At 34.1% G+C, this 137981-nt stretch overlaps 20 protein-coding genes across 31 annotated transcripts in view; 10 read left to right on the top strand and 10 right to left on the bottom strand.

Annotated features, from left to right (window-relative positions):
- The window catches only part of LOC120256607 (pollen receptor-like kinase 4), a 2707-nt gene extending 2 nt beyond the window's left edge, over positions 1 to 2705 (bottom strand). The window contains exons 1-2 of the mRNA XM_039264261.1: positions 1821 to 2705; positions 1 to 1744 (exon numbers count right to left, since the gene is read on the bottom strand). The exon at positions 1 to 1744 is cut by the window's left edge and continues 2 nt beyond it. Of these exons, the coding sequence (XP_039120195.1) occupies positions 414 to 1744; positions 1821 to 2490 (2001 nt within the window). The 5' untranslated portion in view covers positions 2491 to 2705 and the 3' untranslated portion in view covers positions 1 to 413. The remainder of the gene's footprint in view (positions 1745 to 1820) is intronic.
- A 442-nt stretch (positions 2706 to 3147) lies between these two features.
- On the bottom strand, positions 3148 to 7381 carry LOC120256614 (protein APEM9). Its single transcript, XM_039264273.1, has 7 exons — positions 7258 to 7381; positions 6689 to 6853; positions 5357 to 5434; positions 4932 to 5202; positions 4167 to 4534; positions 3860 to 3985; positions 3148 to 3620 (listed from the first exon to the last, which is right to left on the bottom strand). The coding sequence occupies exons 1-7, from the start codon at positions 7347 to 7349 to the stop codon at positions 3617 to 3619; spliced, it is 1104 nt and encodes a 367-aa protein (XP_039120207.1). The 5' UTR covers positions 7350 to 7381; the 3' UTR covers positions 3148 to 3616.
- A 721-nt stretch (positions 7382 to 8102) lies between these two features.
- LOC120256616 (26S proteasome regulatory subunit RPN13) lies at positions 8103 to 11743 on the top strand. Of its 3 annotated transcripts, none has more exons than XM_039264275.1 (14): positions 8103 to 8223; positions 8469 to 8517; positions 9074 to 9166; positions 9292 to 9351; positions 9472 to 9510; positions 9610 to 9684; positions 9790 to 9856; positions 9984 to 10074; positions 10549 to 10667; positions 10756 to 10779; positions 10857 to 10951; positions 11030 to 11107; positions 11197 to 11251; positions 11334 to 11743. In XM_039264275.1, the coding sequence occupies exons 2-14, from the start codon at positions 8494 to 8496 to the stop codon at positions 11480 to 11482; spliced, it is 969 nt and encodes a 322-aa protein (XP_039120209.1). In that variant the 5' UTR covers positions 8103 to 8223; positions 8469 to 8493; the 3' UTR covers positions 11483 to 11743. The 3 variants fall into 3 exon arrangements, with proteins under 3 accessions (XP_039120209.1, XP_039120211.1, XP_039120210.1); XM_039264277.1 differs by having other exon boundaries at positions 8178 to 8223; positions 8460 to 8517; XM_039264276.1 differs by lacking the exon at positions 8103 to 8223 and having other exon boundaries at positions 8232 to 8517.
- A 185-nt stretch (positions 11744 to 11928) lies between these two features.
- LOC120256618 (UDP-N-acetylglucosamine transferase subunit ALG13 homolog) lies at positions 11929 to 13821 on the bottom strand. 2 transcript variants are annotated; one of them, XM_039264279.1, is made up of 5 exons: positions 13686 to 13821; positions 13492 to 13580; positions 13136 to 13327; positions 12596 to 12695; positions 11929 to 12407 (listed from the first exon to the last, which is right to left on the bottom strand). In XM_039264279.1, the coding sequence occupies exons 3-5, from the start codon at positions 13301 to 13303 to the stop codon at positions 12151 to 12153; spliced, it is 525 nt and encodes a 174-aa protein (XP_039120213.1). In that variant the 5' UTR covers positions 13304 to 13327; positions 13492 to 13580; positions 13686 to 13821; the 3' UTR covers positions 11929 to 12150. The 2 variants fall into 2 exon arrangements, with proteins under 2 accessions (XP_039120213.1, XP_039120214.1); XM_039264280.1 differs by having other exon boundaries at positions 13136 to 13310.
- Positions 13640 to 14443, top strand: LOC120256617 (molybdopterin synthase catalytic subunit). The gene has a single exon (XM_039264278.1). It carries the CDS (start codon positions 13689 to 13691, stop codon positions 14265 to 14267), a length of 579 nt encoding a protein of 192 aa, XP_039120212.1. The 5' UTR covers positions 13640 to 13688; the 3' UTR covers positions 14268 to 14443.
- Positions 14444 to 14849: 406 nt separating this feature from the next.
- Positions 14850 to 16938, top strand: LOC120256635. The gene is made up of 3 exons (XM_039264304.1): positions 14850 to 16361; positions 16427 to 16688; positions 16771 to 16938. Exons 1-3 carry the CDS (start codon positions 15390 to 15392, stop codon positions 16905 to 16907), a joined length of 1371 nt encoding a protein of 456 aa, XP_039120238.1. The 5' UTR covers positions 14850 to 15389; the 3' UTR covers positions 16908 to 16938.
- A 202-nt stretch (positions 16939 to 17140) lies between these two features.
- Positions 17141 to 21071, bottom strand: LOC120256636 (phosphatidylcholine transfer protein-like). 2 transcript variants are annotated; one of them, XM_039264305.1, is made up of 6 exons: positions 20798 to 21070; positions 20046 to 20187; positions 19601 to 19864; positions 18782 to 18863; positions 17964 to 18160; positions 17141 to 17476 (listed from the first exon to the last, which is right to left on the bottom strand). In XM_039264305.1, exons 1-6 carry the CDS (start codon positions 20974 to 20976, stop codon positions 17162 to 17164), a joined length of 1179 nt encoding a protein of 392 aa, XP_039120239.1. In that variant the 5' UTR covers positions 20977 to 21070; the 3' UTR covers positions 17141 to 17161. The 2 variants fall into 2 exon arrangements, with proteins under 2 accessions (XP_039120239.1, XP_039120240.1); XM_039264306.1 differs by lacking the exon at positions 19601 to 19864 and having other exon boundaries at positions 20798 to 21071.
- Positions 21072 to 22995: 1924 nt separating this feature from the next.
- On the top strand, positions 22996 to 27809 carry LOC120256637 (serine/threonine-protein kinase STY13-like). 2 transcript variants are annotated; one of them, XM_039264307.1, is made up of 3 exons: positions 22996 to 23169; positions 23293 to 24424; positions 27244 to 27809. In XM_039264307.1, exons 2-3 carry the CDS (start codon positions 23520 to 23522, stop codon positions 27581 to 27583), a joined length of 1245 nt encoding a protein of 414 aa, XP_039120241.1. In that variant the 5' UTR covers positions 22996 to 23169; positions 23293 to 23519; the 3' UTR covers positions 27584 to 27809. The 2 variants fall into 2 exon arrangements, with proteins under 2 accessions (XP_039120241.1, XP_039120242.1); XM_039264308.1 differs by having other exon boundaries at positions 22996 to 24424.
- Positions 27810 to 28808: 999 nt separating this feature from the next.
- Positions 28809 to 34385, top strand: LOC120256651 (ranBP2-type zinc finger protein At1g67325). The gene is made up of 10 exons (XM_039264330.1): positions 28809 to 28935; positions 29423 to 29468; positions 29974 to 30089; positions 30737 to 31007; positions 31289 to 31362; positions 31669 to 31720; positions 31818 to 31927; positions 33325 to 33355; positions 33475 to 33626; positions 33804 to 34385. The coding sequence occupies exons 1-10, from the start codon at positions 28927 to 28929 to the stop codon at positions 33804 to 33806; spliced, it is 864 nt and encodes a 287-aa protein (XP_039120264.1). The 5' UTR covers positions 28809 to 28926; the 3' UTR covers positions 33807 to 34385.
- Positions 34386 to 42128: 7743 nt separating this feature from the next.
- LOC120256624 (squamosa promoter-binding-like protein 12) lies at positions 42129 to 49206 on the bottom strand. Of its 3 annotated transcripts, XM_039264291.1 has the most exons (7): positions 48825 to 49206; positions 47101 to 47907; positions 46219 to 46986; positions 45835 to 45971; positions 44654 to 44917; positions 43010 to 43373; positions 42129 to 42428 (listed from the first exon to the last, which is right to left on the bottom strand). In XM_039264291.1, the coding sequence occupies exons 3-6, from the start codon at positions 46884 to 46886 to the stop codon at positions 43045 to 43047; spliced, it is 1398 nt and encodes a 465-aa protein (XP_039120225.1). In that variant the 5' UTR covers positions 46887 to 46986; positions 47101 to 47907; positions 48825 to 49206; the 3' UTR covers positions 42129 to 42428; positions 43010 to 43044. The 3 variants fall into 3 exon arrangements, with proteins under 3 accessions (XP_039120225.1, XP_039120223.1, XP_039120224.1); XM_039264289.1 differs by having other exon boundaries at positions 46219 to 47907; XM_039264290.1 differs by having other exon boundaries at positions 46219 to 47907; positions 48867 to 49206.
- A 6615-nt stretch (positions 49207 to 55821) lies between these two features.
- On the bottom strand, positions 55822 to 61797 carry LOC120256627 (4-coumarate--CoA ligase-like 1). Its single transcript, XM_039264293.1, has 6 exons — positions 61258 to 61797; positions 60156 to 60752; positions 59522 to 59711; positions 59289 to 59434; positions 56482 to 56549; positions 55822 to 56133 (listed from the first exon to the last, which is right to left on the bottom strand). Exons 1-6 carry the CDS (start codon positions 61720 to 61722, stop codon positions 55893 to 55895), a joined length of 1707 nt encoding a protein of 568 aa, XP_039120227.1. The 5' UTR covers positions 61723 to 61797; the 3' UTR covers positions 55822 to 55892.
- Positions 61798 to 76142: 14345 nt separating this feature from the next.
- LOC120256609 lies at positions 76143 to 78355 on the top strand. 2 transcript variants are annotated; one of them, XM_039264264.1, is made up of 2 exons: positions 76143 to 76463; positions 77537 to 78355. In XM_039264264.1, the coding sequence occupies exon 2, from the start codon at positions 77539 to 77541 to the stop codon at positions 78223 to 78225; it is 687 nt and encodes a 228-aa protein (XP_039120198.1). In that variant the 5' UTR covers positions 76143 to 76463; positions 77537 to 77538; the 3' UTR covers positions 78226 to 78355. The 2 variants fall into 2 exon arrangements, with proteins under 2 accessions (XP_039120198.1, XP_039120197.1); XM_039264263.1 differs by having other exon boundaries at positions 76144 to 76463; positions 77531 to 78355.
- A 165-nt stretch (positions 78356 to 78520) lies between these two features.
- Positions 78521 to 83809, bottom strand: LOC120256644 (glucan endo-1,3-beta-glucosidase 6). The gene is made up of 2 exons (XM_039264318.1): positions 82713 to 83809; positions 78521 to 79778 (listed from the first exon to the last, which is right to left on the bottom strand). Exons 1-2 carry the CDS (start codon positions 83048 to 83050, stop codon positions 78653 to 78655), a joined length of 1464 nt encoding a protein of 487 aa, XP_039120252.1. The 5' UTR covers positions 83051 to 83809; the 3' UTR covers positions 78521 to 78652.
- Positions 83810 to 85707: 1898 nt separating this feature from the next.
- Positions 85708 to 99220, top strand: LOC120256630. The gene is made up of 25 exons (XM_039264295.1): positions 85708 to 85889; positions 86161 to 86281; positions 86372 to 86437; positions 86949 to 87050; positions 87150 to 87318; positions 87470 to 87568; positions 88986 to 89135; positions 89755 to 89794; positions 91334 to 91391; positions 92057 to 92145; positions 92505 to 92603; positions 92694 to 92809; positions 92895 to 93013; positions 93494 to 93564; positions 93767 to 93869; positions 94286 to 94425; positions 94640 to 94798; positions 94875 to 94978; positions 95613 to 95788; positions 96043 to 96232; positions 96716 to 96815; positions 97023 to 97191; positions 97929 to 98011; positions 98094 to 98170; positions 98771 to 99220. Exons 1-25 carry the CDS (start codon positions 85809 to 85811, stop codon positions 98940 to 98942), a joined length of 2853 nt encoding a protein of 950 aa, XP_039120229.1. The 5' UTR covers positions 85708 to 85808; the 3' UTR covers positions 98943 to 99220.
- Positions 99221 to 99623: 403 nt separating this feature from the next.
- LOC120256620 lies at positions 99624 to 102245 on the bottom strand. Its single transcript, XM_039264283.1, has 7 exons — positions 102160 to 102245; positions 101705 to 102098; positions 101563 to 101608; positions 100914 to 100999; positions 100496 to 100554; positions 99976 to 100087; positions 99624 to 99808 (listed from the first exon to the last, which is right to left on the bottom strand). Exons 1-6 carry the CDS (start codon positions 102207 to 102209, stop codon positions 99979 to 99981), a joined length of 744 nt encoding a protein of 247 aa, XP_039120217.1. The 5' UTR covers positions 102210 to 102245; the 3' UTR covers positions 99624 to 99808; positions 99976 to 99978.
- Positions 102246 to 103254: 1009 nt separating this feature from the next.
- On the bottom strand, positions 103255 to 107720 carry LOC120256650 (organic cation/carnitine transporter 7). Of its 3 annotated transcripts, XM_039264329.1 has the most exons (7): positions 107523 to 107720; positions 106828 to 106965; positions 106697 to 106751; positions 106040 to 106277; positions 104799 to 105330; positions 104511 to 104713; positions 103255 to 103693 (listed from the first exon to the last, which is right to left on the bottom strand). In XM_039264329.1, the coding sequence occupies exons 3-7, from the start codon at positions 106747 to 106749 to the stop codon at positions 103463 to 103465; spliced, it is 1257 nt and encodes a 418-aa protein (XP_039120263.1). In that variant the 5' UTR covers positions 106750 to 106751; positions 106828 to 106965; positions 107523 to 107720; the 3' UTR covers positions 103255 to 103462. The 3 variants fall into 3 exon arrangements, with proteins under 3 accessions (XP_039120263.1, XP_039120260.1, XP_039120262.1); XM_039264326.1 differs by having other exon boundaries at positions 106697 to 106965; XM_039264328.1 differs by lacking the exon at positions 107523 to 107720 and adding an exon at positions 107055 to 107318 and having other exon boundaries at positions 106697 to 106965.
- A 1156-nt stretch (positions 107721 to 108876) lies between these two features.
- Positions 108877 to 112185, top strand: LOC120256657. The gene is made up of 5 exons (XM_039264337.1): positions 108877 to 109207; positions 109627 to 109680; positions 109871 to 109951; positions 111570 to 111639; positions 111748 to 112185. The coding sequence occupies exons 1-5, from the start codon at positions 109058 to 109060 to the stop codon at positions 111969 to 111971; spliced, it is 579 nt and encodes a 192-aa protein (XP_039120271.1). The 5' UTR covers positions 108877 to 109057; the 3' UTR covers positions 111972 to 112185.
- A 3845-nt stretch (positions 112186 to 116030) lies between these two features.
- Positions 116031 to 118510, top strand: LOC120256646 (protein PHOSPHATE STARVATION RESPONSE 3-like). Its single transcript, XM_039264321.1, has 8 exons — positions 116031 to 116130; positions 116220 to 116657; positions 116758 to 116950; positions 117022 to 117098; positions 117203 to 117242; positions 117682 to 117754; positions 117827 to 117896; positions 118007 to 118510. Exons 1-8 carry the CDS (start codon positions 116125 to 116127, stop codon positions 118298 to 118300), a joined length of 1191 nt encoding a protein of 396 aa, XP_039120255.1. The 5' UTR covers positions 116031 to 116124; the 3' UTR covers positions 118301 to 118510.
- Positions 118511 to 118609: 99 nt separating this feature from the next.
- On the bottom strand, positions 118610 to 122981 carry LOC120256645 (vacuolar cation/proton exchanger 5-like). 2 transcript variants are annotated; one of them, XM_039264319.1, is made up of 12 exons: positions 122595 to 122981; positions 121884 to 122138; positions 121717 to 121784; positions 121575 to 121603; positions 121204 to 121400; positions 120917 to 121129; positions 120511 to 120642; positions 119936 to 120052; positions 119808 to 119861; positions 119585 to 119701; positions 119228 to 119324; positions 118610 to 118930 (listed from the first exon to the last, which is right to left on the bottom strand). In XM_039264319.1, the coding sequence occupies exons 1-12, from the start codon at positions 122652 to 122654 to the stop codon at positions 118911 to 118913; spliced, it is 1359 nt and encodes a 452-aa protein (XP_039120253.1). In that variant the 5' UTR covers positions 122655 to 122981; the 3' UTR covers positions 118610 to 118910. The 2 variants fall into 2 exon arrangements, with proteins under 2 accessions (XP_039120253.1, XP_039120254.1); XM_039264320.1 differs by lacking the exon at positions 121884 to 122138.
- A 3995-nt stretch (positions 122982 to 126976) lies between these two features.
- Positions 126977 to 133782, top strand: LOC120256656. The gene is made up of 3 exons (XM_039264336.1): positions 126977 to 127038; positions 127305 to 129130; positions 133351 to 133782. Exons 2-3 carry the CDS (start codon positions 127366 to 127368, stop codon positions 133641 to 133643), a joined length of 2058 nt encoding a protein of 685 aa, XP_039120270.1. The 5' UTR covers positions 126977 to 127038; positions 127305 to 127365; the 3' UTR covers positions 133644 to 133782.
- The last annotated feature ends 4199 nt before the right edge of the window (positions 133783 to 137981 follow it).

Raw genomic sequence — 137981 nt, 5'->3', positions numbered from 1 at the left:
TTGAGAAATGGATAGTATGCTTCTTAGTGATGAGGATTCTATCTAGGTACTTTTTCTCCAGTTTTTCCTATAGAGTTGATGCCTTTATGCTCAAAATACTTTGTTATACTAATTTATTCTATGAGATCTAACTCTGGTAGTAAGGTAAAAATACATTGTTGTTTAGATTGTATTGAATGATTGGGAAAATACACTTTTGCATCCCCTGTTTGTCATGGACTGTATTAAGATTGAAAACTGGAATTTGAGAAACTAAACTAGTTTTTGGCCAAACTACAAGCATTCCAAGACACTCAATAGAAGGATAAGCAATTCTTAGAACATACAGATGCTTCATTTGACATTATTATCATGCTCACAAACACAACAAAACCTAGAATTCTGTCATACTCATAGATAAATCCATAGATGGGTTAATGATAGCCAGGTCCCAGGTTATTAGGAGTGAAAGAGAAGTCATCATCAGTCATTGCTGTAGAAGAATAGTAATACCCCTCTCCTCCTGCATCACTGAGAAAAAATGAGCTGTCATCTTCATTGTTATCTTTATTCTTCAACCCCATTATATCTGTCACTGCTCTCTTTAGATCCCATCTCTTCTCCAGATTGCATTCGCAGCACCCTAATCCAATTTGCAATAATTTCAACATATCCCCTTCACTGTTCCTAGTCCTCATCATCTTCCCATCAAACACTTCTCCTGTCCACTCTTCACTTACTACTGACTTAACCCAGCTCACAAGATTAGTATCCTCTCCTTTCCCTCTTCTTTCATAATTTCCAGGTGACTTACCTGTTAGCAATTCAAGTATCAGTATCCCCAGGCTCCAAACATCACTGTTCTTGTTTGCCCTCCCATACTGCAGAAACTCCGGGGACTTGTAAACCACCATTCCCTGCAATTCTTGTGTCTGGCTGATCACAGGCTCAAGCCCGTAGTCAGTGAGGAGTGGCTCAAAGGATTCATCAAGAAGCACATTTGAAGACTTCAGGTGCCCGTGTGGAATGGTTACCTTCTTCATATGTTGAGTTTCATGGAGGTAAGCCAATGCCCATGTCACTCCTTTCACTATCTTTAATCTTGTGCTCCAGTTCAGCATTGTGTTGTTGTTATGAAGGAGTTTGGCCAGGCTTCCATTAGGGATGTAGTGAGTTATGAATAACTTCTCTTTTTTCCTGTAATAGTAGGCTATATATGGTAGAAGGTTAGGGTGAGACAACTTTCCCAAGTTGTTCATGTGTTCATAGAATTCATCTTTGTGAACTTGGTTCATGTTCCTGAACCTCTTGACTACCATGCATGGCCCATTCGTAATTATGGCTTTGTAGGATGAACCTAATGAGTATAAGCCTCCCCTCCCTAAAACCTGTGCTGAAGCTTTGAGCAAATCCTCAATCTCAAACCTCTCCCTTTCCTCCCTCACAAACATTAGTTTCCCTTGCTCTTGTGCTAAATTCCTTTCTTCATACTCATCACTGTTATTGGCATATGAAAAGTTAATGCTCTGAGAAGAATCCTCCTGCTTTGCTGGTGATGGAATTTCTCTAGCCACAATTAATTTCTCTTTCTTGTCTTTCCGGTGGTGCTGGGTGGCGATGTTCACACTGGCAATTGCTAAAACAACAGCAATGACAACAACCGCAAGTGAAAGGACTAGTGGTGCTGATAGTTTCTTTGATACCTTCTCCTTTGTGCATTGCACCGTTAAGGGTGCTCCACATAGATCCTTGTTACCTGAACATATACATTAGACATGTCAGTATCCATACTTTATGGTATGAGAGCCTAAGTTTTATAGTATCAGAATATTAGTAACTACCTGTGAATAAACTAGGATCAAAACTGCTGAGAGAACTAGGAATCTCTCCACTGAGGTTGTTATTAGATACATTCACCAGCACCAACCCTGGCTGCCGAAGCTCCGGCAAGCCACCATCAAACTGGTTATCATCCAATCTCAGTTCCACCAGCCTCTGCAAACTAGTTAGAGACTCTGGAATTGACCCATTGAACTGGTTCATCCATAGGTGCACCCTTCTCAACCCTCCCATCCCTTCAAAAGCATTCTTTGGAAGTTCACCGGAGAACTTGTTCATTGATAAGTATATTGACCGGAGTCCTCTGAGACGACGAATGCTCGGCATCTCGCCATTAAAATTATTGTTCTTGAAGCTTAATGTTCGGAGGCGGGGCAAGCTTGAGAGGTTCTCCAGGCTCAGGCTGCCGGAAAGATTCATGTTTTCAAACTTTAAGCCAAGGATGGTGTTGTCCTCACCACATATTATTCCGGTCCAGTTTGTTTTGTTGCCAGTGCAAGGGTTGGACCCTGTTACCCAGTTTTGCAGAGCTCTGTTGTTGTCCGTGATTGTGTTTTTAAAGCTGAGGAGAATGTTAGTGTCTGCTGAGCTTGATAATTGGACAGATAAAGTTATGAAGAAGAAGAACAAGAAGGTGGTTGGGCGGAGCTGGAGGAGTGGAGTTGAGTTCATGGTTTGTGGGTTGAGATGGTGTGGTATAGGAGATGGTGTTTATTTAGTACTCTCAAGAGAAAATTGCTTCCATGCCCGCCCTTATAAAAGAGGGCGCTTGCTAATAATATGCTTTTAAAAAAGTCATATTTGTTGTCTGCACAGGTAAAAAGACTTATTAGTCCATATCCGCTCACAAGATCTTATAAAAGACTTATTTATTTTGATGGTTATATTAGGAGTTCTGATCTTGTCCTTTTTTTTTTAACTTGCAAGTAAATTTGTGATCAAATAAATGCATAAGCACGTAATAATTATCTATAGGTGCACATAAGTAAATATGATTTTTGGCTACTGGTATGCATGTTAATTTGACAATGAAATGGTGTTATAGGTTGACATTGTTTTGTTTGAGCAGAGATGCAGGCCGGCTCCTATTGATATATGTTTGTGCGTATATATTAATGTTTTTTTGTTGGAACAGGTTGATTTAATGATGTCATTGCATGAAAACTGGATCCCAGTATGTAGATGTTTGTTTTATTTATGTTTTACTTCTCAGAAACAATGCCATGTGGCACTCATGCACATGAAATTCCCTTAGATTATACACAAATAAGCTCGGTAAATAGAAAGAATAATATATATATATATATATATCAAGATCTACTTAGATTTTTAAGTGTGTCCATCCTTTTCTCTTGGATATCTAAAGGATTAATAAATTTTCAAATTTTTTTCCATTAAATCTACTTTCCTAATTTACAAAGGAAGTATAAATCCATTCTAAAGCATTCTCACAATAGAAATGCGGTTCTTGAAAATATCTTCTCAAGTAGATAACTACATCAAAATCAATAGGTAATGGACTAATCCACTTGCAAATATCACTAAGCTGTTGTTAAATGATCTTTTTTTCCCCCTAACGGCTCCTGGGCAGAGATAGAAATTTTGCTGTTGTCTCTGAATTCCATGTGGTTGAATGCCAGAGAGTCTCAGAGTAGTTTGACACCTAATTAATTCATTTTAAAAGAATCTTCATTAGTTATGACCTGGATTTCCTGAAATTTTATTCACACAAACATCCTGACCAAGCATCAAGTTGAAATCTGCAATCTATTCAATTTTCGGACATCGAACAACTTGTTTATCTGCAAACAATAGCAATAGCATTTATTAGGCAGGCCATGAAAAAACACTGTAATTTAAACAATCCAGTGTTTTTCTTCTGTGACACATGGAGAAAAAAATAAAGAAAGAAAATGAAAGAGAACACACATTATGGAGAAAAAAATAAAGAAAGAAAATGAAAGAGAACACACATTCATCCATAACAATGCGATCCTGTGTTTCTTCCTAACCTCTCACTGGGAAAATATGAATTCATTACCTGCGCCCGAGTGATGCAGTCGGTGTTGGCTGAACTGCCGCCAAAGGATTGACCTGGAATGAGAACACAAGCTGCAGCGCATCACTCAGAATTCTCCATATGGACGACGCTTGTTGAGTAGCCATCCTGTCAAATTTAAAGCATGAACCCTTTTTATATGAGAAGACATAGTTTGCTTTATCATATGAACCATGTGTTGCAACTTCTAATTATGAAAATACATCACTAATGCATGCCCAAGGAAAAAAAAATTCAACCATATTGATAAACTAATGCAGTCTAAAATTCATAATACTTAAAATTTGACCTCTTAAAAGCTGCTCTTCTATTCTTGAGAATAGAGTATGCAAAGAAGGTCAACAGGCCTAAGATCACGGTCCTTCCACTGGGCAGTATGATGGATACGCCGCCAAACTTCAAACGCACTGTACGGAACCACCAGAGGCATGGGCCAAGGCGTCGTGAAATAAGCTTAGTTTTTGGGCGGATGGATTTTAAAGCATCTTGATTAATCTTGTCTCCATTTGGTTGGCTTCCTTGTGGATTTTCATGGCCTAATAATGTTGAGTCAGTGCTACAACTAGATAAATCACAAGATCTATTAGTTCTTTGAGCCATAGATGAGATCAAGCTTTTTTTAACATAGCACAGTGGGCGCACTCTCATGATAATTTCCTGCAGATACCAGAGGAGAATTGGAATGCATCAATTAAAAGGTAAAATTCACTAATGAGAATTCAGCATGCTCAGTGTAGTATATCTTAGTCTATGAGAGAGAAATCATAATCCATGTTTTCAAATTCATGTATGGAATAAAACTGAGAATTAAACTGACTTCAATCATTATTCATTATTCGTTAACTATACACAAACGGAATGAATCATGAGAAACAGTTCATGCAACCTATTGCTCCCAGCGGAAACTAGCATAAAATGATATGGTTAACTTCATAGCCCCTTTTGATTAAAAAGATGCAAGATGCAAGAGAAGTATCATGACTCATGCAACCAGCTTCATCATTGGGTAACAAGTTATCTATCTGACAGTATTTTCCTTTAATGATTAGTTTACCTGACGCTTCTCTTCAGGTAATTCTGCTCTCTCAATCCATGAAATGGCAAGGTCTGGACTGCATAAGACAATCCCAAGGACGGTGACAGCATAAAACTCTGCCATCTCCATGTACTTCTCTGCACTGATCACGTAATTTTGGATGTGTATCTCAGAAGAGCTCTGAGCTGAAACATATACCTTGTCATCCAAATACTTCCACTCAGCAAGAAACAGTTCAAAATCTGCCTTAAGTTTTGTTGCATATCCTTCAGATATTTGCATGCTAGCCCTGCCAAGGCATCACAAATTTAAAAATCTGCATCACATGGTGTTTTGTGGCACAACATACTAAGAAAAGAGAAAGGAATTGATATTTTAATATACAGCTCAATTAAAAAGGACCTAAAGTACATGTATGCTACGCAGCAGTAGACTAAGCATACCCCGTTAGGAACACTTCAGCAGGAACCGCAGCCAAAGAACCAAACAACTTTTGAAGCTCAGTAAAAATCTCCAAGGTCCTGCATTTCACCGAGATAAAGCAAAATATCAAAGGGCTTGGGCTCATAGTACCTAAATAAACACACAGATTCTAAATTAAGGTACAAGTAACCAAAATTATGTCAGTGTACTAAGTGAACTTATATGCTGCAACTTGGATGGCATATGTACATAGTTTGATGTGTCTGTTGTAGATGCTGAGAGAAATAGATTAACTTTTCATCCCAAGAGACAAGTCATTGTATCATTAGAGATCTACAGAAGCATCCAAGTGTTTGGAAGTGTGGCTATAACATCCTTCTTTCAAATGAATCCAAGCATTCCACAATTCAAGTCTATCAGCTGGCAAAGCATAGAAGTGTGGCTCTTGCAAATTCAAATGTCACCTTTCCCTCACAAGAAACAAGTTGCAATATACATAAGAGAAAGATCCATGTGTTCAGGCTCAGTAATGAGATCCTTCTGACTAATAAATGCAATCATTCCAGTCCTCTTTATATCAGCTTGCAAAACATGGAAGAGCGGCTATTGCAAATTAATTCGTGCAACTGTGCATCACCCTTGGGAGTAGAAAATTTCTATTGTAATTGCTCATTACTTATCGATGACCATCTTAATTACTTTCAGAAGTTAATTTTCATCCTTATTTTATTCTTTAGTCCAGCCCAGAAAGAAAGTCTTCAAATGATGTCAACATTCAATATTGTATTCAAATGCTTTAATACCCACTACAAGCCTTTGTCATTTGTTTAGCTTTAATACCCACAAAGATTAATAATAGAAGCAGCACTAGCAATGTGCAAGATGACATCTTTCTTCTCAAGGACTAAATCATTCATACACTATACATATGTTTTGTTCTGAAATACATATTCTACTAAGTTTACATCTTTAAAATTTCTCTCAAATTAACTACTTATCTTATTAAGGCCCATATAAACACTTGTGTTACACAAAACCAAATATATCTGACATGTTAAAATCACAATGGCATTTATATCTTGAGAAGTACTCATGCCATCAACTGAATTGTGATCAATCGTCCAATGCTTGGCCATGGTTCACAAAAAACAAGTCCTAGATAACCAATTTCAAATCCACCTATGTCTAATAGTAAATTCATTCAAAAGCAATAACTTGAAAACATTCAGTCAATAAAGCCAAGCATAATAAATGAATGAAGCAACTATTACGATGACATTCAGTACTCAAATTATGCATACCAGAACAATCATACTTAGAAGTTAGAAGTTAGAACAACATAATAACAATACCTTCCCAACTCTTTCAGCGACTGGACAAACACCATACCAGCTGATTCCTTCATATCAGCCAAGTGAACCTCATCTACTGTAACTGCAAATGTTTCTGTACAAATATGCTGAATGACAGAAGAAGCCAAGGATGCTGCCTCCTCAAACGTACAATTGAGCAAAGAGCTGAATTGAAGAAAAAATTTCAGGTAAAGCATCATAATCGCGGTCGACCATAGGAGATGGAGAAAAAAAAAAAAGAAACTCCACAACTAGGTAACAAGTAAAACAGCGACAAAATTAGGTCAATAAATATACAAAAAGCATGAAAAATGTCTCATTTAGCCACAATCTCATAGTTATTTATTCATCTGGTTAACAAATTACATCAATTGAACAAAAATAGGGTACTTTTAATGACAAATTTCCACTATACCACTAGACGCATTGAAAATACTAAAAATTGGAATCAAAAGAGCAAGAAAAGCCCGTTCCGGCTATGCTTGATTGGTGTAACACCTCAGAAAACATGGAAATCAAATCTAGAAGTAGGGATTGAAGAGGGGAGATGATGATGATTCAGGTATTACCTTTCCGAAGCATCGATCTGTTCCCAGACAGCAGTCTCAGAATGGAGGGAATCCATCTCTCCTCTCTCGCGCCGTTCCCAAATTCGATGCATTGTGGTAACCTTTATAGGGATTTTTTTTTCGAGCATTCCCCTGTAAATAATATAATATACAGGAAAACATCATTTAAGTAAGTCCCGAGATTTGAAATCTATAGACATTTTAAATCTAAGCCGTTGGATCATCATCCGATGGTTTATATATATTTTTTCAAATTCAAAATAAAAAAAAAAATAAATCAGCTCAACTACTTAGAGACTCAAAATTACTCAAAATTCACTAAATTGTCTCAATTTCAATTTTATTTATTTATTTATTCTTATGAAATTTAGATAAGAAGTTAATCTTTTAATACATCTAAACCCTTACTCTACATGAGTTGAAATTTGAACCCATTTTCTCAGCAGAACACAAATATTTTATACAGAGGATCCAAAATCGATGAATTAAAGAGTTGTTAGTAGATTTATATTTTATTTTAAAAATTATGTTATAAATAATTTTATAGATGAAAAATTCTATATTAAGTTATCTAATTTGGCCTTAATTACTACTAAAATATATATATATATTTAAAGGTTAAATTTTTTTCCTATTTAAAGATAAATATTTTGCTATTATTATTATTATTATTATTATTATTAATAGGATAACTTTGAATGTTTGGCTTTTCCTTGAAGTTTATCATGAGGGCCAATTAGTTTTAATTAATTAGCAATAATATAAGTCTCCAAAGAAACATGGGCTTTGATGCGCCCAGCCCAATTCTAGAAGGTGGATGTCTAGTGAGAGTAGAGGGTATTCGTGTAATTTCAATTTATGATATATTTTTTTAATAATTTTTTAATTTCCCAACATCTCAATAGACTCTTCCCAAAAGTTCATCTGAACAAATACATATCAAAACCCTAGTTCTGATCCATCAAGGTTTGGAATTCATCTCTTGCTTTATCTTTAGTCTATTTCTCCGAAAATTTGTCGATTTACTTGCAAAGCAGAGATCTTTAGCTGTCTTCTTCCCTCCCTTCCGATTGTTTTTTCATCCTAGTTATTTGTTTTTTAATTTTTGATTTTCTAATATTTTTAGGAAGTTTGGTTGATTCTCTTTGCGGAGTGTTGTTGTCACAAGTTCTTGAATTTTTCTTTTCTTTTGGTTTTTATAAAAATTTTAGGTTTGGAGCTGCTTGATTGCCTGCTATGGATGACCATGCGCCGTTACAGGTAAATATGGGGCCTTTGTGTTGATGAATTTTATGCAATTATTTTAGTAATTTTACAGGTAGATGTTGGGTTAAAGTGATGAATGAGATAAATTTGTTTTGAAGAATGAATTTCTCTTCTGCATCATCTATTGTTCTGTATTTTTAGATATTGGTATATGATGAACTTTTAGTGTTTTATGGCAGTAAACTACCTTCAAGAACTAATATTTTTTATGTGCATATTGATGCATCCTGTTCCTGAGTAGTTTCTTTCTTCCTTGTATTGTTGTTCTTGTTAAAAGTTCTTTTTGCTGTTGAGGTGCCAAAAGGATTTGACTAGAGTTAAAAGGATCTATTTATAGCCAAATCTTATTCATTTTCTATTAAGAAAGCTCTTGTCAAATAATTGCATATTGCTCCTGACAGGAGCAACATATATATGTTTTTTTTTATTTATTATTGTCTGTTTGTGTCTGTATCAATTTCCTTTTAGATGAGATTGAAGTTGGTGTATTTCTTTAGAACTATTTTTATCTGATATTTCGTGTTAATTGTCTTGTTGTTTGTGTTACTAGGAAGTCATGGTTGAATTTCGGGCAGGAAAAATGAATATTGAGGGGACACGTGTGACTCCAGATACCCGCAAAGGTCTTGTTCGCATAGGGAAGGTATGTCTTGCGTTGGAGGTTAATTTTGTGTTCAAGTATTATCTTAGGGAAATTGTTGCTGTGTTCTTACTTTTTCAACTCGTTGTTGAGACAATGGTAACTTTTATTGCACTTTTATGATTTAGGGTGATGAAGGATTAACTCATTTCCAATGGTTTGATCGGGGCCTGAATAAAGTGGAGGAGGTATCCTTTTTTGTGCTTTTAAGATATGCTAGACCCTTCTCTATTATGCTCATTTTTTTATTTTCATCATTGCTCCACCTTCAAAAGCGTCCTTATGTTTTCCCTTTACTGTTTTGACAGGATCAAATCATTTTTCCTGATGAAGCTATCTTTGAGAAGGTATCCCTTGTTATAGTTAGTAAGTTTTGGTATTATGTTTTACTTATTTTTCTTTGTATGATTTCATGTGGAATTTTATGCTTGTTTTGCCTTATCCAGGTCTCACAATCTTCTGAAAGAGTATACGTCTTGAAGTTTAGCACAGATAATAGGAAATTCTTCTTTTGGATGCAGGTTTGCTTAGTTGAATGTCCATACATTCTTATTTTTGTGGCTTGTGCTGTTATCTAAATGAAGTTATTTTTTGGCTCTATACTTTTGTTCTGTCAATTCCTTTAGGAACCCAAATCAGATGGAGACTCACAAATATGTAGCTCGGTCAATTCCTGTATCAATCGACCTATAGGTACAAAAGAAACTTTCCGGCATAATATAGGATTTTTTTTCTTCTTCTTCTTTTTTGAGCGCCATTTATAATATTGAACATTATGAAGCATTTTCTTAAATCCAATAGCTTCATGGTGCCCCTTCAGATATGCTTGGTGAAGATAATGCTGAAGCTTCAACTCATCTTCAAATGTCTGAGATGTCGGAAGAGACTGGAGAAGATGATCTTTCTTCTAGGTATGCCAACTAAGTTATGACTCTACTGGCATCAGTGTGCTACAAGGGACTTTTGATCAGGCTTTATAACTTAGTTCACCGAAAAGGAGGATTTCTGACTGTAAAATTGTTTTCTTAGTTTGCTGTCAGCCTTCCATGGAAGATGTATCTGTTCAATTTTTGTCATCAAAGATTCCATTTATAACAAGGGTGCTTCTTTGCGATCATAGAAACTACATGTTGATGTTCTGTATTTCGGGATCCCTTTTCAATTGACAACCATAAGAACTATATGTAGTGTTTAAAAAGGTTCAAGGCCATCATTATTCTTCTGAATTTTTTGGTTGTAATGACTAATATATGTATATAATTTCTAACAGGCGTCGGTTTGGATTTCTTGGATCCCTTTATTTTATATTTTTCCTTGGTATCTACTAGCAATTGTTATGGAACTTCAGTATAAGCTTTTGATTTTTTTGCCATGCACTTGCCCAGAGCTGGAAACTTGGTGGATCAAAGCATGGGTACTGAATTGGCTGGTGAGGTTACTTCTTCAGCAGGGCCTGTGCAATTGGCAGATCTGCAAAGAATATTGAGAAGCATTCAGCCAGCAGGTATCGTGTTTAATGCTTCACATCTTTTCTTCTTATTTTGTAATTTCCTGAGCCTCATGCGCTATCTTCTTATAACTTCTTTTGCCAGCTGTTGTCGAAGATCCAGATGGAGGTAAGTTTCCTCGACAAATCTGGTGGATTGTACCTTCATTTTCCAAAATGCAGATCTAATAAATTATTTTTGGACAGGGATAGGATTAGGAGATATATTGAAACCTGATCTGGTGATGCCCTTAATTGAGACTCTGCCACTGGAACAAACATTGGCGGCATACCTGCCTGAGGTAGGGTACCTGCCCTTTGTTAAGGAGGAATACAAGACTCAAATTTCTGCGTACACTAATTTTAGTTTATCATTACAGGGCTCATGGTCAACTGACGATCTCATGGAACTTTTACAAAGCCCGCCATTTAGGCAACAAGTGGACTCATTTTCTCACGTGTGTGTCGCCTTCTACTTTACACTCTTAAGAAGATATTTTCTCCAAAGTTTGTTCTCTTTCATTTTATTCTCTTTTTTCTTCAATAGGTGCTCCGAACAGGACAGATAGACTTGTCACAGTTTGGAATTGATCCAAGTAAATGTAAGTCATACCCATGTACTCATATTTGATGGGTAGATGCTTAATTCTTGTTTTGATAAAACTAAAATTGGTGGTCTTGCAGATAAGTTTTCGGTGCTATCCTTTCTCGAGGCCTTGGAAGATTCAGTGGCGAAAACGTCAGAATCTGGAGGAGGTGAGTCTAGGCAAGGAGAGAATAATGATCCTGAATCTCGGAGACACGGCGGTGGGGACGCGATGGATGAAAGTTGATGCTTTTGGCAACTATTGGAAAATTTAGGTTGCTGGGTAAAATTTGAGCTGGTGGAGTTAGTAAGAAGTGAAATGGAAAAGTGGAATTGAAACAATCTGTCACAGAATTGATCAAGAACTATTCACTATTTTCTATTCATTAGTCTTCTCTGGTGTGTTATAGTATTTGTTTCCATGGCTGAAAATGACAGAATTTAATTTGCATGTTTGTTTGTCTTGGCACATCAAATGCTCAGTCTTGGAGTCTTAGTTTTGGTTGTACCGGCCTTTTTTTTACCAAATTCATTCTGGCCATAATTTGTTTCAAATGTGCTTGCTTGCAACACCTTTACATTGTACGTATATCCCCTTGCTGTATTTACAGTTTCAGTTAAAACTAGTAAACATGTATAGATGAAAATTGTAAAACATTAATTTGTAGATAAGCTCATGAAAATGCTTGAAAGTAATAGCAAATAATGTCACAAAATTGAATTGATGTTTGCTAACAGTAGCCATACAAACGCTCACTGCAATTTGTTAAAAGTGAACTCTCAATTTCTCAAAGAAGCTTATAATAAATCTGCAAAGCTTGCACTCTTGAATCAATAGTCATTTGCTGAACCAGCAGCACTGATTGGTTTAAAAAATTGGCATACCATATGAGCAGAAGATTGGAGAAATAACAGTTAATTATCCGGGAAGCCGAAGAACCTATTGATTAGCTTAGCAACAGGAACTGAATCTCCCGGGGGGTATGGAACCAGTGAGTCCAGGTCCATGCCATTGATGATCTGATGAAGCGTTTGAGGGCTGGCACAAAAGAGGTGCTTCTTGTCTGCCAATTCCTCTGCTAGCTCCCTCTGATGGTTGTCCATCAAGTCCTCATTTACGACAACTATTAGCGGTTTGCCTAAACGAAGCGTCTCAAATATGCTCCCTGATCCTGTGAAACAAAGCTATTTGATTTCATTGAAACTAATCAAGAAAATAATCCGATTGAAAGAAAGCTTGGATAAGAGGTAAATCAAGTTGCTGCAATTTATGGTTTGGCTTGTATTTGGACCAAACTGAGATGATTTCATACTCAGAATTCAATATCAAGAGTGGTTTTAAGAGAATGTTAAACTTCACCTGCGTGACTAATGATAAGAGATGCTGATTTTAAGTAGTCTGCAATGCTTGGTGAGAAAGTGAAGTAATCCACAGCAAGAGATCCATCTTCCCCTGAAAACTGTAATCCACCAGTGTCAGATTATTTCTTCCTCGTGTCTGCGTGCAACAAGGACTTAAAGGTTTCTAATGGCTGAAACTTGAATTGAAAAAAAAATTCAATATTAACACGGCTTCAAGAAACTTGAAAACCTAATAAGTTCTCATTATGCAAAGCCACAAAGTAATTGATGACCAACAAACTTGAACAGGTCTCAGCCACACATAGAATCAAGAACTAAGTTCTTAACAACAAATAGCTAGTTCAACAACATATATGCATGCTATCGGTCAAGGAAGAAGCATAAGAACTAATGCACCAACAATTCAACAAGTAATACTTGAAATTGACCATACTCATATGCAACTAAAGCTAATTTTCTGCAATTCCAAAGTATTAGTTTATCATCATACAACAAGGCACAAGCACAAGAACTAATGTATAAGGAGTAAAGTTGAAACCTTGGAAGGGAAATGCGATCCACGACCCATTTGAATAACAAGATGTGTGTAGCCCTTGCTCCATAGTTCATGCCGAACGTGCGGCGAATCAACAGCCTTGACAAGAGCATCAAAGCATGTTGTTCCTACAGTCACAAAAACCATCTTTTTCGATTTTCCAGAATCCATTTCCTCCCTGATTCAATCCTCAACCTTTTCAACCACAAAAATATAGATAACAATCTAGCAATTCTCAGAACAACAACGATCAAGAATGAAATCATAGTGAAAACTAAAGAATTTTGAGATCCTATGATTGTAAATTCTCAAGGAACTAATGTTAATCAAGCTCAAAGATTAGGGTTAGAGAAGCAAACCTGGAGCTCAGAGGGACGATGGGAATGTATTTGAATACTAAGAAAAAACTAGGGTTTGTTTGGTAAATCTCATCGAAGAGTTGCCATTTCTGTAATTAAAGAGAATTTCAGGGGCAATTTGAAACCAAAATAAACAACAATGACCTACACCTCCCAAATCCAATCCACAATCGGAGCAAAGCTTAGAAACTGACCTCATGGCGGCGGTGGTGATCGGAGAGGAAGCCGATGGCGATCAGACCTTGATCGATGTCTTAGAGCCTTCCAATGGCCCGATTGACATCGTGCGATACGTGAACTTCGTGAGGGATCCCGCCGCCGGCGCTATCGCCACATTCGAGGGCACGACGCGCGATACGTTTGAGGGGAAGCGAGTGGTGGAGCTCCGCTACGAGGGGTACGTGCCGATGGCCTCCCGCCAGCTGCGCGTTATCTGTGATGCGGCGCGGGAGATGTGGGCGGTCCGGCGAATGGCTGCGGCGCACCGGCTGGGTACGGTGGGGGTTGGGGAGGCGAGCGTATTCGTGGCGGTTTCGGCTGAGCACCGAGCGGAGGCGATGGAGGCGTGCAGGTACGTGATTGATGAGGTGAAGGCGTCGGTGCCGATCTGGAAGAAGGAGGTCTACGACGACGGCGAGGTTTGGAAGGAGAACAAGGAGTTTGTGGAGAGGCGGCCGGAGCTAGGGTTTGGAATGAAGACGAAGGTGCACGATAAGGTTTCCCGATGCTGCGGGCATAAGGTAAGGGTGGAAGCGGAGGGAGAAGAGCCTAAATAAAATTTTACTATCTAAGTTATCCGTTATTTATTACTTTTTTTTTTTTACCTTTTAATCCTGTATTTAATCTCAGTTGAAATCCATATTAATCCCTGAATTTCAATTTTTTATAATTGGAACATTATATATATATAATAATTCATTGCAATGAATGTACATATGGCTGCTGGATGAAATGATTAATTAAAATTCTACGGAAATTATAAGTTCCGAATTAAATATTAGAATGTGTGCCCGAATTTTCTTGCGAGTTTATTTCCTATGTTGCCCGTGGCTTTTTTGGATCCAGTTCCATCTATATGAGAATGGTGAAGGGTGAATGAGTAAACCTGTCATTAAATCTCTGAGGTAACATATTGTTATTACATATACTATAGAATACAATAATATATTACCTGCCTTTTACACCCATTATAGAATAGCGCTGGTTGTTAATATAAATAAAATAATAATAATAATAATAATGTGTGTTATTATTATTTTTCTTCTTTGTACTTTAATATTTAAAATTCAAAGCGAAAAATTTTTTTCAAAAAAGTGAACTATCATTAATGATAAAATGTAAAGTACGAAAATCATCCCTTTCTTCTAACTAAAAAGATCAAATCACATACAAATGTCTATAATATATATTTATATATGCACATAAATACATAAATATATATTTATAGAGACACACGACAAAAGGAACCCATCTCCTCTGGTTCTGAAACTAGAGTTTTCTTAGGTTGGTTCCAACCTATTAAAATCTAACAGTGTCATCAAATTATAATAGAATAAAAAATTAATATCATATAAAACACGTGTCAAAATATGATAAGTTAAAACCGTGATATTCCTTAATTCCAAAATCATGGGAGATAGACCCCGAAGCCAGAGGGCGAGAGAGACCAGAGAGCCCATGGTGACTGGTGCATTTCTCTATCTGAATGCGAAGAAAGGGCACAACATGTGAACAAGTTAGTTGAAACATGGACGGCCAAACCAGAACCTTGTGACTTGGATTGCAACCACCAACAGCACCTCTTCATCTTCAATGGACTTCACGTGTGGTCTCATCACAATCTTCAGTATACCTGTCAACACGTAATGAGCCTATAAACATAACACTGGGTTCATGCAATGCAATCCTCAGTGGATCTTTTGCAACACATTGGGTTTCCAAATCACACAATGAACTTGAAAGATAATAAACGCAATGAAGATGATGAAGAGCAAGAAGAAGAGCAGAGTGATCTGGAACTGTCAGAGGGGAACGACGAAAGCAACAGCCCCACTGTGCCATTGCTGCTGAACCCAGCTTACACTCGCACAAAGTCCCTTGTCTATGATGAGCTCCATAACCTCAGGATCAGCCTCAAATGGTGTGGACTAGACCACTCGTCCAACACCAGCAAGGCCATCTCCTTCACTGTGTTTATCTTTCTCACTTTCCTTATCCCTGTTGTCACCTCCCTCTCCATTCATTCCTCTTCGTCCTCCTCCTCTTCCTTGAACAAACTAGTACAACTCCCCGAGTCCATCCTTACCATAATCTCTTTTGTTACACTCTCCTCCTTTTTCCGTCGATATGGTCTCCGTCAACTCCTCTTCCTTGATGAACTCTACCATGACTCCCACTATGTCCGTCATGGTTACAACCGTGAGCTTGACCGTTCTTTCAAGTACTTGGCTTACATTTTCCTCCCTTCCTTCTCTGTGGAGCTTGCCCACAAGATAGTCTTCTTCTCCACTGTTACTGTGCCATGGATCCCTTTCATCAATAACTCTGCAGTTTTCATAGTCACACTCGCATCTTGGGTGTACCGCACAGGCGTTTTCCTTTTGGTCTGTGTGCTCTTCCGGCTTACCTGTGAGCTCCAGATACTTAGGTTCCAAGGTTTGTACAAGATGTTTGAAGGCCATGGTGAAGACCCCGGGGACATATTCAAGGAGCATCTGAGGATCAAGAAGCAGCTACTTGTGACCAGCCATAGGTACAGGATCTTCATCATTGCCTGCCTGGTCACCATCACCATTAGCCAGCTTGGTGGTCTCCTACTCGTCTTGGCCTCCAAGTTCCATATCAACTTCACCAACTCAGGCGATCTAGTGGTAATTTCACTGACCTACCAATTTCATGCATTCACCATCTCAACATACACATATCATTCATGAAGGTATGTTCAGCGGTTCAGCTAAGTGGATTCTGCATGTGTTTGCTTGGAGCTGCAAGGATAACACACAGAGCACAAAGAACAGTCTCCATTGCAGGCAGGTGGCATATGTTAATGGCCTGCAATTCAGACAACAAGCACTGTACAAGTGAACAGTTGATCTTCCATGATGAGCATGGTGACGAAGAGCCAAGACTAATATCAGAACCAGCATCCATGGAACAATCACACCCTTGTGCTTCTTTCTGGCAGTGCCAAGCTTTAGGTAGGTAGCCACTGTTGTTACTGATTAATGGAGATCAAATGATGCTGAATATATCTCATATCCTTATCCTCTGTTGATGCAGTGACATATTTGCAACACAATGGAGGTGGGATCACACTGTTCGGCTTCATGCTGGACCGTGGGTTGCTGCATACCTTGTTTGTATTTGAAACAACTCTGGTGCTGTGGATCCTCAGCAAAGTTGTAGTTCTTTCTTGATGACCATCTTTAACTGTTGCTTTGAACTTGTGTAAATATATGTTAACTCTAATGCTTGTCCAAATTGAGAGCTCTTGGCCCTCTGCCTTTATATCACAACTATTCAACATAAAATAAAAAGGTGAAATTGTAGACACAGTCTAGCATATATCTGTTACCAGTGTTGCTTGTGAGGGCGCATTGCTCATGAGGGGGGTGTTATCAGGTTGGTTAGAAGGTTTTGCTATTTTTATTTTTTGAGCTGTAGAGATTAATCAACCCCGACGCCCACGTTCACCTCTGGATTGCAAGGCAGGTGTGGGTGTGACTTGACCAGAAGCTGGGCTCTGTTTCGTGATCTTCTTCAGTATACATGCCATGGCAAGCGAAGTGCCAAGTGATGGCTGACCTCGAGACAGACAAACAATGCCACCAATAACCAGGAGCCTTCTAATCCATTTCTTTGATGATTTCCTTGAAATTGTTTCAACCCCTGATGATGCATCCACTCTGACGGACTGCCTGGCAACTGAACCACCAGAAAGCCCTTGACTGGTGCTCCCAGCTTCAGCCTCCCACCCAGATGGGACCTAAACAGAAAGTAGTAAAAGATCACATATGAGGAACAGATGGGACCTTGCTTGGTTTTAACTTTTAGTTTTAGATGAAAAATAAGAAATATGTTCTGCATCAAAGCATCGAATCTCGTCAACACTATCCTTTGATATCATGAAAAAATAAAAAATAGATGATTTTATGAGCCCTGTAATAACTAAATAAATAAAAATTCAAGAAAGAAGAACCTTCTTCAAAAACTTCACAAATATAATGTTCTTCACATCCACTCAATATAGTCTTATTTTTCAGCTTCAACACATACAGATTCCACAGATACTGATGCAAGGGCCAAACTTGATTAACAGAACTGCAGCCCAGCAACATAAATTTACGGGCAATTCAAAAGACAGAAAACTAATAAGGACGATTGTTAAAACCATGGCACACTACCGTGCACAAGAATTAGAACAAATTGTTGATTTGACATTTCACAGTTTGTATTTATAAAAGAGCACTAACCTTCTGGATAAGCTTTCGCATTGATGCAACTGAGGCTGACCTACTGCGATTGCGAGAAGAATATTCACGTAAGGCATGGTTCATCTTACACATATAGTTCCATATTCCCCTGGAGAATGCCATTTTTGCCATTTCTATATTCATGCCAGCATCTTCCTGATGCACCATTGTGATTTCACATGCATCATTGCCTGGCACTGCACCCAAAAGCACCATAAGAATAATAACAAGATTATGCCAAATCTATACGTCATGAAGACAAGTATAAGCACATGTCTTAAGTGAAATTTGTACTCTGTATTAAGTAAAAATTAAAGAAAATCATAAAATCACTGTGTTTGGGCTCACCAAAGAACATATGGATGAAAGAAATGGTGAAATGCATGTAATGCTTCTCCAACACATTAATCAGCAAGGTCTGATGTTTTATGTTCTACCCAGATCAAAACTAGTTGGAATGGGTTACTTACAAAATTATGATAATGTAGAGATGACATTTATCAAGAAGTGAAAAACAAAAATATAATAACATTTCAACACAGTTTGATGAACACAGCATTATTCCAACAAAGTAAATCTCAAACAAACAGTGGTCCAATTTGAGCCAGGATCTATCAGTTAATTTTATATTGGCGAGATTAGGCGTAACGCTGCAGAGTGAATCATGTGCTTTGAGTATATTTTTTGTGCTGAAAGCATAAATTGGAAACTAAAAAACCAACTAAACAAAACAAACTAAGCATTCTTTTGATCAGTAATTGATTGAGGACAAAAGCTAGATGATCTGTATGCCCATTTAAGGAGAAGGTTTTTCTCACCTTTCCTGATACGCCAGCCAGATCGGTAGTTTTGAACTCGGACAAACTTCTTTTGCCATGGTGCAAGAGGATGCTCACAGTCCTATGATAAGAATGAAAGGGAGAAAAAACTTCAAAATCAACTCAATAGTCAATAGATGCCAGGTTAGAAAGATTTGTAACACCTAAGCACTTGAAAGGACAAAAGAGAACCAAAATTGCACCAAATTTCTGTGGCGGACTTCTTTCTATTTTGTGCTTGCGAAAAGTTAAGTCAATACATGATCCTCATCTATTTCTTAATCAGTAATAACAAGAAATTGTTAATAATTTCAGTAGCTCAAACAACAGTATCTTGAATGAGTAAATGTACACATGCTAATAAGATTGATGGTACATAATCAGTGAATTGTTATCATAACAATGACAAATAGCAGCAAGGTGATCGATAAACAGCATCTTCCAAAATATGTTTCAATTCTTTGTGATGAAATAGCAATGATTAGTTCATGGGTAAGTTAAGCCTTTCTTGGTTGTGCGAGTGGGATCTAAGGAATTAGATAATGGTATCCAGGACTATAAAGACCTGAGTTCATTACCATAAGGATGTTCAGTTAGATGAATATGCTATAATGAAGTTGAGAAGGTTTGAGATGGGAATATGAAATACGCTATTGAGGAAGGGAATAGAAAGGGATCAGATGGCAAGATAGCCAGTTTTTGGGAGCATGAATAGGCAGGCAGGCAGACAGGCAGCTATTGAAAATTTTCCTTCAAGCAGTAACTTGAAAAGAGCATGAGTTTGCGGGTCCACAATAAAAATGTAAAAATTGAACCAACCTTAATAAAGCAATAAAATGTCTTGTCATGCCCTTCCCATACACGCCATGCTAATACATACTCTCTTGGTGTGAAGAGAGGAAACTTTTTTATAGTTCGACCAACTTCTGTGCCGCTAATTTCATTAACCTGCAACTGATTGTGAAAAATTACAGTCTTGTCCCACTGCTTCCTGTACTCATTGTCCATGTAGAAATCTCTCAACAACTCAGTGCAGCATTTCTCAAACCTTGTGAAACTTAAATACTTCAGAGGACCACCATCCTGGGAACCATGTTTAGAGGCCTTAGATGCTCTTTTAGTAACTAATATTAAAGAAATTAATGCCAAGAAAGAGCATAAAAACAGATAGCAGAACACCAGGCCAAGAGCAACCATTACACACAACCTATAAAAAGACCTTATTTAATAAGAATAGGAGCTAATTCAGTAGAAATAACATTACCCTTGGTCTGCAGCACTTTGCACTGTAGAAAACCAGACCATTCTTTTTCTCTACAACATTCTCCCATGTCTCACCATTAAACGTTCCTTCCAAATCTCTCATAAAGTTCCTCAAATCATCATCCGATATAATACTGCAAATTCTGCACTTAAAACAGCACAATTGTTGAGTATAAACAAATATCCTCACTGCTGCTGTGGGATTGGACATGGATCTACAGATTAAGCACTTCAGGCCATTTATAGGCTAACTAAAAATTACAACTTCAATGTAATGTAGAACAGTAACAAGTCCACTTAAGCAGAAACTAGCATCGCATGAATGATAAGATGATTGATTAGGAACAATTACGCAAGTACCAAGCAAATGGCCTCTTTCTCCTTTAAATCACTCATCAATCCAGCCGCTAACGAACCAAACCGTAACAAATCTATAGAGACCAGGAACATAGAAATACCAAAAATAAATAAATAAATACATAAACAGCATTTGCGAAAACTAAGCTACCCCGTGATAAGCAAAAGACAAGAAAATTTCAGAAAAAAAAATCCATAAAATAATCAAGCTGCTATTTAATTAGCTCAGACAAATAAATCCATAATTGAATTCCAACAATACAGAGAGAATAAAAAAAAAAACCTAGTTTTTTTTTTCAATCACAAGAGGGCTTTCACTCATCAGTGGATGGGAACCACGAAAAAATAAGCCCATCAACGACAGAGGAAAGAGCAAAAGAGAGATTAGAAACAGACCCCATTGAAGGATTGCCGTTTGGAGAAGGGGTTTCGATCCGCAGAGAGTGGAGATTCCTCGATCGGAGAAGACGACTGGAGAAGAACCTGAGAATCAGCCAAGAGAGGAGAAAGAGAAACACAAGGGCCATAGCCATGCTCCAGCTCGAGAACTCCTCGAATAAGCCCGCGATCGCCATTGGACGCAAAGAGAGAGAGAGAATGCAAGGGAGAGAAAGAAAGCCGCAAGGCGTGGTGATACCTCGATAGGGAGAAAGAAAACCAAAGAGTTCTCTTTTATTTATTTATTTATTTATTTGGTTTTCGAGATTATCGATTTCTTTGTGGCTATCTATCAATGATGATGGATCCGAATTCTGTCAATCATGAGGCAAGTACAGTACGAATCTTAAACCTGACAATGGTCCGGCCCGGGCCGGGCCGGGCCGGGCCGATTTAGCAGAGCTGAGTTCATAATTATTAAAATTCAAACTTGTTTAAGCTTGGCAACATGAAAATATGGACTTTAACTCTTGCCATAATCCACCTAAATTTAATGAATTTTAACCGAGAGCCGTTCAAACCAGCCTAAATAAATTTTTCATTAAATAATAATTCAGTTATAAAAAAATTAACACTATTATTAATCTATATGACAAAATATTGTACTACAAAATATTTTTAAAATTAAAATATCGAATGAACCCAACAACTAAAATTTAAACTATTATAATTAAGGTGTAATGCCCGAATTGGTCCCTCTACTTTTCTCTCTCTTTTCTTTTGGTTCCTCTACTCAGAAATGCATCCCACTAATCTCTCTACTCTTGAAAATGACCCAATTTAGTTCATCTACCTTTAATCTCTTCCCATCTAGTCCCTCTACTCTTAAAAAATACAACCAATAATTGGCTTATTTTATAGTAGAAGAAACCAAGTAGAATTATTTTTAAGAGTAGAGAGACTACTTGGGAGCATTTCTGAGTAGTGAGACCAGAAGAGAAGAAAGAGAAAAATAGAGGGATCAATTCGGGTATTATATCTATAATTAATGACAATCAATCATAAATATATTATATAAGTATATACAAAACTAATTAATAAATAATCAATGGTAATTCAAAACATTATATATATATACATACATAACTAATTAATATATTTTATAATTCTGGCTGGACCTGGGCTTTAAATAAAAAAACTAAATCTAGCCCGTTTTTAAAATGGTATTTTTTTTTTTTGCCAAAATTTGGTTATTATACTTTATATATTTGCTCAAACCCTTCCAATTTTTGGTGGGTCTTCGAGTTTGGGATGGATAGCTTAATCCTTGGAATAATCTAAGTATGATCACAGATAGGGCGCTTTGTATTTTTGTGGTTGAATTTAAAAGAGGAAAATAAAATAAAATGGGAGTGTACTACTGTAGCTATATGGAGTATGAACAATATTAATTAATTAATTAATTAATTATTTTTTATCATAGATGATTTTGTGGTCTATAATTTTTTTCAAAATTATGAATGGACCCGGGTGAAACTGGAAGGGAAAAGAGACTCTACTCTTAATCCCTGACCACCGGAAAAAAAAAATGAAAATTATTTATAAACGTGAAGATAACATTTATTTAAAGTTTAACATATTTTTATAATTTTATTTTATTTTTTCTGGTTTATGTTGATATCAAATTGGTAAAGTTTAAATTGTATGAGATAAAATATTTTTTTAGTATTAATTTATATAAATAAATATTAAAAATATTTTTGTGGACAGTATTTTTATTTTTTTTAATTTATTTTTTTATAGTAAATTAATTAGAGCATAAATATCTTATATAATTAAAAACTTGTAGGTTGAAAGTTTATTTTTTAAAAATATATTATTAAAATATAATAAAAATAAGTGATGTCTTATCCATATTATTAAATAATAATAATAATATTTATAATTACTTTAAAATTTTAAAAATAGAAAAGAAAATACAAAACACACGCGGCCAACCAGACAAATTTCATGTAAAAAAAAACCATTAAAAACATTTCATAAATAAATAAATAAAATAAAATAAAAAGTAATTTCATCATTCATCACTGATGACCACCAGAGCCCAATGGGCCCCATAAACATTCCACCCAAAACCGACACAAGTATTAACACGCCTACTTAAAACCTCTAATTAAAAATTAGTATATAATTAAAGAATAAAAAAGAGAGCGAGAAAACGACGACTTATTACTCCCACTGGTCGCTTCCCTCTCGTCTCCATCGAGACAACGCGCTCTTTGGAATCTCTCCTTCCCGAATCTCTCCGCCTCTAATACTCTCCATACCTTCAATTTCTTTCCCTGGATCCGCTCCAGGCGTGGCCGCGCTGGAATTCTCTGTCGATCGAGGTACGTTTCGGTGAAATCAGTGCCTCCTGGACCCCCGATCGGGCGATTTCTCGGTATTGATCGCTTACCGGTTTTGTTCATGAGTTTTTCATGCTTTCTATGTCGGTTTTCTTGTGATTTCAGATGAAGGAAAGGTTTTCGGGATCTCGTTCAGTGTTAATTAAACCGCATTTATTGCTATTTTAGGGTATTTGGTCCGAATTGGAAGCTGAGAACGTTTCTAGGGTGAATTAGATTCAGTAATTTAGTGGAAAATCTGAATACTAGTGGTTTTTATTTGTTAAGTTTGATCTAAAGATTTGGCTTTTCTGCGATAATTTGTGGTAATTGGGTTGTTGATTATTTGAGGCATGGGTGAAGCTGCCAAATTCACTGGATTCATGGCTGGGATCCATGGGAACGACAACATGAGTAGTTTCTATGATATGGGTTATTATCAGAAGATTGGGGAGGGGTCTAATATGTCTGTGGATAGCCTTGCTAGCCTTCAGACAAGCAATGGTGGCTCGGTCCCCATGTCCATGGAGAACAGCAGTGTTGGGTCTAATGACTCCCGCACTGGAATCCTTCAACATCCTGGTCTCCGCACTGTGCCTGTCATTAACTACTCCTTGGGATACAGTGTGCATCCTGGACGGGTGTCTCATGCCCTCAACAATGATGCGTTAGCAAAGGCGTTGATGGACCCACGATATCCTACTGAGACACTTCAAAATTATGATGAGTGGGCGATTGATCTGAGGAAGCTCAACATGGGAATGGCGTTTGCACAAGGTGCCTTTGGGAAGCTCTACAAAGGCATCTACAATGGAGAGGATGTTGCAATAAAGTTGTTAGAAAGGCCAGAGAATGATCCAGAGAGAGCTCAGTTGATGGAGCAGCAGTTTGCACAGGAGGTGATGATGCTGGCTAATCTGAGGCACCAAAATATTGTTAGATTTATTGGTGCATGCAGGAAACCAGTGGTTTGGTGTATTGTGACAGAGTATGCTAAGGGTGGTTCAGTGCGGCAGTTTTTGATGAAAAGGCAGAACAGGTCAGTGCCACTGAAGCTAGCTGTCAAGCAGGCCCTGGATGTTGCTAGGGGGATGGCGTATGTGCATGGATTAGGGTTAATTCACAGGGATCTTAAGTCAGATAACCTGCTTATTTTTGCAGACAAGTCCATCAAGATTGCGGACTTTGGAGTGGCCCGCATTGAGGTTCAGACTGAGGGGATGACACCTGAGACTGGAACGTATCGTTGGATGGCTCCGTAAGTTCCTGAACATTCTTTATACCATTTATTTGTGTAGAGACTATTGAAAACATTAATGCTGAATATTGGAAATCTTATTTTATAAATTCTGGGTAGCAAAATAGCCTTGCAACCTATTAGTCACTTGCGGAGGCCACTGAGTATCCTATCCACCAAGTGCTTAACATGTCTAATATCATGTTTATCATCACTTGTGGTCGTGGGATGGTTCCTCATATAATCTAAGACAATAAGAGCTGAGAGAAAGCTTACTAAAACCAGGGACCTTCGAATTTCTTGATCAAACTTTTGAGTCCTCTAGCATTTGACAATCAATTAGTCATTCGTAGGATTTCATTCTTTTCTGTGCACATCAAACTCTTACCGGTATTTTTTTATATCTTTCAAGTTGGTTTTTTCACATTTCATGCTTATTTTGTGTTCTATTTGGATTGCTATCTACGTGTACTTTGTGTGAATGTGCTTCAAATTCTTGTAAGTCCCTAATGATGCTTTGGTTTTGCCTTGTATTTTTTTCCCCCGGATCTAGGTGAAGCACTATATATGCATATTGGAACCATTTCATATGATTTACTACTGCTATTGTCTACCCGATACAACTATAACTCTATAGAATGGCGTTTCAAATAGTTTTCATATATATATATGTTGTACTCCCATGTTGTTCTCTTCCATTTCTTGATCCTATATCCTTTAAGCATCCCTTGTTTTGGATTGCAAATCAGCTTTGGGCACAAATCTCATAGGTTGGAGATGTTAGATGGTTCTGATCTGGCATGATTGCCTATTTTTCTTTCATGTCATTATTTGCATCCTATCACTTATGCATTGTTCAGTAGCAACCTTAGGTTGCTGCAAAATATATTAGGTATTTAGGTCCATATTTGTGAAATTTCTGCAAAGAGCATTGGCTCACCACAAATTCCAGACAATTTTATAGATATTTAATTATTTATTTATCCAGGAAGAGTCTCATCTGAATGATGCTCTGCAATGATGTAGCTCTTTCTCACATGATGATTACCTGAAAGAACTATTCCTTAGTCTCACTTTAACATTTTATGCTGGTTGGGTTTTACTATAGTTTCATAGATTTAAATATCAGAATTTTGTATTTTATCATTATGCGGAAATGTTGCCTTTCCTTTCCTATGGTGAGTCGAAGCTTTTAAGGGACGATATAGGATGTGTCACAGGTTTTAATTTTGCTTCTCCAACTTGTGGTCATTTAAATCTCAGTATTTTTTTACTATTTTATCTTCCAATGGTGTATATCCAATGATTTTGGTGCATTGCATTGGTATATGCTAGAAATTTTCCAGTAGAATATCTAAGACATTGAGCTTGTTATTTGCATTCTATTCTCACTTCTAACTCCCAATGAATACGCATTATTTTTTAAACACCTGGAATTTCAAAGATATCTTATTCTTGTGTGAATTTGTACTTCACTTTGCTAATTGTTATGTACAATAAAACAATAAAAGAAACATCTCATTTTGAAGTTCATTAATAATATTCTCTTGTGATGATCTGAACTAATGTCATATCACCAATTAGAATTTTACTCTCTGATCCCATGAAGTGCATGACAGGCCGAAACATAAACAGTAATTTCACCATATGAGTGACTGATTTTTAAAGTAAGATTGAATATGAACACACTATATTTTAGAGAAACTTTACTGCTGGATGTTAATTTAGAGATAGTTTTTATGTAAACCTGAACCCAACTTTACTTAATATGACAACATTCTGCCAATGGACAAATTTAGAAGGTAAAGGCTCACTTGGCAGGATATAGCACTTATTTGGAATCAGGATTAGTTCCTCAAGAATTTGGGAGGTTTATATGGACTAAAATTCTGCTAAAGTTATTCATGTGACTGCAGTTAGCTTGTGATGTATATATATTTATATATACATATATTTTCAATATATTTTCAGTGATGTGGCTCTTTTCTTACTTGTACAAAGTATGATGTATTAATAAATAAAAGTTGACTTTGTGCACACAGATCTAGTTTGGTTGGACGGAGTATAATTGTGTATTATTACCTAGCACTCATCCTGATTATTTTCTTACTATTTACTCCACCTATAAGATGTAGCGTGCTGTGTACATCAGTAATAAAGCTCATAATGAGATGTCTAGTCAAATTTACCATGGAGATCTTGTTCTAAGATTGTTTTTCAACTAGCTAGGCTGAGTATTTGCTCTGGCTATGCAGTTGAAAGCCCGAAGCTAACCTTTTTTAGTATGATCTGTTAAATAAAATTTGACTTTCTAGCTGAACATCTGGTTATATTACTCGCTGTTTACTTTTCCCATTTGCTGCTTTGTGTGTACAATACATCATGAATCCAGCTCAGAATCAGGATGTCTAGTCAAATTTACCTGGTGATCTTGTTGTGAGATTGATTTTTGATTTAGCGAGACTGAAAATAGTTGCTCCTCTTTTTCTTCACTTAACTTCTTGTTTCTACTATAGTTATGCTTTTGGTGTAGATGTAGAGGCCTTCTTTTTTTTATATAGAATTTGCAAATGGGTTGAGCTTTGTAAGCACTGAATCCACATCCTATCTTGTTTGACCATTTTTTGAACTCAGTGCAACATGCTAGTGAAGAACTTTGATGTTGGCTACTGAATGGAATAAAACAACCAAATTATAGATGATCATAAACTTAGCAGGAAAACACATTTCTGTTGTTGTTGTCTTCCGATGATAAAACACTTAATTGTCAGATATTCTTACCTCTCTTGCTTCTTATAATTGCTGCTGATCAAACATTTGTTGCATCGTCATTTTCACAGAGAGATGATCCAGCACAGACCTTACAATCAGAAGGTTGATGTTTACAGCTTTGGTATTGTCCTCTGGGAGCTGATCACAGGCATGCTGCCCTTCCAGAACATGACAGCCGTTCAGGCTGCATTTGCTGTTGTCAACAGAGGTGTTCGTCCGGTCATCCCAACTGATTGCCTCCCTGTTCTCAGTAAGATCATGACCCGCTGCTGGGACGTGAACCCGGACGTCCGCCCTCCCTTCACCGAGATTGTCAGCATGCTTGAAAACGCTGAGACAGAGATCATGACCAATGTTCGAAAGGCTCGATTCAGGTGCTGCGTCTGCCAACCAATGACCACAGATTAATAAGAAAAAACAAGATGTTTTTGGAAACAGAGAAAGGGAAAAAAAGGAAAAGAAATGTAGGTAGACTTATGAAGCCTCATGTTTCTACCCATGCAGTGCTGCTGCTCAAGTAGAGAATATTGTATGTGCGTGTCTGTTGGTTTCTGTTGTTTTTGTTTACAAATCTGTCCAATTTGCTCTTGTTTATGAACCTTACGGTATCAATTCAGTCTCTCTTTTCTCCACACTCCTTGTTTCTATGCATGTGTTTTCCCTAGCTGTTTATGTTGTTGCTTTGTATGCAATCAAGTTTTCAGAATTAGGAAATATATATATATAAATATATATAGATATGAGGTCAGATTGATTAAGCAAGATAGTATTTTGATCTGAATTATTAAATTAATTTCAGCATAGTATCTTGAGTAATTTGGATCGTTAAATTTTATTTTTATTGGACTTATAGCAATTTTTTATTGTTCAATCAATTTCAGTATAGTATTTTGAGTAATATGGACCGTTAAATTCTATTTCTATTAGACTTACAGCAATATATATATATATATATATATATTCATGTCTGGAGTTGATGTTTTGTTTCAAACCTTATGAACTACAACAATATATATATATATATATTGGTATCGTAATGCATGACTATTTAACAAGGGGCGTCATCGCAAATACTAGCTTGGCTTATTATTGTCATAATAACGGTTAAATAGGATCATCCAGTTCCTATAGAATATTTTACTAAAATACCCCTAGAAGAGGATAGGGCTAAGCGGAGCAAAAAGAGTCTTTCCACAGAGGTAAATCTTTGCTTGCTAGGTAAAAGCATAGCAAGCTACAAATTCTGTCTCCATAAGACATGTATTTCAATTTATTTATTTTTTCTTTTTGTCACATTTCGCTCAAAGGGTTGAAGGAGATAGGACATATATATATATATATATATTGGTTATTTTATCAAAAGAAAAAAAGAAAAAAAAATCAACTTTTAATCTCACAATATTTTATGTTAGCAAAAATGATCATAAAAAATTATACAGAAAGACAATAACCGACAGTAATACCCGTAAAAAGATATCGGAGGGAAAGTGTAATAATGGAAAGCTTACGTTTTGAATTCACTAATTGAGTGCTTATCTCGAGGCAAAGGAAGGGCATGTATTGCTAGATGCATATAATCTTAGCCGTCAAAATATTTCAATTATTTATTATCTGGTCTTTAAATTATGAAATCCCCTCATTTTCGTCAAAATCAAGATCCATAAAACCCTAGTTCCTTCTCATCGATTTTTCCTCCATTTCCTCTTGTTCTTGGAGCAGAGTGAGGGGCTTGCTGCGATCAATCCTTCTCTATGTCTCAGGTATTAGATCCGTGTTTTTTCTGCGTTGTTTATCTAGCAAGATTTTACCTTTTTTTTGTTGGTTTTTTTCTTGAGAAATTTACTTCGCATGAAGCTATCGATGATCCGATTGTTTCAGCGATGTTCATTACCGTGATGTTGGTTGGATTTACTGGTTTTTGGTTGGATCTTTTTCTTGAGGATTGAGAGCGGTCCCGATTGATGAATTCTAGGTTTTCCTCCCCGTGCATTCTTTCTCGCCGTAGTGGATCTTCTTGATTATGCCCTTTTTTTTAATTTCCTTTTTTTGCGGGGAAATTTTCATACGTGGGAATCTTGAATGGTTTTATCTGTCGTATTTAGTTACTGGAGCTATATGTATTAATGTGGTTTTGATGCTTTAGGCCTTGTATCTGAGGTTGCGATTGTTGATTCATAATTGAAAGTTGATTTTGGATGATTTTCTTGTTCGTGTTGTTTGTGCCAATTTTTCACCTTTGCTTCTCAGGTGGATAATCGAAACTCTTCAGCTGGGAAGCGTGCCAGGACTGATGGTAAATCTTTACTTTGACCTCTTGGAATGTGTTCTTATAGTTGGTAAATCTTTACTTTTGACCTCTTGGAAGTTTGTTTCAATTCCTAAATTTATATATTAAAAGTCTAGCTCTTGACAGATAGTATGAAGTTCCAAATCCTCGTCTGTTTGTATCAAATTTGAATATCAATGACAACATTGTATCAATATAAGTATTTCTATCTGCATCTGTGAAATAAATTTGTACATGTATGTTTTGTGTCTTCTTAACACATAAACAATATAATATCACACATACAGACATTGTGAGGTGTTTGTAAGAACTATTTAGTGTAACTGGAGTGCTGATAGCTAAACCTGCTGTCATTTAGCATATCGATGACATGTGAAGGGTTTTTTGAAACATTATCTTATGCACTCAGGTTATGACATACGTTAGTTAAAACTGGATCATGCGTGTTCAGTCTTATCTGTCACAAATTGGTTATGTAACTAGAGAAGTCTATGATTTAATTCATCTTCAGGGGGGCGCCGAGAAGATGATTGGACCTGCCCCAGTTGTGGCAATGTCAATTTCTCATTCAGAACTACATGCAATATGCGTAATTGTACTCAACCAAGGCCTGCAGATCATAACTCAGTGAGTCTTATTAACTTCGAACTATATCTGGTTTATAATTTTGCTATCCTGTGATTAATTATTTCATTTTTACTTAGAGATGTGTATTGGGATGCTCTTTACACATGTATAGATGGCGTGGGATAATAATTATGACTTTATATAGTGACGATCTTTCTCATACAGCATAAAAAGCCCAACAGGTTAAAATAATACCTGCATGTTTTTGAAACAAAGCATATCATGATTCATGGTAAATTTTAACATGTCTTTATTATGTGTATCTAATAATTGCTATTAGAATTTTTTTCTTTGTTTGTTTAATATTATTCAAGCATATCTATTGAAATGGCCATGGCCCACTAATAGCAATTAGTGGATATAGTTGAAATAGTTAATAATTTAATATAGGAGGGGAAGGCAACACCTACATGTACATGTAAGAAAAAACATTGTTGCCAACTACTTTTTTGAGTTACAGTCATCTGTTTCCAGAATAAAGGAATTATTAAGCAACTCAAATGATTAATTTGGTTGATATTAAATTTGAACTATGACAAATTATCAATTTTTCTTCTTTAAGAAGCATATCTGGGTCTAGGGTCTATGTTTTAGGTTATTTAATATTTTGATCTTTTTTTAATGCTTATTCAATGTATTTTGTTCAGAAATCTGCCCTGAAGCCGATGCAAGTACATCTACCTTATACATCAGCGGGTGGTTATATGGGTTCTATTCCTCCAACTTCAATGTACCTAGGTGGCCCTCCATACGGTTCTTCTCTTTTCAGTGGTTCACCCCTTCCACCTTATGATATGCCGTACTCCAGTGGCTCTGCTTACCCTTATGATTATAGCAGTCGGCTTTCTGTCAGTAGCCCATATGGATCAATTCATATGTCTGGACCTCCCTATTCCAGTGGACCGATGTTAGGGACAGGTTAGTCATGAAATTATTTTTCTGTTTTTGCCTGTATAGGGAGTTCTGTAGTTCTCAAATTCAATACTCTTACCTGAATGGGAAATACTAATTAGTTATTGTGGTTTAAGGGGACTAGATGAGTTATCTGTTTACTTGGTTGAGATGCACGATCATATTACTTGATGAGAGCAAATATCTGCTGATTTAATTTGAACAAAACATGGCAACAATGTCTTGGTTTGAACAGAATATAAGTTTGTTCATGTGGGACCACATTAACTTGTGCATATTTTCTTTAGGTGGTATGTATGGTATGCCTCCACCACTAATGGAAAGATATGGATTGGGTTTACCCATGGGACATGGACCCCTGGTAAGTTTCAAAATAGATTTCAAGTGTCATACACGGACTTCTTGATCTTGTTTGTACATCTGCGTTGCTGGCAAAATATATTCATTATGTAGGCTAATTATTTGTACTTGGCTAGAAAACATCTTGCTACATCTTTGCTCTTTTTACTTTTGCATTTTTTCCAGAAACAAGAATTACGAGGCTTTGATCTGTTCAATTTCTGCAGCCAGCAATGTTGTGATCCTTGTAAATTGAGCTAGTGTTTCTTTTGTGCTATTTCTCTGAATTCCTGTCTTGGTAACAGTTCAAGGATGAAAATTTTTTCAGGGGGTCAGGCCTGGAGCATTTCCTGAAGAGAGTTCCCAGAAGAAGATAGCAGGTGTGTAAATGATCTGTAGCATTGCTGATTTAACTGTGAAGTTTAAACTTGGAGTATGTTCTGACATGCATCTTCTTATCTTCTATGCATGGCACAGATTCAGGGCGTGATAATGATTGGACATGTCCAAATTGTGGCAACAATAACTTCTCCTTTAGAACTGTCTGTAATATGAGAAAGTGCAGCACTCCGCGGCCCGGAAGCCAGGTTTGATGGTCTAGCCTTTCTTCCTAAATTGATGTCACTGCTTTCTTTGCTAATGTTGTACTTTTTGTATTGATTGAGAATTGTTCCAAGTTTATTTTAATTCTTGAGTTTAGGTCATGTTATGTATAATCATAAAACAACTACTGCAGTTTCTGGATCTAGTTTCTTTATTTTCAGCAGTATATGATGTCATGTATTTACCTCATATAGAGATAATTTAACTGATGTGAGTACCAACAGCTTTATCATTAGTTAGTGCTTTGGTGGCTAAGGTTGTATTTCTCGTATTAATTGAGAAAATTTGTTTAAATTTTTGAGTTTGTGTTGTCTTGTATCCAGTTATTAAAATAAAAACATTCTGCCATTCCTGAATCAGGGCTTTATTTTCGACAGTATATGATATCATATACTTAGCAATCTGAATTAACTGCTTCAAGATGCTGCTCATGGGACCAGGGCAGGAGGTATAAGGGAATTGTGGGGTCAAATGATCCCACAAAAATTGTAGAAATAGAAATAGTATAATAGTGTGCATATATATATGGAAAAATTATTAAATTGACTCTATTAATTTAGAAAGTGTGGGTCAATATGCTATATTAACAAATTTTTATGAGAAGAATATATACAAAGATTATAAGTTTAAAAAGACCCGTATCTTAGGACCCATATTTTTCGGTTTTATGTTTTTATCTGTTTAACAACGTAAAAACTAAAACAAAAACCTTTTTTTTTCACTATGACACTATCAATATTTTCTAGCTATTTTTTCAATTTTTCACCCAATTAGGTAAAGAGAACCACCATGGTACCTCACTTTTTTATTATTTAAGAATTAAATCCCAAGAATGAAAAGTTTTTTTTCTTCACCTTTCAGGCTACATCAAACATTTTGATTAAGCTCTTAAATTAGTCTCAGCTTTCAATCATTTGTTTTTTTTAAAATATAAATTCTTTAATGAATTTTTTGGTTTTTTCTTTTTGGTTATTTGTATTTGTTTACTGTTTTAACTGTAATCGTCATATTGTCATATATGTGTGTACATATAGATATGATGTTTTTGTATTATATGGAATAATATTATACTTCTATATTGACCCCACATAGTAAATTGTCTTGGCTCCGTCGCTCCATGGGACTGCAGGTTATGTTATCATTGCTGAGAAGTCATGCAATCAGGAATTTTGGACACATTTTCACCTTCCAAATTGTGTAGGAGTGACCGACCATTTAAAATTTGGAATAATTGATACAGCATGATTTTTAATAGGATGGTTGACATTTGGAATACAGTATTTATCTGGCTGGCTATTTGTCCATCTGTCCGTGCAAAATTTCCTTTTTAGTTTTTTACATGGGATTTCAATTATAATAAACTTTTTTTTATATTATGCAGGGTTCAAAAGCAGATAATTCTAAAGGTTCAAGTAAGTACATATTTATGGTTTTTCTCTGTATATTCTATCTATCTTTCTTCTCTCTCTCTCTATATATATACACATCTTTTGGCACAACTATGTGACTGTTATTAATGTTGGTGTTCTAGAGCCTAACATGCCGGAGGGCAGTTGGAAATGTGAGAAGTGCAACAACATAAACTTCCCCTTCAGGATGAAGTGTAATAGGCAGAACTGTGGTGCACAAAGACCACATGACTCAAATGCAACTCATGGACTGACATCTGATGAGGATGATCAGGTTTGTGATGTTCATGTTTGTTGCTTTTCTTCTATTTTTACTGTAAGCTTGATAAGACAAGGACAACATCTCTTACATTGTTTTACAACACAAAGTGTTAAAAGTGAGTATTTTGCTCTTTGTTTGCCACCATGCATTTCTTCCATAAATTGATTTGTCATCGTGCTACTGTTCCAGTGAGTTCTAGAACATCTTTGAGGGTTGAGACGGTCCAGAGTCATCATCGGCGTCGCACAATGTGAAATGTCTGAAGGGTCAGTCTAGTGTTGTGTTGTTGCCGCTGTCAAGTTACTCAACCCGCTTTCAATCTGAGTTGAGTCATTAAATGTCTGCAACCAGTCTATGTCATTTGGTCTTCAGGGTTATCATGTTTTGGCCTGTCAACTTCTGGGGATATTCGCAGGTTGGTTCTCTTTGGTTACTTCTGCTGTCAAACTATGTCTGTTGGACAAAAATGTTTGTGTTGCTAGTTGGTTCTTAGATACTTGTGTGGTTTATACTGATTGTAGTTTATTGATGGATCCTTCCTAGGGACTTGCCATCCTATATGTTCCCTGTTTAAATTTTGTGCTGTGTAGTTCACTCATTGGTATGTGGTCACTGATTGTGTTTTGGGTTCTATGCTTTCATTAATTGGAAGCATATTTGAGCCTTTGAATGTTGGTCTTAAGAAAATTCTGGTCTGCCATAAAATAGTCGCAAAGGCTAATTACAAGTTGTGGTCAATCATAGTCTTGTGAAAGTTTATTTTTGTTTAGAGATGTATTCGTTGCATGACTTGGTCTAAGGATGATATTCATAAAGAGTTAATGTGTTTGCATGAGTGGTTTGAGTTGATCAGGGAAACCTATTGTCTGAGAATTGATTGTATAGCCCTCAAGTTCTTTTTTTTTTTAATCTAATAGCAGTTAATGGAATAATAGTGTTAACTGTTTGAGCATTGTCCTAACTTACATACCTCTCTTCTTTTTCTTCTTTCTTCCTTTGTCACAAGTGACATGTATTATTACCAGTGGAGAGTAGCGGAAAGATTTATTTTTGCTGATATCAGGTGTGATAAAACCTGGAGTCCTTTTTTTTTTTTTAAAATGTTGGGGTTTTGTTTCTCTAAGCCAAAGCAGCTGCAGTTGATTCAAATTCTAGTAGCAACAGAAAATTTACAGTAACTATATGTATCTATCAATAACTTATTTTCCAGCACTTTTTATTGAAGTTCAAAGTTCAAATCACCAGAGGAGAGTATTGGAAAGATTTATTTTTGTTGATATCAGGTGTGATAAAACCTGGAGTCTTTTTCTAATGTTCGGGTTTTGTTTCTCTAAGCCAAAGCAGCTACAGTTGATTCAAATTCTAGTAGCAACAGTAACTATTAGTATTTATAAATAACCTATTTTCCGGTACTTATTGTTGTAGTTCAAATCACCAGAGGCTAATAAGTTTTTTATTTGTTTGAGATTTATTTGACCTTGCACTTGAGTTTAATACTATTAGCGAACAAACCATTTTCTTCATATCCAATATTTTAATTTGTTATTATGATGAGACAAGCTTACTGATAACTATTATTTTGTAACTGCATTGGTAAGTTTGAGAAGCTTTGAGGGCGTCTAAATGTCATGGGTCAGTACAAGCATCTTCCGAGTGTTTATATTGTGGTTAATTTTGGGTTGCTTTTCATTGACACAATCAGCTCCATTGTGTTTCTTCAACACAAGGTATTTTGGTTTATTTGGGTTGAAGTGGTACACCTTGATGTATAATATATGCTCACAGGTCCAAGAGTAGAGGATAAAAAATGGCTAATTGAATGCACCCACGAATTTTGTGATTTCTATTCCTTCCTTTGAAGAAAGGTTTTTAACAGCTTTGAGATTATGTGCATTCCTGCCATGCTTTATCAACATCAGGTTATGCTATTATTTTTTTTTTAAAAAGAACTTCTCAAAGAGAAGCTGTTTATTGAAAGGAACCTGGTACAGAAGTGCTACTAAAATTTAAAAGACAAATACGAGTTAGAATCTAAAACCAAAATTGATAAAGGATTTCATGATCCAAAATGGGAGGTCTTTCCCAAACAAGAACAAGTTGGGATGATGATGAGTTAAACCATGCATAGCTAAACCAACAGCCGGAGAGCCCCAGGAAGACGGGATAACATGGATCAGAGGATTTCCCCATGAGTCCAAAAGAAATTTCAGGTTATTAATTTGTTCATCAAACCGCCATGAGGTAACATGGTCGGTGCGATTAAGCGGTGGATGATGTCTTGAAGATCACGGAAGATGTGCTTGACAGGGCTTATTAAGCTCCATTCTCTGCATTGAGAGCCGCCTGACAGACAAAAAGTGTATCCGAGGAGAATTCAGAAGATCGACGAGAAGAGCAACCTGCAAGGGACACCTCATAATTAACATTTGTGAAGAAGAACCCTCGCAGAGCTAACCTCGGCGATCTTGATTGGAGGTTGCATGAGTGAAGAGAAAGTTGTTATCGAAGAGGAAAAAGTTGCAAAGCAATAGTTTTCTACCCCAGAGATTTGAATTACAGCGGGAAAATTCTTCAACATGAGCAGCAGCTCTGGGAACAATGAAAGAAAACCAGGGACTAGTATTTCTAAAAATGGTATCACATCGACAAAGCCAGATAAACCAGGCGCTAGCAGCAATGAAGGTTTCTCTGTGAAGCCCACAGAAAACACATGGATTATCAGGGCCAAGCTTAATGTTGAATAAAAAAGCAGATGTAGATAAACGACCTCTAAGGCAAAGCCAAATGAAGTGTTTGATTCTAGGAGCAACAGGTATTCTCCAGACAGTATTCCAGCCAACCTAAGAATCGGAAGCAACAGATTGATTATTCAAAGTATGATAAACTGCAGAAGCAAGTTTAGTGCTAGAGGCTTTAGGCATCCAAATCCAGTGGTTAACATTGTGAGGGTCAAATGAAACGGAATTCATAATTGCTGTGATATCAAGATTACTAATAACAAGGTTAATATCATTGCTAGGCCACTGAGCAATATCGAGGATATCAGTGAAAGAAATTTGCTCAAAATCAACATTCATATTCAGGTATGTAGGTTCAAGAGCAATAGGAATATCAAATAACCAAGGATCCCAAAGGAGGGAAGTTCTCGTAGGATTTACTGATTTGATTTTGCAAAATTTTCGAATACAGATAGCTGAATTGCATAAGCCTCTAAAAAAACCAAGAGCATCCGGGCAGGGAGCGAGAATCACGTCAGAAATTGATATCACCATACTTACTATGCAAAATATCGACCCATAAGCAATCGAAATTGTTAAGGTATTTGAAAAATGTTTTTTTGACATTAGAGAATGTTTGGCAAGAAGAAGATTCTTGATACCTAAGCCCCCCTCAGACTTACCTTCAGTAACAATGTTCCAACTCACATTATGGATGCCCTTTCCATTACCATTCCTACACCAAATGAATTTTCTAACCGCTCTGGAAATATCGACGAGAATGGAATCTGGGATGGGATAAGCTATTAGAGTGTAAACAGGAATAGAAAGCAAGACTGAGTTGATGAGGACCTCTTTAGGCTGCAGGGGGTAAGATGAAATTTTTGACCATTTGGAAATCAAATTGTTTACCTTATCAACCATAGGTTGGAAAGAAAGGGAAAGGCGATCTTTTAGGAGAAATAAGAACCCGAGATATTTGAAAGGAAAGGAGGAGCGCTTGAGGTTCGAGGATGGTACAAATCCTTTTTAACAATATGTTTGTTTAGCCAAGTAGGGAAAAAATTTGAGATTTATTAAAAATTAGGATCGTTTGGCAGGAGAAAGTACCATAAAAATTAAGACAGGCTTGTATATTTTTAGCAACTCTATGAGAAGCAGAAGTAATTAATATCAAGTCATCGACGAAACATCAAATGGTTGAAATTGTGATGAAGATTAATATTAAAACCAGGGATTAAATTTTGGAGAAGACCAAAGTTGAGCATGGTAGTGAGAGTTTGAGAAACAATGATAAACAAGTAAGAAGAGATAGGGTCACCTTGGCGAACACCTCTAAATGAGGGGAACCAAGGGGTAGGTTTACCATTGACTAAGAGAGAGAAATTGCAAGTTTGAAGACAAGTTTTGATCCAGGAAATCCAGAGAGGAGGAAAATTCATGGCAGCAAGAATGGTAAGAATTGCACTCCAACTAAGGGTATCATAAGCCTTTTCGATATCCAGTTTAATGATCATCCTAGGGGGGCTATGGGTATCAAATTCAATTGAGTGGGCAACTTCTTGCACAGTAATAATGTTATCCGAAGCATTGCGGCCAGCCACAAAACCAACTTGTTCCCTACCAATAATATGAGGTATTACCCTCTTAAGTCTATTGGCAAGAAGTTTAGATAGAACTTTGTAGCAAACGTTGCAAAGAGAAATAGGACGAAAAATCGAAAACCGGTTTGGGATTATCCTTCTTAGGGATGAGGGCGACAAAAAGTTTTACCCGGGAAAGCAGGGGATATGCGAAGTATTAGTAAAATGCAGAATGGCTTCGAAAAGATGATTACCGACAATAGGCCAAAAAATTTTGTAAAACTCAACGTTGAAACCGTCGGGACCAGGGGACTTACCTGGAGGAAGATCCAAAAGAGCTTGATAGACTTCCTCAATAGTTACATCACTGATGAGAGAAGCGCTATCAGACTCAGAAATCTTAGGAATGTCAGGAGGGAGAGAGACTTGCCCATTGGGGGGACAGCGATCTGAACATCCCCAAAGATGCTTATAAAAATTGATGAAAGCTTGCTCAATTCCAGTAGCATCACTGAAGACGTTGTCGTTAGAATCCTCAATTTGAGCAATATAGTTATTGTGAGAGCGAGTACGGTAGATAGCATGGAAGAAACGAGTATTCCTGTCACCATCTGAAACCCAATTAAGACGAGCGCGCTGGGCCCATTTAATCTTGCTACGACGTTGTAAAGCGGAAAGTTTAGCATAAAGATTTTTTTAAGTTCATAAAAAAAGAATTGGGTCCAGAGTCAGCAAGTTCAAGAGAGCTAATATCATTTTCAGTTTTAGAAATAGCAGCATCTAAGTTGTTAAAACCAGCACTTTTCCAAATGATTGATATTAAAAGCGGTGCAGGGACAAGAAATGAGAGAAAGCATGCATAGGATTGCCACGAGGAGTAAAATTCCAAGCGTCACGGATACAAGAGTGGCAATCAAGATATTCCATCCAAAAGTTCTCAAATTTGAAAAAAATGCTCCGGGAAACAATGGAGATACTAACTTTCAGAAAAAGCGGCGAATGATCAGAGAAGGATCGATTGAGGTGAGAAAGATTGTAAGATTTAAACATATCATTCCACTCAAGATTAACCAGGCACCTATCAAGCCTGGCCCATCTACGAGCCGAACCTTGTTGGTTATTACACCAGGTAAAAGGAGAGCCTACGTACTTGAGATCCATAAGATTATTACAGTCGATAAAATCGTTGAAAAATCTAGCTTTACGACTGTAATAAAAGAAAGAGCCGCCCTTATGCTCAGTTCTGGAAAGAATAGAGTTGAAATCTCCCAGAATAAGCCAAGGGATCTTAAGTTTAGTGAGTTTGGAAAGCTCTTGCCAAATAAATCTCTGGCTAATACAACGAGAAGAGTTATAGACCACAGAAATAATTAAGTTTTTAGAAAACGAAGAAGAGATCACTAAATGTAAAAACACGGCGAGAAAGCAGAGATAGGCGTAACTCGACCGAGAACCGAGTTCCAAAGGATAAAGATACTGCTGAGAAACCTTCCGCAAGAACCGTGGCCCATTCCCAAAGTTTAGGGATTTTTTTGCAAAGGCGATCAACTCGATCCGAATTGGCACGGGTTTCAACTAAGCATACCAGAACCGGATTATGCTTTTTGATGATTCTAAGGAGACGGGAAGAGGTATCCCGATCGGAGATGCCCTACGCAATTCCAACAAATGATTTTTAATGGCGTTCATAAAAAAACAAAATTATGAAGGAAAAAAGAAAGAAACTCCCTTAAGAAAAGGGTGAAGAGAATAGGTCGCAACATCAAGGACCGGAACCACTCTGGTTCCAATCTCCCTCTTCTGCGATGGATCATCTTCATAAACACTTTTACGAATAAGGGTCTCCCGTCTGACTCCAGCTTGGTATTGAACTAACGTCATAAAGTCATCTGGTTCCTCTTCATCTTCTGGCATTTCTTCGTCTTCGTCTTCTTCGTCTTCAGTACCCTCATCCTCTTCACTGTCTTCATCTATTTCACTGGAATCAAGGGCAGAGGAGACTTGCGAAACAACGGAGTCGTGCTGTAACCCGGATGAGGGGAGACAGAGATTGCCAACTGGAACAGAAGCTTTCAAGATGGGAGGGGGGGAGATGGATCTGAGTTTGGAGCTAGAAGGGTTTGTCTGAAGAGCGGTATCTCGAGAAGGGCGAAAGGGGATGATTTGATTGGACGAAGTGGGTGGTGAGGTTTCTCGAGAAGGAGCGTGAACAGTTTGTTGGCCTGAGTGGGCTGTCAGAGTAGTGACTTGGGGATTAAGCAAAGGTGAAGAGCTATGATCCAAATGAGATACGCAAGGCGTTTCTCTGGTCTCAAAAATTTGATTAACGGCTAGATTTTCAACGGGATTATGAACATTTAAAGTTTCAAAGCTGTCAGAGTGTGGGGAAGTGTGAGGGGCGATGAAAGTGGACGACCGCCCACGACCAGCGAATTTCGAACCGCCACGTGGATTGTGAGAAGCGTCGCTTCGGGACACGTTGTTCACGGCGTCCCCACCGACTGCTGTGCGTGGAGACACGTGAGAGGCATGCAAGGATCCACCTCCCCGTCCCCGAGCACGGCCACGCCGGCGAGACACCAGTAACCAAGGTCCAAAGTCGGTATCCAGATTATCGTTCTTCTCAGGGTCAAAGATAGGGTCAGAAGAATCCATGAGTTGATCAGTTTCGTTCGATACCAGGGGAGCTTTTTCTACCGGCACTCGTTCTTCACGAGAGGGCAAAGAGAACTCTCCGGCTCCGGCCGAAGCAACTCGAGTACACGACTTGCTGCCGTGTCCAATAAGCCCACAGTTATAACAGAACGTCGGCAGACGTTCGTACATCACCACAACGAAAACCTTCTGAAACTCGTCACCTATCCAGAAACCTCTACACACTGGTTTAGATAAATCGATTTCGATGCAAACTCGAGCGTATTTAGATCTCGCCGGGGTGGAAGTGAACTCGTCGACCTTGATGAGGGGTGCCAAAGTTCTTGGCAATGGATTCAAGAACATCTCCGTCCCCAGAGACTCAACCCAGCAAGTTATGGAGCCCGAACCCAAATAGCGGCAGAATTGAGCTTAGCAAAGCTAGGCTCGAAAAAAGGTTTCCATTGGGACATCTGGAGAATGATACCGTTAACAGACCAAGGTCCTTCAAGAAGAATTTGCTGCATGGCCTTCTCAGAAGGGCAACGAACCAACAGGAAGCCATTAGGGAGATCAGAGATGAGGATCTCACCAAAAACTATTCCATTTATCCGAGCGTCTTCTTAACTTGCTCAAAAGGAGGGGATTTTCCAAACAATTTGCCGTATAGAGCGTATTGAAATTTCATTCGACCGCGGTTAATGGCGTCTTTGTCCAGTAGGGACGAAGTTGGAAGTGGAAGCTTTAAGCTTGTTGAGAAGATGCTCATTGTGAAGAGGGGAACTATCTAGCGTTTGAGTCGAGAGGGTCGCGATTTGAGACCGGGGATTTTTTTAGGGGGAGGGGTTTACCCCCGCTTGCCATGGCAAGAGGGGAGGCTCAGGGCGAGGGGAAGCTCAGGGCGAGGGTCTTGATTCTTGGCGTTCTCTCTTTCTCTTTCTTGAGTTGTTGTAATGAGCTGCTGCTCTGCTACTACTCCTGCAACTTGGTTATGCTATTATTCATCACACGGACAGGTCTAGTAAATAATGAATCAGAAAACGTTATAGGTGGGCATTGTGTTACTTTTGCGCATCTTGATTGACAGATTGGGTGGTATAAGGGCACAATTGTTTGGTGCTTAATTAACATGTATGAGATGCCTTTCGTCTCTAAATTTAACATGTATTAGATAGATACAAGTGGTTTATTGGTAGTTAGGTTTCCAATATAATTTTTTACAAGTGATAAAAGTTTGAATTTTGGATGAAAGCACATTTATAGGAGTGTAAGTAATGATTGTGTACGAGTGATCTCACCACTCATGTGTGCGCAGATTCTATCCCACTCCTATTTATTTCGTTGAAATTTGTCCACGTCTCTGCCTTTTTTAACAGTCTCATCTTATTAAAAAATAAAAAAAATTGTGGAGATGGGACAACTTTAAACACAGAACAAGAAAAGCAGTGGGCAAATCAAAATGTATCTCAAACTGAATTTACATACACTTATCATCATCATCATGGAGCAACCGTCAATCATGCATGATTGAAAAAACAAATTTGCACGTCATTCACACACACACGCCTGCATAAATTAAATTACCCAAATCAAGTGCCCCGAGGCAATTTTTAACGTCAAAGTGCCTGCTATTTTATTCGAGTCTAAAACAATGTCTTGTGGTTCTACTCATGGAGTGCCACCCATGGTACAAAGCAGGTTAAACAGGAGTGAATGTTCCAAACATAAATCTTAAAAAACAAAAAAGAAGATGACTGTGATCTTAAGGCTATAGCCTCTTGATCATAAGGTCCATCATCATCATGCAGCTGTATGAGCAACTGGTAGTAAATTACACAAGTACGCTGGTTTTGCAGCCATTCCTATTATCCATCAGCAGCCTGCCATTCAAAAATAAAATAAGAACAATCACGAATGTCAAACAGTAATATTTATTGCTACTTAAAAACAAAGTAAAATAAAATACAACCAAGAATGTCAAAATCCTGAGGGTTTGATCCATGAAAATGGGTTGATTGTCTTATAGGAATCTTGCTTATTACCAATCACGGTTGGGAAAAGCTTTACAGTTGTCAAAAGGTTCCAAGTAATGGTAATTATATTGATATGCAAAACAGAAAAACATGCATAGAAAATTTCTCATTAGCCACTTTTCAAAAACCACAAATTTCATCAGTATAAGCACTTTTTTTATTACAGTTTTTAAAAGGTTTCGAGTAATGGCAATTATTTTGACATGCAAAACAGTGATAAGTAATTCCAAAGCTTTTCATGAGGGTTGGTAACTAGAGAGAAAATTAATATCCCAAGTTCCTCACTTTGTTTCAAAGCCAAGTGTTCTATTTTGTCCGAATGCACATAATAAGCTCAACACTAATGGCAAGGACTGAAAACAGTAGAAACAAGAAATTAAGATAATGGAATGAATAAAGAGATACTTGGCAAAAAAGTTAAAACTTACCACACTTTCAAAGGTGATTGACTGATATAATGCAGTCAATGGATATGGTCGGAATCAAAGAAAGCAGCCTCGTAGGGTGCTTTAAGCTGAAACTCCTGAAATTGGCTACCATTACTGTGCAAGTTAAATGGCAGCACTCTTGCTTGCTGATCGAGGGGTTGTTCGTCCTTCCATAAATCTGAGGCAGAGCTCATCACTTGCATGGCTGGCAGGCCACCTTTGGTCTGGCTCTTGTCCACCACAGGTACAAGAGAAGTGAGACCAGGCTCAGCTGAACCCCACGTATCAGTTGACAGAAGAGAGAGAGCACGCCGAAGATCCGGTGCTCCATCCAAGTTGGAGGCAGCAGCAGATGCTTCCAGACCTGAAAAATATCATTGATGAAGAACATAATTATTTGTTTGATCTATTGAATGACTTGGTTTTTCCGTGCTTTTGAATATCAATGAAATCGTGCAGCAGGAGATAGGAAACAGTGGTATATTGACATAAGTGTATATTCATCTCAGTGCGCCTGGTAACTACAATCAGGATACACACTGATGAATTTTATTTGCCCATGAACAAGGTAACAAGATAGAAATGATAGAAGTGGTCTTGACTCTTGAGTATAACATACATCAACCACATGACATACAAACAAGATTAATAGAGAGATTACAGAGAAATCCCTTTCCAAGATAGTTTTTAAAGTGTATTGATCGCAAAACGTCAATCAATTGCGAATCACTGATTCACTGTCATATCTGAAGGGGAAATTTATGTGTGGTAAACATGTACAATGGTTTTTTATTATGCCCCTTGATGAAGAACTATAGCCACATTCATAGTGATAGGAGCAAGAGATGCACATGCTGCCAAGTCTTGAGCAAGTGATAAACCTCTTAACAATTTTAAACCACGCTAAATTAAAATTGGTTAAAAAAGATTTAACATACAACCCCAATGACTCCATATCAGTGACCCAAGGTCCCAAAGACAGCGCTTTGATGTAAAATCATAATCATTGGTATATCAGGAGGATAAGTTGAATATCTGAACCTAAGTCATGAAATGAAAGGTCTACTTTGTTAGAGTCAAAGCTTGAATTTCAGGAAAAGAAGCAAGTTATGTTATACTCCAAGATCGAGCAATAAGTGTCCATCGCATATAAGGTCATTGTATAAAATAGCCATACAAGCATTTCATTTGTCCACTTTTTACATAATCACACTCTGGGGATCAGATCTTGGTTCACTTTCTTTTATTCTGAATATTCTTGGATGCATAGCAAAGGTTCAAGATAGGCAGTAGCCCGTCACAGATATTTAGGAATGTTTCATAATGACATGAATCTTTAGTTTGGGGCATGAATATAGTCACATCGGTAGAGAAATAGAAATCATTTGCTGCACAGTATCGATTAAGAATCTGACCTATATCAGAAAAGCTTGTGCAGTTCTCCAGTTTAAAATGCAAATGCAAGAACAGAAATTTAACATGCAGAGGTAACTAAACAAAACTAACAGATCAAGCTACCCTCAAGTGAATGCTCAGAATTCTAAAAGTAGTTAAATTCTGTATCTTGGTTGTAAGTTTATTAAGCAAATATAGGTGACAGGAGTAAACATCCACCATGAGGAGACAAGTGATCAGGAATACTACCTTGATTGAGAACTTCGGCAGTGGTGCCCTTGAAAGGCAAGAGCCTGTCTAAGTCACTACGGAGTGAGGAATTAGTATTTGAAAGGCCACCACTAGATAAACCCAGCTGTCCATCAAACACTCCTGGTTTTGTTGACTTAATCCAAGATCCTCTTGTTTGCATAAGCTTGAAGTCCCATGAGGCATCCCATGTGGAATTCATATTGGGCCTTGTGTGACCAAATGGAACTCTGTTTACAAGAAGGTTCATCTGGTGCCGGTCATCTGCAACAAAAAATACCACCAAAATAAGTTTCACTCCCATTATATACAAAAAGACTTTTGCCTTAGCATTCAATGACAAGATACAGTAAACAGTACCTTTCTAGAATGAGTGCATGTCTATCTCTAACTATAATGCAAGGTTCCATGCCATTGGTTCATCAGATTTTCAGAACCAAGATTTTTATATTGGAAACACAGAAGATGGAGTACAGCATTTAGTGAAGCAAAATTGCAAAGCTATCTTCTTAAAAGACACTAGGAGCAAACATATTAAATGAGGTGAACTCTAACAGCAAAAAATGACAAAAATAAAGAAAAGGACACCAATATGTTAATGGTATATTCATAAACAATGTCCATGCTTAACCGCAGTTACACTGCTTCCTTTCTGACATAAACAACAGTAAAAATCGATAGGAAATACAGTCATCCCCATCAATATGCCTAACAAAATCAATAAACCACCAAACTTGTTAGTTCTTTGAAAGACTAAGATTTTAATTAAAATATCTAAGCAAACTGCACAAACAAAGGTAAAAATAGAAAGAAAATGCAGTTCATCACCGTATATACACCCCACCTAGAACCACTAAACCACAAAGGTCAATATCCTTAATCCTTATTGTTAATCCTTATTGTAGTTCTCAGAAAGGCTATGAGATATCTTAGCAAAGAGCATAAACAAAAGTAAAAAATGACAGAAGTACAGTTCATTGCTGTAGATATGGAAGAACTAGAAGTCTAGAACCATTATATCACGAAAAGTTGATATCACTACTCCAGTTCTTGGAATGGCTATATGATTGACTAAAATATGTTAGCAAACTACACCTCTGGATGGAGGAAATGTGTAAATACCAGTATAGGACATGTTTTTACAATTCACAAGTTTAAGTTTATAAATGTTTGGCCAATACCATAAAATGATGAAGCAAGCCTCGCAGAATTAAAAGAAATTGTTTCTGGTTGTGGCTTGCGACGGCGTGCATTGTGGTCAGAAAGTCGCCTCCTGCAGCTTCGCTTCTTCTGATCAAACTCAGAGAGATCATGGAACCTTGTGCATGGTAAAAGAAAATTGTCAAAAGTGCAATATCAGCTCTACTAGTTGGTAAAAGGAAAACTGTACCATCATGCAATAATCACATGCGGGTATCATGAATAGCAAATCAACTATACATTGCAGTAAAAAATACTGCTACCTAGCTTGTCTTATCATCCAGGTAAACAATCCTCTTACTCAGAAGCAAAGCACAAAAGATGTGTTAAGCAATCAGCATCAAAGCAAATAAAGAAAAAGGCACCTGCTGCACTGTTGGCAAAACCGGCGCTCCAGACCAGAAACAATGACCTTGGGGCATTTGGAATGGTTCTCACAGACTCTGTGCTTACGATGGTAGTCTTTAGCTCCAGAGAGGTCTATATTACAGCCTTCAACTTGACAGTAAGAAGCTTGTGTGCCCTGTTGTGACACCTTTGGCTTCTTTACCGACGTGGAAGATGGGGTCACAGAAGCTGAAGATGAGGCACTCTTAGTATTGCTCCCTGCGCAGACATCCTCAAAGTAAGTCCTCTTCCCAAGCTTCAGGCCAATCATTTGCTCATTAGGGCCAACTGCAGGTACCACATCTGGAGAATTCCCGGTGTCATCCACCCTTGTCAATTCTCCTTTCTTGCTAATATTCTGAGAAAACCCATCAGCACCCAGTGAATTGAGGCCGGGTACTTTCATCACAGATTTTTTTGATGAAGAATCATTGGAAGCCGAGAAGGAACTTTTGGGTGAACAACCATTGAAAAATTCAGATCCAGAGCAAGCACCAACACCAGATGAATAGACAGATCCATTACCAATCCCATCAATCCTCCACTGAGACTCTTGTTCTCCTTTAGGAAGTTCACTTATTTTCCCGCTGAACAATGCCAGACTTTCCCAATCCCATGGAGGGGGAGTCCTTGCATTCCAATCCATACCCTTCTCTAAAGAATCTCATGAACTGTTCTTTGCATAGATCAAGAAATCACTCTTTTCTTCCAAATCAGACCAGAGAGAGTATAAAAGGACACAAGCTCTATGACAAGATCCAATTGACAACAATCAGGAAAATTCTAGCTACGAGATCAAATTGATCACAGAGACAAGGCCAAGAGTAGACAATAAGACTGATGTTAGGCTGATAGAGTACCTGCTGAAAGAAAGCATCAAGACAAACAATATTTGCATTAGAAGCAGCAAAACCCTTGAGTGTCTCCTTGGCAAGAGCAGACTAAAATCCCTGTCCCCAAATCCAGAACAAACAGGCGCTGGGATTTTCACTATAGAAGAGAAAAACCTAGAACTAGAAGTACTAATGGTTTCAGGAGCATCCACCCGAAGCCATGGAGTTGACAGAACGCATAGCCCTAAACAAAAATAAACCTCACTCCCTTTGCCTCCGTTTCATTCCATTTCAACCAGACCACAACAGATGAAACCTTGATCTCAAGATTCGACAAGAGCAACACCTCCATATCCATCCACTACTGACTCACAAATGAAAATCTCTACACCAGGCCCCCCATCTCCAGTAATCAAAGCAAACCAACTCCTGCTTGCATCCGCGCTCTCTTCGTGTCTCTATCTGAACCTTTCTTTTCTTTCTCTATCTCACTCTACCGACTGACCGGCTCCCTCTTCTCATCCACAAGTCCACACTTGATCCTATTTTACAATTTAACTCTAAAAAATTACTGAGCTTTTTTCACATGTACATCAAATCCCACTGTTGCACCACATGCGCACCCTTTCAGACTCAACAACAATAGAGACCACAAAACAAAATGTCAATGGGATGGCGACAAAATGCCTCCCAACGAACCCTGACCATATGATTAAGATCTCTGCTTTTTTTTTGCACTAACACCAAGCATGAACTCGATCTCGCCTTCAGCCCACCATTCCTATCGTTAGCACCAAGCAAAGAACAATCTGTTTCCTGTTCCTGTTCCTATTCCTGATGCCAATCAAGAAAAAAATAAAAATAAAAAATATGCAAATAAAAATTAGAATAAAGAAAAAGTCAAAATATACTCTATCAATTATTGCAAACCCTATTATTATGTCTTCACAGGCCAACGCACACGCACACGACTCGAACCCTAAAAATCCTCTTTTTATCATCATCCAAAACCCCAAAAATGAAAAATTAAAGAAATAAAACAAAGCATGAATAATGAGACCACGTCGAATTTAGTCTGCAAAAAAAAAAAAAAGGTAAAGATCGAATCTTTGACCCGATACCAAACAAAGAGACGACAAAGGCCGCGCTTTTACCATTTAGTTTTTACACCTTTTCAGCTGAAGAGTTGAAGAGAGCGAGAAGAACACCGGCCTATTGACCTAATAACATATGTTTATTTTTGAAAGGATATATATCGAACCCTAAACTCGTATAAAGTGAAAGGACAAGTGAGACATTACCATTACCTCCATATCTGTTCCCATCTCTAACTCTTTAATGTTCACATCTCTAACTCTTTATATAAAGACTCTTGTCGCCTAATTATCAAAAAATATATAACAAAAAAAAAAACGCGACAATAACACAGCCCCGGGTTTTGGTAAAAACTTTCACCTTTTACCACATTAGGTAAATGTCCACGATCCAGATTACGCCTATTTCTGAGAAAAAACCACGCGAATAAAGCTCTACATGAGCTCCTTTTCTTTGCAATTATACCAATAAAGATCAAAAACAAAAACAAAAAGAAAAAGAAACATTCGCCAATCATCAAAGCTTAGCACTTTTAGACCGGTTGTTCCATTCAATATCCTCATTTATTAAAACTAGGATTATAGAGCCAACACACACACACACACAGAGAAAGAAAGAGAGAGAGAGAGAGAGAGAGAGAGAGAGAGAGAGAATACTAGTGCCAGTGATTGAATCATGTGCTGGCAATCAGATCTCACCAGCGTCTGTGTCTCCGCTCTATCTCCAGCACTGCCGCTGCACCCTGCGACCGATGCTACAATCCATCTCCGAGCCGTAGATTCACGAAGTGTGGAGGCAATCGACGGCCGCCGCACGAACCAAAACCCTCCACTTCTCGCGCCCTAACAGCTAGAGATCTGAGAGAGGGATAACAACGAACGACAGGGGTTTGTTTCTTTCCTCGCTCGTGAATTCAAACAAGAAAAACGAGAGGAGAGGAGAGAGCTACTTTCTCTTTATTACGGAAATACCACTCACTCCAAGAACGTGCGCCACACGTGTTTCCATCCCGATTCCGGTCACCTCCCGGTTTTCTCCTTCAAATGCAATATATACATTCACACATATATATATATATATATATATATATAGAATATGGGTAGAACATACGCAATTAGAATTTAATTGGGTTCACTAGGGTTGGATTAACTTTTTCATAAGTACAGTGATACTGTTTACAATGCATAACCATTGGATTAAAATGTAAGTGTTGATACGAATTCATAAACTTTCGTAGATGATGGATACTCATATATATATATATATAACTATTGAATAATAAATATATACTCCTTCCAATCCTTTTTGGTTAACCGAATCTCACAAACAAAAAAAATTAATTATTTCATAAAATTTTATAAAAAAATAATTATTTTTTCAAAATTATTTTTATTTTATATCTTCACATTTCTCTCTCATATTTAATTCCAAAAAAAAAATTAAATAGTGTATTAAAGGTAATTTGGGGCAAAAATAATAAATAATTTTCAATGTTAAAAAATGACAGTGGATTTGTAACAGATAAAAAGAAATAGAAGGAGTATTATACAAGAGGGAGATAGATGTCGCACAGACGGTGTTTGTTATTTTTATCAGATATGTGCATAAATATAGAGTTAATCTATAAATACATATGCACCTTCTCCTGCGTGAGTTAAATTATAAAATATAATTTTTCAAAAAAATAAATAATATGAATATGTAACACAAAAAATTTAATACTAATAAATTTCTTATGTGCAAGTGTGGAGTTAACCCTGTAATGCATCTTTTTTTTTTTTAATATTTTGTGTTAAAAAATCAATACCAATAAATCAAAACATGAGTGACAATTATTTTATTTGTTCATTGATTTATATGATTTTTTATTATATATATATATATTAATATATGTATATAAGTTTGGAATAATATAAAAACAGAAAAAGCAGGTGTGTGATTGTTGGGAACTTTATGGCCAAAAAAAGCACAATGGTTGAGGGACAGGGAGATAGCAACCCTTATCCTTTCTCACTGTACTTTGAGGTGATAACACAAGGCTGAAGCAACAGCCACTGTTTTGATGTTTGATTTGAAGTGATAATAATACCAATAATAATAAATAAAACACAAAAAAAGAAATTGAACTGATTACTTGAAAATGGAAAGTTGTTAAGGGGCTGTTTGGTTGTCTGTAAGTGAAATTACATGTAAGTGAAATTACAGTGTAAGTGAAAATGCTGTATTTCTATTTACATCACTGCTGTTTGGTTTGCTGTAACTGAAAATGCTGCATTACTTTTAATTTGTTTGGTTTGATGTAAGTTAGAAGATATGGTCACCATGTAAGTAAAGGGGGTAAAATTACCCCCAATATATTGTATTATTATTAATTATTTAATGCATTTTAAAAAAATAATTTAAATTAAAATAATTAATTTAATTTAATTTAATTTAATTTTTTAATTAATTAAATGATTTAATAAAGTATTTATTACATTTAAAAATAATAATCAGAAACTCAAATAACTAAGCCAAATAATACTAAGAAACTTAAATAATTAAACACTAAGTCTAAATAATTAATTTAGTTCTCCCCTTCTACTCTCAACACTAATGTAAATTAATTAATTAATTAACTTAATAATAATTTTATTAAATTAAAAATATATAAAATTCTTTAATTTTATATAAAAAAATATTTTTTTAATTAAAATTAAATACAAATTGGTATATTTTAAATAAAAATAAATAAATTTAATAAAATATAAATAAGTATAAGTTTAATTATCTTAACAATTGATTACATGTAAGTTTTCATTTTTTTTTAATGCATAATTTGGAGAGTGAAGAATGGTGATTTTAGCCCAAATGTTTTGATGCATTTCAACTTACAGCAAATTTTGCTGTAAGTTGAAATGCAGCAAAAGTACACAAAACTGCAAAACTGTTTACATGTAAAACTGATTTCACAGCAAACCAAACAGTCTTTTACATGTAAAACCAGTTACATTACAGCTACTTACAGCTAGTTGCAGGTAACCAAACAACCCCTAAGTGAGGGTAGGTTGAAATATATTTTTATAATTTATATATATAAATATAAAAGTATTAGAATGGCACCGTGTTACTGTTACATTAAATATTTTTTTTAAACTCAATATGTGTTTAATCGTTCAAAATACCAAAATAAATAAATAGATAGTGTCAATTTTAAATCATTATCGGCATACAAGTGATACATATTGTTAGTGCAAATACATTATAATTGACATAATTTAACATCGAGTCAAGATATCGTGGTAATCTTAATGACGTGACATAAATGATGACATAACAAAACTTGATGACATGGCAAAGAGTCTTGAATTGGAGGCAAATATCTTGAGAGATCTTGGAGAAGCTATTTTTAGTAATGTGTTACAATTTGAAGACAAGATCATATCAAGACCATATTTAGAGGGATTTGATTGGAGACTAAATATAGATGGAGCTTAATTGAAGAAATACCTATCAATGATATGATTGAAGGCTATTGAAGGTATGATTTGAAGAATCTTAATAGATATAATTGAAGACATGCCTATTGTTGGCATGATTGCAATGATTGATTTAAGATCTATTTTTGGGAAGGTTTGAAGGTCAAACTTGGGTGAATTGAAAATCAAGTTTGGTAAGTTTCATGTAGACGCACAAAGGACGTGCTCCCCTTGTGAGGGGACTGCGTGGTGAGGAACTGATGATGTAGGCTAGTTGCCGGTAGTTGGGATCGGGAGATCGGGCTGCACCGACTCGGACTAAGCATGACCGGAGGTTGATGGGTCTTGAGGTCGTTCGCAACGTTATTAGAACTCAGTCAAGTCAGCAGTCAGGTCCATGTTGCAATTCATATTACAACATGAATTGCAATAACTAATTTTAGAAGTTTTCTAAATTAGTAGCCGCGAAGATTTCAAAAGAGGTATGGGCTATATTTGGGGCGTTGAGTCGTCTATATAAGCTACCTTACTCTGAGATTGGATGTGTCTCTTTAGGAGAAAAGTGTGTGAGCACTAAGACAATCTAGAGATGATAGTAATCTTTATTATTAGAAGAGTGAGTGACAAATGTTTGTACTCATTTATTTTCACCTTTTTAGCGGATTGTTTATCTCCAGGCTTAGCCCCCCAGGCGCAAGCAAGTGGACGCCGAACTGGGTTACCAATCTTGTGCGTCTCCTTGTTTGTTTTGAGTGTTCTCTAAACCATAAACCACATCGGCGAAACTAGCACATATTTATTTTTTTTACAAAATATGTATAAACCACATGTGATAGGTGTGCACAAACTTAGAGTTGCTATTTCAATACACTTATATTCTCATCATACTTGAGCTGAGGTTCAACCCTTCTTCGATAAAATACAAATACATTACACAAGGAATTCGGTGCTAATAAATTAAGAGATCATCAATAAGTGATAGTGAAACTTAAAAATATCAAAATTAGATATACTTAAAATAAAAATAAAATTTCGTTTATTTATTAAATTCATTTAATTTATGAGATTTAAATAAATAAATCTTATAAGGAACTGTGGGCTAGCCCAGCCGTATCTACCGTGTAGTATGATTGAGAGAGATCTTGAGTTCGAGCTTCTCAACTTGCATTGTGCTTGGTTTCCTGTAAGAGTTCTATGTGAGAAATAATTCTGTTCTTCCTCTCAGATTGCATAGCAAGTGAGGTTTATCCCTAGGATGTCATTCAAACCATTATAATTAGTGTATATCCGTATTTACATAATCTTTGATTTGGTGGTTGTCATCTTTATAAAAAATTAATAATAATAAATAAATTCCATAAATATGTGTACTCATAGGTAAAGTTTGGTTTGAGACAGTGTAGACAGTGTCGACAATGTCTAAAAGAATGAAAAGTGACCGCCGACCAGCACTTAGAAAAAGAAAGATAGCAATACATCAATTTTGGGACTCTTGAGATATTATTCCACAGTTCCCAATAGATCTTTCTTTCTTTCTCATCAAAAAAGAGTTTCTTGCTTCCTAGACCTCATTCCTGTCCCAATTATTACTTCAATGTAACTAATATTAACAACTTTTAAAAATTAGAAGTACAAACAAACAAACAAAACCCTCTTTCAATCCTCACGTGTGTAGTAAGCCAGCAACGAATCGGCCTATCTGACCGGGTTAAACCAAACTCAGACACTGAAAAGGTATATGATTCTCTTTTTTTTTAAAAAAAACATATTGTATAGACTGAGACCTGCTATTGAATTGTGTTATCTAAATCATTCAACTTTGAACACATTGACTCAGATTTGGTTGACATAGTTTTCTTAAAAAAAGACAATTGGGTTTGAATAAAATAGTATTGTTTTTGTGTACATTTTATTAGATGTTATAAAATTTTGTTTTTAAATATAGGATGAGACTTTTTTTTTTTTTGTTATAGACTGATATCCGTTGTTGAATAGTATGATTTGAATAATTCAACCTAAATTGATTGACGTAGGTTTGGTTAAAACAATTTTTTCAATGTAGTTATTTTTTTTAATTAATTTTCAATAATATAATATTGTTTTTGCAGCCGTTTTATTAGATGTTATAAATTTTTGTTTTCACATATGGGATAGACTTGTTTACTTTGATATTTTTGTGTATTTATTTTAAATTTTTTAAATTTATTTTTAATATATTATTTTTATTTAATTTTATTTATAAAACTCAGTTGAATTACATCGAATCTTTCAAATACGTACTTTTGGCTTTCTTCAATTCAAAAGTTCAACTAGATTTTGACTATATAATTTTTTCCGTTTTTACACATGTTTTCATTCATTGATTGTTATTATTACTATTATTATTATTATTATTTATTAATTTATTTTTTTATGATGATGAATGTATTTTATTTGATTTTCTATTCTTCTTCTTTTGCTTTTTATCTTCAATAATTGATGATACAAACAGGGGCAGATTTTGTACAAGGTGCAGATAGAGAGTTCAGCTTTTTTTTTATTTTTGATTGGTTGAATCAACCAACTGCATAAATACAATGTACATGTACTATTTCCTATCTAATTCAGAAGTATGATCTCCTGTATTTAGTTGAATGAAGATTTTGATTTCATCATTCAGAATAAATGATGCAGATGCACTATTTCAACTTTGTAGGAAAATATCCCATCAAAATTATAAGGACAAAGTTATGGAAAAGATTCAAGACAAAACAAGATATCATTGAAAACAATTTATTATTATTATTATTATTCTTAAGTAGGTTTTAATTGGAATGTTGGAAAATGAGTGTTTGAAGACTTTTTAAGGTAACTTCCAATTGGTTGTTATCATTTTGGATTTGAAAAATTAGAAGTTGTGGTAGTGGCATTGTGTTGCATGCTATGAAAGTTAAGTATCAAGGAGTCCTGATTTTTTGGATGTACTTTTTTTTATATCTAGATTTCAAGGGTGATTAGGATTGAAATGGAGTGTAAATCCTATGAATGTCATAAAAGTAAAATCATTACTATGTTTGGAATTCCAAAGTGTTTACCAGTAAATATAAAGGAACTGCATTTGTACTATAAACCAGACACTAGTTTGGATTGGTTTTTTTTTCTTACTCCCTAAGCATTATATGTTTTTTAAAATGTTTACATTATTTTTTTCCAATATTTAATTTATAAAATAAATTCTTCTGTGAGAAAAAAAAAAAACACCTCTAAATGATGGTTGATTGGTGAGATAAATAAGTGATTTTGAATTTAAATTTTTTAAAATTATTTTTATTATTTTATAAGGTTTTTATTATTTTTGTCAAAATTGAATTAAAAATAATGGTTTATAAAACATTCATAAGTAAAAGGAGAAAACTTAATTAAAGTACAGAATGTGAAGTTTATATAGTTTACCATTGAATTTTTAACACTTGTTTTGAGGTGGGAAAAAATTTAAGTAAAATTTATGTAATTCACAGTTAGAGTTTTGACACTTGTTATGAGATGAGTAAATTAATAAAAAAAATATTATAGAAAATTTACCTTAAAAAATGCATCCAAATATTCTAATCATGTTTGTCTAAACAAACCAAAATAAATAAATAAATAATCCCTAACTCCATTGCTGTCTTGAAGCATTGAGATAATTTTCTTTTAAACATTTATTTTAATTTTTTTTTATTTTATTTTTGGGAGGTTGTACACCTCAACAATACCAGTGAAATTAATATGGCCTAGACTTTCCAAATTTCCATAAATTTAAATTGGAGAAAACTGGTCCTTATAAAGCATGAACAAGCTGTGTAACAGAAGGAAATGAATGGATGAGGATAAAGATTAAAAAAAGAAAAAAAAAAAAAGAGGATTAAGAAACAATACAAAAATGTATAGTCAAGTCACATCATAATCAAGTAATGGCAGCACATAAAGTTAACACAATGGGACACATCAAACTTGGCCTCTGTTCCCCCATCAAAGCATTGAAATGAAGCCTAAAAGCATCCATCACTAGTTGCCAGCATGTGTGGGGGCTTGATTCTTATTGTTTACTTATAATTTCACTTTCCATTTCCCAATTATGAATCCCACCATCAATTATATGCTTTTGTTTATCTTAATTTTTTTACTGTTAAAAAACAGTAACAAGAAAATGAAGACATTAACAAATGGATTGCAATCTGACAAGAAGATATTTATTTCAATGATTAGTGTTTATTACATTGAGAATGCTGTTTTATTTATTGGCAATTAAATTTGGTGGAGTTGGGATATGATACTTGAGGAATTGAATTGATCCTTTAAAAGCCTCCTCATGATTTTGCCAGATTGTGATTTTGGTATGGAATCCACAAAGTGCAACACTCTCAGCTTCTTGTAGGAAGCCACATTGGAGGCAACATGATTCATTATCTCCTCTTCACTCTCCTCTGCATTTTGCTTCATCACAACACAACCCACTGGAATCTCCCCTGCCATCTCATCTGTTATTCTGCACCCAAAATAGATTAATAACAAAAAAAATTGCTTTTTATTAGTTTTTATCTTAGCTCAATTTAATCTCACAATGAGAAATTATTTTTAATCTGTTAGCTATTTGTGTATATATATATACATTTAATAATGTGGATAAGTCATTTTCAACACACATGTAAAGTTTTTATTATTCCTTACTCAACCATGTATCGAGAGAAAATCAAACCTACGGCTTTTTAGTTAAGTGTTGATCGGTAAAAATATTAACAAATTTTCTCTCTCCCACTTTAAGATTTAAAAAAAAGTTTTTTTTTTTTCTTCTTCTGAGGACTGACTAAAAATGAGAAGCATTTTAAGTACTTACCCAAAGACTGCAGCATCTTGAACTGAAGGATGAGAAAGTAGTATGTCTTCTAGCTCTGCAGGAGCCACCTGAAAATAAAGATGCCATGAGGTTACTCATCTCCTGGTCACTTTAAATTATTACCTTGAGTATTATTTTTTTAAAAAAATGAAAAGAACAGTAACTCTATTATTAAAATAGGGCTTTTAATAATTATGAATTAGATTAGTATTTAAAAAATAAGATCCTCCATATGTGTATATCTCTATATATATATATATATTAGAAAGAAAAACTCACTTATATGAAGATATAAATATATATATATATATATATTAGCTTAATATTTTTTAATTCTTTGATTCACTGATTTTTGTATGAGTTACGATGATCTAAAATTAATTATATGTGAAATATCGAGACTTTTATAAATGATAGATTTTTCTCCGAGTTAAATCTTTATCATTTAAACTAATTTTGTTAATCATTAGCATAGTATAATATAAAGTTATAATACATTATAGCATAAAAATAATTTGAATTAACATACCATGTAATAACAAGTATTTTATTTTATTATTTCTACCTCAAAAATTGAGTCTTGACTCCCATCATTTGTCAACATTTATATATACATATATACATATAAAAGGCTGAATATTCTGTGTATGCCCACATATACCAATTCTAAGCAGATTGACTATAGACCCTCGGATCAGAATTAATGGCTGAGATTATTTAGATGCATATTTTTACTATGCTTATAAATAATAGCACAATAAAAAAATGAGATGCACAATATTTTAATCTAAACCATAAATCATCATTGTAATAGTGACTGAATCAATCTCAATCTCAACCGTAAAAATTCATTTCTACTAGACCTACAGTGAAAACATTAAAAGCTTATATTAGATTTCCTCTTGTTCCTCTCTCATCCTTATTAAAATCTAGGGACGTTGCTATGAACGTCCCCAAATGATGTTTCTCTTATATATATATATATATATATATATATATATATATATATATATATATACCATCATGAAATTTCTTATTTGTATGCCTCCAAAAAAAGTTGAGATTCCTCCGTCTACAATCCCATGACAGGGAATACTGGATTATTCCACTAAATCATTACTTCACTTAAATATTTGAGAATTCATATTATGCAAATATCTTCATTATTAGATATGCATGGATGTAATAATTATATAGAGAATATAATTTTAAAAAATAACTTTAATTTATAAATAATTATAACTTAAATAGCAAAACAAATCATATAAAAAACATAAAGTGTTTACAAGAAATTTCAAATATTTAATCAATTGGGCTCATATGATCATATTATATATATATATACATATATGGGTGTGGTTACTCCACGTGGGACGTCAAAATGTCAAATCATGAACAATGAAGTTGTTAACACGGATCCCAATGTTGTATAAAGTTTTAAAAATAAAAATAAAATAACAAAATATTTTTAACAACTGTTTCTGAACGTTTACACATCTCTTTAATTCAAAGTCATTGAGATGCATCTATGAGAAGAGGTTGCTTAAAATTATAAATATTTTTTTTTTTAAATTTTGAATATCAATAAATTTTTAAAAATTAATTTTAAAAAAAATATTATACATTGCCATACCTTCTGATTCAATTGAGTTCTTAAGAAAGCAAAAAAGTACAAACTTATCTCTTAATTAATAGATATTATATCCTAAAAAAATTATTCCGTGAGATGACTTGCACATAATGAGAAGAATAATATTCAAGACAAAACTTTTCTAGAAGTGTTTTTGTCTGTCTTTCTATTTTCATCTTAAATTTTTTTTTCTAGATTTTTCTTTGAATCATATTAGGTGTAATTCTATATAATACCCGATACCCGATTCACCATATATATATATATATATATATATGAGAACCCATCATCTAGGGACGTCCCTAGATTTCAAATCTAGGGATGTCCATAGTAGCCATCGGATGAAAATCTGACGGCTCTTATCATTATGAACAATAGAAACCGCGTTCTACAGCGTTGTACAGTGATCATGAACAGTAAAAAGGTGTACAATGTTTATATAATCAATCAACCATCGGATGATGATCCAACGGCTTAGATTTAAAACGTCCCTAGATTTCAAATCTAGGGACTTACTTAGATGATGTTTTCCATATATATATATATGGTGAATCGGACATTATATATATAAAATGATAATCTAGGTATGTCATTAGATTACTGTTCTTTAGGAATATTTTAATTACAACTGTTGAATTATTATTCAACGGCTGTTTGTTTATATTAGTAAGGTACACATTTTTATTGTCCATGATTACTGTAAAACACTGTAAAACATATTTTAATATTATTTATGATGATCATAGCCGTCAGATTATCATCTGACATCTACTGTGAGATGTTCCTAAACTACCGATCTTATATATATAATTCTAAATTTGTTTTAGAAGGATGTAAATTATGAGTATTTATGAGGATTTGCGTGTGAAACCCTTCTGATATAATATGTAAGCATAGGATACCATTTCAAGGTAGATCATCACTTGGGATATCATACTGGATAGTGACAAAGCACCAATTAATGGACTAATTGGAGGGTAGATGGATGGTCGCTTTCTGTTTTCACTAGTCATACTCATCTTTTAAAAGTAAAGCAGGCTGTCAGAAAGCAAAGCAGCACTCGCAGAAATGGATATATTGGACACTGACTTCATGCACATATATGTGTGTGTGTATATATATATATATTTATATATTTGGATAAAAATAAAGGTTGATGTACTGAGTTATATTTTACCTGAAACCCTTTGTATTTGATGAGTTCTTTTATCCGGTCAACAATGAACACATCCCCATCATCATCTATGTATCCTATGTCACCAGTGTGGAGCCACCCTTCTTCATCAATCATTCTTTCTGATTCTTCTTTGTTCTTGTGATAACCTTTAATTAAAGAAAGTTAATGAATGCTTATGTGATTAAAGTTCTTAAATATATATATATATATATATATATATATATAAATAATACCTTGCATGACAGATTGGCTCCGAACACAGACTTCTCCATGTGTGTTTCTTGGCAGTGAGAGCCCTGTTTCAGGGTCAATGAATTTCACTTCAATGTTTGGAAGTATTCGTCCTACTGAGTTCCTCTTGGCAATGTGACTAGGATCTCCATGTGTCAAAGTGATGCAACTATGCTCTGTAAGTCCATACGCCTGATATATGATAATAGTATTATTATTAGAAAATCCTTTTATGCTTGAATTATTCTTTGTATTTTTTATTTTTCCCGAATTAGTCTATGGCTCAAGTTTCATCTTTTGGTTGATCCCATTTGAATATATAGAACAACATATTTGTTGGTTACCAATTATATAGATTTATACCTTATATATATATATATATATATATATATTTAATAAAATATAAATAAATTATGTCAGAAGCGTGCGTAAATGTAGAATTAACACCTCAACACACTTGCATTACGTGAATTGAAGTTTGAACTCATTTTTTAATGTCAATAAATCAAAAGATTATTGGCTTTTTTTTTTAATATGTTTACTTTTTTTTAATTCAAAAACTAAATAGATACGATTTTAAGTTATTAGATTGAGCGTATTAATATATAGGATAGTCTGTAACGTACGTGTAAATACCTCTTGAACAACGACGCCCGGGAACTTAGCTTCAAAAGCTGAAAGCAACTGAGGGGCAAGTGGTGCAGCCGCAGTCATGACTGACTTAAGCTTGAGTTTCCGAAGATCAAACTCATCAATCACCGGATTATTAACCATAGCAAGCATAATGGGTGGCACAATAGGAGCAAAGGTAACCTCATGTGTGATCAAGGCATGCATGAAAAGTCTAGGTTCAAACCTGCCCATAACAACCACCTTGCCCTTATTCCGTAGGGTAGCACAACAAATACCAGTGGTGCCATAAATGTGAAAGAAGGGCATGAGTCCTAATGTTGTGACTTGGCCAACCATTTCAGGACCTACATTGGAGAGGGTTGAGCATAGACTGGAAACCAGGTTCCGGTGGGTGAGCATGACCCCCTTGGAAATGCCTGTGGTGCCTGAAGAGTAGGGAAGGGCGCAAAGATCAGATTCTAAGACATTTTCATCTATAAAATTTCCTCCTGCTCGATCCGATGCTTCGAGTAGCTTGGTCCACCGTATTGCATCTGATGAATGGCATTGTTCAGTGTTATCGTTGTCGATTACTATTACTGGTATGCCGAAATCTTTTACCTGCACATTTATGTGTGGTTAGTCATTTGGTTAGTGATTGAATGTTTGGGTATGATTTTTGAGTTTTTGTTCATGTTGCTGATGTTAATGGATATAGATAAATTGAGAGGTTTATTTGGTTAATGTAGCTAGTTAATTGGTAGAACAAATTAACATTATTTATAAGATGTATATGATTGTGGACATTTTTATATTGTCATATTTGTTCATGAGATTTGAGAGTGGTAAACATGAATTTCAGAATTTTTGAATAGAAGGGATTACGGTAGATGAATTGAATTAATTTGCGTATCTATTTAATTAAAGTAAATTTCTGACTTTAACTTATTCTAATCTTTCTGTTTATCATTATACACACATAGCTAGAATGAAATAAAAAATATATTTTGATTAAAAAAATTACCAAAAATACGTACATGCATGGACAATGAGAACAATGAGATAACATATATACATGCATGGACAATGAGATGAACAATGCTAGTGAAGTAAATAAGCAACTCACTTTAGTCTCATAAGTGAGGCCATTAGTAACAAGTATCTTTGCACTGGAGTCCAAGACTTGCTTACGTATCTCCACAGCAAGAGCAAGAGGGTTAGCACCGGAGAAGACACCACCGGCGGCCATGATGCCCAAAGCCACCACCGGATAGATAGCCACATTAGGGAGCACCACCACAACCACATGCCCTTTCCTCAGCCCCAAAGACCTCAATGCCTTTGCAAACCTCCTGGTCTCTCTTGCCACTTCACCGTACGTGAGTTTCATCCCTGTCATCACTTCAACCAATGCCACCTTATCGGAGAAGTGTTCGGCATCTCTGAGAACAAAGTCCGGGAGTGTGGTGTTCTCCGGCACTAACACTGCTGGACTGTTGCTTTTGAAGATGTACTCTTCTTGTTCTTGTTGTTGCTGTTGTGAGTGGTTTAGTGTGTTCATGTTTGGGTCTTTGAGTGTAAGGGGGTGCATGGTGTTGTTCTTAGTGAGGGAGGAGAAAGGTTTTAAGAGGGGGAGAATGGGATGGGAATTGGGTGGGGTTATGGTCAGGATCATGGATTTTGAGTTGGGTTGATGCAGGTGGGAGGGGGTTAATTTATTCAAATGGTGGATAGTGTGTACTTAACTTGATCATGAGTTGGGTGCTTGAATGAAGTGTAGGTGGAATATGGGTGGGTCATGCAGATGGATGAAGGAGAACTATAATTATCATTTGCATCTTATTAGGGGGGATATTTGTTTATGTTATGGCTGAATTGGAGCAACATGCATGGTGGGTTGCGAACGGGTTTTTGGTCTATTAACAATGAGTTCTATGCGTATGGTGTTTATGTTTTTGTAGAGGAGGTATGTTTAGAATTTTAACTTACGTAAGGTAAATATACAAATACATTAAGGTATTAATTCTATGCTTAGACATGCCATTAATATGACTTGTATATATTTCATGAAAAAAAAGCATAGTATGAGGGTGTATATATATCTATAATTCTTTTTCTTGATGATGAGTTTGGTTTGCATCATGATGCAATATTCATAACAAATTTGTTAGAAAAAATTAAAACATTATTATCATTGCGAATTTAAAATTTTTATAATATTTATATGAAAACAAAATCATATTTCTTCTTTTCATTTGGTATGTATTTTACTAACTTATGTAGATTAATTGAGGAGTAAAACTATTAACGAGTTTTTGGTCGAGCTGAATTGATCATTTAACTATGTAAAACTTGGTTTGCAGGACTTTCATTACTCTGGTTTGAAATGCATAGCCAGGGGCGGACCCACATGGGGGCCAGTCTGGGCTGAAGCCCGGGCTGGGCGGCCGGAAAACTTTAGAAGAACCGTGTCCAATAATATTTTTTTATATGAATATTAATGTTTAATAATGTTTTGTTTGTGTTTAGCTAATATGTAATGGGTATGTGCTTAAGTGGTTTGTGGGAGTAGGATAATAAGAGCCCACCATTGTTCAAATCCTAGAGTTTACAATTGTAAGTTTTTAATAGTTTTAGTAATTAAAAATAAGGTTTTTTTTTTTTTCAAAAAATTGTAGAAATTTTAAAAATTATATAACAAAAATAATGATATAAACTTTATGATTTTTTTAATAATCAAGAAAAAATTAAATTAATAATATGGCATTGAAATTTTTTTCTTATTTAAAAATTACTAATTTTTTTTAAGTTTTAATAAAGTTTAAAAAATTGTTCAAAACATCCCTCACAATTATAGTAATTGACTTTAACCCCCTTTACCGATGAGTTCTGGTTTTGCCACTGATTGTGGTTGGACTGAGGAGAGGTCATGGTTGGGCTAAAAATGCCGGAAAATTAAAAGGTGATGAATATGAGAATATTGACTTTTATTTAAGCCCGGGCTGGACTAAATTTCTGGGTCCGCTACTGTGCATAGCCGAATGATTAATTTCAAGATATGTGCATGTTTTTGAAAGTATTTGTGCATGCTGTATTTGTAAAAATAATTCGAGTAGTACTCATTGGAGCCTCCTATTACTTGAACATAAAAAACAATGGTGCCTCTTAGGATCACCCTTTGGTGAATATAGCATTGAAGCATGGAGGATGATTTATAATGTTTAGTTTGAGACAATCAAAATATATTTTTTTAATGATAAAACTCACTTACAATCATCTTATAAAATTAGTCATACTCTTTCATCATGGTTGCATGTAATGAGTGGAATCGACTATCAAAAATTGCACTAAACTAAAAGTATGGTGAGGAAGGGTTATAAATTCACCAAAAAGAGAGTGGAGGTGGAAAGAATATGAAAGAGAGGAAAGATCATGATCACACTGACGGGATAACACCATGATAGACTTGATAGTCATTAATGTGTAGACAATAAATTTTTCTTAATTTTTTAACAAATAAATTCATTTTAGACTTGTGTGTTCAAGGCAATCATTAATCAAGTTAATGAAGGAATGACAAAACTATTAAAATATGCCAAACTTGGGCAATCCATTTTATAGATGTTTTCAATATATATTAGCAATATTTAATTTCAAAAGGATTATGAACGAATTTAAAATATTAAAAAAAATCTCTAATTTAGATGAATTGGTTTAGCATATATAAAAATTGAGCCCGGCACTAGAAGTGGAGATCCACTTGATAACTTAGAAAGAATCAACACTTGTATTGTGGTATGGCCTTAAAACATTTAAAAAAAAAAAAGTAAAAACAACCCTCTCAAAAGGAAAAAGCTCTTCAAAGCAAAATTAGCATTATGAAATTTTTGTGCAATACTTTTAATAAAAATGTTAATCAACTATTAAAATTCACTTTTTCTTATGAAGAAAAAGAATAAGAGAAAATTAAATAGGATGAAACAGAGACGAAAATGAAAAATGAAGTAAAAGAATAAATTTGAAAATGATCCCTTCATCTAAACATGGTTGTGATGATGTACCAATTACAGTGGTTTATTGACCACCTAAGAATTTATTAACCAAGTTAGATGTCTGATGAGTATAATTTTAACTAAATATATAGACTTTATTTAACTCATAATGAATTAAATGTGAATTATTTTGAATCAATTTTACTCATAATATTATTGTTATTGCATTGTAGGAAAGAAAGAGAATAATTTGAAAGAAGAATACATCAAAAGCACAAAATTGGAGAAAAGAAAAGCAAAGTTTCAACAACTAATGAACATGCAAAACAGAAAATTTAGCACCTAGGCGCTACCCCGATTTCAAGTTACAAAAAAGGCTAGGGTTTGAGACGAAAAAGGAGGAGAATTTCAGAGATAAAAAGGCCGGGAGAGAAGATTCGGCGGGGATTCATCGTCAAGATTTAGTTTTTAGTTATTCTTTGTTTATTTGATTATGAACCTTGTTAATATATCAAACGTTGTAATTATTATGTTCTAAACACCTTTTTCTAGGGCTATGATGTAGCCAAATTATGAAACCTAGATTCATCTTTATTTAATTTAATTAATGCTTGTTTCAAGATTATGTTGGATATTTTAATCTATGCTTAATGCTTGTTATTAGTTCCTCCGGTGTGGTTTGCAGGTTTTAGGGAACACTCAAACACTCATAGAAATCTCACACAAACCAACAAAAAAAAGGCACACGACGTTAGTAACCTAGTTCGGCGTCCACTCGCCTACGTCTGGGGGGCCAAGCCCAGAAATAAACAATCCACTAAAAGAGGTAAAAATACATGAGTATAAACACTTGTCACTCACACTCTCAAAACAATAAAGATCACTACCCTCTCTAGATTGTCTAGTGCTCACACATTCTCCTCCACGAGTCACACTTACAATCTACGAGCAAAGTAGCTTATATAGACGTCTCAACATCCCAAATATAACACATACCTCTTTTAGAATCTTCACGGCTACTAATTTAAAAACCTTCCGAAATTAGTTGTTGCAACTCATGTTGTAACATAAGTTGCAACATGGCCATGACTGCTGACTTGACTGAGTTCTGGTTACGTTGCGGACGACCTCAAGACCCATCAACCTCCTGGTCATGCTTAGTCCGAGTCGATGCAGCCAAATCTCCCGATCCCGACTGCCGGCAACTAGCCTACCTCCTCAGTTCCTCATCACGTAGTCCCTTCGCAAGAGGCGCACGTCCTTGTGAGTCTTCATGGAACTTGCCAAACTTAGTCTTCAGCCTTCCAAGTTTGGTCTTCAAAGATTCTTCAAACTTGATCTTCAATTCACCCAAGTTTGGTCATCAAATCTTGCCCTTTATAGACTTCAATCAATCTTCATCAAGATCCCTTCAAATCATACCATCAATAGTTCTTCAATCATACCATTGATAGGTATTTCTTCAATTAAGCTCCATCCATATTTAGTCTTCAATCAAATCACCTAAATATGGTCTTGATATGATCTTGTCTTCAAGTTGTAATATATTACCAAGAATAACTCCACCAAGATATTCAAGATATTTTTCCTCCAAGTTATAGACATACTAAAAATAGCTTCACCAAGATCTTCAAGATGTTTTGCCTTGCAAGCCAAGTCTCCTTGCCATGTCACCATGCTTTTTATATCATCAATTATGCCTTGTCACCATAGTTGTCACGTCATCTTGCCTTGGTGTCAAATCATACCAATTAAATAGTGCAGTTGCACTGACACTTGTGATTGCTTGATCACCAATTTCATGATTAGTAATTCGATTTGAGACCGGGAGGTGATAATTGAATTAGGTCTTGATTGAAATATCATATAATCATCATAAGATAGAGATATTTATGAGGTTGTATGCATATATCATTATAAATTTTTAGAGTTTAATAAGTTTCATAGATTCACAGTTATCTCAGAGATGTTGTTAACTTATCTAATAGAATATGCTATTTGATGCATGAGAAAAATCAATATGTAATTTAGGGAAATTTGATGACAACATAAGAAGCAAACATGGATTTTGATTGAACTAGATGATCTAGGTGGAATTAGTCTAGGTAAACTCGGAAACCCTAGAATCTCTAAACATTGATGTCTCCTCGTCTAACTATCTTTCTCTAGTCCTTGAATTAGATCTTTCTAAACTAAATTATTTCAATCTCATTAATCAAGTAGAATTAGAGTTAAAGTAGTTTTGGTAGATAATAAACTCAATCCTTATGGGACGATACTCTCTTATCATTATATTACTTGTTTACGATAGTGTATACTTGCGCTATAAAAATCACTCAACAAGTTTTTGGCACCGTCGCCGGGGATTGTGTTCTTTATTAATATCAAGATAAAAGAAAATTCTGGTTTTACTCATAATTCAACATGGGATAATGAAAGTTCTACCACATGCACGTTTAAAAGATTCTTTGAAACCGAACTGAGGTAATAAATCCCCTTGTAATGCAACCCTGGAAGGGAGGGATACAACACCTCTCACAGAGGACCCACCGAACCCATTTAAAGTAGTACCAGGGCTTGGAATAGTGTGTGAACAGTACTGCTACAATACCTTATAATACTGTAACAGTACCTCCTTCCCCTACGTATATGCCTTTGCCCATCCATTGCAGGTGAACACCACTGGGCTAACAAGTAGTCATTTGAATTTATATATAATTGTAACAACATATAAAAAAATAAAAGCAATGGGTTTTAACAATCAAATAAGATCTTCCAACATAAAGACAACATATGATCAAGTAATAAAAAAAATCATTATAATATTTCCATCCAAAACAAACTATATTGATTTCAACAACCAACATGTTTTCTTATGCTCATAAAAATTCCATAACATTAAGTCTGGTTTTTTATTTATTGAAAGATCCTACAAAGGGGTTTTATTAAGACATTTATCAATTGCAACTAATAGAAATGTGATTCATAATAAGTTTTTTCTCAAAGGTCTCTTCCTGAGCAAATTATAAGTAAGCTTCTATTTACTTAGTTTTTACATTATTTGGATTGTAAAGAGAGTCACTTACTCAAACTATCACACTAAATAATATGTTTTTTAGGTTGTAAAGCTCTCAATTATTCACAAAGCAAAGGTTGTAGCAATAACATCTCAATAGTAACACTAGTTGAATTCCAAATATTTGCTTTAGCGCTTCATGTTGGGATTGTTTTATTAATTTAAGCACCAAAAGATAACATTTTCACGCTAATAAATGCAAAAATCTTTTATTGATATTATGCCATTATCATCATTTCTCTAATTAGCATTAGAAAAACTAATTACTGAAAATAGTGTACGTAGACCTTTTAAATCTCAAACCATAGTCTGGATAGCCTTTCAAATATCTCAAATGAGTATAACGCATGAATTGACTCATTTTATGTGCACAATAAATGCAATTTCAGGCATAGTCATAGAGTTATAGTAATTTATTGCAAAGCTTCCATACTGCTCTGATACTTTTGAGTATTTTTATATGATACTATTTTATATATTGCTTTAGAGTAACTAATAGTCCCATATTAATTAATTTGGTAAATATAAATATAAATATATAAGTCTCATCCTATTACCTTAAGCTTTTGGTTGAATTAGATCTATATAATATGCTTGCTTTGAATTTAATTTAATATCAAACTTTAATTTTTTAGTTTATTTGCGGTATGAGGATTAGTAGGTATCAAAAAAGCATGAGAAACTAATATTTTCATATTAGTTGGCTTGGTAAATAGATATATGGATAGATAAGCATATGTCTCTTATTTGATTAGCTTGACCTTTTGGCTTGAATTAGGCCTAATAATATGTTATGTTTACATTTAACTTAGTAGCAGAGCTTAGTTTATTTTCTTTAATTACCATGTAGCTAGTTAAAAAAGACTAGTATGTATCAAAGAAGCATGTGAAAGTAACTAATATTCCCATATTGACTAATTTGGTAAATATAGATTTAAACACATAAGCTTGGGTATTAGCTTAATTAAGCTTTTGGATTCAATTGGGTCCAAATAATATATATAGTTTGCATCTAACTTACTGAACAACTTCATGCCACGTATCATTGATGTAAGTAATGGTTTAGCATTCTCTATCATTGCATTGAAAGGAATATTTGAATGTATAGAATGATTATGTTGATATTTCAAATAAAATAAGTTAAATTAGCATAATATTCATCACTAAAAAGAGCATACTTATAAATATAGAATGCCAACTAAGCTAAAAGGTCTAAAATGAGTTTATTTATATAATAAATCATCAACTTCAATCAAAATATTTTTATAAAATAATCCTTTTGTTTAACCCAGTATTAAATATTTGTATAATTTCAAAGGCATTTGTTTTTCAATTAGAAACATTAGGAGCAAAAAATAAAGTAGTATATGGATTAAGTTATCCCTAGCTAATTATATCGAGCTTAGTGTTCATGATAAACATGATTCTTCAAAATTAATCATGTAAATATCAAGCTTTAGTGTCAAATTCTTCCATTTGGAGAAAGATGTCTCTCTGATTAAAACTATTAAGATCTAATACAATCTTCATAACATATCCATAACATGGTAAAAGCCATAAAAAAATGATACAATCTTCCTTACATATTGAAAACATGATATATATAAATTTTAAAAAAACAATATTTTGCATGTGAGATATTAGAAATAAATCATAGAAAATTGAGATCATTAAGACAAAATAATCAAAATATTAAAATAAAATTAATATAATTCTACATTTGTTTGTATCACAAAAGTCTAAAAAACACGTACACGTGCCAAAATAAAGTACCATGTGCCGGTTAGTGAGGGTTTGTGTGATTTGGGATGCATATAAATTTATAAGATATAGGTTATAAACCCAACAAAAGATAAAGCCAGACAACTAGCCAAAGAAGAAGAGCGGTGAATGGAAGTTATTAGGTCTAAATCACACAAGGTAAGTTGTGTGTTCTTCATCTTAATTCTCGAAAGCAAACTAATTGATGATTTAATAATATGATTTAACAACTTATTATAGGAGGAGATCAAATCAATGATAGGGAAGAAGAAAAAGCAACAACATGATCAACAATGCAAAAAGGGGAAAACAAAGCCCCCAAAGTTATAAAGGGGTAAGATTTAGAAAGGTGGGGAAATGGATATCAGAGATCCGAATGACTCGCTCCACAAGTTATAAAAAGATATGGTTAGGAACTTATGATAGTGCAGAGAAGGCCGCATGAGCTTATGATGCGCCATTATATTGCTTAAGAAGTAAATACCCTAAGTTTCATTTCCCTTCACTTATAGATATTTACATGAAACCACTTTTTGAGGATCAACGATTTGCTTTATCCAATGAAGAAATAAAAATCATTGCTAAAAGATATGCCCTTACTGAAATTGAGGTACAAGCCAATAATCATAATAGTCAACACACTACAATTGAGCCAAACCCTCATGTAGAGAGAAACAACGAGATGCTGCTACCATCCACTAGCAATACTGTTGTCGATGACATGTGTGAGGGAAGCTACTCTCCTGAGAGTTGCCTTATCAGAAACATTGGCGAAATTTGGAATTTATAATGTTGTTATCTATTTTCTTAACTTGTGTAGTTTTGAAATGTACCTTTGTTTTATTTTATTTTTTAATTTTAGTTGTCAATTCTGTAATTTTTTTCTTTTCTCCTTTCTGAATTTTATTTTTGTTTTTAATTATTTTATAATTTCATTTTCTTCAATTATCTTCATTCCTTTTTCTTTCTCACTGACTATTTCTTAGAAAAATTTAATTGCTAAATAAGAACATTTATACATGGAGTATAGATTAGGCTTGGTAAAAAAAAAAAGTATATACAAAGTTATCAGCATAAACCCATTGGAAAGTTTATGTATCCATAATTTTATAGTCAAAATTAGGGTGACTATTTATTTATGGGTAAATCAAACAAGTAGTCGTAGGAAAATAGATAACATGCCAAGAAATTAAACTCTTCTAATAGAATCATAATACTTATTTTCTTTATGATTTATGCTATAACTAATGAATGAACAAGGAGACAATTAAAATTTTAGTTTTGTTATTATGATTTAAAGGATGTAAATAGAAAAGGCAAAGATTATTAATTAAATACCTTTAACAATGAATAATGAGGTTTCCATGAAAAAGAACCTCTATTAGTGATTGTTGTTGTATTACAATTGAAGATATCTTGTTAATTATATATATATATATATATATATATATATATATATATATATATATATATATATATATATATATATATATATATATAATTGTATGAAATGCTTTAGACTAGAACTGGTTTGGAATAAATGTATGAGTTTTATTCTATAATGTATCGATGTTTTCTCTCAACTATATAATTTTCTCAAAGGTATCAGATATGTATCTCTAAAAGTAATTCTAACATAATCTAATAACGGTTTTAGACTATGAAATTCACCTTTGCAATATGTTTGAAACACCTTCAAACAAATGGTGAAGTTTGACTGAACTTTTAAAGCAGATGAGTATGCTTCAAATTTACTTTAATGAAATATATTCAAAGTACACTTAGAGTTGAGCTTATGTATTCCTACAATAAGTCATTTTTGGATTAAAATTGATTTGATAGGGCTTGAATATTTAGAAAAACTAATTAATTGAAAGTCAAAAAACATGTTATTATCCTTATAGAATTGAGAGACATAGTGTAAATTACTTTTGTACGTATATGTTGCAAATTTATGAGAAGGACATAGATAATTTTTAACGCTAAATCTAGATATGTTTAAGAAATATCTAAATCTACACCACTCATAGTAAAAATTTTCACATCTTCATTTATTTGAGATAAAAAAGTATATATATTGAAATTATTAGTGATGTGATCTTTAGATCTTAAACCAATAAATGTTAATTTTCAGCACGAACAATCATTGTTTGACCAGTATTTACAACAATGGCATCATGGATAGCAAATCATTAAGAGCTAAACTAAAATATATGCATGATTAAGGCTATTGCAAAGTAAACCTTAAGTATGTGTGGATTTGGGACTAATAATAATTAAAACTAGAGAGAAAAAATCAGCAATAGTAACAATTTTGAATGTTTTGTCTATTTTGAACATAATTAAAATTGAAGCTTGTTATTTGATTTGAAAAACTTATTTTTTTTTTTTCTTTATTTCTTCCAACCTCTACACCATTACTATGAAAAGGAGCTTAACTATTGGACTCAAGTCCTCTATAATTAGAGATTATCAATGTTGATAGTGGCGGAACTAGGAGGAATATGAAGGGGGTGCTTGACTTAAAGAATTTAAAACAAATTTTGAATGTTCCCTATAAAAAAATCAATATATATATAATATTGTAGATTGGTCAAATAACATGTCATTACTGTTAGATCCATCCAATTTAACACAATGAGGGCTATAAAGATTATAAAGACAGTTATAATTTTTTTAAGATTGACCAATTAAAAAAAAAACAATATATATTTATAAATATTTTTTTAAAAAATATTTTTATGTGTTATATCATAGTTACAAAAGTCAGGGTCACATAATAAATTTTAACAAAATTTTTTTAAAATATAATTTTTATATTGTATAAATAAATTTGTAAAAAAACAAAGGGGATAAATAATAGATTTTTGAAAAAAAAAAAATTTTACTAGATAAACTACTTTGTAAAATATTAATAAGTCAAATAATAAAGTTTTTGCAAATATTTTTTTTTCAAAATATTATATTTTAGACTATAGTATTAGTTTGGAAAAAGGATTGATATTTTTAAAAAACTAAAAATAAAAATGAGAGAGAGAAAAGTAAAAAGGAGGGGGTGCTTCTACCACTAGCCTCATATGCATGTATGTGTGTGTATATATATATATAAACACCATTAATTGATACATATGTATATATATATATATATATATATATATGGGGCCAATAGGGTGCTCAAGCACACCCTTGACCCCCATCCTTCCGCCCCTGTTGATAGTGTTGGCAAAGAGAAATTGATAATAGTTGGAGATAACTTGTGGTGCATGAAGTAGTTAAAATGAACTAATGAGAATTGGGAACCAAGGTCAAACGATTGATAATAAAGAAAAGATTTTAACATAAGAATTATTTTTTGTAGGATCCCAACTAGCCATAATACCATAAAGGAAAATTATAAAAAAAAAACAAAAATAGATGACAACTTATATATCATTATATATATATATATATATATATATATATATATATATATATATATATATATATATATATATATATATATATATATATATATATATATATATATATATATATATATATATGCTATTAAATATGCACAATTCATTTTATGGAAGAAAGGAAATGCTATACAATTAAAAATAAGCTTTGATTCCATGTAAAATTATAATAAAAAAGAAAAAAAATAGAGAAAACTAAATAAAAGAAGGAAATTGAAAAGATGTTATGTATGTGAAGTTAAAGATATCTTTGGTTTTTATAAGAGAAAGGAGATGATGTACAAATTGGAAACAAGCCAATTCCGAATTCATACATGATTTTGTTGAACATTTATTATTCATAATATACACGTGCATAATTTTAGGAGCATGAAATCTTTTAAATCATATTAAGGTGGTGTTTGGTTAAATATAATTGTAAATGCAGTGGATTTTCAATTATACATTGTAACTGTAAATTTTTGGGTTTCAAAATATAGTGCAGTCAAATATGGTGTATGGTTTGATGTAACTAAAGATTCAATATTATAACATTTTATGTTTGATTGAAGGAATTAGTAAATCTAGAATTGAAAACATATGTTTGGTTTGATGTATTTGAAGAATGTGGTCGCTTAGGTAAGATTACCCCATATCAATTATATTACAATTTTTTTTATGCTATTCTAAATTCATTATTAACTTTATCACTATATATCAAATTAATAAATATAATAAATTGTATTAGTATATAAAAATAATTATTTATAGATTTTATCACCTTATTAATATGCCTTTGATAATAGTGAATTAAGTGGTGAAACTCTTATAATAAAATAAGTTAAATCACTATAACATTTGTCACTAAAAAGACCATCTTTATAAATATAGAATGCCAACTAAGCTAAAAAGTCTAAAATGAGTTTATTAATATAATAAATCATCAACTTCTATCAAAATATTTTTATAAAATAATCTTTTTGTTTAACCCTATATTTAATATTTGTATAATTTCAAAGACATATGTTTTTCAATTAGAAACAATAGGAGCAAAAAGATAAAGTAGCATATGTGTGAAGTTATACTTAGCTGATTATATCAGATTTAGTGTTCATGATAAACATGATTCATCAAAATCAATCTTGTAGATAACAAGCTTCAGTGCCAAATTCTTTCATTTGGAGAAAGATGTTTCTTTGGTTAAAACTATTAAGATCTGATACAATCTTCCTAGCATATCCATAATATTGAAAAAGCCATCATGATTTGATACAATCTTCCTAACATATTAATAACATTAGATATCTAAATTAAAAAACAATGTTTGCCATGTGATATATTAGAAATAAATGATAGAAAATTAAGATCGCTAAAACAATATAAGCAAAAGAAAAAAAAATTGGTATAATTCCATATTTGTTTATATCTCAAAAATCTAAAAACACACATGTCAATATAAAGTACTATGTGCTAGTTGGAGAGGGCTTGTGTGCTTTGGAATTCATATAAATTTGGATGGTATGCGCTATAACACAAAGAAAGAAAAACTTAGAGAAAAAGAACAACGAATGGAAATGAATAAGTTTGAATTAAATTGGGTAGATTGATCATCTTAATTTTGATGAGCATGTTAATTGATGATCTAATAATATTATTCAACAACTTATTATAAAAGGGAATCAAATCAAAGATGGGGAAGAAGAAGAAGCAACAGCATGATCAACGATACACAAGAGTAAAGCGAAACTCCTAAAGTTGCAGAGGGAAATGAATGAGGGGTAAAGGAAATGGGTATCATAGTTCTAATGACTCACTCCACAAGTAACAAAAGGATATGGCCAGGGACTTATGATGCTCTAGAGAAGGCCTCACGGGCTTATGATGTAACATTATATTACTTAAGAAGTAAATGCCCCAAGTTTAATTTCCCTTCACTTATAAACACTCACATGAAACGACTTTATGAGAATCAATGAAGAAATCAAAACTATTGCCAAAAGATATGCCTTAACTGAAATTAAGGTCCAAGCCAATAAGCAGAATAATCAAGACACTACAATCAAACCAAACCCTCCTGTAGAGAAAAACAACGAGATGTTGTTGCCATCCACTACAATATTGCCATTAATGACATGTATGAGTAATGATACTCCCCTTAGAGTTACCTAATTAGAAATATCGATGACATTTGGAATCTATGATGTTGTTTATTTTCTTTCTTTTGGTAGTTTTGAAATGTGCTTTTCTTTTATTTTTCTTATTCTAGTTTTCATATAAAATGATGGTCTTGAATTATGTAATTTTTTTCTTTTCTCTTTTCAGATTTTATTTTTATTTTTAATTATTTGTTTATTTAATTTCATCTTCTTCAATTATTATCCTTTTTTTTTTCTCTCTCTCACTAACTATGGCACTGCCCTACAACTATTTCTTTAAAAAATTTAATTGCTAGATAGAAATATTTATACATGGAGTATAGACTATGTTTAATAAAAAAAAAGTATGTACTCACTTATCAGTATGTATCCATTGGTAATGGAAGGATATGCGTAGAATGTTCATTTGTCCATAATTTTACCGTTAAAATTGAGGTGACCATTGCTTCATGGGTAAAATAATCAAGTAGCCATAGACAAGCAACTACCAAGGGGCTTATATATATGTGTGTACTCTTAGGACAAAAAAAATTATTAGTTTATAGAGATTATTTATTTATCGATAAATAAATAATTATCAATAAATTAATATTTGTTAATTTAAATAGAGATTTTATATTTTATACGAATGAGTAGGTGTAACAAAGTCTAAAAATTATTAACATATTAGATGTTATTAAATTTATCAATACAGCTTGGAACATTAATGTGTAGATAACAACTATTGCAAATTGTTTTCCATATTGCAAAATCTAAGAAGGAATAACTTTTGAGCAAGTTGGTGAAGAGAAAGATATTTATGGACTAAAAGAAGTTACTTTTAGTCTACAATATTGACATAAGATTGATGTTGAGCGGCTTTTGAACTATCTTAGTGAAAATGATATTATGATTGAGTCATCTACAAATGAAGAGATTATTTAAGGGGTAATGAATACAACAATAGATGATAGCTTTGTTTTACCAAATATTTCTCTGAAAAAGGAATTTTTATCGATAGAAGCTTTGAACATGAGAACAAATATACCAAATATAGTATGCATTTTACATAAACTTAAGGATGAGATTAAGTTTAGTTTATAGACAAAGAAGAAACAAAAGATTTTAGATGTACATTTTAGGAAAAAGTAAAATTTAAAAATAAAAATAGTCGGAAAAAAACTTCAACATTATGAATTTTGTATAGTATTTTTCTATCTATCCAATGAATTATTAATCAATATTTTTATTAGGACCCAAAATTTTTTTTAAAAAAATTATTATTTTATGTATTTAGTGAAATTATTAATTTAGCAAATTGATGCAGTCGAGACTTGAAAAAAATTATTTAATCGAGATATTTAATTGATCAAATATTCATTAATCAAGGTTTTACTGTATATCCAATGGTGATTACATACAGATTTATATGTTTACATGAACATTAATAATAATTAAATCAAATTAAAGTTTTTCCATATAAAAATTATCATTCTGAAGTAGTTCCCCAAAAATGAGTTCACCTCGGATAAAATACATGTAATCCTAAATCCAACAAATACGGCCCAGCGGGCCCATTTCTTAATATCTCAATTAAAAATAACTATTGATGATTAATGAAGTCGGCGAGTAGAAATTAGAAAAGGAGAAATCCAAGTTTGCTTGATTTCTCACTCTCTGAATAGAAGAACCCTAGTGCTGAATCCTTGCTTTTCTTTCTTCAAAAGTTTCAATCTTTCTGGTTTTTTAGGTGATTGCTTAAAAGGCCTCTGCATTTGGGGTTGAAATCCAACCTTTTTGGGTGTTTGTTGATGCTAAGCCCTGAAGAATGCCCACCACTTGCTTGATGGAATGCCCCAGTGGGAAAATCAATCTCACATAAGCAACCAAAAATTGGAATTGGAATTGAGCATAAGAAGGAGCCGCCAAAGGTAGAGTTGCCTTCTGGTTAATCCGTAGCTTGGTCATCTCCTCTCCTGTCGTTAGACTATCTTCAAATTTCCTTGCTTTTGGGTTGAAACTGACTATTTTCCTCTTCTTTGCTGTGTGCTCTGCGATCAAAGTGTGATCTTTTTGCCTATTTACTGGTCATGGTATTGTTCCTATGTTATGTATAGTGCATCCGCTTGTGTGTTCGATCTTTCTTTAGTTTGATTGTTTATATGTTAGAAAGATGTGCTTTTTATATGATGTGCACAGTGCATCTGGAGGAGTTCTTTCTTATTTTTTAATAGCTAATTTGTCCCGAAAGAACTTTGTGTATATAGTTTAGGTAAATGTTTTCCTCGTTCTTTCTTCTTTCTTTAGAACATGGTACACTATGGCATCTTTTGTTAAGTCTTTTGGCTGTATAATGTAGTTATATTTGATGCAGAACAATTATTGTCACTCTTTCTTGTTTGAATAATGCAAGACTACACCAAATCTATTTGTGCGGCTTGTATTTAAGATGTTTGAATATCTTCAATACATTTGTGTGGCGTCATGTTTCTTACATATGATGTGGATAAGCAATGATTTTTGTCTACCAATATTTGTTTCATGGGAGTTAATATGTTACACAAGCTTATGGTTTAGTTTAGGCATATGAATGTTCTTCGCTAATTCAATGAACATTGTTAGTAACAATGTATGTCATGGATGTGGATAATGCATTTGGCTTAGGGACCACCTTGGCATCTTTTAAGAAGTCATTTTTTGTTTATTCTAAACAGATGTCATTATTAGGCGTATCCATTTGCCTGATATGTGTTCAAAATGTTGGAACATCTTCATGAGAATTTTCCTGGAATACAAAAACTGTTTCTGTAACAAATGACCATTTATGGGATGGTTGTAAGTCATTAGTGGCGATGGTATAATGTTTATGGTGTATGCAAGCTTAATTCTGGTGCTATATGCTGTATTTGTATTTGCCACTCCTTTAAGACTTCAAATTAGCAGAAATTCTCATCTTAATGAAACCGATGCATTCTTACCAAGTGTTCTCTGGTTAAAGTTGTAGGTATGGCATTGGAAGATGATGTGATTTCTTCTCTGCTTTCGGTTCCTGGTGAACTGAATGAGAAGCCTGACCAGCTCTACAAGGAGATTGCAACTATTCCTGAAGATGAGACGGTTTCTGCTATGCTTTCTGCATCTAATAATAGATCAGATAAGAAGGACAATGAGCCCTCCCCGGAGGATGCCGCATGGGCGGACTCCTGCTTGGCAGTAGATCCCAATATGTCAGAAGATAGTTGGGGTGCCTTGAGAGAGGCCTTGCTAGAGACTCTGAATGCTGATTCCACCTCCTTGGAGCAAACTGGCATGGATTATTTTGACAACAATGCAGATGACCTTGAACATGTTCCAGATAACGATGAAGTAGAAACCTCTGTGGTTCACAGCAAGGAAATTCATGTATCTTCTAACATGATAAAAGGTGACACAGGTGGAGATGAAGAAGGAAATCCCAATGTGGAGGAGTTTGTGGAGTCACGGGAAACTATTTTTAAAGTGTGGGATTTGGAGATACCGGACGAAGAGGATGAAGATGAACTCATTCAGCAGTTGAACAGGCTTCTTTCAGGGAGCAAACTAGGTCCATCACCATCAAACTCGAGCAATCCCACTGCGGTTCTGGATGAAGTGAAGGTTGATGAACTTGTGACTAGTATCTCTGATTTATCTCTGCAACAATCCTCTGATTGATGTGGTGAGCCAAAGACATTGGGTTTTTGGTTACTTGTTCTTATTTGTACAGATAACACCAGACCTGATTTCCTTTAAAACTGTTTGTTTTCAATTGTGTTAGCAGTGGAGGTATTGATCATTTCTAACATATTTGTTGTTCATGGTGTGTGCATACAGACAAGATCTTTATCTATATCTACTATTTGATGTGAAACTACTCAGTTTAGTCCCTTTGCATAATTCTTAACCTAATCAGAATTTAGATGTAGATTTGAGTCATCAGACTGTATAGATACATGAACATGTACATAAAACATTAAATTTTTTACAAGACTTGTTCAAAATCTCAGTTTGAATAAACGACATATATTTCCCTGAACTCCATTTATGATATTTTATAGAAGTCAGAGTAATGTATAAACACAGCAGCACAAAAAGATAAAAATCAGAGCCATGCCAACAACAATGGGAAGAACACATAGAACCCGAAACGAAAAACAGGATCATAATGCCTAAACTGAGCTAAGCTCAGAGAAGCAGCTGATTCATTATCGATCATTATCCCGAATCTGCATGTTGTTGTTGATGGATCCTTGTTGGTGATGGTGGCCAGGCCTTGGAAATTACATGCAGCATCTTGCTGATCATTTATCTGGTAGTAACTGTTGAATGCATATGAGATGTTGCCCCTGACATCCAGATCACTGCATGAAGTCTTGTAGCCAAGGCTGGTGCAGTCTCCATTTGCACACGCATAACTGACACTAGGCGCCAAATTCGGATCATCCAGACTGACAGAAGGCTTTAGAACACACCATTGCTTGTTCAGATACTTAACATTCTTCGCCCGCACCAGTGCCCCATTGTTGGTTGTTCTCAGATTCAGTTGATACTTAGGAATGCCATCATACGTGAATATACCCCAATGTCTTTCGAAGTTCCCCGGCTGAATGCTCTTTTTGTCCTCGTCAATCAAGCTGAACAGATATGCATCAATTGGCCCAGGTCTCAGTGGTGTTCCCTGCCCAGTTGATATGTGGTCCATGAAGCCCTGGTTGAACCGTTGCGCGTACTGAAGGTTAGCATTTATGTCACCATCTGTAGGCCAACCAATCTCACCAATTATCACCGGAAGATTCCCAAAGCCATTCTTTTGCAGGGCAGCTATGAGGGTGTCGTGATTTGCATCAAACATGTTGTTGTATGTTGCATTACCATCGACCACAGGTGAGGAAGTTCCTTGAAAGAAGGCGTAATCTACAGGAAAATTAGGATCGTCGTAGAGGCTGATGAATGGGTAGATGTTGACAGTGAAGGGCCCACCGTTATCGCTCAGGAACTTGACGATGTTAAGCATTAACTGTCGGATATCATCTCGAAAGTCCCCACTGGAGGGCTTGCCGTCTGGTGACTCATAGACGTCCGCATTAAGGGGAACTGTCACCTTGACCTGGCTACTCAGACCGGCTTTTATGAGGGCCCCTTGTATGTTCTGAAGAGCTGGAAGTGTGGTTTGGAGAAAGCTCCCGTTGTATGTCGTCAGGAAAGGCTCATTCCCCACTGCAATATATCTGTTGAAATAGACACAAGATCTTGCTGAGGTAGGAGAGCAATCAAAATCAAAATGCAAAAGTGAGAGTCCAGTACTTGCCTGATGAATCAAGTAACTTGAAATGTCAACTAGTTAGCTAAAAAGTCATTCTAACAGCAAGAAATTTTACTGAATCTCTCCATTGGTGTATTCATCATTTCTGAATGAAGTTTGCAGAATGTTCTTGTATTTGATTTTATCATCTTATGGCAATTACAACGCGTCTATTTATTGAATTTTAGTTAAATTTTTGTACCATAAAAATATACATTCATTCACAAACATATGGAATGTCACATCATGCATGAGACCAGCCATGTTCAATGATGAGCATTTAAACTAAGAATATTAACATCATGGTAAAAAAAATTTAGTCTAAGCAAAAACATAAAAAATAATCTAAAAAAATTTAAAGCAAATCCTTTATTTGGATCAGCTTTATCAATCAATTTTCCAATATTAAACAATATTTAGATTGCTAATTTTCTATATGAATCCATAACATCTCAAATTTAAATTTGCCCGCATCGGCAGATGTAACATCATTATAGCAACTAGATACAGGATCACTTAAAGCTCTTACCGTAGTTTTTGCAACAATTTTTGCTCTTTTTCGAGAAATACAAGGTTGCAATATGTAAGGGTACCTAAATTGATGCCAACCACAGACACTGCAGTAATAGACGAGGGAACCGAAGAGAAGCTTCAAGCACCATGAACTCTTTGTACGCCTCTTGTTTATTGCTCTATCACAATTACACTAATTGCTACCATGACATTCACTAGTTTGATAGCCAATCTATCTTCAATTCTTCATCATCACTAATACTGGTCAGATACAATACACAGGGGAACCTACATATTCATGAACAGGTCAGAGGTAGATTCCGATATTGGAAATAGGCCTGTATCTATTCGCATAAATCTGAAAATAACTGCATCAATTTCCTCTGAATGCCATTAAAGAAAGCCAGCACAAACGAGAACTACCACACAACGAGCCCCTTCCTACTTATTGCATGTAAGGGCAATAGAGACTAAATTTGATACAAAGTAAAATTGACATAACTGAGTAAGATCAACATAAATGCTTGTTACATTTCAAAGGTGAAACTTTAGTCAACTTAAGTGTTTAGGAAATATAAAGAATTTTAATCACACTAAAAGTCCTGATGAGGTATTGCTTTAATGAAACATTCAAAACAAAGGAATGGGAACTAGGTGGCAAAAGAAAATTTGATCCTAACACTAGTATCCCTCAAAGTGTATCACACAAGTGACACTCAGTCAGTACTCAACAGACTTGTGACATTTATAAGGATACCTGTCTTCAGATGGAGAGTTGCATTGAGCATTGGCTACCTAAGAATTGTGTGGTTTATCAAGAATGAAATGAATCTGATCTAGTAAAATGGTCATTAGTGTTGTAACAAGCGCCTCAAATGTCTTATATTCTCAGGTTCTCCATTACTCATTCTAGAAAACAAAATTTACAAATGAAAACTTTAGTCAACATCTCTTGTTAACATAGTGAGCAAAACCAACTCAGTTATCCAACCAAGAATCCCAGCTAATCTTGTGTCCTTATTATTAGAGTAAGTAATAGTCTCACATTAGTTATATTGGTAGATATGGATCTAAATATATAAGACCCGGTCTCTCATCCTGTTAGCTTAAATTTTGGGGTTGAATTAAGTTCATATAATATACATTCAGTTTGCATTTAATGTGAATATGAATGCATAAGCCTAGGTCTCTCATTTTATTAGCTTAATTTCTGGGTTGAATTAAGTCAATAAAATATATATTTGGTTTGGATTTAGCATTATTGTCTCCTACCTAGCTCCGTTTGTCAACTTCTCTCGCATAATGGCACCCTTCCAACAATTACAACAAGAGAAAACACCAAAGACATACATCCGTGGGAAAGAAGATTACTAAGCATATTCATGTAGATGGTTTACAATTTTCCCCTCATTACAGCAAGATATGTATGAGAGTTAATGAGAAAGGGATGCATGCATCACATCATTCGTAAGGCTTCCATGGCTACAACGACACCAGAGAACTCTCATCAGATTGATAAAACAACAGAGAAAAGTATGAGTCTTCCAACCAACACTAACTTTAATAATCATGTTTTTTAAGATGATCTAATAAGTTTTAGTTCATTCATAAACTCAGCTCTCATAGCCTAGATTCTTCATCAAATGCTTCTCCTTGTGCTTCACTTGCCAAATGTCTATCGCTGCTATACTTCAAACATATCAGTTTGTATGTTTAACCTATCCTTATTTCAACCCATCATACGCCAAAATTATATATAAAAGTATGAATGCTTCTATCTGACTTTTAGAATCATATGTCCCAAAGAAAGTTTCTGATTTATAAACAATGAAGGAATAAGTCAAACTTCAGGCCTTAAACATGAAACTTCATAGTTACAAACCCATACCAGGATTTCTTCAAAGGAATATGAGCAACATAGGTCGGCCACCTTCCCTAAAGCGAGGGAAGTAGGTCGACCACCTTCCCTAAAGCGAGGGAAGTGAAGATATGAAAATCCTATGAGCGATTGCTGTCTATGGAATTGAAGAAAAGGACTGACAAACGTTTCGTCTAAAACCTACAAAAGAACTCATTTCCCTATATTTCCCACTTCAAAATCTAATTACACATGAGCATGCTAAATCAAATGATTTTTTCAGTATGATCAGAAAAATCTTGGTCAAGATACTTGCAAGGAAGATGCATCTGAAGACAAGCAACAAAATGACAAATTAGATGCTTTATGCAACATCTACATGCTTAAGGGAACAGAATGATCTTTAAATCATAACAACAAACAGAAAAGCTCATTTTCACTCTTTTGACAAATCTAATAAACAGCAGAATAAGAGATTGAGATGAAGACCTGATATTCACTCCATCACTGACATATCCAGAAACATTCTTGGAGACCCAGTTCTCAGCAGACTTCATATCAGAAGCAAGAGAGGCCAGCATATCATTTGGAATGCCCACCATGACCTCAATCCCAGAATTCTTGAGAGCACTCAGAGTTCCATCCTCAGCATCAAAAAGCTTCACCTTTTGGAACCCATTGTCCCTGAGCATCTGAACCACAGTAGAAGGTGGAAGTGGGTTGCTTGTTTGTGTCCCCCAGTTAGCCCCAATCCCACCAACACTGCCCACTTCACAAACCCAGCATACCACCCCCAAAACCATAGAGAAGAAGAACCACCTCCCCATAATCCCACTCTCAAAAGAACAACAAAAAGGAACCTCTTTTCCTTCTTTTCTGAATCTCAAGCTCAAGCAATAGACATCAAAATGGCTTCTTTTCGCAGAGAAACAAAGAGCACAAAAACACCACAATCAATGCTGAAATAAAAGGCTTGTCCTTCAAACTCTTTGACTAAGTACTGAGAGCAACCTTGGAATCCCAACCAAACACCATAGATATTAACACATCAAAAGGCTAGATTTTGCAGCAGAAAAACGAAAACCATCGAAGAGGAGGATGCAGATACGGGCAAATGGATTAAAGACAGAGAAAACGAAACCAGATAAGCCCGAAACTTGGAAAGCGAAGCAGACCCAGGGCCAGGGCAGGTGGCGTGAGCAATAAAATTACAAGTCATAGAACAAGAGCTTGAGCTTTTTTTTAGTCAAATTATTAGAAGGTGGTGGGGGTGGACAGAGAAAATGAATTAAAAAAATGCCACCTTGTGAACCAGTACCACATCTACATCCACAAGCCAAACATCACTCCATAGTTCACTTGGTTTTATATAAGCAGATAGTAAATAGATACTTAAACATCATAGATCATTTAAAGAAGATTACAGATTAAAAGGAGAAGCAAAGGATGATGATGATGATAATGATGGTGGTGGTGCTGGTGGATATTGTATAGGAAAGGAGGTGAAGGTGGTGGAGAAGTTAAGGATCTAGTTCTGGAGTGAGATAAGAACTCAGGTATCTCAGAACAAAGCTACTGCTAACTTCTGTGTGTCTTCACAGGGCGCACTAAGTAGTTTTTATTTTTTAAATTTTTTTTTTGGTTTAATTGTCTTACACGTCCTTATAATTATGTATTTTTTTATATTTTAAATTTTTTTAAAATTTTTAAGTACCAAATTAGATCATTCTAATCCACAGTAATATTTTTAGATATAATTAAATCTTTACAATTTATACTTGTTCATCTACACCGCAGACTAGAATGACCCATCTCAACTAAATATGAGGATTTAATTGTATCTAAAAATATTGTAAGAACTAAAAAGGTAAAAAGTATATAATTACAAAGACCTGTACAACAATTAAATATTTTCCTTTTTTTTTCTCCTTTATTGTTCATTTTAAATTTGTGCAATATATATATATATATATATATATAATATAGATTAATTTAGCCAAAATCTAGAAAACTTTTACTAAAATAATTCTCAATTTAACAAAAATAATATGTAAAATAAAAAGTTTTTAAAATGTTTGCTTGTAAAATTGGTGATTTTTTATTTTGTTCAACAAAATTTTTGGTTATTGCCAAAAATAATTCAATAATATATAGTTTAACTTGTTGCTCTTTAATTGTAGATTCAATGATAACAATAGCACAGGCTACCAACTATCTAAATTCGGCGGAATGAATTCTTCCTTTAGAGGTCTCTCTTTTGAAAATTAAAGAATTAAATGCACCAAACTTATATATATATTGTTGAATATGAATTATAAATTATGACATCTAATTATTCATTATTAACAAACTACCACTTGTTTAAATTCCTTACAAAATTTGATTCTAGTGTATCTTTTATATAATATAAAAGATAAGGTATGTTTTCAAATACTAATTTATTTTATAAATAATTGCAACTAAAAAAATTATATATAAAAATATAATTTAAATAGTTATACACAACATGGCTAACGTTGGTATAACCTAACAGTAAAACACAATGTCAAAAAGTCAAACTTTTCATTCATGCATAATGAATAACATGAATAGTCTTAAAAAAAATATATATGATGTATCAAATGTGGGTGTGCATACACGTTATTGCCTGCTTTTATAAAGTTGAATACATATCTAATAACAAAAATTATAAAGTTTATTCTTGATTTATATCATGTCGTTGTTGATTATATTATATATAACATCAACTTCTTTTTGTCATTTTCTTTTTTGCTATATCTACTACATCAATTCATCTTTCATGATTAGCCCTTTTTTTTAATTATTAAATGTTTGTTGTTTGTTGGAATGTTAGGTAGTCAATAGCCAATTAGCCATAGCTTTTAAAAAGATGAACGGCAAACAGAGTAAAATATAAAAATTTTAAGATTTTTTTTTTAAAATATTTTAATTCAGGCCCATGTAGAATTTCTCTAGGACCTTGTATTACCAAGCCCATTTCAAAGGGTTGGTGATAATGAAAAGGTATGTATATATAGTAACAAGCTTGAAAAAAAAAAAAAACAAGATGAGAGAGTGCAACAGGGTAAGAATGGGGTGAGAGAGTGATAGATTGATTTTTATTAAATTTCTCCATAAGAACGTTATGATTTATGTTGATTAAATTATTATACATCTCACTTAATATTATTTATAAACACAGTACCCGTGGTTCATTGTGATTGAGTGAATATGGATAAATTCTGAAGGTGTTTGGATTTTCATCCAATAATTCAATACGAAGAAGCATATATAGATATTGAATCTATAAACATTTTTAGACGAGACAATCTTTATATAATATATATATATACTATTATTATAAAATTAAATTAAATTAACATACCCTTATATATATACTATTATTATAAAATTAAATTAAATTAAAATACCCACACGACACGTGCTAAACACGTGAGACTAGGCAACGAGATGAAACTCGGGAAAAATCAGGAGATCGGCTCCAAAATCCCCAACTAAAACCTCTGCCCTCTTCTTCGTCGTCGTCGTCGTCGTCGTTTCTCTTTCTCTCGATCCCCATTCGAGATGGAGATGAGCATCCCTCCCAAATCCTTCAATACCATCTCCATGCCTCGGTTCATCTCTTCTGTACTTGTGATTCTACTCGTAAGCATTCGTCCTGCCTTCCCTTTTTGGCTGTATTTAGATGCAATCGTAAATTATGTTTTTGTTTTTGATTTTCATCCTCGATTTGGTGATCTATGATGCGCTGTTGTTCCTCTGTTTGATTAGAGTTGTGTCTCTCCTTGTTTGGTTTTGAATTCGGATGGAATTGTTTGCAGTGGTGTTTTGGTTTCCGATCACTAGGTTGTAAGCTGATTCGACCAGTGTGTTATTTGTTTTATTTATTTATTTATTTGTATGAATTATTGCCCAGCTCCTCACTGTTGAGGTTCGTGCTTCTCCGTTTGGACGGAAGAGTGGCAAGTCGTCAGTGTTCTCTTTGTTCAATCTTAAGGCAAAGAGTAAATTTTGGAGCGAATCGGTTATTCGTGGAGGTGAGTTCTATTTTAATAGGATTGGCCTATCGCAAGTAGAAAGATGCCCTTTTTTTCATCTATGAAGTAATTGGCCTAGTCCTCTTTCAGATTTTGATGATTTGGAGGGATCGCTGGATCCTGGTAAAACTGGGGTTTACAATTTCACGAAAGCAGGTACTTCCTTTTTTTTACGTCTGATACAATTGTGATCTATCTGAATGCTGTATATGCAGTAGACATCCATTGTTTATGAAAAGACATGCAGGCATTCACCATGTTCAGAGCTATTGTTATGGTTATTGGTTGCTACATTCATCAGACTGTTGCCCAATGTGGTGTTGATGTACATGTGCGTAATTGTTGTACTCTGCTTGTGAAGATTGTATACTCTTATACTTCTTTCACATAAATAGATGTGAGAAGATTTTTTTGATTTTAGATTTTCATTCATAAGAAATTTCCACTTTTAGTTGATGTATGAACTTTGAATCCTATTGTGGTAAATAAACATTCTCTATCCAACAAGAATTCAGTAGGCTAATGCATGTTACAAGTGTCATGTCAGGTCTTAGACGCAATGGATTTAGTTATTAACTATTGTAGCCAAAGGCCTCCCTGCTAACTTAGAATAAGCTCAAGCCTTTTGATGCATTTAAATTTATTTATTTGTCAACTTATGTTGCAGGCAATATTGCGAACTATTTGAATCTGGCAGAGGTGGATTCCATGTATTTGTCTGTTCCAGTCAACTTCATATTTATAGGTTTTGAAGGAAAAGGAAATCATGGTACTTGCCCCTCTTTCCTCTCTATGTTTATTGCTTAATGTAAGATTGATGTGCAGCTTCCAGGCTTACGTGATGGCCATATTTTGATATTGTTCTCAGAGTTCAACTTGAGTCCTGAAGAACTTGAGAAATGGTTTACCAACATAGATCACATCTTTGAGCATACACGAGTTCCTCATGTCGGGGAGGTTCTCACCCCATTCTATAAGATAAGCATTGATAAAGTTCAACACCATCATCTTCCTCTTATCAGCCACATAAATTACAAGTAACTATTCTCTATTTGTTACTATGTACATTGCTTTGGTAACCACATGTATTTTCTTTGATTTTGTATTTTGTTTGTACAATAGTGCCATTGAAAAGTGGCTGCTACTTGCTTATGATAGTTTGTTCCTTGGTGGTTCTTTGTGGTGCAGTTTCTCTGTTCATGCTATACATATGGGGGAAAAGGTTACTGAAGTTTTTGAATTTGCCATAAAAACTTTATCTCGTAAGGATGGCATATCTGATTCTAGGTAAGAAATGTGAATTTGATTTCCATCCTCAATTGCTTCCATATTTGAATTTTGCACATCTGCTGTTTAACAGGATTTCTTTAAATAAATATCAGTCATATGATTTCTCTAACTATTTGGCAATGTGCATGAAGTGAATACATGATTAAATCTTAAACATATGTTTATATAGTGACAAGCAATTAGCTCATTTGAATTATTATGACCAAAATAAAATTCCCTTGGAAATGCTTACTTTTGGGGCCACTCTTCATAGACACCTGTAACATGGGAGGCCCTTGCATGTTGTATAATGAAGCTGGTTTTGATTTGCCCTTGTTTGTATATTTTTTTCTTGATGTTATTGCAAGTTTGAATTCAATGGGTTCTTGGTAGCTTGGACTTTATAGTTGATCAAATTGCCATGTTCTGGGAGCATATTACGGGTAAGGATATAGATGATTCCAGTATCATCCATCTTTATCTGTTTTTCTATTCCTTTTCAACTTAAGTTGGTGAATCAAAGTAGGGAATATTTGGATGCTGATTCCTCGTGTGGTTATGCTTTTGGACGTTTGTCATACATCTGATTAGCATATTATGCCTCTCAATGGTAAAACTTAGAATCACCGGATGTGCCTCTTTGTAGCACTTATTTATGTTGTATACACAAGCATAGTGTATTAAACTTAGTTACTTTCTGAGAGATCTAGTTATCATGTGTCCTTTCTTCATGAAACTGCTCCTGACAAGATAGGCATCAACACCTACTATATTAAATATCCACATATTGTTGAAACAGTGCTGAATTTACCAAGCCAAATATTGAATGAATCTGATACTCTCCAAATTTTAACCAACTGTAAAAATGAATGTTCAATATACAGATTAAAAACACCCTTAACATTGAGCTGAACATTTTGTGAGCTCCATTTGGATTAGTTTCTGTTGCCTCTCTTGGATCTAGATGTAAAACTTTATAATTTGATTATGCATTTGTTTGTTCAACCCTATAATCTTTATATCTATATATATATATAGACACAAATATTGCTTCTGAGGTATTTGAATAGTCTGGAATCATTGTAGTTTTGTTGTTGCCCTATATCTCTGCATTTTTCCTGCTCTGCAGCAAACAAGGTATATGCATATGAATATGTGCATACTGCTTGTGCGCAAGAATGTATTAGTATACTTGCATAAAATCAGGTGTTCTACATTTTCTGTTTTAGTATGTATACAAATATTTGCATGCCACTTGCGCTCAAGAATGCATATAAGGTGATCTACTTTTTCTGTTTTAGAATTATGAACTTTCCAACTATTTGTAACACCTCCACAAACCATCACATTCAGATAGCCTCATCCATTCCAAAAAAATTGTTGTTTTATGTTATATTGTCATTTTGCTTAATTGTTTTTTCATCTATGATTACAGGGTAGATGAAGATGTTTTTTGGCAAGTTGATGTTGACGGGATGGAATACCTTTTCTCAACTCTTATTGATTATCTTCAGCTTGAAAATGCATACAACATTTTTATACTAAACCCCAAGCGCAATGCTAGAAGAAGTCATTATGGCTATCGGTGAGTTTTTGCTAAAGGTGTTTGAATTATTGTAATGAAAACTTTAATCAATTCTACAATTTTGAAATGCCAAGATCCTTGTGTTTGTTCTCAACTTATTTGTAAAATAAACCTATATACAAATAAGCCTATGATTTTTGTTTAATATAAAGATACCTGTTTTGTCATATATATGTTGTTTGAACTACAAACTATACAGTAACAGTTTGAATGGTATGTGCATTAGTTTATCTTTTGTGCCATTTATGAGAATCTACAAAAGTTATATTTCAGATGTTTACCATTTCAGATACAATAATGGTTACTTCATGTCTCTTTTTCAATACTTAAAAGGCTTTAAGCTCAATGTCTTCTTGCAATGGATGCTGTCCATTAAACTGATTCAAGAAGTACTTTGTCAAGTTTGTACTTAGAAACTTTGTTGGTTAAGATCTAAATCCTTGATTGATCTTGCATCCGTATTCAACATCAATCAAAGATAATCTTGACCATTAATAGGGTTTCTTGTGTTTTCTATTACTATATGCAGTTTGTTGCTATCTTGAAGATTTCTGGTGTTTTTTCATTCTTCCTTTTCTTTGTTTATTATAGTATAAATGAATTCTCACTATATTTGCAGGAGAGGCTTGTCTGATTCAGAGATAAATTTTCTTAAGGAGGTATTTTTATATTAATTTGGTACTTCATTTGTTTTAATTTCAGGGCTGAAAATTGAGAATTAAAAGAATTCTTATATAGATAGTTCACAATATGTTTCTGAAGGTGCATGGTGACAAAAGGACTCATAGCTAATAGACGTTTTGTGTTCTCCTATTAAAAATAGTTTTGAAGTATAATTGGCATTTTAGAGACATGTTTGATATTTGATCAAGATATGCATAGATAAAGTTAAGCCTTGCTCCTGTCAATTGTACTTTATGACATCAGGTGGTATTAGAGTAACCAATAGTTGCTTATTGGTTAAGTTGATAAATACGGAAATGAATTTCTATACCTGGGTCTCTCATCCTATTAGCTTAAGCTTTTGGGTTGAATTGAGTCCATATAACATATGTTTAGTTTGTGTGCAACATGGTATTAGAGCTTGGTTGATTGATTTGCTTAGAACGTGGTTAGTAAAAATGGATTAACCCACATTGATTAAGTTGGTAAATATGGATATGAATGAATGAGACTAGGTCTCTTATCTTCTAAGCTTAAACTTTTGGGTTGAATCAACTCCAAATAATATATGTTTTGTTAACATTTAGCAATTTTGGGTTGAACTAGGTGTGCATAATATGTTTGGTTTGAATGTAGCATGGTATAAAAAACTTGATTAATTGATTTGTTTGCAATCTAGATTAGCATGTATTAGAACCATCCAATCCGTTAATATAGTTATTTTGAATTCAAATATGTAATTTTTACTCTCTCATCCTATCAACTTGAGCCTTTAGGTTGAATTAAATTCTCATAGTATGTGTTTGGTTTGCATCAAAGGCCTCTTTATACAAATTTTAATATCTATATTCATCTTTTCTTCAGTTTTCTTCCTTGTTTCCCTATCTTTTCTCTCCTGTTATCCTGTCAGATGTCTTTTTGTTCTTCCTTTGCTCTCCCATTTTCTTTCTTCTGTCTCTTTTCAAGAAACGCATGCTAATTTTCCTCTTTACTTTTGTTGAAGTAAAATCATTAGGCTTGTTGCTTTGGTTAAGTAAATTTCCCTGACACCATTTTAATTGTTATTGCAAGTGCTTAATAACTTCAAATGTAATAAATCATGCTTAATTATGATAAATGGAGAGTTTGCAATAGTTATCTTTGGTGGTAGGATTGGGAGGTTATGGAAATTCATACATCTTTATGACACTAGTCCAAGAAAATTGCTAAACAATCACCTTTAAACTGATGTGTGACATGTTTTGTTAAAGAATTTTTTTGGACTCTATAAGCTAGAAATAAAATTTAATTTATTTTTTTTATTTTTCTAAGCAAAAGCTCCAATCTATACATTTTCTGAATAGTTCTTTCTAAAAATCTCTTAGGAAGCATTTTTCCTTAACATAGTGTCCCTGAGCACTTTTAATATTTATAAGTTACAAGCATGTTTTTCTATTGCTTTTGTGATTTTTGTTTGGTTCATTCATGCTATAGCTTCTAGTTTATCTAGTCAAGAAATTTCCAAAGCTTACATATTTAATTTTGTGTTTGATTAGAATAAGACTATGCAAACAGAAATATTGCGATCACAAGATGTGGCAGGTAGCACCTTCGGTAAGTAAAATCATGTGTGGAATTTTTTTTTTTTTTAATGGTCCATATTTTATCCACCACATTGTGAGGAATGCAATTCGAAGAAAATCATTCATTTCTTCAAATGCCTGCTGTGAAATATCTGCTAAATATTAATCAAGTGGACCGAGTCTTTGAAGAGCCAATAAATTGAACTTTTCTTTGTTGAGAGATATGTGCTCGTCAAAGTCTGATTTAACCATTGATATTCCTTAATAGTTAAATTTTTAAAAAGAGTTATCCTATTTAAAGTTTTTCCAAAGATGGTCTTTGGTTGAAGAGGTTGGAATAACTTGGGATAAGCTTATCCCAAGTTATTCTCTTAGAGAACACAGCCCAGATTTTAGAGGTTATCTACTAATTTTCATTTGAGTTTAACAAAAAATTTCCAGCTTTTGATTTATTTATTATTATTATTATTATTTTTTTTTTTAGTGTTTCCTGGAGGATGGAACTTTCACCTACCAGTTATCTTTACGATCATGTCTGACCTGGATATTTTGGTAAATTAATAAAATCAATTTAAAGAAAACAAAACAAAACCAAAATTAGCATGTGTATCATATGGTAGAGGTAACTGGTGGTAGGTACATGCATATGGGGTATGGAATCTTAATTGTCCATTTTGTATCCTTCTTTTCCTACAGAAATTGACAAGGGAAAAAGTTCAAAGTCTTTGTTTGCAAACCGCCATCCATCAACTTTTGCATGGAGTACAACTGAAGAAATTGATACTGTAAGTTTTTGGCTATATACACTAAATGCAATAAACCATTGGGTGATCTGTTACTGAAGACTAGGAGTTATATTTATGGGTAATCAGTTATCTATCATGTTTCCGTGCACTATTATGATAGCATATAAGGGGATCAACCCTCTTGAACAACAATGTTGGATAATGGACCAAAATGATCATGCAATATGCTGCATGTTAATTATTCAGAAATTCTTGATTATTTCTGGTTTATCTTGTTTATGCGATTCTATGCATTGTCTGTCAAGTTAACTACAAGTTAAATAAGGTTCTTTTAATGTATAGCTTAAAGTGGGTTGGCCTTTTCTTGGTTTCTTATTTCAATTGTTTGTGTTCATCAGATGGACTGGTCAATTAAATGTTTAGATGCTTTGAATAAATTTGAGAAATCAAACGAAGGCAAGGATAATGCAGAAATTATTCATAACAAAGTTCTTCAGGTAGTTTTGTTCATTTGATTTTGTTGTTGATCTTAGCCTTACATGTTCAAATTTGTTGTAATGGTTTTTAATTTCCTTATCCTTTAGTAGATTTGGCATGGAAAAAAGAATGATATGCAGCATATTTTGAAAAAAGAGCTAAAATCAGGGGAGCTAGCTGGTTTGCACCCTGAGTGTCTCACAGATACATGGATTGGCTCAGAGAGGTTTAGTTTAATAACCCATTCAATTACAACTTAGTACCTCAATTGAATGTTTATATTTAAATATACATTTCACATTCTGTTTCAGGTGGGCATTTATTGATTTGACTGCAGGACCATTTTCTTGGGGTCCTGCTGTTGGTGGAGAAGGTGTCCGCACAGGAAATAGTTTACCAAATGTCATGAAAACGATTGGTGCAGTTGCAGGTCACTGTTCCTTTTTTTTTTTTTCATTTGTCTTGTATCTGTAATGCTATCTTGACATCTGCTTGTTGATGTTCTTGATTATTGTTATTTGTTATGTCTCAAAGTATGTTTAGTTTACATCCAGTTTGGTATTAGAGCTTTGGTTAATTGTTTTGTTTGCAACTGTGGTAGTTAAAACTATACTAGCGTGTATCAAGGGAGTGTATTATAGTAGCTAATAGCCCCGCATGGATTAATTTAGTAAATATGGATATAAATATAGAAGCTTGAGTCTCTCATCATATTAGCTTTGAGATTTTGGGTTGAATCAAGTCTAGATAGCATGTTTGGTTTGCATCAAACACAATACTGGAGCTTGGGTAATTAGTTTGTTTTGTAATGTGGTTAGTTGAGAATCTTGAGATGGCCTGTCCTATGGGCTAAGATTTCTCAATTTTCTTTGACAGCATTGTTAATTGTTAAAATTTTTGTGCTTTCCAGAAATTTCTGAAGATGAAGCTGAAGATAAACTTCAAGATGCAATTCGTGAAAGATTTTCATCATTTGGAGATGTACCTATCTTATCATTCTCATTTAATTATTTCTCTCTTCTAGGACATAAACTGATCTTGTTTGAAATATCTTATAAGTGTCATAATTTTTTTGTTGCTTAAATCCCCTTTGTGCTTGGCAGGACTTCATGGAGTTTCTGTCAGTCTTTTGTCTATGCTCAATCATGCAGTTTTGTTTTACTCTCCCTAAACATTTGTGCAGGATCACCAAGCCATTGATATTCTTTTGGCAGAGATTGATATCTATGAACTTTTTGCTTTTAAACACTGCAAGGGAAGGAAAGTCAAGCTTGCCCTTTGTGAAGGTGATCATTCATTGTAATTGCCTAATTCCTAATCGGAAGTGAAAGCTCTTTGCTTGAATAGTTTACTTTATAGTCTGTCTAACCATGTAAAAAAATAGAGATCCTTCGTATTTAATACGCATGCTTGCAGCATGATTCTGTCACAACTTTTAATCTTTTTTGTTCTTCAGTGAAAGTTCATGTTTAGATGTTTGCTCTTTCTCATGATGGTGGGAGCTTGATGTTTAACCTTAGCGGAGAATTACCAAGTTTTTGTCTGGGTTTTCATAAGAAGCTGCGCAAAGTACATAACTTGTCTGCTTGGGCTGAAAATTTTCTTTATCTGAAACCTTACTGCTTGAGATTGTGCAAATTATAGTAAAGAAACTATTCTGTGAATTTTCATTGCTGTTAACATTTTAACATGGATGTCTCAGAACTTGATGAGAGAATGAGTGATTTGAAAACTGAGTTGGAAGGGTACAAAGGTGAGGAGCATGATGAAAGCAATAAGAAGAAAGCTTTTGATGCATTGAAGCGAATGGAGAATTGGAATTTGTTTAGTGATACAATTGAGGTGAGCTTGAGTCATACACATTCTGGCATGCTATATTCACTTGTCATCAAAGATACTATGGCCCTATGAGTATATAGACAGATAATAACCTGTATTATTTTGTGTTTCAATAAATTATAGATTTATGACCATGACAAGAATGCCCTTCAGTTTTACCGTTAGACTTACTCAGTAAACCATATTGGACAAGTTTGTAACATCATCTATGCTACAGGAATTTCAAAGTTACACTGTTGCACGTGATTCATTTCTTGCTCATCTTGGTTCTACATTATGGGGATCTATGAGGCATATAATTGCTCCCTCTGTGGCTGATGGAGCATATCACTACTATGAGAAGATATCATTTCAGTTATTTTTTGTCACACAGGAGGTTGCTTTTTTGTTTTTTGAGTTCATCTGTTTTTTCTTTTTATTGTGGGATTGTCTTCACATTGTTATTATTACAGAAAGTCATTGATAAAAAGAGGTGGCCTGTGAACATAGGGGCTCTGACTGATGGGTTATCTTCTCTGCTAGGACCATCTCAAAAAGTCATGTTTCATCCACAGTGGTAAGTATCATGAATTCTCTCATTCAGCGAAGCAGTGCTGAATGTTGCTGAAATTTCACCCAAGAGAAAGGGCAAGGACTATTATTTACAGTAAATTGGAAGCTTTTGTTTTGGTCACCTGTAACAATTAAGAGCTTCTTCCAATGTACTGGCATTCTCAATTGAAAATAAGAAAAACTTAATAATGTTAGATAATCATGTGGAAGAGACTTATTTATTTAATGCTTAATTGTATATGCTACTTTCTTATATTTATTATAGTAATTAATAGTCCCATGGTGATTGCATTGGTAAAATGTGAATATTATTATATGCTTTTGAAGTTCTCATTCTATTGCCTTTTGGTGTTTGGGTTAAATCAGACTCACATGGTATGTTTGGTTTGCTCTAATATATTATTAGAGATTTGTTAATTAGTATCTGTGCGACATGGTCAGCTCAAATAGATTAGCATGCATCAAAGGGGTGTATTAGATTACCTTAGATCCCCAGACTGGTTCTAATATTAAAATATGAATATGAAAGTATAAGCTTGAGAGTCTCATCCTATCATCTTAAGCTCTTTTGGTTGAATTAGATTTGGATAATAAGTTTGCTCTATGTCTAATAATGTTAAGCATCCATACTTTTGTAGGCTTTCACTCTCTGAAGACAATGCTCTTATGATGGCCTTCGCGGTGGCACGGCGTGCAGCTGCAGTCCCACTTTTACTTGTTAATGGTACTTACAGATCAACTGTTCGTGCCTATTTGGATTCCTCCATTCTCCAGCATCAGCTGCAGAGATTGACTGATCAAGGCTCACTCAAGGGTAGGTCTAAAGATTAATTTTTTGTTTTTTAATTTTTGTTCCCCATGCACCTTTTAACATGAGCTATTATGCTATGCTAGACAAGGGATGATAATTAATAGAATTAAATCTTAGTTGAATTTTATTTGAAGTCATCTTTATTACGAAGGATATTGAAACATTTATGGTGTGTGAATTTTGCATTGAAAAAGTTTGCATGTCAATCATATCTATATTCTCATTATTTTTTGTTTAATGTTCCTATAAAAATGCAGGAAGTCATTTCAATACTAGGTCCACTCTAGAAATTCCAATTTTCTGGTTCATACACAATGAACCACTGCTGGTGGACAAGCATTATCAGGCAAGGGCACTTTCTGATATGGTCATTGTTGTTCAGTCTGAGACACCCTCTTGGGAAAGCCACTTGCAGTGCAATGGGAGATCTCTTTTGTGGGACTTGAGGTAAAATTGTCATACAGATCTACTTCTCTGTTCTTTTATTGATGTGTATGGCTAGTGACTTCTGGGTGGTTTTCACAAAAATTCCTTTCAGCAATGAATGCTGCTCTTCTTAATCTTTGCTATTGAAACCGCAGTTGAGAATATTTGAAACAAAAAAGAAAAGTGTTTTTACATTTGCATGCATATTAGAAAAAGAATTGAAATTCGGTCTCCAGTTGGCATGTAGACAAACTTGAACTGCATTTTGTAATCTGTTGAGGATGAAGTGCGCTTATGTCTCAATTCTCAAAGAATTGACTTTTTCAAAAGCAATTCATATGAAAACTGAAACATGCTGTTCTTTGAATGCTCGTCAACTGCAGTTATTCTCTTTCAGTTTCTTCTAAAAGCCACATGACCCTATCGGTGGTTTTGTGGCTTATGCATCCATTAACAAATTAGCTGAAAGTTAAATGTGATAGCTTGCTTTGCTGCTTTCTGAAGGAATCCCACTAAAGCTGCCATAGCTGCTACTGCTGAACATCTAGCTGGGTTACTTCCTCTTCACCTGGTATACAGTCATGCCCATGAAACTGCTGTTGAGGTAAAATTCTTTTACATGGATTTATGATCTGTTATTGCTCTGAATTTAAACTTAATAGTAGAAAGATATTGTGATTATGGTGAAAAAGACCAATCCTTACTGATAATCAAAGTTCTATACAAGAGCACCAAAATGCTTTGGTTTGCCAGAGCAACAAAACCTTACTTACTAATGTTGTAAGAGCCATCTTCTCCACCATTTGAACAGGACTGGACGTGGTCTGTAGGTTGCAATCCTTTGTCAGTTACTTCTCAAGGCTGGCAAATTTCTCATTTCCAGTCTGATGTGATAGCTCGAAGTTATATCATCACTGCTTTGGAGGAGTCCATACAAGCTGTTAATGCAGCTATCAATCGGCTAGTTATGGAGCGCACAAGTATCCTACTAATTTGATTCTGTTGTCTATTTATGGTGGCTTTTTTGGGATATCATACCATGCTCTAAGACAGAAATAAATGAACCATGCATGACTGGCTAGACGTGTCTACCTTGCCCACCTTTTCATAAAAGCCAACCTCTGGTGAGAGATTTGTATGAGATTTTTTATGAGCTTAAAGGTAGGTATCTTGCAATCATGAATGATTGATTGGTGTCGCAAAGCTGGCTCATCTTCATCATAAAACCTGCACCTCCTGCACTTCAAAATTTGTTTGATCTTTTATAAATAGTTTGATTTATAATTTTTGACATGTTAGTGGATTTCATCAATGCTCTCTTTTCCTTCTGTATATTCTGCACATACTTGTGAGTTATTTTTGGGCAACAATTATTTAAAGCTTCCTTATAATGTGGGGTAATAGTAATAAAGGGCAAGAATCACCAGGTAAAACTGTGGATGTTACTCCTAAAATATAATATGTACTTTTTGTGCTTAGGATCAACGCAGGATATTCCTACTTCAAAAGCATAATATGATGTTGATTGCTTCATAATTTGTAAGATTTTCTATTTTAGCTACAAATTGCAGCAGGATTACAATGTAGGGATAATCTCTTCTGACCCTGTTTCAAAAGAAAACGATTTAAGATTTGATCTTAAGTAAATAATTTAAGTGAAGCTACTTTTATTTTGTCCTGGAGTCTTTTCAATATGTACAAGCTTAACAAGAATAAGCTGCACGAGGTTTTAAACTATTCAAATCTCAAGAACGCGCATTGGTAGAAAAGCATAATTCAATCATTAGCTTATGGAGAAGAGTGAGTACCTATTACACTCTGATTGTTTTCATGTCATCATTTCTTGTCTTCTGTTTTTAACATTAATGTTTATTGCTTATAGATTTCTAGTATTTCTGGTTCGCTGCATTATGGTGATGCTCTAAATCTTCTAACTTTTCTCGAGGAGACTACAAAAGGGTCAGACTTCTAATCCTCATTCAAGCTTTGTATTATAAAGAATGAGATTTATTAGTACTCTCTCTTGAAGAAAGTTTTTTTTTTCCCGCCTCAGTGATACTCTCTACTTCCTTTTATAGACTGCTGTGCTCACCTCTGTTTATAATATCTTTATTATTACATCAGCATGTTTGCATTTCTTGATTAGCGTTCTTACAACTATGTTGTTTTAGTAAATCTCAACTATATGGCTCAACTATCATTCTCAATTCAAGTATGAAGCATCCAAGTGGTACTCCATGGTAGTATATTATATGATTTTTAGGATGGTTTCTTAAACGTGATTTTTTTTCTACTCAAAAGTCTTCAAGACTAGCCTCTAGTTGCTTGTAATCATGGATGATGTATGTCACTGTGATTTTTCTCCTAGAATCTTGTCTTTGTTTTGGACTTTGTGAAAAACACAGTAGTGTGATCTACATGTTCAACATGCACAGATATCTGCATATATACCTATAAGCTGATCAAAGCCTTCTCTTGTTGTTATTGAGTAAATGCTTAAGGTCTCTTAACGTCTATTTCTCCCTGCTATTGGGCTTCTGCCTGTTTTGCCATTTGCAGATATACCGATTTGGTGAACTCCACTATTTCTGCTTTGCATCCGCTTCAATGCACCAAGGAGAGGAAAGTTGATGTACAATTTGATCTAACTACGATCCCTGCATTCTTGGTTGTCTTTGCCATTCTTTGGTTTGTGTTGAGACCCAGACGGGCCAAACCGAAGATAAATTGAGGCTCCAAGGAGCAATCTGGACGTGTATTAGTACAACTTGAGATACCATGGGAGCCTGCCCCTCCTACAGACAAATTTTAGAGCATCCGCTGATGACTGAGCTACCCATTTTGTAAGGGTTGTGAAAGAAGATTTAACAAATATAACCCAATGTCGGGAAATTTATTGTATTTTGTAGTCTCTGAACTCTGAAATTTTATCACAATGATTATGTCAAAGGTGTCTTTTTAATTGCTATACACTATAATTGGACTTTAGTAAATAGGCCTCTTAAATTATCTCCCCGGAAGCATCAACATCAACATGACTGGAATGGCTTTTAATGTTGAATAAGTCTGTTTCCTTTTGTAAGCATAACAATATGTGCTTCCTGCTTGCTTCCCAATTTAATTTTTATGTACTTTGTTTATGTGGATCAGTTTTTTAATCTGTTAATTTCAAACTTAATCAGGAAATACTACATATTGGCATATGAAATATGCTTTCAATTAAAGGGCAGCAGCTCATGTTGCACGTATTGTGATTTTCTCCCTATTGAGATATGTTTGTATAGGCCAAAATTCATAAATGGTCTTGAAAAAAAAAGTTAATATAACACTTCACCCATATATATATATATATATATATATATATATATATATATATATATATATTCAAACATTATAGGCAGACAACACAAAAAATTACAATCCTGTATTCATACATTGAATGCATTTTTAAGCTTAAGAGAGTTAAAGTAAGTTTATGTTTTCTATTCCCACATGCTTGGGATGTAAACTTTATGTTCTTCAGAATTTTTCCTATTTATTTCCCATAAAGAGCAATATTGCATTGGATTCATGTCCGTGTGTTCTACCTCAGAATATCTGCGTGCCAAAATAGCCACAAGAAGAATCAATCAAGAATCAAGCATTTGAAAAACCGAGCAACATGAACTCTGACTTATTTTTTTAAAAAAAAAGAAAGCGAATTTTGTGGTAACTAATGATGCATGTAATTTGTTAATGTGTAAACAATGTGCAGGATAGCTTACACACTATCCCTTTGAATGGAATCTCAATTGCTCCTCAATCCAAGTGTGGTAATCTTCAAGCAGCTGCTTAGCGAGCAAAGGCGTAAGCCTGTCTAAAAGACCTTGCATGAGCCTGTCAACAGCATTGCAGTCAATTTAATGATGAACAATGATAGGTCAAATGTGGATATATGATCTACTTTTAAGAGGAAGAACAATTTATATTATCTCTTAGAATAAAAAACGACAAATGTTATTTAATTGAAAATGCTAGAACACCAATGATATACAAACCATGGGAAAATGATGCAAAACAAGTTGGCAAAGACAAGTACAAATTTACAAACTGCTAACTAACATCAAATGTTCCAATATTTCAAACATCATTGGTTGAATAATTAATTCTTCCTATAGTTCAAGCCTATTGTGGTGTTGTGTACTTCCTCTTATTTCTGATTAGAGGGTTAAAGTTCTCTTCCATTTTCATTGAAGTTGGTAGAATGGCTAATACTGATTTGAATATACATTTCCTAAGACTTACAGATTGCCAGGTTTTTCGACAGCTGATATTGGAAGCAAGCTAAATGGTTTTGTATAGACCTGCAATGGCACATAAGCAGATTCAATTTAGATATGCTAACAGTAAATGCATCAGTCAGAGGCAACATCATGTGTGAAAATTACTCTAGCAGTGAAAAGAACATCAAAACAGGAAGTCATGCCAAACAGGTATTACAAGCATCTAGGAGGTTTGTAACACAGCAAGTAAACTAGCATGATGCAAGAATATGATGGTAAGGCTTTGATGGGTAAAAACAAATCCATTGATAGAAACAACTACAAATTTTTTATCACCCAGATAATCAGTATTTGGGGAGTACAGAGCATTCCTGATTAGAAAGTATATTGGAGCAATGAATGAAATTGTATACAGATTAAAAAGAAGAGATTTTTCTCACCTCAAGAGCAACATTTAAGCTCACATCAACATCCAAGCATGGCTCAGGACAATTTTCATCCCATGTCATGTAATTTTTCATGAATGCTGCAGCACTCAGAGAATAAGGCAAAAGTACAATTCATAAATAAAATATACCCTGATGGACACCAACTTCGTCAAACATAATAAACCCAAAGGACAATAGCACTCAACCAGCAAAACAATAAGAAAACTATAGATACATGAACGTAACAAAGAGAAGATATTATCAATAACCAACAACACAGTGAATTACCAAGAACACGAGTGCCATATAAACAAAAATAAAAAGAAACAAAGAAAGAAATGAAGTGAAGGTCTAACTTGGTAAATAGTGTTCAATGCAAACCAAACATATTATGCAGCCTTGGCATCCAATTACATATGTCCCACTTTTAAAGTAGTTACTCTAATATATCCTTTGGATATGCAGTAGTCTATTTTTAACTAGTTTTAAACTGCAAACAAACCAAGCTCCAATATCATGTTGAAATGAAACCAAACAAAATATCATCTGGTTGAATTAAACCTTAAAATGACAGGAGAACTAGACTTAATATTCATATCCATATATACTAAATCAATTATGGAACTATCAGTTAGTCTAATAAATAAATAGACATGCATACCAGAAAAGAGCTGGTTTTGTTGCTCGAAAGCTTTTGACCCTTCAAACTGTGAACACAATGAAACACGAGCATAAGACGAAGATAAACAAAAAGAAGAAGAAGAAAGGAACATACAAACAAAATAAAGAGAAAAAGCAGCGACCTTGCAAGACAACATCTCAACAGTGCAGTCATGTGAGGTAGGAGTGACCCGCAAATCAATCACAGGAGAAACATGAAAGCTAAGAAATTGGAGTTGATGCAAGGTGCACCTGTACGTCCTGGAGTCCAATGGCTGGAAACAGTGCAAAGCCCGGCTATTGAGGATTGCTTCCACTCCAGAAGGATGCCGGAGGAACTGGGCCATGGACAATGCCGGCTCTTTGCTCTTCCCAGGCAATCTTATTCTCTCCTTACGCCGAGCCACCAGCTTAGCCTTCCTCCCACCTCCCTCAAACCCTTTGTCCACCTCTTCTTCCATTGATCCAGCTGCTTCAATTCCTCTGTTCCTCCTCTTCCTCCTCCTCCCCCTTGTCCCCATCATCATCATCATCAACCTGAAGAATCACATCAGAGACAAAGAAAGAGAGTGCGAGAGAGAGAGAAAGAGAGAGGGACCTGGTAGGAGAATGGGAGATGGGAAGCAGAAGAGCAGAGGAAGAGAGCATCAGTGGTTTAGGACTCAGCGCGCACTGCAACCTAGTTTTCTTACAACCAATTAGATATATATATATATAGCAATCCCACACGGAGATTTTATTTATTTATTTTTTAATTATCATTATTTTATTATTATTATTATTATTATTATATATATTAACAAAATGATGTAAACAAGAATGTCAATGTGCGTAAATATAGAATTAATCTCTCAACATACTTGTTTTTTTTTTTATGTCAATAAAAATTATCAGCAATTATTTTGATCATCGTTTCCTTTTATTTGTTGTTGTTAACCGAAACCGAATTTTGCATACCAAAAAACTTAGTTATTTCATAAAATTTTATAAAAAATTAATTATATTTTTAAAATTACCCATAATTTATATCTTCACATTTTTTTTTATATTTAATTTCAACGAAAAAATTTGAATAAAATGTTAAGAGTCATTTAAAAAAATAATAATAATAAATACTTTTTTAGGTTGAAAAATAACAAATAAAAAGAAATATAAATTTGTGACAGATAAAACCAGAAAAGTCAAAAAGGGTAGAAATTTACTTTTTTTTTAATGAGAATTTGGAGGGAGTAATACATAACAAATCATAAAATGTACAAGGATAATTTTTATGAATTTTATTACCATATGAGACTTGGTCAATAGATTTGATTTCACGACTGAAAAAGAAAACATGTCATGTTTTTTTTTTTTTGGGAAAGAGGACCGGGACGAACCCACTAGAGACCCGGGGAGCGTGCACTGGCCTCGGTGGAGCAGTGAGGGGCAGGGGCGCTGCGCATGGACCACTGGGAACCACCCGTCTGCAACCACTATTCACAACTCCCGGGAAATGCTGCTCGGTAGAATCGAACTCTCACCACTCGGTGAGAGCTCTATCGGCGACCCGTGTACCAATAAACCCGAAGGTCGTTGGCGAAACATGTCATGTTATGTCACTGAATTATAAACAAAGAAAGAGAGCACACAGCTTGTACATGTGCCTCTTGCTCTCCATTAGGCTCTTGTCTATCATGCATTAAAAATGAACAAATGGGTCAAAGCCTTTTCCATTTCTACCAAACCATAAACAGAACATAACCAAACGGTCCAATATCAGACCAGTAGTCCATAATAAGTTAACAATTTGCAGGCATTTTACATCTGATTTTAAATTTTCTACAAGTACAACAAGAGAATAACTGTTTGTTTTTACTTTCCTTGCCATGGAACAAAATATGAATGATGATTGAACTTAGTAATTATTTGAGTTCTCGGACAGAATCATTGAGTGATCGGCCGTTGGTTTCCAGAGGGAAGAATGTAACTGCAACACCTGAGATGAATATGATGAATTCAAACAGAACAAGCGCTATGATCTGATGGCAGCTTTGCACCAGAGCCACGGCCACTAGAGGGCATATTATCCCACCGATCCTCCCCACCGAACTTGCTGTACCAACTCCAGTTGTCCTAACAGAGGTCGGGTACATCTGCCACAGATAACAACAGCAACAATGGCAAACAACATTGTTAGACATCAGTCTTTGTCACTTGAAATTAAAAGCACAACATACAGAGAATCAACCAAGTGAGTATTTGGTTCTTGTGTTGAAAACCATAAGGTGGTAACTTAACTTTTCAAGCCCACTATTGACAAACAAATAAAGAAAGATTAAGTAGAAATAGAGAAGTAGAATGATGGATCAAATCATTTATATATCTGAAATAAATAACCTTAGCAGTTGACAGAAGCACCTAACAAGCCATCAGCTCAGTACCAAATAAAGAGTAAACTACACAAGCTTAACAGAATAATGTCTGAACAATAATAAATCATGCATCCAATTACTTGAGTTTTCATTCTCCGCAAAAGAACACTTCTTGTAGCCAAAGATTGAGGTAAAAATAAGAAAATGTTCCCATATGAGTCATAATCAGAAAAGAAAACAGAGAGATTTTCATCACATAAACATCAGCTAAAAGTCCTCCTATCATATTGCCATACATAAAACCATGAATAATAGATTAGTTAAATATGATGCTTGTTCAATGTGTTTTTGTTATTTGCAAATTGCAGTTTTCCTAACAGCAGACAATCACTAAAATGGTAGGTACACAAAAAAAAATCATGGATACACTTCTCTCTTAATTTCTCTTAAAAGTTGGTCATACAGATCCTATTCAATTACTATTTTGTCAGATAATGATCTTCCTTAGACAAAATATTTGGATTAAAATGATTCTGCATGTTTAGGATAAAAATTAATTTAGATTAATTGACCAATTGATCTAGTTGTTGAAACTAACCTCTGGAGCATACACATAAACAACCACGAAGCTTCCTGAAATGAATAACCGAGCGCCAAACAGAAGGATTGTTGTCAGAAGTTCTGATTGAATAAAGATGAGTGGGAATATGAAAATGCAACTCGCAAAGAGCATGGATGACATTGAAAGCTTACGACCAACCCGGTCCACTGCTATGGCTGATAAAATAAGCCCTGGAACCTCTACAGGACAAGGTGAAATGATATCAGGACTTTGAAAAAAAAAAATGCTGCGAGTTTAAGCTAAATTTATTGAGACTTGACTTACCAGCAAAACTAGTAATAAATACATCTCTATAGAGATTATCATTCTCTGATTGCATTGACAGCAAGTCATCTGACACACATCTCCTATCATTATCACTCAACTTGGAGGTGAGCAAAACAATGCCATAATAAGCAAACGAATTCCCAAAGAAAACTATCCAAAGAAGAAGAGTTGACGTAATCAACTTTGGGGATAACAGCCTATACAATGCACTGATACCCCCAATCTTAGAATCCATATCGTCATCAATAATTGCATCAGTCTTCCCGATAGTGATTAGATGAGTGTTTTCTGAAGGAACAGAATTTTCATCAAGCTCCATTTTGTTATCTGAAACAAGAATTCCAGAAGGAAGTGTTTTCTTGTTCATTTCTGCCATATTCACCAAAATATTCATCGCATCTGTTGTTTTTCCTCTCATACAAAGATATCTTGGTGACTCTGGAACGAAGTTATAGAATAAGAGCAACAAAAATGATGGCACTGAAGAAAGTGCTAGTAACCATCTCCAGCCCAATCTTGGCATGATGACCTGCAACATTGTTTCCAAATATTGAATTATCACACTGCTACAACGCAGAGAGCAGCTCAAAAGAACAGGAAAGTCAAATTTCAGAAAGAAATTTCCAACAAATCCAACACTTTAACCTCGACTAACAACCTACACCCATCCACAAGAACAATTGATACTGAAAGAACACTGGGAAAAGTCAAATAATTGCATTTGCTAGCGCATATCTAAAGCTAAATCATCTGAATTCTAAAATGGGTTAACGGTATTGACATTAGGATATGTAAGTTTTTGAAATGTAAATATTGTACCCAAATCAAATCTTATTACCGAAAGGTGTAGTCCTAAGTCATCTGAATTCTAAAATGGGCTAATGGTATTGACATTAGGATATGTAAGTTTTTGAAATATAAATATTGTACCCAAATCAAATCTTATTACCGAGAGGTGTAGTCCTAAGTCATCTGAATTCTAAAATGGGCTAATGGTATTGACATTAGGATATATAAGTTTTTGAAATGTAAATATTGTACCCAAATCAAATCTTATTACCGAAAGGTGTAGTCCTAAGTCATATGAAGTCTAAAATGGGCTAATTGTATTGACATTAGGATATATAAGTTTTTGAAAATTAAATATTGTACCCAAATCAAATCTTATTACTGAAAGGTGTAGTCAAGTATGTGGAGATGCGATTAGATATTTCTTAATGGCATGAAATTGACCATACCCATGCAATTGAAGCTTCGAAGATAGTGCCTACAGTCCAAAAGCATTGAAAGATAACCATCCATGTACCTCTACTGGGAGCCGGAACAAACTCCAGAAACCAAGAAGCAAGCACTGGTCCACCTCCCAACCCAACACCAACCAAAAAACGAATAATGACCAAAGTGATGTAATTTGGGGAGAAGGAACTCAGCAAACCAGCTATGCTTGTAACTAGTGCTGTAAAGAGGAAACCCATCCTGAAAAGGGCATGAAAATAAACAATAGTAATCTTAAAAAGATGATCTTCTTATCATAACTTTATATGGGTAAGGCAGAAGATTATAAACATCAATGAACTCAGTATTTTACAGTGCCTTCAATGTGTCGCCTGGTTGTGAAATCTAATGAAATGCCCAGCCTCAACCAAACACAAAATTACATAGACAAAGATCGGTATTTGTTTGCATGGTGGTAGAATCGTATCATTTTTCTACTTCAATGAACAACCATGCTACCTAGCCTAAGAAAATAAATCACATCATATGATTCTGAGAACACTTCACACTTTCGAGCTAATGTATATATATATATATATATATATATATATACAGCTAGAGGAAACCTATCAAAAAATTGCAAAAACTAAGCTATGATTGAGAGGATAAGAAAGACATGCCTTCTTCCATAATTGTCTGAAACTATACCCCAAGAATAAGCTCCCAAAAGCATCCCTGCAAAGACAACACTAGTGATCATGCTCTCTTCATGAGAAGAAAGCTTCCACTCTGATTGAACTGAAGGCCCTACAAATGAAAGAAGCATCACTTCCATGGCTTCTGAAATCCAACCCATCCCCGAGTAACCGAGCACGAGAAATTGGTACTTCCCAAATCCTGTTGAAGCCAGAGCCTCATCCACAGTAAATGTTGAACCTCCTTCTGCCATCTGAAAAAAAGGAGAAAAAAAAAAACAATTAAAAACAAACATAGAAGAGAAACAAAAAACTTCAAACTCCAAAAACCTACAAAAATTACCATTCTTGTCTGGGTATTTGTTTTCTCTAGATATATATCATTATATCATCATAATAAACTAACAACAAATTCGACGTTGATTGACTGATCAAAAGATGAGACAAAAGCTCTTCATAAGTAGCATGCATTGGATAAGAACCAATTTACAACTCTTACTTGAAATCACTAGCTGCAAAATCAACCAATTTGGTAAAATAAAACGCAAAAACAAATTCGGAATTTGCAACCAATCATTTTAGTGTCAAAAACTGGCAAAAAAATAATTAAAAAGATCAAAATTAAACTTCATCAAATTCTCCCAGAAACCAATCTACTTATGATTAGAAATACGAGAAGATAAATTCCAATCTGATATCTAAACAGAAAGACAAACGCAAAATTGAAACTTTCATTCGAATTTGCAAAGGAAAAAAAAATCAAAATTTAATTCAAATCAAAATCAAAATCAAAATTTTGAGGGAGAGCAACCTTGATGGGATCTGATGGTTGGCAATGGAGATGGTTTGGATCATTTATAAGCTCGACGTCACCCTCCATCGGGCCCTTCATTGCGTGCCCTTCGGTGCAACTTGTTGATTTCTCTGTCCGTTTTTGGTCCTGTTTTACGAAAAACAAACCCTAGTTGAAATTACGCCCTAGACACAACACAAGCACTGGCTCTCCGGGGCAACAGCAAAACGTACTACTTTGTCAACATTTATTGTTAATTTATTATTATTATTATTATTAAATTGATTAAAGAAGGAAAGTGTGGAATGAGTGACTGGAATTTGGAATCAGATTTTTTTTTTTAAAAAAATTATATATATTTTTTTTTTAAAGTTTTTATAGGAACCGTGTAGGCGGTTTTTTTAATTATGTTGTTGGGTTGGGTTGGGTTGGTACAACACAACATAAGGAGTTGTAGTACAACACAACTTTTTATTTGATTGGACTATTGGAACAAGTACATGATAAATAAATATAAAATAACTATAATACCCTTTATATACTACTAAAATAATATTTAAATTACTCACCATAAATATATTTTTTAAATTTGAAAATGTATTAAACCAAATTTTTTTTTAAATCACAAGTTCTAACATAATCTAATATAATTTAATTTTCATGTGACTCAATTACAAAATTTTCATAATAATATTTGCTAATTATGAAACAATTATAAGTATATATGCTACATATCTTAACTAACTTTATCTAATTTTTTACTTTGCTGGATCATTATTAGTGAACATAAATAAATAAATAAATCCAAATACTAAATCTAGGATATGATATGCATAACTAAACATTATGAAATTACTCTAATATAGTAAAATGTTGTTTTTTAATAAAAAAAAAAAGAATTTGTAAAAGATAATATTTTAAAATTATTTAGCACAAATATATTTTTTATTCTCAAAATAAAAATTACTAATTATTTATAAGAATATATTTTATAACATTTTTCATACCATTAATACTTATTTGATCAGATCAAATTTGACATTTGTTTGTACTGTCATATAGTTTAAAATTTATACAATAAATTTAGTAAGACAGATTTTTTACTTTTTATATTGTACTCCAATGTATTTTTATATTGTATCTAATCACATTTATAAATTAAACAATTTGTAATTTCTTGTATCTCATATTTTAGCGGATCAAACGGGCCTAAACCTCATTTTTATATTATTGTCCGGTCAAACTTCAACCCAAGAACCACCAGCTGATGATGACGGTGATGATGGAGATGATCAGAACGCGGAGCGGATCTCGAGGCACATAACCACGAAACCCGGCGAAGCTTCGAGAAGGGTAGGCCATACAGTAAACGCACGCTAGCGATTCATTTAGATCCCCGATCTTGTCGGAAAAACTCCATTTTTCTCGGTTTTCCTCGATCCAACCTTGCTTGTGGCCGCGCCACCGCCATCGTCTCCGTCTCCACTCCCCTCCCTCGCTGATCTGGAGAAGGGAGACAAGGAGAAAGAGGGATTGTTGGTCTTGATTGAGGGATGGAGGAGGAAAAGCAGCAGACTTCGTATACGTATTGGGTGAGAGACACTAAGGCAGACGCCGCGCCGATGCCGGTGCCCCGCAAACTCTCCGCCGACGATATTTCAAATCAGACGCAGCCTGCCACCCTTGGCTCCGTCTGGAATCAGGTGTTTTGTTATCATCTTTGTTTCATTTGCGAATCGCTTTAAATTCCATTGTTGTGATTACCTTTATCTTCTTATCGCTGTGAGTTGATCCATTTGTTGGCATTCTTGCTGTCATCTTTGGTGATTACATTATGAAATGAGCTTAACAAGCATCAATTTGGATATGATCTTCTTAGGATGCTTCATTTACTATTTTATTAGTGTGTCACTTTCGATTTAAAATTTAAAATTTAGATTTTAAAGTGAATTTGCGGGATCCTCTTTTTGTAAAATTATTGTTCAAATTTTGTTTTTGATGTTAGAGGTCTGAGGCAGTTATCCATGGTGTTTCATGATACTAAAATAGATGGTTACATTGTTTAGGTAGTTTTTTAGTTTGCTATTTTGCATTGCTAAGCCTCTGTTGTGCATTTGTGCAGGCTGGAACTTGGGAAGAAAAAAATCTTAATTCATGGGCAAGTAATAGAATAAAGGTCAGTTATTTTGTTCTGTCCATTGGCGATATTGTTTAAAGGATATCTGCATTATTCTGTTGTGAATGAGATTTTGTAGTATTTCAAGTATATGTGTGGCTTAGTATTATGTGCATAGTTACATTGGTTTAGTGTTATGCCCGTTGTTACATTTGATAACTTGCCAATCCTCTTTGTTCTTGAATTACAGGAGTTGCTTACATCTCTAAAGTCCCTGGAGTTTTCTGGTGGTAAAGCCGATATCAATGAAGTGTCCAAATGTGATGGTGATGTGAGTATGCATCCTTAATTTGACTTAGTTTTTGGGCCTTCAAAAAGCTTGTTAGATCCTTCTGCCGTTTGACTAACACATTATTGTCATCATAGCTAAACAAGATAAGAGCAAAAATAAAAACAGTAATTTCCTGGGTATCTTTTGTTTGTTTTCTTTTTGCTAACCCTTGCCAGAACATTCCAAAAATAATTGAGAGCTTTTGGAATCTTGGGTTCAAAAGTTTATCAACCTCATAATGCCTCCATTAAATTATTAAAGTTTGTTTTTATAGCTTTGGGAAATCCTGTGGTGGAGAGAGAGAATCTGGTGGTAGGCTGATAAATCACACACAAACACACAGAGGAGTTAGGCTGATAAAAGATGGCTTGAAAATCAAACAGTTATAGGGGAAACAGAAAGTATTAATCTGGCAATCAAGAAAGAGTGAAAAGGAAGCATTACCTTGAAGTCAATAGACACGTAAACTGCAGTCTGTCCTTTCTTGTGTGGTTAATTATGAATGTGCACTATCACCGTATCATGTTTTGCGTGTGTTATATGATATGTAATCTATTTTGCAAAGGCATAACGCCATTGACATTATTTTTTTTTTGGTTGCTTGTGAAGAATTATGATTATCTGCCATTTTGAGGATTTTATCTTGTTAGTGAGGTTAGAGATGTAAGAAGCTTCTGAAATGACCAAGTTGCCTTCACAGGAAACCTCATATGATCAAGACAATTACCTTCTTTATGGGACTTTGGTTTGCTGGTTTTAGAGAATTGTTTAATCATGAGCATTTTTTTTAATTCATGTTTGCATATGTACTTCATAGATGTGGCCTTGTTTGATATGACTAAACCATAGGAAACTATTTCACCTGGGCAAAGGGCATGGAGAAAACGCAACTGCTAGTAATAGAGTGAAATTGTACGGGCCCAGAGGTGGTTGCCTCACAACATTATGTCTCATATGTCTCTATGCGCATGCCCATGCAGGGCCACCACCAAGAATCAGACTGCCTTGCATATATCTTTATTCTAGTGAATAGGAGGAGACTGATCATTGGCGTGGGAGGTCTGCTTTGTGGTTTTTGTCAATAAGCCATGGGCCCATGTCTCTATCCAACCATGCCTTATAGACAGTAGTTTTCAGAAAGAAACAATTGGCTTTAATGGCAATTGTTCGGGAATGATTATCATAAACTGTTTCTCTTTTGCCAAGATGCTTACATTAAGAGCATAGAGGAAACATTTTCATTGGGTTAGATGTTTTTTGCTTGAGTGTTGTAGTGGAATTGGTTTTGATGTAATCTGCATGATAGGATATCCCTCCTACTGTGTTCAGTTATGATTTGTCTTGTCAGAAACCCGTCATAAATAAATTCCTGCATTATGTTAGAATTTCCTTCCTTCCGGCAGTGTGCTTATTCAGTTTTGTCTTTTTGTTAGAATCTCTCTTGTCATAAATAAAATTCTACATGGTGTTAGGATATCATTTCACCTAGCTCTTTGCAGTTTTGTCTTCTTGTTCGAATCTCTCTTGTGATAAATCGATTGATGTCTGAACAAACATCATGAAGTACTGAGAGATTTTATGTTTTATGCCCAATGTAAATGCTCGTCTTTTGAAGCAGGCATTCTTGGTCACTGTTCGCAACAAGAAGCGAGTTGGTTATACATATGAACTGACTTTGAAGTTCAAAGGTATTTGGTAACCATTGGCTTTGTACTGTTGTTTTCTTTCCTTATTCAGTTGGTTCAGCCTGCCTGCCTCTTGTTTTGACCTTGATAGTTTCTGGGATGTGAAAACAGGAGAATGGTTATTAAACAAGGAGGCAAAGAAGATTAAAGGCCACCTGGATATTCCAGAATTCTCATTCGGTGAACTTGAAGACTTGCAGATCGTGGTGAGACTCAGTGAGGAGAAGGATCTTGCTGCAGAGGATAAAACAAGGGTCACTCAAGATCTTGGGTTATTTTTGCCACCCATTCGAGAAAAACTACTGCAGTTTGAGCAAGAGCTGAAAGACAGATAGGAAGAAAAGTCCCTTCTGTGACACGGCCATGTTTAATTCAAGCAATTGGTCTAGTGTATTACTGAACTCTTTTATGTTGTAGAACTAGTAACAAATCCCATGGATTGCTACTGTTTAATCTAAGCATTTTGGATTTGTTGTTATACTGATGCCATTGGAGATTCTTTCACTCCATCCCGAGCTATATACTGAATACTGGTTTCTGTGTTTGGAATCTTCTGTATGTTACCTGTTCTTGATTTTGGTAATTTTTGTCATTTACTTCCCAAATTTTATAGTGGGTTTACTTGTTGGGTTGATATTAGAGAATAATACCTGGCCTCTGTTTAGCTCTGGATCAGGATTATGCTTGGAGTTTGAGCTAAGACTTATATATAGGTTTTTAAATGGCTGATGCAATGCTTCTGAGTTTAATGTTATGAGTAAATATCTTGAGTGGGTATTATATTATAATCAATTTTTATTTTAAGTATCAAATTTTAATTTGTATTATTTTAGTTATTTAAATTTAATTTAGTTTTATCATAAGGTTACCAAGGAGTATTTGAGAGGAATTTGATGATGTGGCTGTAGAAATTGCCTCATTATCAGCAATTTGTGCGTTATTTATTAACACGTACATGCCACGTCATCAACGGTATTCACATGGTCACTTATTATATAAGTGTGGATATCATTGATTTGCATAATAAATGATCATGCAGACTTTTTGATGATATGTCATATGCAGGTCAGTAGATTACTCAGCGAATAGATGCTTTCAAAAATCTTTGTATTATCCTAGTGAAACCAAATTGAAGTTGAATTGAAGTTAAATAACCAAAATTATACAAATTAAAGTTTGATATTCAAAGTTGAAATTGATTCTAGTTCAATACCCACACAGGATATTTACCCTAACTGTTATTTAATTTTGAAAAGAACTTTCAAAGCCGATCTTGAACATTGAGATAAAGTCATGGGTCTCATTTAATTTTTCTTCATTTTCAATTTTATTTTATTTATTATTATTTATTATTTTTATTTATTAAAAAATTATAGCACAAAATCTCCCAAAAAGTTAGGTGTTTCAAATCTCATCCGAGGCAGACTCGATGAAGAATGTGAATAGTGTGGTGAGTAAAAAAACTTATTGTGTGATTCCCAAACAGTTAAACATAATCTTAATTTATTTATGTATTTATTTATGTTATTTACAATCTTGATAAGATTTTCATTTCTGAATTAATGCAAGTTGATAGCTTTGGCTCAAGATTTGGAGGGAGTTGAAGGCCATGAGATGCGGCGAGTGACTAACTTCTTAGGACGTCTCACTCCTCTAAAATTAAGGGGGGGTGTCAGCAACCACCACCACTAGCTTCTATGCACTCAAAATTATCATTCCATCTCCAAAACTGGAACCTTTTAAAGGATAATGACTTCCAAAGGCTGCTGCAGCAGCAAGTGGTGCATATGTAATCAGGCCCCCATGGCCCCACACTAATGACTGAAGTCCATTTTGGAAATCTCTTTAATTGGAATTGATACCAAAGATGCAATATGGCTTTGCTTCCATAGACTATTTATTAAAAAAAAAAAAAAGTAATAATTGTTATGATTATTATTTTTCTGTTGTAAGTCTTGGACATTGTCTGGTTGATATTTTTATTATTTTATTCCACTGCCAACAAGTTGGAGTGCAGACAGAGTGTGACATTTGATATCTAAGTACTACCTGCACACATTTTGCTACCATTGGCATAATATTGGTGGCTAAATTTCAATTTGTCTTCCTTTTCTCTGTCTTTGGCTTTCTTTCTCTTTCTCTTTCAATTTCCAATTAGCTCATTTCCATGAGGTTTGGTTTGCGTTGCAGATTCATTCCCTCCTCCATTTCTTTGTCCCATTTGAGATAAATCACATGATGCATTCCCTTTGCCTTTTGTTTACTTTTATGTCTAATGCTATTAGTGCATCAACAATCAAGTGAAATTTTTTTTATTAATTAATATATTTTTCATTAAGAGACAAAAACTAATAATGGCACACTTGACTGGCCGTAATGGTTTTAATATACCGTTCTTTTATAAAACAAGTCATCACCAAGAATTATGTGAAAATTTTAATTAGAGAAAAAAAGGTCTAATTGGCACTCATGTACAAGGATGGCATATAAAAAAAAGACAAATCACTCCTACAACAAATAATAGAACAACCACTGTTACAATGAGCAGTAAAAACATTTGTTTGGTAGTTTGAAATTATTTATAAAATTTTTATAAAACATAACAACAGTGAACCGGTTGTCCAGACTCCAAACTATCTTGAGTGAATATCCTTTTCATTTTTTTTTTCCACATTACCCTATTAAAGCTAAAATAAATGAATAAATAAATATAGATATGACATATCATCTCATATCATCTCTTAAAATTTTTGCTAAATGTTTTTAAATATTTTTTTTTCCTCTCCTGCAACCCTCTAGCTAAAGAATCAGTGACATCTATTGACATTTTGATTAATTTTATTTTTAACTTAACAATAATAGTTGCCACCAATTTATTATGAATAAACTCAAATCTTTGATTTGTTTTTAGGAGCGTTCATCATCCATCTAAACATTCTCTTCACATCTTAATCATGCTAATTGACCAGTACGCCTAACAAAACAAACTTAAAATTCTAAAATCTTTCTCATTTCACTCAATCTAACTTAAAAATTTTATTCAAAGTTGAATACAATAAATTATCTTATGGAGTTAAAAGAAGGCTTTTCTCACTAATAAAATATTTTTATTTATATTAATATTTTTTTTAAAAAAATGAATATAACTAATTCAATTTTATTAAAAATTAAAAACGTGGTGATTTACCTATTTGATAGGAGATTGTGGGATAGTACACAATATTAACTAACACAACACCGCAAATATTACTTTGTTGTAATTGCCTACCAACACTCTATCAGCGATTCAGTAGTCTCATATTATTCCACTATTTTGATATGATATTTGAATTAATTAAAATTATATTTATTGATTAATATTAAAAAAATTAAAGCAAACCAATAGATAAATAGCGCCCGTCCGTGACAAGTGACTTATTCACATTTTGTAAAATAAAAAAAAATTATAGTAAATTAAATTTAAATTAAAATATCATACATGGTTTAAAGCGTATTTCATTTTTACCAGGTGGCATTGCTTGATGATTCCATTGATAGACATTGTTACAATGATCACTACGTCATGGAATTTTTATTCAAAGGATGGATAACTGATAATAATAATAATAATAATAATAATAATAATAATACTAATTAAAAGTTCCAAGGGTTTGACACGCCAGCTTGATTTGACTCCAAGAAGTTGTGATATCGGATACGGATCTCTTTTATTGATCTATCCAAAACCTAAAAATTAGCCAGCTCAAATGCTGATAGGTTTTCATATCCCACATGTAAAACTTAGCCACCTCAAATGATGATGAGTTTTCAGCCACACCTTGAAAATTAGAGAAATTATTTAATAAATTAACTAAAATAGATTTTTATTTTTATTTTTAAAAAAATAGATAAAGTACAAAAGAATTTAATTTCTCTGTCACTTTTAAGTCAAAAGAGATATTGGAGGGGCGGCTGATATGAACAATATATATATATATATATTTATTTATTTTTAATTAGAAATTTAATTAATTGAAATAAGGTATATTTCTAATATTTAATGATATTTATCCGAAAATTATATAAACAAAAAAAAAGGTTAAAAAATTGAAGGGATGGAAATCAATACAGCTGGTTTTCAGGGTTTGGCAAGTAAAAAGAACTTGAAATAATTAAAACAAATGATGATGCACTGTGAGTTATATACCACACGGCAGCGATGTTTTTGTCGTGTATAACAAAGAAACATGGAAAACTTCCTATTGAATCTTTTTAGTAACCAGAATTTAAAGCAAGAACTTCAAATAAATTTCCCTTAAATGATTCATTTCTAATCTTATTTATTTATATTCCTTATTAATTATTTAACAAATTTTGCACCTTTCATTAATGGACAAGATAAACCCTGTGGTGGAAGACTGTAAATAGAGATAGAAACAAGTAAAAAAGAGAAGATGAACACATCCACCAGAACTCCCACCAATCATTTGTTCAGGAAAACCAACCCAAATGCTGGTACCTTACCTTCTCTCTCTCTCTCTCCTTCATTGAATCTTTCCATGAATTTTCTTCTATTTATCTTTTCTTTGTCAAATTGATTTTAGAAATCTTCCAAGCACAAAAAAAAGTATGGAATTAAGCCAATGAAGAAGTCAAAGACCATGAACAAAAACCAGGTAACAGTGAAGCAAAGCCATCCAAGTGAGGAAGGAAAGGGTGGCAATAGCTTCATGGATCCCAATCATTCTCTCCAGTTTGCAGCATCAGGCTTCAGTTTCTCAAGATCCTCTAAATTTTGCACAAGTCTGTACTTGTCCACAGGTTCTGAGTCCTGCAGACAACTCAGTAACTTGCCACCTTTCCTTCCACATCCTCCCAAACCTGAGCTGGATAACTTTCTTAGTTTTCCTGTTGATACTTCTGATGGCAGTTTTAATGGTGACAATGGTGGTTTCAGCATCAATGACCAGCTTGAGTTGCAGATTCTTTCTGAACAGCTTGGCATTGATATTACTGATGATGGAGAAAGCCCTCTTTTGGATGTTAGTATTGTTTATAGATTGTTCTTGCTTTTCAATATTGTTTTTTTGCTTATTTTGTTGACTTGAATTTGTGAATTTGTGTGATTGTTTTGTGTTTTAGGAAATTTATGACATGCCTGTACCTCTGGCTTCACCTTCACTTGATGTTGTTCCATCTCCCACTTTTTCTTCTCCAAAATCAACTAGTCCTTCCACTCCTGGCAATGCAACAGTGAACAAACCCAGATTGAGGTGGACTGTGGAGCTCCATGAGCGCTTTGTTGAAGCTGTGAATAAACTTGAAGGAGCAGAAAGTGAGCAAGAAGATAATAATTCATATGATTTTCTTTGCAAACTGTTAATTGTAATCTTGTTTGTCATGCAGAGGCAACTCCAAAGGGTGTATTGAAGCTAATGAATGTTGAGGGTTTGACAATTTATCATGTTAAGAGTCATTTGCAGGTTTGTGAAAGTCTTGTTCTTGTGTTATATTTCTAGATACTTGCTTGTTTTGGTGTCACTCTAATTAATTCTGTGTTTATTTGTTATGTGCTTATAACTTGCAGAAATATCGGCTTGCAATGTATCTCCCAGCAGCAAAAGAAGGTGAGTGCAGAAACATGTATAAAAGTTTTACTTGCAGAACAAAGTGCATCAAAAAAAAAAAAAAAAATTCGTTCTTTTAAGCATTTGATTGCAAACTAAGTGTACTCATGCTTAAAAAAAGGACTCATCTCTGTTAAATTTTTGCCATAGTGCTACTAGCTCTTTCATATAGTCGAAAGTAGTCATGTATGATTCGGATAGTGATTACTTCACTTCCGTTCCCTTTTCAGTATGTAGCAGTGGCTACTCCTTTGGTTGAAACTCAACATACAAACAATTCAGCGCATGATGTATGATCAGTATGAACTCTTAACAATAACTTGAATATCTACGACGACTATGTTATGATGACTTTTCATGCTTGATAATCACTCTGTGACTTGGTTTTGAATATATACATGCTGACTTGCTCATGGCTTATAATTTCGTGCTTACCAAGATAAAAAAACTTCATGTTCCGATGAAAAGAAGGCGCAGTCAATCTGTGATGATAGTAGCACTGACATCAAAAGGTAAAACCCGGGATTTTACTGTTATTCTCTATTTCGTCATCCCTAAATGTTCTTTCATTGCCTTTATGATAGGAGTATGCAAGTGACGGAGGCTCTGCGGATGCAAATAGAAGTTCAAAAACAACTACATGAACAACTCGAAGTGAGCTCTATATAGTATTATCCCCATAAATTTCTTTCATCGGTTATCTGTTAATGTGGTACTGATATCTCTGTTGTGTACTTGTTTTTTATCAACTTTACCTCCAACAGATTCAAAGGCAACTTCAGTTACGGATTGAGGAGCAAGCGAGGTACTTGCAGAAGATACTTGAAGAACAGCAGAAAGCCAATGATTCCCGGGTATCTCTGAAACAACCTCTAATCTCAGGAGTGCAACCTGAAACTTCTGATGAGCCCTCAAATGTTCAGAGTGGCTTGAAGGATGAATCCTCATCTACTACTCAATGCTCAAAGCACAAAGCCGATGATTCTGGCAGCATTCCCGAGTTGCCAGACGGAAATAAAAGAGCAAGGCTTGATGTTGAAGAGGGGAAGACTTCATGATACTATCAGGAGATACATCAGTACCAGTTCTGGTTTCTCCTGTCGATGAATTGCTTGTTTATGGTGGTCAAAGTTGCTGCTTGGTATGTATTGTGAAAAGTATGTGAGCAATGGAAAGCAAGTCTGTAATGCAGTTAGATTGGCGCTTTGTAATGATATTTTTAGACAAATTCTTCAATTCAATGAAATTGTTGAACAGTTTCAACCTTAGTTTTGTTCTTTGAAAGAACATTTCTTGAGGCAAGTCAACAGATGTAACATATACTTTCCTGAATAAAACATTGTACATAAAGTGATAAAGTCCAAGGAATCAAAGAAACAAAAACAAAGTTCTTGCAGAAGGAGGCAGTCATCATCTATAACAAATGTCAAAAAGTTAAGTCAGAACCAAAAATTCATTATCTGTGGGAACATTTTATCACATGATATTACATGAATAAGTCTAAAAGCCTAAAAACTCTACTAGATAGCTTCTCTTAAATATTTTGGTTAATGCATGCTGTGATGCTTGGCACCCAGGAGAACTGTACAAAACAAAGTATTTGTCAGGAACTTGTTTACCGCGAACTTGTGTCCTTTCTTTAGGAATAAACTCAAGGCTAATTGGCTCCTACACACCTGGAGGTTCACCTGTGAAAAACAGGTTAAGTGCAATAATAGTTCAGTAAACCAGAGCTTTTAGAATTAAGTTTACAAGATATACAAACTTGGCCAGGCAAGATGGTAGTTTGCTCTGTATATATTTTGCAGTATTATCTTAAAAGGTGAGATAACAATATATACCAACAATTGTCAAGAGAACAACACCAAACATCAGTAATTTTGTATAACCAAAGAATTGAGACAATAAAGGAGAGTAGGTTACAGAATCCTACTGTATTGAACTAGAAACTGCAATCTGTAAAAGTTGCGAAAAAAAAGACTCACCAATAGATTGAGGGTCAACATGCACATAAAAACTAGCAGCTACTATCAGATAGCAAAGGATAAGCATCAACCCCTTAAAGTAATTAGAAGTGCCATCCTGCATGAAATAATCCATAAGTTTAAAAATTTCAAGGCCTATGCTTAAGAATATAGGAAGAGTAGAAAGAGCTAACTGCCGTTTACATCATTACAGCATTCATCACATCATGCAGGAACCAAATTTTTCAATGAACTCCATAAAATCAAAATGATACTAGAAAAGTAAAATGCAGACTACAACATACACACACACACACAAACACACCCATACATGGTAACAGAAAACATGGCAGATGAGTCAAGATTATTGTCACACACCTGGAGCATAAAGGCAACAACTATTACTGTAATGAAGAGAGTGGCTGTCTCAAAAAGTTGAAAGTTAAGGTCCATTGGTATTCCCATTATCCATCCTATTATCACACAAAATGGTATCTGCAGTATCAGCAAATAACACATTATTCAGAGAGAGTTACGAAATGGAAAAACATGTGAGAAAGGAGATTGGTAAGGTAAGAATTAAGCTCAAATTTGGACCTACCCCAAACATGGCTATCTGTGTAGATGATCCGATTGCAACTCCAAGAGAAATATCCTAGATGAGATTGTTAAGGATTCAGTAAGTCTAGTTGAGAAAATGGCTCTTGAGAAATCCACCAGCATGCTTACAAGTTTATCTTTCATTGCAAACATGATGGCACTTGCATGCTCAGCAGCATTTCCCACAATTGGAAGCAAGATGACACTGATGAAAGCAAGAGGTATTTTAAGTGCAATTGAAGCCCCCTACAAAGTTTGAAAAAGTGAAGCGGTCATGAGCAAAAAGAAACAGTGACAAAAGCTCAACAAAACACACCCACTAAAGGAAGTGAAGATAGAATTTTTTTTTTAATTTTATTTTTTTTTACAAAGGTGGAAAACCACAACTTAAATTAAAAAGAGAGAAGTACAATGAAGATAGAAATGTAATTGACAGAGTTCTTAAGTATCTCTGAAAAATAATTAGTTATATGAATTGGGAGAACAAGAGAATTACTTTTAAGTTTACATTTTTTTTTAAACATTCTTGCAGCATTTCCTAATTATCTTCCCAATCATCTGAGTTTATTACAAGTTTCAATAGACACACATCTTCAGTAAACAGAATAAAACCAGAGAAAGCGATGACCAGCTATAAAAGATCAAGGTGAAAATCAACACAAAAGGAAAACATAAATAAGGAGAAAGGAACATCAAACACTTACTTCTATTGCTTGGACTAGATACTCAGAGAGGACTGCAATCCAACCTGTAAAAAATGCTAGCCAAATGATAGCTTCCATTTTAGAAATCTCAGGGGCTTCATCATCTTCACTTTCCACATTCTGGCCTACTGCCTTTGATCAGATCAATTTGAAAATGTTAATCATGGAGAAAAGAAGAATAACAACAACACTTAAATGTGAGTGAAAACCAATAAATTGGTACTCAACCAGCCTTCTAAATTTTCATTTTAGGGATCTGATTTCATAAATTAGACAAGCCAATAGTTCATTCTTAGAAAATTTTGGAAGAATTTGCTCCATAATAATTCTAGATGTCTAGATAAACCTTCCATGGTGTCCAAGGACATGTTGAAAGACATGGTAAAATAAATACAACAACACAAACCTCATTTTGATGATCATGATTGCCTTTCTGAATTTTCAGCTGGTAAAAAATATATGAGGCATAAACCACCAGCATTATGCAGCTAGTAAATCTGGAAAGGGCTAATTCTGACTTGCCAAAGTGAAGTTCAGTATGAGTGTAGTAGAGAACCGCTGGAGAAAGTAATCCCATGACCGCCATCAATAGCAAACCAGAGTTCATTACAGCAGCTGACTGCCCACAAAGTATAAGCAAACTACCGTTCAAAATAACAAGTTCAAAAATCAACCACTATGAGATAAATTTACCTTGTCAAAGACCTGCTCCTTATTATAGAAAACCAACCCACCACTGAAGAATGCACATCCAAGAACCAGCAACATATTTGACAATATTGATCCAAGAAGTGACTGCTGAACTATGCGTATCATTCCATTTTCCAGTGCAAAGATTGATATTATTAGTTCTGTTGCATTTCCAAATGTAGCATTTAAAAGACCCCCAACTGCACAGGAAAAACTAGCAAATTAATCAGACATATGCAAAATCGGATAAACACCAAGAACTTCACTATCAAAGTTCATTTTAAAAAGACCTAAAGTACAAGATGAATCACAACAACCTTGAAGTAAAATTAAAAAGCATATGAGACAGTTTAGTAAAAGGTAACTTTTTTTACCTGTAGGACCTGTGAAGAATACTAGTTGCCTGCACAAGAGAGATGGAAAGTAAGAGTTGGATGAGATAACACTTTGAGGAAAAAAAAAGAAATAATTGACAGTTACAATGAGTTAGAATGTATATATAGCAAAGTATCTCACTCTGTTGCAAAACCCAAGCGCTCAGCCAGCGGTATAATACCCAACATGCTTAGCAAGAATACCCATCCCTACAATATACAAAAGTTTGCAAAGAGAGTAGAACATCATAAAACTAATAGACAATGGATGCAAATTTTGTTCCATGAAATATTGTTAGTAAAACTCACATGATGAGCTGTTAAATGGTTAACGATAATTGCAGCAGGGCCTAAAGGCATGAGTATATTAATTTTTTCTGTAAAAATTACAATCTTTAAGTTCTTGATCAATCTGCTCTTTAAATTTTCAAAGTTCCATTCTTGGCCAACAATGCCGTAATGCTGCCCATCCATGGGAAGCCCTTTCCTTGGGAGAGCCAAAGGAGGACTAGCAAGGCTTTCATCCTCAAACTCATGTATTGATTTACCACTCATGGAACCCATCTGTGATTCAAACAAGCATAACGAAAAGACTCAAAATAAACAAATTAAAAAAAAAAAATCCATAGAAAATTGATGTCTCTTGGAAATAACTTGATAAGAATAGTTTTCTTTGTCCGAATTTTAAATTATTATCTTATCTACAAGAATTCAATTTTATCCGAAAGGACCCCCAGTCAAAAATAAACAACCCAATCTAAGATCTCATCTACCTAGTTTTTGAAAAGGGTCGAATCAAGAGTACATAAATTCATAAATCTACAGACAACATCTCACAAAATTCATCTAATCTCTCTCTCCCCCCAGAGATAACATTTTCCCATTATTTTCAAACAATGACTCAATCAAGATGATCCTTTTGTCATTCCATTCCACAGCATACAAATCAAAGAACAAAAACACAAACACAGTGAGCAAATCACAAACAAGAAGAAGAAGAAGAAGAAGAAGAAGGCATACCTGCAACTGCAAAGAAGACAATTGGCTGAGAGGGGGTCCACGGGAGCCATTAATCTCCATGAATTGTACACAGAAACGGAAGCAATAAATGATTGTATATATAGTATTGGTTATGGTTATGGTTATGAAAAATAATTCATGGAATGAAATCAGATATTGGCATAAAAAATTGGAAGATTGGTGGCAATTGAAAGCAAGTCCAGAATACAAAAGACATCAGGAATGGAAGAAGGAAAATCAGTGATTGCAAGAAAGTAGAATGAGAGGAAGAGGGAGCGGTTGAGTTTTTTCGTGCATTTGCATCGATGGTCTCATGTTTTCTTTTTCTTCGCAACGTTTTTCTCGGACGGACCAGTAAACGCGCGAATTCTTCTGGAGAGTAGTGCTCTACCAATGGATAACTGCCAGATGCTATGTACAACAAGGCTCAACTCAATTGTATAGGAATTAGAATTTGATTTTTTTAAAAAAAAATTAATAGTCAGGAATATGTATTAATATAGAGCTTGAGAGACCCGATACTGATAGGTCAAGAGACTGTTGGTGAATTAGTATTTCTCTTTCTAATTTTGTTTTTATAATTAATAGACATTTTAAGATTAAAGATATTGGATGATTGCCGATTGTTTAAATAAAATATGTAAACAAAATATATTTTAATTTGGTGGACAACTACTGTGGAGTGTAGTGAATTGTCGCTGATGAGTGGGCTTAGGATTGAAACTCTGCACTAATGATATTGTAACAAGTTCACCCAATGTTTTTGGGTCGAGTTAATAAGTTTTGGTGGCTTGATTCAACTCTTAAGTGAAGAGTGCTTGCGGTCATTATAAAAAAAAATTAATTTGATAAAAATATGTAAACTAAATATATTAAAAAAAATTAATTTCTCTCTCTAATTTTGTTTTTATAATTAATAGACATTTTAAGATTAAAGATATTGGATGATTGCGGATTGTTTAAATAAAATATTGAATTGTTGCCGATGAGTGGGCTTAGGATTGAAACTCTGCACTAATGATATTCTAACAAGTTCACCCAATGTTTTTGGGTCGAGTTAATAAGTTTTGGTGGCTTGATTCAACTCTTAAGTGAAGGGTGCTTGCAGTCATTATAAAAAAAAATTAATTTGATAAAATAATTAAAAATTAACATAAATATTTCTTGTGGATTAAAAATTTTTCATTATGTAATTATAGTATTTGGAGTGGATTGCATAAAATATATTCTGATTTTTAATTTTTAAAAATATTTTTTTTAAAAAAAAAGGCCATGCTTTTATATCAATTCGAATCGGAATCAGGTATTAAAAGTTTTAAAAATTGATCTCTCCCAGCTGTGTTAAAATATTTAAATATTTTTGTGTTATACATTGTTTAAATGTGGTAGGTAGTCGTTAAATGATTTTAAAAGTAAATTAAAATTACGGGATTCTTCTATTAAGAATACTGTGGAATGATTAAAATTAATAAAAAATATTGTTTAGGATTTAGATTTTTATAACAATAAAAAATATAATAATAAATTTGCATATTCCAATAAACAAAATGAAAAATGTATCCTTATAGATTTGTTTAATATGTATTATTTTTTACGATTTAATACAAGAAAGTCTAGAATGCTACCAATATTTTCAATTAATATGATATTTATAAAAAAATTGAATTAAACCAAAATAGTCAAATTACTAAGAAAATAATATTAAAATAAGAAAAATATGATTCTGTTTCCTCGTATAGTTTAATTTTAATTTCTTAATTTTGGTTAAAAATAATTTTATTTTATTTACCTCTCCACAATAGAATAGCTAATATTTTATTTTTCTTCTAATTAAAAATTGAGGATTCCTTCTTCTTTTTTTTTTTAGTTAATAAAAAACAATTTCGGTAGAAAAGACTTGTGCGTGTATATATATATATATATATATATATATATATAACTTTTTATTTCATTTTTTATGATGCATATTTTTTATGTATTAAACATAAAATACAAAAAAAATATTTTTTCTGTAAAAGTCTTTTCGATAATAATATAAACACCCTATATAAATAAATGACCTATTACTAATAAACTAAAAGTTCATCTGCTAATGTCAAAGTATCAATAAAAAAAATTTACTCCCACTACATCATCACAAAATTTTTAAGAAAAAACATTCACAAATAATATTGTTTAAAAAATTTATTTTCTTTAAATTCCAAAAAATTTTGACATGTATTGAACAATAAACATGCACCATTTGATATGAAGACTTTCCAAATGACTACGAGAAAAGATGAGCTGTGATTAATGTAAGTGGCAAACACTGAACTAGTACTCTTTTAAAATGAGGACTTTCCAAAAAACCACAAGGTAAAGGTGGCAAATACTAAAAGGCACCCTTTAAAATGAGAACTTTCAAAATAGCCACGAGGGATGATGAGTTGTGGTTAATGGGTTCCATCAAGCTAAAAAAAATATATGAACGCTCTACGCATAAAACCCTATCGGTAAATTTAAAAAAAAAATCCATTAATATCAAAATAGTAGTAAAATAAATTAATTCATTGTAAAACATCATAAAATTTCTAAGAAAAGGTGTTTTAACTAAATATGTACAATCCATGATAAAAAGCGTGTACACAAGTAAAATTAATACCTCAACACATATGCACCCTCATTTGATGTAATGTGAAATTTCAACCCGTCTTTTCGATAAGAATATAAACACCCTATATAAATGATGTAGTACTAATAAACTAAAAGCTCATCCGCTAATATCAAAGTATCAATAAAAAAAATTACTCCCACTACATCATCACAAAATTTTTAAGAAAAAACACTCACAAATAATATTGTTTAAAAAAAATTATTTTTTTTCAAATTTCAAAAAAGTTTGACATGTGGTGAATAATGAACAGACACCCCTCGATATGAAAGCTTTCTAAATGACTACAAGAAAGGATGAGCTGTGATTAATGTATGTGGCGAACACTGAACTAGTACCTCTTTAAAATGAGGACTTTCCAAAAAACCACAAGGTATACGTAGCGAATACTAAACAGGCACCCTTTAAAATGAGGACTTTCCAAATAGCCACGAGGGATGATTGAGTTGTGATTAATTGGTTCCATCAAACTAAATAAAATATATGAACATTCTACGCATAAAACCCTATCAGTAAATTAAAAAAATATTTATTAATATCAAAATAGTAGTAAAATAAATTAACTCATAGTAAAACATCATAAAATTTCTAAGAAAAGGTGTTTTTACCAAATATGTACAATCCATGATAAAAAAAAACATGCATACAGGTAAAATTAATACCTCAACACATATGCGCCCTCATTTGATGTAATGTGAAATTTCAACCCATCTTTTTTATAAGAATATAAACACCCTATATAAATAAATGACCTAGTATTAATAAACTAAAAGCTCATCCGCTAATGTCAGAGTATCAATAAAAAAAATTTACTCCCACCACATCATCACAAATTTAAAAAAAAAATCATTCACAAATAATATTGTTTTAAAAAATTTATTTTCTTCAAATTCCAAAAAAGTTTGGCATGTGGTGAACAATGAACAGGCACCCTTAGATATGAAGACTTTCCTAATGACTACGAGAAAAGATGAGTTGGGATTAATGTATAAGTGGTAAACATTGAACTAGTACCCCTTTAAAATAAAAACTTTCCAAAAAAACCACAGATATACGTGGCGAATACTAAACAGACATCTTTTAAAATGAGGACTTTACAAATAGCCACAAGGGATATGATGAATTGTGGTTAATGGGTTCATCAAACTAAACAAAATATATTAACACACAGTAAAACATATCGATAAATTTAAAAAAATATCCATTAATATTAAAATAGTAGTAAAATAAATTAACTCACAGTCAAACATCATAAAATTTTTAAGAAAAAACGTTCACAAAAAGTTAAAAACTAAAGTCAGTTTCCCAAAATTTTAAAAAAGGTTCAACAGGTGGCGAGCAGATTCCTTACATTGCAAAAAGGCTAGACGCGTGGCGAGCAGATTCCTTTGAAAGAGTGGACTTTCAAAACGGCTACAAGCGGTGATGACTTGTGGATGATGGGGCCCACCATGCCAGGTGAGAAACATGAGAGATGAGCGAAGCAAAGCAAAGAAAGTATAAGAAACAAACAAAAATTTCTATGGGTGGGGCCAACTCTTTGCCAGGCACTTTCCTTTCAGGATGTGTTTCTAAACTTTCAAACCCTTCTTTTTGTTTTTTCTCTCTCAACTCTCAAGTCTCCAACACACCTCTCTTTCTTTCATAGCACACAGGAAACAGCATAACACTATCACCATCACCATCCTTCAAAACCTCTTCCTTTCACTCTGAATAGAAGGACAGACAGACAGACAGACAGACAGACAGATAGGTCCCATGCCCAAAGGATCATCTTTCTACAAGCTTTCTCAGGTTTCCTCGTCCTTGTCACCTGTACTTTGTTATTTTTTTAATGTTCTTTCTTATTAAAAAATAGGTACATTAATATACATGTGTAGGCCTGTTACTATCATGCTTCAGTTCTCTTCTGTTTCTAGCCATGTCAATGCATTCTGAGTATATATATATATATACATAAACTTAGATGTGTAGATGTACATGTTGACTGTTTTTAAGGGGAAAAAAGGAAATCTTGGGACTTTGATATGGTTATGTGATGTGATGTGTTCTGTTGGCAGATATAGAAGAGGATAGAAGCTGTGTTCTGAGAATTTTCCTGCATTTTGATTGTGGGAAGGTATGGAAGCAGGGGATTGTGTTCAGAACCATGGGGTTGCTGTTGATTTAGAGAAGAAGAGAGTGAAGTGCAACTACTGTGGGAAGGAGGTTCCTGGCTTCAATCGTCTGAAGCACCACTTGGCTGCTGTTGGAACTGATGTTTCACCATGTGATGTAGTGCCTGGTAATGTTAAGGAGTGTTTGAGGACTGAATTGCTCCAAAAGAAGAAGGAAAGGTTGATGAAAGAAGTTGGAGAGTTGGTTCATCCTGAACTTCCTTTGAGGAGGAAGTTTGTTCCTCTAACTATTCATGAAAATGGGAGTGGAAGTGGAAGTGGAAGTGGAAGTGGGAGTGGAAGTGGAAGTGCTGCACATCCCAGTCCATCCCTGCTTAATGAGTTTTTAAAGGGGAAAAGTGTATTAATGCCCAAATTGGAGGACAACCTGAGTGACAATGTGACTGATTCCAGCATGACTGAAGATGGAAGAGAATTTGTTAAGGAAGAAATCAAGTCTGAAATTGAGATGCATGCCGCAAGGTGTATTGGAATGTTCTTTTGTGAAAATGGCATTGATCCTAGGTTGGTACAGTCTGCTACTTTTCAGACAATGGTGAATGCTATCAGAGCTTGTGCAGGTGGGTATAGGCTTCCAACTTCTGATGAACTTGGTGGATGGATCCTTCAGGAAGAGAGAAGCCGAGTTCAACAATACGTTGATTGCATTAAGAATTCTTGGGCAGAGACTGGTTGTACCTTGCTGTTGGATAGTTGGATTGATACCAGAGGCAGAAACCTTATTGCTTTTCTAGTAGATTGCCCAAATGGCACTATTTTCCTGAGATCTGTTGATGCATCTGTTCTCATTCATGATGTTGATGCTTTAGTGTCACTACTTAGTAGCGTGATCGAAGAAGTCGGTGCCAAGAACGTTGTTCAAGTTATTTCAAATGATGCATCACCTAATATGGAGGCTGCTCGTCACAGGATTGAGAGTGCCTATCGGAATATCTTTTGGGCATTGTGTGCAGATTGCTGCTTAAATCTCATATTGGAGAAAATTGCTAATACTAGTCTTGCTTCGAATGTAATAGCTCAGGCCAAGAACATAACAAGTTTTATGTACAGCCATGCACTACCTCTGGAGCTGATGAGAAGGTTTATAGGAAACAGAGACCTTGTGAAAACCACAAATCTGAAGTCTGAGTCGGCATTTCTGACACTACAAAATCTGATGTCCAAGAGAGAAAATTTGATTAGAATGTTCAACTCACAAGCATGGAACGAATCTGTTTGGACTTCTCGGTACCAGGGGAAACTTGTAGCTGGTCTGGTCAATAATCAGAGCTTTTGGTCTGCTGTTAATGAGGTTCTGAAGCTTACTCAACCAATACTTCGTGTCTTGCGTGACATCCATAAGCGTGATAAAGGTCCAGTGGGCTTCATTTATGATGCTATGGACAGGGCAAAGGAAGAAATTAAAAGCAATGTTGGTGATGAAGAGGCTAAATATCTCCCTATCTGGACTATGATTGATGACATTTGGAACGACTATCTGCATAGCCCTCTTCACGCAGCTGGTTATTACTTGAATCCAAGTCTCTTCTACTCAAATGATTTCTTCGTCGATCATGAGGTTACTACTGGACTTGTGACCTGCACCGTCAGAATGACCAATGGCCTAGCAAGTCAAGACTTGATAGCTCACCAACTGCATGCATATGGAACAGCAAGAGGTGCGTTTGCTGATGAGATTGCAGTTGCTCAGAGGAACAAAGTATCACCCGGTAATGAAACTTGATTTCTCAATCTCTTATTGAGGTTATCAGCACTAACCAGCACTTATGTTACCCCTGTGAGTTCTATGTGGTTGTCATGTTTGCAGATATTTATCAACTTTATTTCCTTATATGTAATTTGGTTTTTGTAGGACATTGGTGTATTACTGGCCTATACCTTCAACATGAAACTTTACTTTGATGGCAAAGGTATAGGCTAGCACCAATGAGTAAAACTCTTTGTCGTATTGCAGCTATCTCCGCCATGCATCTCTTTTATATCCTAATGACTTTCTGCAGTAGTGTCCTAGTCCATGAAAGGTTGATATTTCTTCCTGCACTCAGTAAATCTGAAGCCAAAAAAATGTAAAATTGGAACTCATGAAGAGTAATACTTCATGGTAATTGCAAAATTTCTCATCCACAAACTTCCTTTGCTTGTTGGAGATAAAGTGGTGTCCCTTCTTGGTTTTGCTTTAGATAAAAAACTCCTTAAATATCTATCTAACAAAAAATAGTTGGATCCCCTGTTCATCTCTCTCCTGAAGGTGTTTTGGATATATTGCATAAACCAAAATGCAGCACAAGGCTGCCATTAAGGCCATCTTTAGTTTCAAATGGTTCTTCTGTTGATGTGCTGATTGCTTTAAGATTTGTCAAATGCATGATAAGCTTTGAGCTTATTAATTTTGATTTAAATTATCGGTTTATCCTATATTATCTCATAGTTCATCGATCTCTAAGCATGTATTGATTGTCTTTTATAATTTTCTAGAAGTAGTTCATCTTAGAATTCCTATTTGTTGTCTAGATTCACCACTATAACGATGGTAGTATTTACCATTGTATCAACATATCATCAATCAGAGGATTTGGTTACAATGTTAGATTTCTTTGATGGCATGAGCTATTCAATCAATTTCTCAACAATTTCTAGAATCCAAAGTAAAACTTGTGCATACAAATCATGTACTACTTGCCTAAAGAAATACATGTTGTTTGTGTACTTAATCTTATTATAAAATTTGGAATATGTTAAATGCCTGCCAATCCTAAAATCACCGAAGTTCCTCTAGCACTAAACTTTAACTTCAGTTATCTCTAACCATTTCCAAATACTGTTGATTTATGAAATAAAAGTGCGGAAATGATTTAAAGAAAGATTAATAAAATCTTAGAAAATTCATAGAGATGATTGGTAAAGATAAAAGAAGATTTATAAAACTTAAAAGGATAAGGTTTGTTAATTGTTAAAGAAACAAAAAGATAAATGGCTAAACTAAAGGGGAAAACAAACTCAATTCTAGAAAATAGGCTGTAATTTAGCACTGATTTACATTGCTAGATGACAAAAATAACTTGAAACCGTAATTAGTAGAGCATGATCATGTTTGCCACGCGTCGCTATGCATCACTATGCAGATAGATTTTCCCTTGATCATTGATCAGTTGGTGACGTGATTTGTTTTGGACTTTATTTTTATGTTTCATCTATGAAGTTTTCTTAGCATTTAATTTACATCAATGTAATCAATTTACAGTTTGCAGTGAATCTCCCGTTGGCTCAAACTGAATTTTGATCCAAGTTAAAGTTTCAGTGAATCAAGCTTGTTCACATGTCATTGTATTGATGAATTTTGCTTTGTTGTTCATATTGTAGCCACTGATTTAGCTAAACATGGACAACATTGTACCGTAGAAATGGTACTGTTGATTTAAGCTATTTGTTGTTTATGGTTCCTTGTGGGTCCTTCATTTCACAAAGTGAATTATGTGTATAGCTACTGCTTCTGCAATCATCTAAATAGTTTATTTCATAGAGTCATTTCATTATCTCAGTACTTGTTTGAATTTCAATCCATGCATATCTAGATTGTTGAAGTGTATTGAGTATCCAAGTGTCAATAACTTAGAAAAATAATACTACATAAATGATTTAAACCAAGCTTAATAAAATCTCAAAAGTTCATATTTAAGAAAATTGATAAAGATAAAATAAGATTTATAAAGCATTAAAAGATAATGTTTGTTAACTTAAAACAATTAGAAGATGGATGGCGATAATAAAGGGGAAAACAAACCCAACTGCTTGTAATTCTAGAAAATAGGCTGTAATTTAGCACTGATTGCCATCGCTAGACGACAAAAATAACTGAAAACCATTATTAGTAAAGCATGATCATGTTTGTCATGCGTCGATATATTTTCCCTTGATTGGTAGGTGACGTAATTTGTTTTGAACTTTATTTTTTCTTGTTTCATTGTTGAAATTTTCTTAGCATTTAATTTGCATCAATGTAAGCCATTTGCAAAATGCAATGAATCTCTTGTTGGCTCAAACTGAATTTTGATGCAAATTAAAGTTTCAGTGAATCAAGCTTGTTCACTTGTCATTGAAGTGATGAATTTTGCTTTGGTGTTCATATTGTAGTCATAGATTTAGCTAAACATGGACAGATTGTACCATAGGAATGGTACTGTTGATTTAAGCCATTTGTTGTTGTTTATGCTTCCTTTGTGGGTCTTTCATTTCACAAAATGAACTACATGTATAGCTACTGCTTTTGCAATCAAAGAGTCATTCATTATCTCAGTAATTGTTTAAACTTCATTAATCCATGCATGTTAACATTGTTAAAGTGTATTGACTATCCAAGTGTCAATAAGTAAGAGAAATAATACTACATAAATAATTTAGAGCAAGATTAATAAAATCTCAAAAGTTTATATTTAAGAAGACTGATAAAAGATAAAATAAGATTTATAAAGTATTAAAAGATAATGTTTGTTAAAAAAAAAAAAAGAGAAGATGGATGGCGATAATAAAGGGGAAAACAAACCCAACTCCTTGTGATTCTAGAAAATATGCTGGAATTTAGCACTGATTGGCATCGCTAGACGACAAAAATAACTGAAAATCGTTAATAGTAAAGCATGATCATGTTTGCCATGCGTCACTATGCAGATAGATTTTCCCTTGATCGGTAGGTGACGTAATTTGTTTTGGACTTTATTTTTACTGTTTCATCTTTGAAATTTTCTTAGCATTTAATTTGCATCAATGTAATCCATTTGCAGTTTGCAGTGAATCTCCTCAAACTGAATTTTGATGCAAGTTAAATTTCCAGTGAATCAAGCTTGTTCACATGTCATTGAACTGATGAATTTTGCTTTGGAGTTCATATTGTAGTCATAGATTTAGCTAAACATGGACAGCATTGTACCATCGAAATGCTACTGTTGATTTAAGTCATTTGTTGTTGTTTATGCTTCCTTTGTGGGTCTTTCATTTCACAAAATGAACTACATGTATAGCTCTATTGCTTCTGCAATCATCTACCTAGTTAATTTCAAATGACTCTCAGTAGTTGTTGAAACTTCAATCCATGCATATTTACATTGTTAAAGTGTATTGACTATCCAAGTGTCAATAAGTAAGAGAAATAATACTACATAAATGATTTAGAGCAAGATTAATAAAATCTCAAAAGTTTATATTTAAGAAGACTGATAAAAGATAAAATAAGATTTATAAAGCATTAAAAGATAATGTTTGTTAAAAAAAATGAGAAGATGGATGGCGATAATAAAAGGGAAAATAAACCCAACTCCTTGTAATTCTAGAAAATAGGTTGTAATTTAGCACTGATTGACATCGCTAGACGACAAAAATAACTGAAAACCGTTATTAGTAAAGCATGATCATGTTTGCCCTGCGTCACTATGCAGATAGATTTTCCCTTGATCGGTAGGTGACGAATAATTTGTTTTTGACTTTATTTGCTCTGTTTCATCTTTGAAATTTTCTTAGCATTTAATTTGCATCAATGTAATCCATTTGCAGTTTGCAGTGAATCTCCTCAAACTGAATTTTGATGCAAGTTAAAGTTCCAGTGAATCAAGCTTGTTCACATGTCATTGAATTGATGAATTTTGCTTTGGTGTTCATATTGTAGTCATAGATTTAGCTAAACATGGACAGCATTGTACCATAGAAATGGTACTGTTGATTTAAGCCATTTGTTGTTGTTTATGCTTCCTTTGTGGGTCTTTCATTTCACAAAATGAACTACATGTATAGCTCTACTGCTTCTGCAATCATCTAACTAGTTAATTTCAAAGAGTCATTTCATTATCTCAGTAGTTGTTTGAATTTCACATGTAAGTAGACTACTTTTTATTGTTTCTGCTAGCTAATGTTGCTTGTTTTTTGAACATTAAAATTTCAGCTCTCTGGTGGACACTTTTTGGATGGCAAAGTCCAGAACTGCGGCATTTAGCCATCAGAATCTTAAACCAGAGTTGCAGCGGTTCGGCAAGGTTCGGTCTTAGTAAGAAGGTGTCTGAGCTGGTGCATGCAGGGGGAAGGAACTGCATTGAGCAACAAAGGTGGTCTGATGTAGAATTTATCAACAATAATATCCAACTCCATCATTCTTCGACAGATACAAACCTGCAAGACGGTATCAGCTCAGACGATGTTAACCCTTTGCATGACTGGTTTGTTGGAGGAAGCTACTAAGTTATGTCAAATCCTTCAGTGTAGGTGATGGAGATATCAGACAGCAGTTAAGTGAAGTGAAGTAAGAAAGGTGACTCTCTCTGACTTAAATCAGCGGCAGCTTGCTCATCTCTGCAATTGTTGCAGAAGTTTTAGCTCAGTATAGATATGTATGTTTGTTGCTTATAAAATAAAAATAAAATAAAATAAGCTATATATGTATAGATATAAGCATATATAGCTGAACAGTGTTGAGAGTTAAGACTTTGTGTTCTTTGTTTTTTATCTGTTATGGAACTGCTGAATATTAGGACCATCTTGCTTTGATATTGAGTTGTTATTTATAACTTTTTGAGTGGTTTGTGGTGATGTATGATCCAGGAATTATCTGAGATTTTGATGTCTTGACAGGGAGAAATAATTCAACAAAGTTCTGATACATTGTTGAAATGCATTTCTGAAGGGATATGATACACTGATATTTATATGTTCAAGTTCAGTGACTTAGGTTTGTTAGTTTTGGTTAATATTATTCAGTTTTGGATTCTGCTGCAGTTTTAGGAGGGATATGTTTGGGAGAATTTTTAATGATATAGAGTTTGATTTGTTTATTTGTCATATGCTTTCACTTTGCAGTTGTTTAAAGCTTTCCTATGTTTCTTATCATTAATTTAAATGCATCCTAGTTCAGTTGTAGTCTGTAATTTTATTTTTGTTTTGCCATAGTTAGCAGGGACAATATATTTTAGAGATGTTAATAGTGTTAGGTGTTAACATTGATAATTAACATGTGTTTGGTTTTTATGCATCTAAAGAAAAGCATGATAATATCTAGTTTGCAATCCCTCGCTGAAGTCAAAAAAATCACCTCTTTATTGTGGATTTTATGTGCTTTAGAATATATATAGAACGTCCGTGGTTGAACACAGTAATAATTAGCTACAATTAGTACTAATTAAAGTTTAGTAAGATTGAATCTCATATTTTATTGTGTTATTATTCATAAGTATAATGATATTGTTTATCATATAGTACACAACCGTTGGATTTCAATCCAGTAATTGAATACAAATCTTCATAGATGATGGATGCTCTATATATACCTATGTGGGTGTGCTATAAAAAAATTTCTTTATTAAAAACAGCCTTGGCTTAAACAACATTTGCATGTTTTTTTTTTTATTTTTTCTTTATAAGAAAACCTTTAATGTTTGAGCATAATAAAAGAATAATTATTTAAGAAAAATAATTCTTATACAATTTCTTCTTATTTTTAATAAAATATGTCAGTATTTACTTAAAAAATGTCTGTATTTGGCAAAATCATTGAAAACCTCACTTCATGAAATAACTATTTTAAAAAAATCAATATAAATAAAATTTTCATAATATTTTATTTTAAAAAATCACATCATTATTCAAGGGATTATCATAAATGTTTCAAACGCCTACCCAAATCAAAGCATGGCTATCATTGTCCAAGTTGATGTTATGAAAATTGTTTTTACATTTTTTTTCATCAAAAAAAATTTAGAACTTTAATGGATTTTGTTTATTGGAACATGCCTTAGCAAAATTCTAACTCATGAATTATTTTTATTTATTTATTATTTTATTTTTGTCATGTTGGCTTCCTACATCCAACCACCATGACTCATGCAACTGTAACATATATAATTAAACATTATTTTTAAAAAATATAAAATTAAAATGAGTAACTACCTAAATTTTTATCCAATATTCTTATTCTCAAAACATATCATATAATTAACGAAACACCACTAATTGAGGAGTGTTATGATGATGATGGCCGTCAATTAGTCTGACGGGACCCACCAAATGGTTGGGCCCCGGCATCCAATTTGTGGTTCGTCAAATGTATTGCCATTATTTTATTTATTTATATACTTTTAAAATTATTACTACTATTATTATTATTATTATTATGGCCAAACGTCAAATGTAATTAGAGTTAATGTGTTTAATGATAGTTGTTAGATTACTGTTAAAAAATTACTATTATTTACAGTATATGATTACTATTCACTATTATTTAGTATTAATTTTTAAGAACGTCTAAAGACCTCTCGAAAAAACACGCCTATTATTATTATTATTATTGTTATTATTTCATCAATAAGTTTTTTAAACTTAAGAATATAAAACTAATTCAAAATAAAATAATAGTGCCCCAGTAATGTGATACTTCAAGTGGTTCTCTATCCATTTTCTTGAATAGTTTTTTTTTTTTTTTCAACCTTCACCTCTAGTGATCGAATCATTGTCTCTTTCTTTCTTTATTGCTTCTCTTTTGTTTTGTAGTTCAGAATTCTCTATTTTATTTTATCAATAAATTAGTAGTTTATTAATTTTTTTAAAACAAAAAACAAAACAACATGAGTAATATAAAAAGCTACATTATAGTGGTGTTTTGCGCATATATATATATATATATATACAAATATTTAATTTTAAAATTATTTATTTAAATAATTTAAATCTCTGTTATTTAGTTGAATAATTATTATTATTAATAGAAAGTAGGATAGTAATTTTGAAGGGATGGTTGGTGGTGGTGGTGGTGGTGGTGGTGGTGGTGAGGTGCAGCATTGCAGCAATGTGGTGGAGTGTGACACAACGGAAGCAATCTTAGTCTCGGATATCAATGCAGCCAAACAAGTCATGCTGCTTCTCAACTGTTACTTATTTTATATCTAAAGCCTAAAGCCGCCCACCCACGTGCCTGTCGGTTTCACTTCTTTATTTTTTCCTGGATATTGATTAATGACCAATCACTTATAGTAACCAATTAACCCAAACCCAATTCAATCCAACCCAACCTCACAATTGGATCTGAATCTCATTAAAATCTCTCTTATTCCATTTAATGCACTTTCTTTTCTTCTCTCCAGTAATTGCATTCCACTGTACCCAGTATTAAATGCATGTAAACAGTGTCATGATAGTGCTATTTTTATTATTATTTGGTTTTGTGGCTGGGTTGTTGCATTGGGGGGATTATTATTAATGGGGCCAACATTGAATAGTGATGGAGAGCATTGAAAGAATTTGTGGAAATGGAAGCATGCTGCATGGTCATGGTGGGTGTGGATATATATTTATATATTTATATATATATATATATTTAGATGATGAGGGATTTGATCTTCTCGTACCTTTATCTTTTAAAGCTGATCAAATCTGAAGATACGTGTTAGCATAGCCATGTTATTTGGGGGCCTGAATCAAACTTTAGAAATAGTACCATCTTGTTTCCATGCAATGCAATCTCTAATTCTATCTTTCATTATTTCCATCCTATATACCTTCTTAATTTTTTCTGTACTTCTTTATTAATTTTTTTTTTTTTTTTATCTTTTCATGTTTTGTAAAGTTTTATTGTTTGGCTATAGATCTCTTTCATATATTAGCATTGGATTTTTTGCTTACAATGTTTGTGTTTTATAAATTAGGTAAATTTAAACCTCAATTCAAGTAAGGTGAAAATATAGATGCGCTTTTATATATTATCTTCATGTCTATACATACTCTAACATGTGATTTATCCATATTCTATCCCCATGTTTGATATAGAACTTATTTATTTTTTTATTTTTTTTTTTGATTAAAGTGGATAAACCACAGATTTATTGAAAAACGAACAGAAAACAACAGCAGACAACTCAGACAAATATTGCTTAATTTTTGTACTTATATTAAAAAAATTTTGCAAGATTAAAAGACTGAAAAAAAGAAGAAAAAAAATTAAATTATAATCACATCATATAGAGATTTTATATTAAACATGGATAAATTATAAACTCTCAGCCATTACAATGGGGAGAGATTTGAACTCTCAATTTTTGTGATTTAGAATTATTACATGGATGATGCTTACACTTGTACTGTACTTCTATGGTTTTAAGGCCCACATATAAATTAGTGATTTAACATAACACTGATACTAATATATATATATAAGCCAAGATCAGAACATATTTAATAACAAATACATAATGTATCCAAGATCAAAGCAGAAGACTGAAAAGATATCCTGATTTTGGGAAGGTTTATAATTTCAAATACATGACAAAGTACAAACTATTGAGGAAATAGCAATTGAGCTCAATCAGGGGCTAATAAAGTAGCAACAAAATGCAAAAGAGAAAAAGCTTAGTGGTGTTGGTGTTGTTGGTGTTATTTAGCTAGAAGTTTCTTATTAAATTAGGAGGAGTGGGAAGAGCCAAGGGGGAAGAGCCAAGAGGGGATGCATATAACTGTAACATACAAGCAGATCCCACAAAATTTCAATAATGATGATGATGATGATGATGATGTTGATGATGATTGTGATGGTAT

Source organism: Dioscorea cayenensis, unplaced genomic scaffold, assembly GCF_009730915.1.
Source record: "Dioscorea cayenensis subsp. rotundata cultivar TDr96_F1 unplaced genomic scaffold, TDr96_F1_v2_PseudoChromosome.rev07_lg8_w22 25.fasta BLBR01001548.1, whole genome shotgun sequence".
Taxonomy (NCBI): Eukaryota; Viridiplantae; Streptophyta; class Magnoliopsida; order Dioscoreales; family Dioscoreaceae; genus Dioscorea; species Dioscorea cayenensis.
The sequence above is the reverse complement of the archived record's forward strand: the minus strand, read 5'-3'. Positions and strand labels throughout refer to the sequence as shown.

Excerpts from the sequence above, each read along its gene's own strand:
- LOC120256614 (XM_039264273.1), bottom strand. The coding sequence starts at position 7,349 with ATGCATCGAATTTGGGAACGGCGCGAGAGAGGAGAGATGGATTCCCTC. Across the intron at positions 6,854-7,257 it reads CAGATCGATGCTTCGGAAAG|CTCTTTGCTCAATTGTACGT; the intron begins GTAATACCTGAA and ends TCTTCAATTCAG. Across the intron at positions 5,435-6,688 it reads TCGCTGAAAGAGTTGGGAAG|GACCTTGGAGATTTTTACTG; the intron begins GTATTGTTATTA and ends GGTGAAATGCAG.
- LOC120256616 (XM_039264275.1), top strand. The coding sequence starts at position 8,494 with ATGGATGACCATGCGCCGTTACAG. Across the intron at positions 9,857-9,983 it reads CTGTATCAATCGACCTATAG|ATATGCTTGGTGAAGATAAT; the intron begins GTACAAAAGAAA and ends GTGCCCCTTCAG. Across the intron at positions 10,952-11,029 it reads TGGCGGCATACCTGCCTGAG|GGCTCATGGTCAACTGACGA; the intron begins GTAGGGTACCTG and ends TTATCATTACAG.
- LOC120256618 (XM_039264279.1), bottom strand. The coding sequence starts at position 13,303 with ATGGATTCTGGAAAATCGAAAAAGATGGTTTTTGTGACTGTAGGAACA. Across the intron at positions 12,696-13,135 it reads GATCGCATTTCCCTTCCAAG|TTTTCAGGGGAAGATGGATC; the intron begins GTTTCAACTTTA and ends GGTGGATTACAG. Across the intron at positions 12,408-12,595 it reads TCTTATCATTAGTCACGCAG|GATCAGGGAGCATATTTGAG; the intron begins GTGAAGTTTAAC and ends TTTGTTTCACAG.
- LOC120256617 (XM_039264278.1), top strand. The coding sequence starts at position 13,689 with ATGGCGGCGGTGGTGATCGGAGAGGAAGCCGATGGCGATCAGACCTTG.
- LOC120256635 (XM_039264304.1), top strand. The coding sequence starts at position 15,390 with ATGCAATCCTCAGTGGATCTTTTGCAACACATTGGGTTTCCAAATCAC. Across the intron at positions 16,362-16,426 it reads CCAACTCAGGCGATCTAGTG|GTATGTTCAGCGGTTCAGCT; the intron begins GTAATTTCACTG and ends TCATTCATGAAG. Across the intron at positions 16,689-16,770 it reads CTGGCAGTGCCAAGCTTTAG|TGACATATTTGCAACACAAT; the intron begins GTAGGTAGCCAC and ends CTGTTGATGCAG.
- LOC120256636 (XM_039264305.1), bottom strand. The coding sequence starts at position 20,976 with ATGGCGATCGCGGGCTTATTCGAGGAGTTCTCGAGCTGGAGCATGGCT. Across the intron at positions 20,188-20,797 it reads AACGGCAATCCTTCAATGGG|AATTTGCAGTATTATATCGG; the intron begins GTCTGTTTCTAA and ends TTTTAAGTGCAG. Across the intron at positions 17,477-17,963 it reads TGCGAAAGCTTATCCAGAAG|GTCCCATCTGGGTGGGAGGC; the intron begins GTTAGTGCTCTT and ends CTTTCTGTTTAG.
- LOC120256637 (XM_039264307.1), top strand. The coding sequence starts at position 23,520 with ATGGGTGAAGCTGCCAAATTCACTGGATTCATGGCTGGGATCCATGGG. Across the intron at positions 24,425-27,243 it reads ACGTATCGTTGGATGGCTCC|AGAGATGATCCAGCACAGAC; the intron begins GTAAGTTCCTGA and ends TCATTTTCACAG.
- LOC120256651 (XM_039264330.1), top strand. Across the intron at positions 31,008-31,288 it reads TGGACCGATGTTAGGGACAG|GTGGTATGTATGGTATGCCT; the intron begins GTTAGTCATGAA and ends TATTTTCTTTAG. Across the intron at positions 31,928-33,324 it reads CTCCGCGGCCCGGAAGCCAG|GGTTCAAAAGCAGATAATTC; the intron begins GTTTGATGGTCT and ends TATATTATGCAG.
- LOC120256624 (XM_039264289.1), bottom strand. The coding sequence starts at position 46,886 with ATGGATTGGAATGCAAGGACTCCCCCTCCATGGGATTGGGAAAGTCTG. Across the intron at positions 45,972-46,218 it reads TTTTGCCAACAGTGCAGCAG|GTTCCATGATCTCTCTGAGT; the intron begins GTGCCTTTTTCT and ends ACCATGCACAAG. Across the intron at positions 44,918-45,834 it reads GCTTGCTTCATCATTTTATG|ATGACCGGCACCAGATGAAC; the intron begins GTATTGGCCAAA and ends TTTTTGTTGCAG.
- LOC120256627 (XM_039264293.1), bottom strand. The coding sequence starts at position 61,722 with ATGCACCCCCTTACACTCAAAGACCCAAACATGAACACACTAAACCAC. Across the intron at positions 56,550-59,288 it reads TCAAATACAAAGGGTTTCAG|GTGGCTCCTGCAGAGCTAGA; the intron begins GTAAAATATAAC and ends CTTTATTTTCAG. Across the intron at positions 56,134-56,481 it reads CAAGATGCTGCAGTCTTTGG|AATAACAGATGAGATGGCAG; the intron begins GTAAGTACTTAA and ends TTTTGGGTGCAG.
- LOC120256609 (XM_039264264.1), top strand. The coding sequence starts at position 77,539 with ATGGCATTGGAAGATGATGTGATTTCTTCTCTGCTTTCGGTTCCTGGT.
- LOC120256644 (XM_039264318.1), bottom strand. The coding sequence starts at position 83,050 with ATGGGGAGGTGGTTCTTCTTCTCTATGGTTTTGGGGGTGGTATGCTGG. Across the intron at positions 79,779-82,712 it reads AGTGATGGAGTGAATATCAG|ATATATTGCAGTGGGGAATG; the intron begins GTCTTCATCTCA and ends CTATTTCAACAG.
- LOC120256630 (XM_039264295.1), top strand. The coding sequence starts at position 85,809 with ATGGAGATGAGCATCCCTCCCAAATCCTTCAATACCATCTCCATGCCT. Across the intron at positions 92,604-92,693 it reads TTCATAACAAAGTTCTTCAG|ATTTGGCATGGAAAAAAGAA; the intron begins GTAGTTTTGTTC and ends ATCCTTTAGTAG. Across the intron at positions 93,014-93,493 it reads AACGATTGGTGCAGTTGCAG|AAATTTCTGAAGATGAAGCT; the intron begins GTCACTGTTCCT and ends TGTGCTTTCCAG.
- LOC120256620 (XM_039264283.1), bottom strand. The coding sequence starts at position 102,209 with ATGCTCTCTTCCTCTGCTCTTCTGCTTCCCATCTCCCATTCTCCTACC. Across the intron at positions 101,609-101,704 it reads TTGAGATGTTGTCTTGCAAG|TTTGAAGGGTCAAAAGCTTT; the intron begins GTCGCTGCTTTT and ends TTGTGTTCACAG. Across the intron at positions 100,088-100,495 it reads GTCGAAAAACCTGGCAATCT|GCTCATGCAAGGTCTTTTAG; the intron begins GTAAGTCTTAGG and ends TGCTGTTGACAG.
- LOC120256650 (XM_039264326.1), bottom strand. The coding sequence starts at position 107,603 with ATGAAGGGCCCGATGGAGGGTGACGTCGAGCTTATAAATGATCCAAAC. Across the intron at positions 106,966-107,522 it reads AACCATCAGATCCCATCAAG|ATGGCAGAAGGAGGTTCAAC; the intron begins GTTGCTCTCCCT and ends CCTTTTTTTCAG. Across the intron at positions 103,694-104,510 it reads TTTATGTGTATGCTCCAGAG|ATGTACCCGACCTCTGTTAG; the intron begins GTTAGTTTCAAC and ends TATCTGTGGCAG.
- LOC120256657 (XM_039264337.1), top strand. The coding sequence starts at position 109,058 with ATGGAGGAGGAAAAGCAGCAGACTTCGTATACGTATTGGGTGAGAGAC. Across the intron at positions 109,681-109,870 it reads GGGCAAGTAATAGAATAAAG|GAGTTGCTTACATCTCTAAA; the intron begins GTCAGTTATTTT and ends CTTGAATTACAG. Across the intron at positions 111,640-111,747 it reads ACTGACTTTGAAGTTCAAAG|GAGAATGGTTATTAAACAAG; the intron begins GTATTTGGTAAC and ends ATGTGAAAACAG.
- LOC120256646 (XM_039264321.1), top strand. Across the intron at positions 116,951-117,021 it reads TAAACTTGAAGGAGCAGAAA|AGGCAACTCCAAAGGGTGTA; the intron begins GTGAGCAAGAAG and ends TTTGTCATGCAG. Across the intron at positions 117,755-117,826 it reads AGTAGCACTGACATCAAAAG|GAGTATGCAAGTGACGGAGG; the intron begins GTAAAACCCGGG and ends CCTTTATGATAG.
- LOC120256645 (XM_039264319.1), bottom strand. The coding sequence starts at position 122,654 with ATGGAGATTAATGGCTCCCGTGGACCCCCTCTCAGCCAATTGTCTTCT. Across the intron at positions 121,401-121,574 it reads ATTCTTCACAGGTCCTACAG|TTGGGGGTCTTTTAAATGCT; the intron begins GTAAAAAAAGTT and ends TTTCCTGTGCAG. Across the intron at positions 119,325-119,584 it reads TTGTTGCCTTTATGCTCCAG|GATGGCACTTCTAATTACTT; the intron begins GTGTGTGACAAT and ends TATTTCATGCAG.
- LOC120256656 (XM_039264336.1), top strand. The coding sequence starts at position 127,366 with ATGGAAGCAGGGGATTGTGTTCAGAACCATGGGGTTGCTGTTGATTTA. Across the intron at positions 129,131-133,350 it reads GAGGAACAAAGTATCACCCG|CTCTCTGGTGGACACTTTTT; the intron begins GTAATGAAACTT and ends TTAAAATTTCAG.